This window comes from Labrus bergylta, chromosome 18, assembly GCF_963930695.1.
Source record: "Labrus bergylta chromosome 18, fLabBer1.1, whole genome shotgun sequence".
NCBI classification, from domain to species: Eukaryota; Metazoa; Chordata; class Actinopteri; order Labriformes; family Labridae; genus Labrus; species Labrus bergylta.
Window position 1 is genome coordinate 16,589,598 of NC_089212.1, and position 124,171 is coordinate 16,713,768.

The window sequence follows — 124,171 nt, forward strand, 5'->3', positions numbered from 1 at the left end:
GAATCGATTAGGCTTACTCAAAAATGTTATAATAACAATAATAATAATAATAATAACTTTATTTATATAGCACCTTTTAAAAACACAGGTTTACAAAGTGTTACATTATTCTGCAGCTCTTGAAGTATCGTAGTAAACACATTAACAGTTGTCTTTAATACGTTTTTTAAGACTTAGTAAGGTAGTTTTTTTTTCTGCCTAAAAATACCAACCCCCAAAAAGATTCAGTTCACCATCATTTTTGGACAAATACGAGAGATGCTCGATTTTGTTAACTTTTGATTGATATTGAATTATTTTTTACTAATTGATTTTTACAACATCTGCATCACATCGTTGACCAAACTCTTAAAACTCAACCATCCTAAACACTTTGATAAACAAGCAAAAAAATAAATTAAATCTAAATATTTAATATACATTTATTTGAAATAAATAATGGTAGGCTATATGATCATAATGATATGATAAAAAAATAAAATACCCAACAAACAATTAACTGTTTTTTTAGGTAGTTGTGATGTACTTGTGTTGTCAAAATATAACAACAAACAGATTAAAACATTTAGCACACCTGACACAACAAGCACAACAACGCATGCTGTTAGCTCCATACAACATACAATTTGATAGCGATAAAGATGCATAATTTGTCAATGAACTAAATTTGGAAATATATGGTAGTATCCTTCATTATCAACGAAGAGGAGAAAATGCCTGCCTAGTGCCTTAAACCAAGGAAAGCATATTTTAATTGTTGTTTAATTGTGGGTGTGGGTGTGTGTGTGTGTCCAGACCAAAATAAACACAAGCAATAACAACAACAGCAACATGTTGCAAGAAATGCATATGTGGATGGATGTGTTGTGCTGTTCTGTTCTGTGTGTTTCCAAGCACTAATATAGGGTAATGTTTTTATAACAAAGGGATTACTGTGTTCAGTGTTGAATCAGCATTCTGCATGTTCAGGGTTTCTGACAACATCTTTACTTTGCAAGTGATACTTTAGGTCACAGTAGGCTGTGCTTGGCTGTTTCAAGATCAACACGGTGCTTTAATTTATAATTACAAAGATATTACATTGTTTACACAGTAAGACTCCCATGAAGTGTTTTCTGTTGTATAATGAAAGGGCCCTTGCCATCGTCAACCTCTGATCCCAGTCAGCTTTGGATCAGCAGTTTAAGGATGAAACAGCAGAAGAGCTTGTGTCACAGCTGTTACAAAACTTCACCAAAGACGTGTTGTCATTACACCTCAGCACTTTTTACAGAACATTTTTTAAAGGTTAATCGAGGGCATCTTTGTGAAGACGCCACAGTCCTGTACTGCGGTATATACTCTCAGGTTTATGCTGACTGCTCGGACTGATGTTCACAGACTGCTGTGCTGTGCTGTCTCCCATCTGCCGACAGTAACAGTCTGTAAATGGTTAACTCTCCTTCTTTAGCCTCCTGTTGTTGCTTCTTATATAAATCTGCCATATAGGCTAGGGCTGCGACCAATGAGAAACAAACACTCTTGATGCTAAAATCATCAATTAAACTGACTCTGTTTATTTGGGGTTTCAGAAATTTCATTTTCAGAAGCGCAAACTGTTAAAATCATCCAAAAGCTGACTCATTTTAACAAATGTAACCTCTTTAATCTGTTCTTCCTTCTCAGCTCTATAAGGTCAAACTTGACAAAACTAAACAGTTCAACAACCTGCAGTGTAGGCAGTCATGGACCTTGTCATTGCAATGATTTCATAGAGATCTAAAGCAATACTTCATACAGTAACAAGCTCTGCTCCTTTTTATTTATTGAGTAATTGACTATAACTCCCTTAAATCCTGATCAGGGGAGTAGCGTAGGCTTATATTTAAAACAACAAAGGCCCTTTATTGAACAGACGAGCTCTGCTGAATTAATAAGTCAGGCTTCCTTTCTCTCATTCCCTCCTCTAGACTGGTCCTCCCTCCTAAATGTTCCCTTAGCTTACTACAGTCATTTCCCTCCTCTCGTACATTGTTTTTCTCTCCCTCAAAACCTCTTTTTTTCCTGTATTACCCCCCCATTTCCACCTCTCACACTTTTAGTCATATGACTGACTGCAGGGTGAGAGGTGAGGGAGCTTGAGGCTGAACAGATTTGATTGTGCAACTCTGCAAAGCCTTTAGACCAAACTTTCATTAACCGTCTTGTGGCCTCTCAGTAAAACACATAACAGTCAACATTTTGGCAAAAAACGGTACCTGATGAACGCTGGCAGACAGGAAAAACAAATTAAAGTAGTTGGAGTGGTCGGAGTGGTTTTATTACGAGATGGATCAGGTATTTTTCTCTTTAATGCTTAAAACAAACCTATTGCTATTTATTCCACGGTGTAGAAAGTGACGCAGTGAAATGCAGAGATGTCATGTTTGCTTGGTTTCCAATGGCTTTGTCTTGTTGTAATGTGTTTAGAGATCTATACAAGAAATATTTGTTTCAATAATCTGCATCTCATGCCAAAGAAACCTTCTTTAAATTATTTTTAAATATTCCAAACTATTTTAGAAAAATGGACTGATCTACACTGTAAAAACAATTTCGTCACGATAACTTATAATTCATTGTCAGCTTAACTAGAAGTGTGTGTGAATGTTGTGCTAACTCAACATTTAGTGTTTATGTCATCACAGCTCATTTTCAGGTTCTTCTAACTCACACAAATGAATCAATTTGAATCAAGAATATCAGTCAAAAAGACAACAGCTAGTGGTGTGCGATATAACGATCTTAGATCATGAAGGATTTTAACGTGCTGACGATCTGCCAAAGCAGGGAGATCGTAGAACCGGGCTAATGTGTTTATTCTCTCATGCTGCAGTTTATGCTCCGACACAGACGCATCTCCCCCTCCTTTTTTGCTCCGCAGCAGAGTAAAGTCCGCAAAAACAACTCCATCCCGGTTATATGCAACTGTTGTGATATTTTTCCAAACTCACACGTGTGAGCAACAGTTAACTTATCTGCATAATTTGCACAGTTAAGGTTAGATCTTGCGACACAAGAAACCGTTTAATGAGCCGGAGAGATGTTAACAGTCTGCAGAGAGACAGACAGAGTGGAGCTCAGACAGTCAGTGAGTGATGGTGGGAGATAAAACCCCGGTGTTTAAAATGTTGCTGTTGGTGTTTTCTGCTCTCTCTCAAGTTTTTAAAAGTTATTATCAAGCCTCTCCGCCAGTAGCTCACCTGTTGTGATAACCGAACTTATAGGGATTAGGCTAAACGACGTTACACGTTGTGTGCAGCAGGCAGGTGAGAGTGAGTAACCATGGTGGCTGTCTGTCTGTCAATCAACAATGTCCCGCCCCCTCTCTGAATTAAACTCTTCTTTCAGTAAAACTCACGTGTCACAGAATGAACTATGTATTATGTTTGATTATATATAAACAGTGCGCCTCTTATACTTAGTTTTATGTTGGTCTTCAGAGGAACATAACCTTTTGGCCATAGCTGTTTTCTCCTGCTTCAGTGTCTTTCTGCTGAGCTAAGCTAACCTTTCTTGGCCGGTACTCAAATAGACACACGTGGACAGTATGAATCTTGCATTAGACACCTGACAGAAAAGCTTATTAAAAAAATATGAACCTAGTCTTTTGAAAATCCTGCACTGATATCTGATTTTATTGTATTTATGATCTATTTCTTATCGTTACTGGTCACAGGAATCAGTCAGGCTCTTTTCATTAGTTTATATTAGTCTGTATGCTAACAGCTGAGAGTATTACACTTGTACCGAGGGGCTTATTAATTGAAGGAATCTAATGAGACTCTTCATTAGCTCTTTATTGGAGACAGGTGCACCATTTCAACCTATATACAGTAATTACATTCAACTTAATTACTGAGCCTATGTTGTCTACAGTCACCTCATTAGAATGATAAAGATCTTTAAATGAAACTGTCAAAAACACATCTTCATTCACTGATACTGTTTCTTTACTCACAGTTAGTAACTCAAGAATGATTGGGGATTAATGTAGAAATGCAGTCCTTGACATCTGAGATGTTGAAATACCAAATTCTCTAACTTGTTGATTTGTTTCCTTTTAATGTAACTGCTCTGCTTTTTCATCCGAGTCATGTCACAGTCATGTATTTGTTCTTTCATTTAGCTAGATGGTCAAACTGGTTCAGTTAATATTCAAATGAGCTGGAATGGTGACTCCTGCCTGCTCCGTCATGAGGGAGTGGTTTTGCTACATGCACAGAAGTTAAGTGTGGACATAGAAGTAGTAAGAATTAAGGAAACATTGGAGTGTTTGGTCCGAGGCAGCTTCTGAGTCAGGTAGGACTTAATTCATGCCTCTTGTTGCTTTAAGTACTTTGAACGTGTGCTCTCTTGATGTTTATCAGCTGGCTGCCGTCTCATTCCCTTCTCTCTACCTCAGACTGTGAGTGTCATTTAAATCAGACTTTTGTTTGGCAAATCTTTTGAAGAAATAATGTCAATTTAAGAGCTTTAAAGTGTCAATTTCATGTTTTAAAGCACATTTTTGAAAGGTAACAAACCAACCCAATGTTTGATGTCCTGTCACCTGAGGCAGTAACTGCAGTAACTTTTCATTACGGATTTAAAAACCAAAAATGGGTTGAGACAATTTCTCAACTTTCCCAGCTTGATCTTTTTCCATTTCCTTTGTACTTAACTAAAAGTTAAGAAACAGTACTGTAAGAATCCAAATCAAACTTGTGACCCTATCTCAGATGAATAATTACACGGTATTATTGGTAAGAAGCCTAGACTGTATTAAACATAGAGTAGTAGGTTTCTGAGGAGTTGTTGTGAAGCCGAACGATGGTGGTTGCCATATTGGAAATGCTATCTCGACCGTCTGTTAATCTCGGACAACAGGCAAAGAGACAGAGCTGAGGCGGGCCTTAAGCCTCTCATGACGTGTCCACCTTTCAACTCGGCCACACCCCTAATTATTATTTGTAAGCCTTTATTTAGAGATTGGATAGTGGATAGCCTTTTTTGGCGTTTTTTGCACTTGTACGTCGGCTTCATTTTTTCAACACCAGAGGTTGCTGCTCAGTAAGTTAGCAGGTTTTATTATTAACTTGTCCAACAGAGAGAATGCTTGCAAGCAAACTGGTTCATATATAACCGATTCTACCGGTCGAAAAGCCTCTGCATTTTTCTAAAAAGCTCCACAACCAGAAACATGGTAAAACTAGGATAAATATTGAAGATGCTTTTGAAAAATGGAGAGAGGTTAGACCGAAGTTTAGCTGGCTAAACACTGAAGCTTCAGTGTCTGTGACATGGCAACCATTGTGCACATCAACTCTAGTGAAGAGGGGAGACAGCGCTCTCCAGAGTTTTGTATTTGGACCGAAGAACTCATTTTAAACGCTACATGTCAGAGTTACATATTGCTCCTTTAAGTCCCACAGCTCTGTCCATGGAGTGATTGCCCTGTTTCCTTAGAGGCGACACCCAGTAGCAGACAGGATTGCATACTGGAAGTGAGAATAGAGGAAACCAATACAAATACTCATTGTGGCGTTATGTTACAGCTTATTCTTTCTCCAGTGAATACTACCTCATGATAACAAGGTTATCCTTACATAGCGAGCCTCCAAGCTAAAAAAGATCTATTCAAACAGCTCATTAGCCACGAGCTTTGGGGAAACCTGTAGCATAAAGCAGAGATGTTTTGTCTTTTCTATTTCAGATGCAAGGAAGTGAAACTTGACTGTGACACACACGCACACACATCCGCACGCCAGTGAAAAATAAAATATTCACATGTTGCCATAAAAAAATGTTTTAATCCACTAAAAGTCTGTAAAGAATATCAACTTAATATTTTTCTCTTTTCTTTTTTGAAGGATAAGCATCAAGAAAGGAAGCAGTCAAAGAACATTCCTGCCAGGAATACATCACATTGTGCTCTTACACACACATGCCAACCACTTCCTCTTTTCCTGTGACTCTCTAAAGTGCAGAGGACTCTGACATTTCAGAATGGATTACTTTCAAAACCCTGAAACCCGTCGACACTGGACAGACAACCATTCAACGCTCATGGTTTGACCCGTGCCGCGCGGGGAACTGTCTAATCCTGATTCAAACGGCATGAAGGCAGCCATGTTGGAACCTGGATCTGTGGACGGGGGACGAATCAGCAAGGTTTTTTATCGACTATATTTCTGCAGACAAACACGTGAGCTGGACATATTATATGTTGCATCTGGCTTTGTCACTGGACTATTTGCTCTGCCAGCTAGCTGTGAGTGGGATCACAGACAAATAGTACCATTAAACTGTTCTCTTCCCTAATTTCTTGGGAAATGTGGTGTTGTTGTTGAAAATATTTTTGAGTTAAAATTGAGAAGAAATGGAGGAGCTAAGGACATATGCACATTGTAGCTTTTACATAAACAATTTAAAGACCAAAGGAGTTTCCTCTTAAAAATCCTTACTCCAATGGGATAAGTGGTAAACACATATTGAACTATAAAGGACTTATATCTAAAAAAGGCTGATCCCGAAAGAAGAGTACTCCGCCACCTCTCTCCCAGGATGCATTGCCAATTGAGGAAGAAGCGCCCCACGCGTGACTCAGATTTCTCAGCCATCGCGGTGCCCTCCATGCATGGCTCCGGCTATCTTGACTACACGGTCGAGACTCACGCTTCCAGATCCCTCCGAGTGATGGAGGAGTTCCGACAGCATGAGATGTTGTGTGATCTGGTGCTACATGTGACACACAAGGATCGGACGGTGGACTTCAAGGTGAGACACCCTCAAGAAACAGATCAGAGCTCGGCTTTTGTTTCATCTTTTACTCTACAAAGTTAGAAGGTTAGCAGACAATTTGCTTATGTGGAGATATTAAAAGTAGATGGGAAACTAGTAGAAAATCTTGACACTAGTTAATTACTTATCTTCTTCTACTAACAATCTGGATGTATTTTTAAACTATATAATCGAACTGATACAAAATGATTAAACTTTATACATTTCCATTGCACCCAATTACACCCTATGGTCTAAGACATGCATTTAAGGATGATATAGCATTGCCTAGCTTTTGTTAACCTTGTCTTGGCGGCTGAGATGCTTAAAAAGTTGCTATGACTTCTACAGTATACAGTGCAAGGACATCATTATTAATTTAAAGTTGACCTATTATGCTGATTCCCATTTTTAAAACTTACATATAGTGTTACAATGCTGGACGACCATACTAAATGTGGGCGACGTTTCAGATCGTGAGGTGAATCCGAGATGAAACCACACACTTTACGAGACTCTGTAAAAGCCACAGAAAACTTCTTACATACGCTGTCTTCTCCAAGCACCTGAGAGCAGCCCTCCCCTGGCAGCCCTGCAGCGATCTTCCCATATAGGATGTATTATAGAATGGACACAGCATCGGAAGCGGAGCCCCGTTCATTTGTGCATGACGCAGTCTAAAAGTACCAGCATCTTCTGCGTTACTTGGAGTCATTTACCATTGAGCATGATCACTTGGCGTCCCAGTCCCGTAACTCTGATCTGCCATCATAATGTCACCTGAAATATCTCTAATTTCTTCTTTGATTGCATTTGACAACTTTTAGGTCCTACATTATAAAAGGCGTTATTTTAGTGTTCGTATTGGGACGTTCATGTACCTCCAAAAAAAAAAAAGAATCCCCTGATTTATAAACGTCTCTTTCTAATAAATAAATCAATGTCTCTTATTCCAGGTGCATAGGGTGGTCCTGGCCTCCTGCAGCCCTTACTTCAGAGCCATGTTTACCAGCAGCTTCAAAGAGTGTCGAGCCTCCGAGGTCACACTGCGCGATGTCTGCCCCCAGGTGGTTGGAAGACTCATTGACTTTGCATACACTGGCAACATCACCGTGGGAGAGAAGTGTGTGTTGCATGTTCTTTTGGCTGCAATGAGGTAAACATCCAGTGTTGAAAGATATTTGGTAGAAATAATATACCCGAGTATGATGTGATTTGATTGTAATGAGAGGATCTCTGAGCTTGTAATGCAAGACAAATTTCTGTGCAAACAGACAATAAAGTCTTATCTTATCTTATCTTAACTTATGTTTTAACCCTTTCTTTTCTTTTTTTTATAAAAGGTATCAAATGGAGGATGTATCCAAGGCATGCTGTGATTTTCTCATTAAGCACCTCGAGTCTGCTAATGTCATCGGCATCGCTCGCTTTGCTGAGGAGATCGGCTGCACAGAGCTGCAACTGCGAAGTCGAGAGTATATCAACACACACTTCAATGAGGTGAGATGCAAAAAAAGAACTAATCAAGTCCACCAATTTGGAAATGCTTATGTGAACTACAGGCGATATCTTGAGCGGAAGCTGAGTTTGTTTTTTTTTCTCACATGATAAAAATGCCTGCACTTTAAAGGTGGGAGTTGAACCTGCAGCCTCTCTATAAAGTATGCATGCTTTATGCACCGAGCTAATCCCTGTAAAAGGCTTTGATTGACACAAGTCAGAAAAAGACACATCAGTCTGAATATGTCTGTAATGATAGACACGTATAAGTCAGATCATGCTGTCTGATATGATGCACATGGCCCAGCTATGAAATCTGGACATCACATTACATTACAGCTGCTAACTGAATTTACTGTCTCAAGGACTGTTTTTTGTTGCATACAAGTGTCAATAACAAAACATGTTCATATTCACATCATTTGTTTTTTATTATTTAAAATTCATTGTTACATTTCTCTGTGTCCGGACCTCTCATCTGTAATGTCTAACTCTAACATTAATGTAAATGTGCAATAGTCAGAAAGCCTTTATCTGACTGTACTGTGGTGTATTGTTTTCCTAGGTGACCAAAGAAGATGAGTTCTTCAGCCTCTCTCACTGCCAGCTGCTTGAGCTCATCAGTCAGGACAGTCTCAAGGTGCTCTGCGAGTCTGAGGTGTGTGGCATGAAGCAGACTAATTGAAACATGACCGAAAAGGAATGCTAGAAATGCTATGTTGAAACTTGTCATTTTCAAGTTTCAACATAGGTTAAAAATGGAAGACATACTACTTGTCAAAGAGAATATCTGTATGTGCATAACAAACTTCACTGCTATGTCTGAATGCTGTCAGGTGTATAAGGCGTGTACGGACTGGGTCCGCTGGGATACGGAGGGTCGAGCTCAATATCTTCATGCCCTCCTGAATGCCGTTCATATCTACGCCCTGCCTCCAAAGTTCCTGAAGAACCAGCTTCTTTCTTGCCCCATCCTCAGCAAGGTGAAACACAGTCAAGCTTTATGTTTTTGGTCACAAAAAGCATTAAGTGTTCTTTTACTAATAACAAAAAAATAAATATTCATTGTTAATTTTCTGCACTTTCTTTTAACTCCAGGCCAACTCCTGTAAGGACTTCCTGTCTAAAATCTTCCAGGATATGACTCTGAGGAAGCTGCCTCCTGCTCCAAACCGAGGAACTCAACTCATCTATGTGGCTGGCGGGTAGTTATCTCATTAGTCGTATTTATAACATGTATCCCCCCACGATCAATGGCTACCCATTTATTGTAAGCGAAACGTTAAAACAAACTTTATGGGACCTGTTTTTGAAATATTTATCAGTGAGGGATAATGAGATTTGTGCTGGTTAGTTTAATGCTCTGATGTCCATACACATAAATGGTTAAGCTATGTTCACAGCACCACTAATAAAACACAGCATTTGCGTTTTTCCTACAAAAGAAACATGGCAGTGACTTGCCCTGTTTTTGGTGTCATGTCAAAATCAAAGCATCTAAGCCCTCCAGAAATTGTCCCTACCTGCCACCCAGTGGCTGAAAGCAGGCCAACCACTGCACGTTTACAAAGGTTCCCTGCTTCTTGGGAGTGACCCTACTATTTTAAGTCTTTTATTTAGAGTGGGATTCTGTTCATCAACATACCGTCTGCCATAAGTCAAGGATGTTTTTTTATCCAGAGCCAGCTTTGAACTGACATTAATATGTGTCACTTGTACACTTTTGATTTTGACTACAGAAAATTTGAATTGTGCTTAACTAAAAATGTACGGAAGCCCCAAGCAGAGATGCATCCATACATTGTATGTACTCTGTTGTTGTGATTAGGAGTAATATCATATTGTTTTCCTGTCTGCTTGACTTACTTAGTTCATATCTCCAGAGTTGCTAAAGCACAAAGCAAACACAGAAATCGGTGTAACTTCCCTCATTATTGTGGGATATGGCAGCATGGCATGTTGTGGTCTGGCCTATCAGAGTGACCAGTCTAATGTCTTCTAGATCACTAAAAATAATCCTGTTATCAAGAGAAAACATGCTTTGTTATCTGGTATCTGTTACGGTGGGAAAAAACAGCCTTTTTATCTTAAGACAAATCAGTCAAGATCTCAAGAAAACAGCTGAAATGACCTTGTCATCAAAGGAAAATATGCGTTGTGTCTGTGGATTGCGATATTAATAAGTTGAGATCTTGAAAAAAGTCATTAGTCATTATTAGGGTTGGATTTTTGGGGCCGATACCAATATTACTGAGAGAAAAATTCTGATACAGATATATCGGCTGATATCTTTCTTAGATCTAATTGATCTTCAATCTTTAAATATAGATATGGATACACACATTTATAACTTTGATCCCTCAAATGCAGTAATCACACACTTGTGGAAAACATATATTATGAAGACAAGATGATCACTCAACTAGAAAGTAACTGCATGTACGTGCATCACCGCTTGACTCTCTGGAGAGTGATAATGCTTGTTGTAATCCATAAATCACACACTGCTGCTGAAAGTGATCTGCTATTTTAATACAATAAAACTCAAATAAAATGATATACGACTGGTGAATAAATCTAGTATTATCGGCACATATCAGAAAATTAGCCGATACAGATTGTCACTTGATTAGCTAATATCGGCCAATATTATCAGCCGGCCGATAAATCGATCGGGCTCTACTCATAACAGGAGAAGGCTTAGGGGTTGGTCCTGTTATCTTTTTTCGGCAGGAGGGTGTTTGGACCTGTGAAAGCGGCGTAACACATTTAGATAATTCAGTATTAGTAAGCATAGATGTAAACAGAATGTGCAGTGGACTTCTAAAAGGGACAGGAGTCTTCAGTTTCACATGAACACATTTTTGCTGCTGAATTTCAAGCCCCTCTGACTGCATATTAAGTGATTTAGCTTTTCCTCACCGTGTACTCTATATGTGTTCTTTTTAAAGAATGCATGTCAAATCAAGAGAACATTAAGTGTAACGTACATACCGTTTGCTCATCTCTGTGCAGATACCAGCAGCATTCACTGGCCTCCATGGACGCTTATGATCCCAGGAGGAATGTCTGGCTGAAACTGGCTGACATGGGGTCTCCATGCAGTGGCCTGGGAGCCTGTGCGCTGTTTGGACTGCTCTACACTGTAGGTTACACAAGTGATGTAATACAACCAAAGAAATGTCATTATTACGGTCCTGAATGGCTCTAAAAGACTGGAAAAAGATCGCAAATCCACCAGAACAGCACTTTCCTTTGAATATTTGACATTTGATGTAGTTATCATTTCCCCCGCTTTCTCTTTCTCACTTGTCTGCTTCTGCCTGGCAGTCCAGCGTGGCCGTGTGTTTTGTTTTGAGACATTTCAAAACATCAGCATAATCTCTGCTCTAAATCCTTCTCGTGCTGTAAATCCAGGTTGGGGGCAGGAACCTTTCGCTTCAAACCAACACTGAGTCAAGCTCTCTGTGCTGCTACAACCCGATGACCAACCAGTGGAGCCAGCGAGCCTCCCTCAACATCCCCAGGAACAGGGTCGGCGTGGGAGTGGTGGACAGCTGCATCTACGCCGTCGGAGGCTCCCAGGGCTCCACGCATCACAACACGGTGGAGAGGTGAGGCTTTGCCGAGGCGTGTGTCTGTGTGTCTGCGTGTGAGGAGTTCTTTACTCAACCAGACACTCCAGAAGTAATTTGACTGAATAACATCGTATTCAGTAGGATGAATGTAATGAGTACAGATCTCCCTCCCTGCATTTACCTGAGCGTAACTTTGCATAATGGCACGAGAGGGCTGAAGTGAAAAGCTTCCATTCAACTTGCAGAGCAGTCGAGACGTTTGCAGGTTTTCCTCTTAACCTAATTAGACAACAACAACACACGCTGCTCTAAAATATGTTGAAACACACATCCCAAGAATGTCGATCCCCTTGGGAGTGCTTTTCTCCCGCTGCGGTCAAGGAGGAGTTTTACCTAATATGCTTTAAAATCAGTTTTAATCAAATAAATTCAAACAATATACTGATCGCTTTCTTCACTTCATATTAGAATTACCATCCTTCAAATGTAACCTCAGTCCTTTACTTGTATTTAACGGTATAGATGCTATACACAAGAGGATTATTTTTATTATTAGAAGTCACTTTGAAGTCTTTTCATGAGAAGCTGCTGAATATAAAGAAAGCTGATCAAAGTATTGAGATGGAAATTCAACGCGAAACACGTCAGAGGAGATGAGAGCAGTTTACGGCAACAACTGTTGGCAGAAACATCTCCTGAGGTTTTCCTAATTTAATCCAAGCAACATGTAAGAGATTCAACAGGAAGTGACGGCCTCTTCTGCTTTTTCTTCTAATATACAGTTTTATATTTTATCGTTGGAATTTGCCTCGCGGTGGTTTCACGGTTTATAGCGCACCCTTGGGTCTCCACACAGTGACCCATGAAGTGACATGCTCAAGGGCACCCTGCCAGGGTTTTACACCTTCCTATCATCAGTGTAGAGTGTGACTACACCTCAACACACAATCATTTTAATCATTAACCAGACAGATAACAACCTGCCTTATCTGGTGAGCCTTTATTTGCTTTGAACAATCGAACAAGAGGTTTTCATTTGCTTCCTCGTGAAGATGTATCTCTGTGTAAAACATGGATCTACAGCTAAAAGAAAACTAGATTAGATGAGCATAGCTTAGCATAAAAACAAAGGCCAAACGAGTCAGGCTGACTCTGTCCAAAGGTAGTAAATACAAATGCCAGGAACACATGTGGTATTTCCTTTATTTAAGCTGCACAAAAACACTGAAGTGTACAAAATGTTCCGTTCCGGGTAGGTCGAGCCCACGGGGCAAATTGTGTTCCAACATAAAACCGTATTTTTTTTAAATAGGTTTCAGAGCCCTGTTTTTGAGCGGATTGAAAGGAGACTTAGAGTTTGTGAGCTTCAGATTTCTGGTTGGCAGATTTTTTATTTTTTTTTGTAACCTTTAGGCACGTTGGTTACCGGCTACCTTCAGTCTGCTATACTAAGTTAAGCTAAGCTAAGCTAATTTAAGTGAAGCAAAGCTAACGGTCTCCATGCTATAGCTTAATTGACGGATATGAAAATGGCATCGCTCTTGTCATCTGACTCTCAGTAAGAAAGTGAAAAAAACATCTTAAATATGAAATCTACCTCACAGTTTGATAGGACTTACTTGACCTTACACCTTTAAAACGTCCAAGGCGTTATGGGCCCAGGGTAAAAACTTAACCTACTAAGTATTTATCAGCTGTTGGACTACAGTATAATGTAGTCTTCTCTCAGCCGTGGCACGGTCTCTTTGGCTTCAAATTAAAGCTCGTCAATAGTTGCCAAACATGGTTGCCAGCTTATCCTAATCCACTTAAAATTGACCGGCTCGTGTAGATTGAGAAGGTTGCTCACACGGCCGCTGCCCTCTGAATGCTGTAGAGTTTGCAGTGGTCATACTCTCCCCTTCGGTTGTTTTAACTGACTAATAAGAAAAAGTTACTTCGACATGTCTGTGGTTTATCACTTCATTGACTCAGTTATGTTTGCAGATGGGACCCCGAGTCTAACCGCTGGTCCTTTGTGTGCCCGATGTCTGTGGCTCGCCTGGGTGCTGGAGTGGCGGCCTGTGGGGGGGCCCTATATGTGGTGGGGGGATACGACGGGCAGAACCGCTGGAACACTGCTGAGAAATACCAGCCTGACACCAACACGTGGCACCAGCTGGCACCCATGAGCACTATACGCAGTGGACTAGGTGAGGGTGTGTGTGTGTGTGTGTGCACTCCTGTCTGTATTATAAGAACAACTTTAGGACTTGATGTTTCCACTTCTTTAGGATGATTTGGAAAATAATTTTCAGTTTCTTATGATCTGTGAATTAATTAATGTTTTCTCTCTAAACATCTAAATGGGTGCGTTCTGTCGTCCTACTAACTGCATCCACTAAATCAGCACATCTTGAAACTTACTGATAAACATTTTATTCATGGAGTCGCCACTGCACCCAGCCAAGACATAGTACTGCTGAAAATACATTTTATTTTGTTGTCTTTATATGTCTTTAGAGTCAGATACTATAACCTCAGACAGAAAGGTCAAAACCCCTGTTTTTATTCTTTATGCTAAGCATAGCAACATGACTGCTGTTTCCACTAACATTTCTTTTATACTTAGTTTTTTTTTTGTCTGTCTCTACAGGATTGGTGTGTGTGAACTCCTACCTGTACGCAGTAGGAGGGTACGACGGGCAGAACCAGCTGTGCACTGTTGAGCGCTACAATATAGCCAGGAACCAGTGGGAGCCCAGGGCCTCCATGCAGTACTGCCGCAGTGCTCATGGAGTCACCGTCCACCAGGGCTGCATCTTTGTCCTGGGTCAGTCAAGTCATTATTTTTTTAAATGTCGGCTCAGGGCCCAGGTGGCTTGTGGTTAGGTCGCACCTCATGTTACACTACAGAGTCCTCCAAGTGGGCAGCCTGCGTTCAAATCCGATCCTCAGTTTTTCATTCCCAACTCTCTCCCCAATTTCCTACTCTATCCAATGTCCTCTCAAACAAAGTCATAAATGCCCAAAAATAAAACTTTAAAGAAAAAAGAAGGCTCAAACATAAATTAAATATAAGGCCACACATATTATGAAAAATAAAGTTTAACATGATTTTCAAAGACTAAAATTTGGCCCTGGCCTGTCGACAAACCAGTTATGAGAGAAGTCCATCCTCTCCGTCTTTTGCCTGCTCCAATTCTCAGAAAATGTGTGCTCAAACAGGCCGTTCGGAGATTTTCCCTTCATGACATCACAAAGGGCAGTAACCCCTCCCCCAGGTGGGTGACACTCCCACAACTAGGTGTTTATTCTGCCCTCGGAGTCTGCCTTCTCACCTTACACGATTGGGCATGGTGCAAAAAAAGCCCGAGCCACACAAGCCCTTCCAGAGAGGGGGGCGTGGTCGAACACAGCTCATTGCATTTAAAGCTACAGAAACAGCCTGTGGTTAATTAAACTCAAATGATTAATAGAAAGTTCAATTAGCCTTTTGAAAAATGACTATACCAATCCATTTTCTAAATAGATATATTTAATGGATCAAACACAGAATGATTTAAGTTTTGTTGTGTGTCTATCCAGGAGGTTTTAACCAGCACGGCTTCCTGTCCAGCGTTGAGTGTTACAGTCCCGAGACGAATGAATGGACGCGTGTCACAGACATGCCTGTCGGACGCAGCGGTATGGGTGTCGCTGTTACCATGGAGCCCTGTCCTGGCAGCCTGCCAGAACAAGAGGAGGACGAGGACGGAGCCACATAGGAAGAAATCTGCTCAAAAGTCAGTTTTTAAAAAAAAAAAACGGTCGTAAGTGGTGCTGCTTTTCATCAGAAGGGTATTTTAGTGCATTGAGAAATAAATTAAAAAAAAATCACTAAAATATCAAAACTTGAACTTGGATCCCATTTGAATCTCACTTCGGAGTCCTCTAACAACAGTTTGTATGAACCCAGATGACGAGAAAGGATCAGATCTCTACATGGGCTGTGGAACAAACTATGCAACAACAAAGACAAAAACTGGAAGCAAGACGGTAACTTTCCAATGGAAAACGGTGCTATTGCAGAAATCTGAAAAACTGGTACTATTTAAAAGAAAAAAGTTCTAATTTTATTCCACAGCTGTATGTAATCTTAAGTGTTCAGTTTTAATTTTACACATTGAACTTTAAAAGACATCCAGTGTTGTAAAATTTAATTCTTCTCCGTGTTCTATGTCTACCTCTGTCCGTGTCTGAATTAGCACTTTTCGAATGTGTTCATTCATTATATTGTGCCAATGGAGTTTCACTCAAAACTGCCATTTTTTTCTTTCAATGTCATTGATTTTATTTTATTTTTTTCACGAGTGCACGCACTGTATTAAGTATTTTATGTTTCGAAAAATAAAGTTAATCAAGTGTGTTAATGATAAAAAGTTGATTTTTTTTGTGCATGTTTATCGGTGTGCTCTCATTTTTCCTCATGAACACTTTTGATAGTTTTGTTTGTTTGTGTTCTTTCTCACCTCTTGTGATGTCAGGGATTAGGAACCAGCCACAGATGTGCTTTGTTCATGTATGCAACAGCTCATGCACTGCCACTAGATGGTGGAATAAGTCCAAAAACAGATTTATGCCTCAACATGACGATGTTTTTTTTTTTGTTTTTCTTTGTTAAAAAAAAAAAAAAAAAAAAAAAATCAAGAGAACTCCAGCAACACTGGCAGTAAAAGAAAAAGGCCTCCAAATTTGCTCACTAAAGCATAATAATTGATTAGATCTGTTTGGGTACAGAATGCTTGTCCAGAGAGTGATTAAAGATTTAACGTCAGTCTTCATTCCAGCAGTCCTGGAGAAACACAGAGGAGACTGGAGTCACTATCGTTAGTCACAAACTGCATGCATCACTTGTGTGTTTACTAATCTCTCTCTCTCTCTCTCTCTCTCTCTCACTCTCTCTCACTCTCTCTCTCTCTGTCTCTCTCTGCACTGCTGTTCTCCATCTCCTCCATGGCTCAACTGCAATTATCCCAGCAGGACGCCAAAGAAGACAGAGCCATTATTCAAATTCAGAGCCCTGAGTTGCCTCATCATGTCGTGATTTCTGACAGAGAGGAGAGTAGCGGAGAAGAAAGAAATGTTTGCTTTCTGGCTTTTAGAATAATACACAGGCACTTGATGGTGGTCATATGTTTGTCTCCCTTTTAAAGGAGCTCAGATTTCAAACTCCAGGACATAAAGTGCGGGTGTGTTCATTATTGACAGAGCAACCTGTTGGGCGATGATGATAGAATAGGAGATGTTGCAGAACAGAGCTCTGGTTGTGTGCGTTGAAGGCCCCCGGAGACAAAACGAGGGCTCTTACTCACTACTCAAGAGCCGAAAAAAACGAGAGCAAGTGACTCACACGGCGGACGCATGACGCAAGTATCGCACGCGTCTGCACGCGGATGCGCAAATACTTGTGTGTCCGTACACAAACCCATTTGTTCATGCGAGTGTGCACTGGAGACAAAGCCGACTGTCTTTCATTCACGGGCTCTGGAAACAGATTTGCCACTGCCTTCATTGTCTCGAGAGAGAGAGAGAGAGAGAGGAGTACAGAAAGAGATGTAGCACTGTACAGCGCAGAGATTCGCCTTCCGTAGAGAATCAGTGGTAGAAAATCAGCACACGTGCAGATGTAGCTTTTGTACAAGTACATCTTTTCCATGCTTGCTGCACTAACGCTGAGCAGTTACACAACCCCGGATGGAGCTGTTGGAGGAGAGAGAGCGGTCCTGTGACGGAGCAGAAGAGGTGCAGGGGCGTAGAAACGCTCCTTCCCGTCTATGAAATCTCTTTTTTTTTTTTGGTTATTCTCCTTTCGTTGGAACACTTCCACTTAAGCATCTTGGTGCACGGTGTTTCTCATGTTTGGGCCTGAGATTTGAAAGTGCCCAAAATACTTCTGCATGTGTACTGACAAGAACTAGGTAGAGATCATATTTCTCCAGCATTAGCTGCTCTGCACTGGCTCCCCATAAATTCTAAAATCCTTCTTCTCACTGACAAGGCTCTCAATATTCAGTCACCATCACGTCTTATAGACTTTATCATGGCCTGTTACCTCTCTTGAACATTATGCTCCCAGAATGCCCTCATGTGGTACCTCGAGTCTCTAAAGTAGTATGGGAGGTAGAGCCATCATTATTAAACCCTTCTCCTGTTGAATTATCAGGTCTGGAGGCCTGGACGCCCTGCCTTGGACCAGCCTCTTGTTATGCTTGCTATAGGCTTAGACTGCCGAGGCACTCGTCACACCAAGCTTCTGTCGCTCCCTTCCTCTCTCTATTTGTATCCATCCATATCCAATACATGCATGTTAGTAACGTCATATCTTCCCTGACGTTGTTGTGCTCTCTTGTTTGAAGCTGATCTAACCATTAATCATTACATAACACGACTGCAAACTATGCCGCGTATTGAAAAGTTCACGTCAGGATTAAAGAGTCTGCAGGAGCTTAGAAATACTGTAAGGGACTAACAATATGTTGTAACACAGAGCTATCAAGTCTGCACAAGTCTTTTCACAGGGTGGAGGGGGCCTGACGGGGCCGAAGCTGCCTATTCTATCAGTTAGAATTACAATAAAGCTTATCCTGTTGGATGTGGCTTATTCTGCCTTATTCAGGTCTGTATGCGGGGCGGGAGGTTGAATCCAGCCTCTATAGGATCTAAAGAGGTGGGGGGGGGGGGGGGGGGGGGGGGGGGGGGGGGGGGGGGCTTTAATGCCCTATAGCCAGATTTGTGTAGGTGTGACCTTGGGAAGTGATGACCTCATCAACATCCATGCCTGCAAAGCTAATCTGTTACATTCTGAAGGATGCTCCTGCGATGGAGCCACCCATGAAGGTGACATTGGTGAATGGTGCTGGTGGCGTTGGAAACACACCCTTCAACGAGACACGTGCAAACACATTCAAATGAAGATGACATACACGCAGATGCAAGGGAGTACTGTACCATGCATGCAAATGCCGCACACATGCAAGCCATGTGTGACATGAACACAACGACTCACAGGATACAGTCATGGCGGAGGGCTGTAACTACATGAAAGTTGCTGTTAAAACGCTCTGTTGGCATCGGTTGATCACACAGATGTCTGCAGCAGGTGTTGCCACCACGTTGGAGGTTAAAGGTCAGACTGCTTTCTCTAATCTGACCCTAAATCACGACTATTGTTCTGCTCGGTGGCCAATACATGAAAGTCATCAATGTCATTTATTTTTCCTGGAAATAACTTTCTATTTTTTTTTTGTATGCAGTTGTTTTACTCACATCTGCAGCACATCTGACTCAGAGTTCCCAATGATGCAAATGCAAAGACGACACTTTCAGTTGATAAAAGGTAGAGGAGCATCCTGCCCTTGAGCAAGGCACCTCCAGTCCATGCAGTGAAGCAACAGAAGGCCGACCGGGGAAAGATATCATGAGTGGCAAAGGGGGAGTATGCAATAATATTCTCAAGTCAGTTCCCTGCAAGAGAAATTGATCATGATTTAACAATTCTTCTGATTCTATATTGTATTGGGTGACTTAAAAAATAGATTTATTTGTCTTCCAGATGTTGAAATTACATTTTACACAGGATTTACACAGGTATAAGCAAGACGTCAACACACCCCTCTCTTGAGCATCATGTAAAGCTGTAAGTGTCAGGCTCACTTACAACATCTGCAGGAGGTTTGTCAGAGCACGACTTCAAAAACTGACACGTTTCAAATGAAATGCCATTTCTGTAATATGAAATGTAAAACGAAGGAATATTCGCTCACAGAACAAACGATACAAGACAACAAACTAAGTGTTAAGGAGTAATGCGTTCCCTGAGATGCTCACAATGAATCTTTTGCACTCTTTCTTGACTTCAGTGACCTTCTACCTCCAAAGATAATCAATAATCGTCATGGATCCCTCTCTCATACCTACCTGTGGACAGTGGCATATAGTTTGATTGTGAAATGTCTGCACACTATGTCACAACTACACTTGTAAATATGCAAAGAGACTGCTGTTATTTTCGTTAGTGATCGGAGCCTGCCTGTTGTGGGCATGTAGTGCGGCCGACTGGTCTGTGTGTTCACTTCAACTGTGTTTCTCTCAGACTCGGAGGAAAGCATGAGTGGACGGTTTCAAGCTCCCCTCTCGCTGAATTGATTCTACTATGGGTCCTCCAGAAACACAGCGCCGAGAGACGGGGGAGGTGTACTTTAAACTATACCATATGTCCACACTCTTTGAGACATTAAAGACGTTATATGGCACGACTTCAGGTGTTTAATATTATGACGCGATATGTGATGCGGCTGAAACGCAACCATTCGCTTGCAACGCCCGTTTCCGTGAAAATGCACGTTTCCAGCTCCCCCTGTACCCAAAGATAGTATATTCCACAATTTATTCCAGGGAAAGACTGACAGTTTTTTGGGTCATGAAGCAGCTGTTCAAGTCAGTGGTTCGCCCTCCCTCCGCAAGAATAAGGAATTAGTACATTTCAAATTAGATAACGACAAGCGTTGGTGCAAGAAGAGAAAAAGTCTGACATTGTGTCCGTGGCTCTAAATAACCCATTTAAATATGAAGGAAAAAAATGTTTTTATACTCTAAACAAATAAAAAAAATTATAACGGTGCATTTTAAGCACATTAACATGAACAATGTTGTTTGTGTTGTCTATATTTTGCAGTTGTTTTAGTGCAGTAGGGTGTATAAACAGGACATTCCTTTTTAAATTCTTGTGATATTACAGGTGGAGAACTAAGATCTCCCTAGCACACACACTTAACATTGACACACACACACACACACACACACATACACACACACACTTCAGCAGACCTACTGTTGAAAGTGGAGTTGAACAATGGGAGAATTACCGCTGACCCCTCTTCATTACATCCGGTTAACAGTAGTTTGTGCCCCAGCAATCAGTCAGCTTTCAATAAAGGTCTCATTTAAAGTTTTCATTCTGACCCCTCTGTCGTTCATACACTAATAAAACATCATACCAGATTTGGCTACTTAAAAAAAAAAAAAAAAAATACATTTAATTACTGTTTCATCTCTTATTGCCAAACATTTCAAATGCGTGCATAGATGATCCGCCATCTATTTGTCTGCTTTAACCTTAATACCATGTGTGAAAAAATATTCCTTGTACGCATTCTGAAGGGAGAGACTGACTTTGTGCATAGTGCTGCATGTGTGTGCTGCTGATTGTTTTTGTGCATGTGTGTGTGTGTGTGCGTGTGTGTGTGTGTGTGTGCGTGTGTGTGTGTGTGTGTGTGTGTGTGTGTGTGTGTGTGTGTGTGTGTGTGTGCATGCAACATGGGTCAAGCCCCTTGGAAACAGCAGCAGAGGTCCTCTGCTTTTAAGTGGATTAAAACTCCAGCACAATCCCCAGGGCCAGCAGGCATTGGACAGACTGGGTGTAGTTTAGATGAGGATTTAAGACTGATTATCTCTCATGCTGCCTTTGTTTTTACTGCTACTGTTGCGTATATTGGTACTACTGTACAGTGCATGGAACTCTGTATGCTGCACATACAAGCAGTGAGACAGGTAAAAGCAAAAACAGTGGGGGGGGTATTTAAATTTTTAAAAATCTGTGTTGAATCTTTTGCTGAGTTTTAAGCCAGGTCCACTTTGAACATCAGCTGTAAGAAACTTTGTCGTGGTGCCCAAGAGAAAAGATTCCTCCGCTCTGAATGTATACCTGCAGAGTGTTTATGTTTAGTCTGCCGAACATGCAGCGTGTCTTATCTGTGCTACACTATTTAAGCTCCTGTTATGGTTTCCCTGAGACCCAGTGCGTCACTCCCACTCTTCTTGCAGTGTGTCAGCACCAATTAACCAGGTCAATATTTCTGTGCTCCAGTTGTTGCAGTAGTGACTCTGATACAGAACACACTTCTGACTTTAATGTCTCATAATAATAAAAAGTCTGTCGGTGCGGCGTTGTACAGTTAGCAGTCTAGTGCTTCTTTATACAATTTGAATCCGTATTTTTCCAATTTGAAGCAAAATCCTGGAATCCTTAATTAGTAAGTCAAATGCACTGTTTAAAATACTATGATAAAAACCCTTCTATAATTACATTTTCATGCTGTAGGCAACATTTTCCTAAATGTAACGTCTCACAATTTGGGGCATCTCAAATGTTTTTCCAAGCAATGTATTGCTCTGACCTCAGCCTTGTTTTTTTTTGTTTTTGTGACCCATCATGATCTTCATAACCTTTGTAATCTTCTTAGGATTTATGCGGCTTTGAGGCAATGGAACAAATTAAATGATCCAGCTTTTTTCACTGCCACACATGTTGGGACTGAGAAATAGCTTGTTGTTATGAAGTGAGCATCTCCAGATTTTCAGACGATAATGGAGTAAATGAAGTCGTACATTTTATAGTAGGATGCTTTGTATTCAGTGTGGATCTGCTGCCAGAAATCACATTATCTTCTCTGTCTCCGTCTCTCTTTCTTTTTCTTGCTACTGTCCACAGTATACAACCGCATGATGCTGTAAAATGAAGTCAATGAAGTAAACAGCAGTGCTCAGCGCTTGTTTTGTGTTTGTTGCTTTTTAAATAAAGTGTCAGAATATTTATTGGACATTGGCACACATGGTGCTTTCACACTTGCACAAACCTCCTGAAAATGTCCTGAACTTTTCATGGTGAGCTCAGTGGTGATTCTCGAGCCTGTTGGGGCTCCAGGCACGAAATAATTGGGCGCCCTGCAACCCACATTTATCCCATTTATGTCTGCCATTGTCTTCACGCTTAATCCTCTTCCTCTATTTTCCTGTTTCTGTTTTCTCTTCTATAGACAGATAATTCCTCTTAATTGTTCTTGGTTGACTTTCATTGACAAACTGCGGTTTTTCAAAATATGTAATGCATGCAACACTTAGCAGGGCCACGAGAGCGAGTGCTGTCTGGTGGGGCCTCCTTAGGGAGGTTTCCTACTGTCATTGCAAAATTTGCACGTTTTTTGCCACTGCTGTGGTTAAAAGTTTGTGAGCCCCTACTGGTCGGGGGCCCCTAAGCAGCTGCCTGCTTTGCCCGTTGACAAGAAGCACCTCTGGGTGAATGCATCACAAAATACTCACTGCTAGCCAGTCTGAGGGGGTGATGAAGTGCATATCCTACAACGGGCGCACAAGGACAGTGCAATCTCTGTACACCAACTGAAACTGCTTAAATATTTGTTACTGTCCATATGTTCCTCTCTGCCCTTTTGTTGATACCATGAATGTGTTGGACTACACATGGCTCTGATAAACGTGCAAATAAAGGCAACAAAAAAAAAATGGCATCATAGCGTCAGACTCTGTTGTTTCATCTGCCCAAATTCATCTTGTTCTTTTTGGGCCGCATGCCGTGCCTCCTCAGACCCCCTCTCACATCCCACAGGGTTAACCTATCGCTGTGAAGTTCATGTGGGAACCAGCAAGTCAAGGGCCCTTTCCGAATAGCCACAGTTCAGTAGGCAGTACGTACTTTTCAGTAGGGAGTTTCAGTATACTGAACATTCGTGGTCATTCAGTATGCATTTTTTGGGTCCACAACACTGAACATTTCAGTCTGGACACTAACTTCCGGGTTTTATGCAGTATGGATCTGCCTACTGTGCGCGCCTACTGACAGATTGAGTAGGTACTTGGCAATTCGGATACAGCCAAACAGATTTCAGTGGCAGCCTGTGTATCTGTGAAAATGCAGGTTTTCTTGGCGTCTAAGTATTGGATTCCAACAGTAGTGTTCATATTAGAGAATAAAATACATAAAATACTGGCAGATAAATGCCAGTTTGTCTATGATATGTGTCCTTGTATTCCCCCCATTGTATATCAAGGGACAGCTGATTTTTTAAATTAAATTTGCTAATGTACATTTTTTAATGTCTTTTCTTGTTATTCTTTCAGTGAAATTAAACAAAGCTTAAAGTTCTCAAGCTTCACAATGTCTATCTAATTCCTCATTATAATTCATATTGAAGATGAAGGGAGGGAAGTTTTCTTGTATGGTGATTGGTGTTCACAGTAGCTTCCGGCCTGTGGATTGGCTGGAAACAATTACCTGGATGTCTACCTCCAAGTGCAGTCTACCAGAAAAAAATTAAACTATTATTTGGTTCATGTTAATGCTGCTGTTCAGCTAATGTGTCTGAATAATTCCATGTGGGATGAGCCATGTAAATGACCAGACACGAAAAATAAATATTCATTCATTCATTTATCCATCAGAATGATGGTATTTTCCTATAACTAGCCCAACTGCTTCCCTCCAACAGTGTTACTGCTTTTCTTGGTTGATTTGGGCAGTAAAACATTTAGTTGTAGGAAAAGACTGAGCAGAAAGTCCTACACTGTCTTAACACACCTAAGTGCTCCGTGCCAGAATGTTTTTCTGCTTTGCACATTTTCACTTCAGTGAAAAATGCAGATTGTGCTAGAATAACATGTTCTGTGTTGATCAATGTTGTCATTTGCAATTAGATACTCTGGTAAAAACTAAGCTCTTACATAAACGTCATTTCTGTTATCATTGTTAAGATTGAAGTTATGGTTCTTTTAGTAAAACATTGTTTGAAAGATAAAATTTCAAACAGTAACACATCATTCAACCAATAAATAAATCAATCATTATTTGTATAGCTCGAATTCATAACAAGTGTTATCTCGAGACACTTTACAAAGGAGGCTATGGGATAATATGCTTGTAGGATTTGTCCTTTGTATTCCTCGCCTTCCTATTGTCCACACTTCCTTGCCACTGAGGTGGAGTTTGCAGCAGGCTGAGTATGAACGAGGATATGAATGTGTATGAATGGATTAGCTGATGGAAACTTTACAAAGCAACCTCTGACATCTGTATGTGAATGGGTTGGTGTGACCTGCGCAGTAAAATCACTTTGAGTAGTCAGAAGACTAAATATCTCTGTACAAGCTCCAGTCTGACGACAGTATCAGATAAATAAGGAATGTTTTGAACTACACAATGCTACTCAATAGGTGTCCCATACTGGCATAACTAATGGTCAAAGAAGTATAATCTAGTATCTGTGTTACTGTGGATTAAATCTGATTGAAACATGTTGGTTTGGCTGCACTCCCAAGACTGAAGATTAAAAATATTTAGATAAGAAAATCGTGTGTGTTCAATGGCTTTCAAGATCGAAATACATTATCCTTACAAACACGTTTCTTGCATGTGATCTTTCTTGCCAAATTGCAAGTTAGCTCGAGGTGGCTAACTAGCTGCAGCAAGATGGCGCCTTCAGTATCAGTTGTGACGAGGGAAATGTTTGACAAGTACTGTGTGGTTTAAGGATGGATACGTATTCTCTAGAGTAAGTGTGGAATTACAATCAATGCGCAGTATGCACCCTATGCACAAAATGCTGTTGTAATGGCAGCAATCATTGCCCCCCGACCCCACCCCCAACCCCATTCAAGCAGTTTGATAAGGCATCATTTCCAGAGTAGTTGTTTCATTGTTACACCCACAAAGACACTGATTGGACAGACCCTAAACCTGATCCTGACCCTCACCCCAACCACGAGCAGTCATTTCTCTGTCAGCTATTGTCACGCGTCGAGCATTCAAGTGCAATCAATTGCAAGAAATGGCGAAATGGTGAAAAACCCAAATGTTCCTCTGATACCCAAAGAAAATGTTCCTACATTGTTTAAGACTCTACTTTTGTGTCAAACATACTACATTTAGTCACGCAGTCAATTTATCTTTGATCTTTTGGCCACATATTCTTCTTCTATTATTTGGTCCGACACATTCAACAGTCTTTAAGATTTCTCCCAGTGTTATGTTTCCACTGAGGCATCGTCTTCTCCAGCTGACTGGTGAATGACACCTTCACTTTAAATTCATTAGCTAAATTCTGTATGTGCAATATTTCCCCAATCCCATTCGAATCACTCTGATTAAGGATTCCAACTTCACTGTTTATATGGAAGTGAAAAAAAGTCATCCAATTAAGACGTGCATATGCATGCATCAAGCATTTAGTCCGGGGAAAAAAAAAAATACATCTGCTCGCTCCCTCGGTGTGCACCAGAGATTCCATTCTCCTCTTCTCTCTCGTGTTGGTGTCTTTGGATGTTTGAATTTTTTATTCTTCATTCAACTTTCATAACCTTGTTTGAACAACATAGCGTTGCTAGCCGTTCGACCATCGCCACTTTCCACAAAAAAAGTTTTTCTTCACCATGTTTCTACACATTCCCATAAATACAAAAAAAAACAAGCTGGTCAAAGTGGGGCAGACAACCAATGAGAAACGATCACATCAAGTGTTTGGATGGATATTGACCGGAATAACAAACAAACCACACCACCCCTCTCAACTGGAATTAAATTGTACGAGCTGCATCAAACCAGTTTCTTGTGATTAGAGTGTGCACATGAAGCATTTGTATTCTCATCAGGCCATCACTCTGATTATTTGTGATACATGCGAACATAGCAACTGTGACGGAACTCAGCCTCAAACTCTCCTTCTTACACATCTGGTTTCCTTGGACACTTGTGGTTGCCTAGGAATTATGTTTTACACGGTGATGACATCACTCTACCCCCCCCCCCCCCCCCCCCCTTCCTGATCCTCAGCGTTAATGCGGCTCTAGAAAAGCAGGTTTAAGTGGCCGGAACATGATCAATTTCAATGTCTGCCAAATAGCGTTTTGCGATGAAAACGCTTAAAATTTTGTTCAAAAACCAGTTCTTACACTGGTCCCTTGTCGGTGGAAAAGCCTCAGGGGTAAAATGAGATCAGGCCCCACAGAACCCCACTGTGTGAGTGCATGTGTTTAGGTGTGTGTGTGTGTACCTGCATGAACATGTGTGCATATCTTTTAGTGTGTGTGTGTATATAAGTGTGTATTATGAATTTTTGTGTGTTGTGGATGAAAGTGCCTGTACAGCGTGTGTGTGAGTGTGTGTGTCTACTCCAGCCAGCCTCTAATGGGGATCATGTGTGGAGTCAGCAGCGCAGACACACAAAAACATGCTTACACCCACCCCCTATGCACGGTCCGCATTAACAGACACACACACACACACACACACACACACACACACACACACACACACACACACACACACACACACACATATATGCACGTCAAAACACACTCACAGTGTGCCTCAGTCAGCGAGTTAAGAACAACTCCTTGGGGAGATAAAGCACCAGTTTCTATGTGTGTGTAAACGTGTGTGTGTGTGTGTGTGTGTGTGTGTGTGTGTGTGTGTGTGTGGGTTTGTGTGTGGCGGAACACACTCTCTGTTTCAGAGGGATGGGGGTTTGGTTGTGGTGGTGGGGGTGGGAAGGCAGCGGGGGATGGGAGGTAACGAGAGGAAGGGGGGTAAAGAGAGAAAGGAGAAAGATATGGGCAGTGAGCACAGGCAAAAGGATGGAAGGGGTGTGTGCATGCGTGAGTCAGTGTGTATGTGTGGGCAAGCAGGGAAATAAAGGAGAGTGAGTAGAGAGGGAGAGAAAGTAGGAGATCGACAGGGAGGATAGAGAGAAATGCTGAGAAAAGAGAGAGAGAGAGAAAGAGAGAGGTTGAGGGGCCCGGTGCAGGGAGGGAGAAGAGGCCCTGTAGTTTCAGCCGAGGGGTGAGACAGTCAACAACACATGTATCCAAGCCTTCAGACGAACCTCTTCATCCACGACAATAGGAGAGATCCAGAGCGGTGACTCTCACAAACGTTCCCCACATGTTTTGAACCCTCAGTACATCCTCTTTTGGCATTTCTGTGCAATTCTAAGGATCTAAATGTTTGGGTTGACCCCTAGAAGAGTAAGTGTTGCAATGTTAGGACGATCTGAAAATACTGTGATTTATTGGGGGTCTGATAAATTCACACTCTCTGAATCGAAAACAGTCAGCCAAACATCATCAATGTTGAAAACAGTGCCAGTAGAATGTTTTTTTTTTTTCAATAAATAATGTTTGAGTAGCACTTAAAACTTTGCTGCAAACATAACTTTGGGCATCCAAAAAGTCTACCCCCATTGCTTTTAGAAATTAAAGCATTGTACAGTGTTTATGGCACGCAACAATGTTTAGGATTCTCTAAAAACATTAGTTTAACTTAAGATTTAGTAATGATATTATCCTATAAATTACACACATTCTCCTTCCTTGTCAAACTCTGGCATCTACATTAGCCACAAAGCAACTGTGATTGGTGTGTTAAGCTAGCAGCTTATGGCCTCAAGCCATTAGCCTCAAGCAGAGTTGAGACTGCAAAAGTCTGGTCCTATATACCAACAGATTGTGTTTCATTATCAAACTGGTAGTCTTCACACCAAAATAATGCTGACTTCACTTGAGGCAATGTATCAGTTCATTCGTCCATCCATTTTCTTCCTCCTGTCTGAGGTCATGTTGCGGGGGCAGCAGGCAAAGTAAGTCGTTGTCTGGACTTTCTTCCTGCCATTCCTCTTGTAAAATTTCCGCAAGAAGTTTGGGTGAGCACCAGGAAATATTCTGGAAGATTCAATGGTGCCCATCTGTTACCATCTTTTTGCACAAAGGTCTACTGGAGCTGCTTCATATTCTTTTCATGTTCATTCCACTCATTTGTTGATACTGGGAATGTGTCCAATTTGCATTGATATAATGGCAAAAGCTGTTGTCACAGTGTATAAGTGTGTTGCTTTGGCCTTACTATGACAGACAAACTCACAAATGTCTTCAACCTCTCCTCACATTGTTTTTTAAGTGGATGTTGTCAGTTGGATTTACATACATGAGCCTTGATGCTTTGGCCCATTAGACCCTTAGAAACCTGTAGTGGTGAACCACAGGGCTAGGAGGCTAGTTCAACATCCAGTTCATATTTCTTCTGGTAAAACATAGTTAAACTGCTACAGGTTCAACAAAAACCACTCTTATCTTAAACAGCTGACCAATTTTTCTGTTAAATGATCATATTGAAAATGTTCCACATCATCTGCAGCCATCTTGGTTGTTTACAAAAGCCAATCAATAGAACGTAAACCTGCCCAATATTTGAAATACTCTGTGTTAAAAAAGTCCGGATTTCAGGATAAAACTAAACACGTTCAGGCATAGCAAAGCATCTTTTTCTGGGCATTTATAGTGAGGTATAATTATCGACATCTAATGAGGACCCCATTACAGTTGGTACTTTCTGCTGGTTCTTGTGTTTAATCACTGCCTGTTCACTCTCATTTTCAGTGTTGTCTGTGCGTGAGCATAAGTCACTTTGTTATTCATAATTTGAGTGTTGTACTTGATTCTTTCTACATGTTTTGTTGTCAATAATGATTCTGCAAACACAACATTACCTTGACCTTTCAAGCTTAGTATTAGTTATCGCAACAGGTGATTGCTTTCGCTATTTGATGAGTAACTTGTATAACAGTGGTATCTTGTTTTGTGTTCATTGGAGACATATTTAGAATCAAAGCCAATTGTACATACCTCTGAACTTGCTGTAGCACTAATTTATTTATGTTATTATGACTTCTTGATATATATCAATTTTATACTCTCTATTGGAACCACACACATTGTCAGTTAGCATCTGGGACAAATTGAAATCTTAAAGTCACACTGAATCAAGATGTATGAAATTGACTGGAGTAAATAAACTTGAGCTCATAGATTTTTCTGGTTCCTGTGTCACAGATGCTTCAAGTGTCTGACTTCTTTGAAATGGCCGTAATTATCAGGTGTTTCAGACAATAAGGAATTATGAAAAGGAAATTGTTGGAATGGGAAGTTGAAGTGGCTAAAAGTATTTTGTTAACAGACATCTCTTCCCAATTAACCACTTTGTTTTTGCTTATTAAGAAAATATATATTTCTTAACTTTGAAAACACAAGGCATTTGCAAGATAGCTATTTTAATCATGAACACACTTACAGTAGCAGTTGTTAATACATTGAGAAATGTTACAACACTTCTAACTACAAGACTGCTGGCCATGGTCATGAGAGAACACATTGTACTCAATCTTAGAAGGTGACAGCAACACGGCATCTGAAATTACTCTGAGTTAAAAAAAAAAAAATCACATCTGTAGACTGTCTGTGCAGCCAATTATACCACCACACTCATGTTCGTGTCTCTGATAAAAAAAAAAAAAGGTCTTACAACTGTTCAAACGTTTTCAAGAAAACTTGCAATCTGGATCCAATTTGACATCCTAGTCAACATATGTGTCTGTCGCAAGCTCTCAGGTCAAACGTAAATAAAAGGCTGTGAGCACTTTATGTTTCGAATTCTTGACAAAAAAGAAAAAGACAAAAAGGAAATTGCCACATTACTAAATCCATAGCAAATGTTTTTCTTGTGCTTATATGGTGTAAAGAATGAAGTGTAGCCATCATTTTCAGAGAAACAAAATATCCCTTTGTATTTTTTTCTTTTTTTTTTTACAGATGAAAACATTTGTTTCTATTTGCTTCCCAGGTGGACTGATCCAGTGATTTGGTACTGATAGCATGTAGTGTCAGATTAAAGCACTAGATTTGTTTTCATATGAAAATAGTATAAAGATAGATGAGATCAGTTCTAAGCCAGAGATGGGTCACACAAACACACTAAAAATCAACAATAACTAATTAATTTACCATCATTTAGGTGAACATAACCTTATTTATGACTCTCATTAAACAAATACATCATAATTTATGATAACTTATCTTAATGATACTGAACATAATGTGAAAATAAATCACACACCAAAAGTCAACATTGACTCAGTTACTATGCGGGCAACATACTGTAACAACTGTGAAATAAATATAACACAACTAACATAACTAACATGACATACATTACATGAGATAAAGACCACAACAACAACAGAAGGTAACAAAAATAAGGTGACAAACCCAACGTACCACACATAACATAATGAACATGTAACACCACCTAACTTAACAATACATAACTCAACACTGCATAACGTAACACTATGTAACATAAACCTACATTATGTAATTCTACGTAATGTAACACAATGTAATGTAACACCAAATTATGTAACCCTACATAATGTAACACAATGTAATGTAACACCAAATTTTGTAACCCTACATAATGTAACACTACATAATGTGACGCAATGTAATATAACACAATGCAATGTAACTCTACCTTATGTAACACTACATTATGTAACACTACATAATGTAACACAATGTAATGTTATACAATGTAGTGTAACTCTACATTATGTAACACTACGTAATGTAACACAATGTAATATAACACAATGTAATGTAACACAATGTAGTGTAACTTTACATTATGTAACATTACGTAATGTAACACAGTATAATGTAAAGATGCGTAATATAAAACAATGTAATGTAACACTACATTATGTAACACTACATAATGTAACACAATGTAATATAACACAATGAAATGTAACACTACATAACTTAACACTATGAAACATAACACTATGTAACCTAACACTACGTAACATAAAACAACACTACGTAACATAAAACAACACTACGTAACGTTACAATGCATAGCGTTACACAATGTAACGCAACACAATGTAACGCAACACAATGTAACGCAACACAATGTAACGCAACACAATGTAACGCAACACAACGCAACGCAACACAACACAACCTAACACAACACTACATAACACAACACAACGTAACTCAACACTATGTAGTACTCAGAACTGCTATACACAAGTGCTTAGGAAAAAGATGCTTGATGCAGCACTTTCTCTCTAGATGGCTGCATGCTTCTAGAAGTGTTGCCTTTATCATCCATTTTTTAAAATAATTTTCTGTAGCAACCCTGTCACTGGCACTAGAGGAAAAACAACCAGCCCATCACAAGGGAATCTGTGTGTTAATCAAGATTATTCACCCTGTATGTGTAAAAACATGTTTCCAAAGTATGGAACTTTTCCTTTGATGACATGGATTATATATTGCAAGATTCCACAGGTAATCCACATAAATAGAGGTTAACAGGCTTTAACTGTGATTAGTTATCTTCTTGGTTTTCCAGGCTCAAATGAGTTTTGAATCTCTAAAAGGCTGAATAAGGTAACCAACATGAATGTGTCTGATACTGACATACCGTGTGTGTGATTATTTTCTGTGTGTGTGTATGCGTGTGTTTCACTCCCTAAAGGCATGTCGCTGTCAACCCAGGGAACTTGTGTGTCTGACTGTAAGTTCACAGTACTGCCCTGTCAGAAATAGGCCGGGTTAGGTTAGAAATTGTTTCATAAGCTTAGACTGACCTCTTTACTCTGTGCTTCTCTTGCTCTCTCTCTCTCTCTCTCTCTCTCTCTCTCTCTCTCTCTCTCTCTCTCTCTCTCTCTCCGCCTCTCTTTCTCTCGGTGTCGCTGTCTCCCTCTAACCCAAACATTAAAACAGTCAATACACGAATCCTAGTCCTTCATGACAACACACACACCGATAACCAAAACCTACACTTTTTCTACCTTTTTCTCTTCTCTGCTGAACATCCCAAGTTATTCAAAAAAATCCCATTCTTCATTTTTAATCTTTAAAAAAGTCTCCTTCTCATTAAGATGTCCTGCATACTATTTTCTAATGGCTGTTGCAAGAGTATCTTACCTACTAAAGTGACTGTGGAGGCGACTGAAAGACTTGAATGTGAATGACCCAATACAGTTAATTTGTAAGATATTAAGGTTCATTCATGTGCATGAGTGTCTGTTCATGTGTGCAGTTGTTTGTCTTCAAATGCAAGTGCGTGTAGGTGTGTGTGTTTGAGCATTTAATTGCATGCATGTGTCTCTGTGTTTGTCTCCGTCATCCATTTGACTACCATCTGAATCTGTGGCACGTACAGCAGAGCTACTAAACAGCCGATAGACAGACAGGAGAAAGAAAAAAAGAGAAAGGAGGAGCAGAGAGGAGGGGTGAGAAGGAGTGAAGAAGTAGTGGAGAGAACAAGTTGGGTAGAAGGAGGAGGGAAGAGGGAGAGAGATGAGGACAGAGAGCAGAGGAAGAGAGACAGGCAGAGAGACAGTCAGCATGAGAGAGTTAGACAAATAGAGATACAGCAAGAGAGAGAGACAGGCTCAGGGAAGGAGGGGGGGTGGGGTGGGGGTGGGGGGGCAGCATACAGAGGGAGGCAGTCTGTGGTCTTCCAAGCAGCAGCAACAGCAGCAGCAGCAGTAAAAATAGGGGAGAAGAAAAACAACGATGGCTTGGAAGATTAAATTCCTGTAAGAATAGGAAGTACGGAGAGAGGGAAGGGCCGAACGTAAGGAAGGTGATGGAAGTTCTTGATGCTGCCTCGGTAAAGGTCCTGGTTATGGTACTTGGTATTAAAAGGAAAAATGCAAACAAAAACATTCAAAAGGAGGCCATGGAAAGAACAAATGAAGGATGGTTGCATGGCTACATTAATTTGAATTTTTTATTTCAAATCTTTTGACCAAGCGGAAACCTCCGGTAATGAAAAATGAAGCCAAAGAGGAGGTGCAAAATCCTGCAGTTTGCAATTGTCCGCTTAAGGCTGGCTCAAAGTTAGGCTGAGACAGCATTTCCAGTATGGCGGCTGCTGCCGATGAGCCTCCGGAGCCCCCTGCCGTAACAGATGGCTGACATCACTCAGGCTTCGTCCAGTAATACCTACAGTGCGTGCTATTGATACATGATGTTGATACTTTCTGTTCGGGGTTTTGTTGTTAGTGGTTGGGTGTCTCTTCCGTGGGTTGTCATGATTTTCTGTTGTGATTTGGGTTCCTATGTTTTGTTGTTATGTTTTCTTCTGCATTGTCAAAGCACTTTGTCAAACCTTGTTTTTAAAAAGCGCTACACAGTCCCATACGCAACCAACGGCAAATCACTGTGTGTTCTGGTAATGCAGCATTACGGTTTTTGTTTTTGTGTTTTTTTAGCAATTGAAGCTCTGTGGATCAGACCACACCGACCAGTCTTTGCTCCCCCCCCGTGCATCTATTAGCCTTGGGGACCCATTACCTTGTCCTTGGTTCATTGGTTTTCCTTCCCTGGACCACTTTTGGTAGGTACTGAGCCCTACAACTCAGGAACATCTTACCAGCGCTGCTTCAGAGCTTCACCTCATGTGTCAGTGGTCATAATGTTATGACTGATTGGTGTATATACAGTCATGCCAATGCACACACTCACACACCAAGCAGACACAAATAAAACAACACAACCCTGCAGTTTGCAAACCAATGGGGAAGTTCATGGTGGCCTCGTCCACTTCTCTTAGAAGTCTAAAAACATAGTCATGCTCACTTTCTTAGAAAGCTCATGAGCAACTTACCAAGAACCAGTGATCATGATATTTCTTTTTGAATCTCTTTCCTCTAAAGTTTTTTTTTTTTCTTGAGTTAATGCACAATTTTGCATCATCTGGTCAGACTTGTTCCTATTCATGCCTATGTTTTATGTAATTGTCTCATAGAGAAATTAACTTTCTGTCATTTGAATACACCTTATGAGTCATATATTTCAAGGGAATGAGAACAACACTGATCTTTTGTTAAATGGCTGAATCAATGCTTTACTGTATTTTTACAGTGTTGATGCCCCATAATCAGACACTGCTTCTATAAGTGTTTTATGTTTTACAACACTATTTGGCATTCACTCAGGCAGAAGTCAGGTGTAAAACAAGCAGATTTATTGTTTTCTCTGTCAGCATTATATCCTTATATAGTGCCAGAACGTATGTTGTGTTTTCAATATAGGCGGCACACCTCAACAGGAAAAACATGTTTTCTGCTCCTACTATAAGACAGTGCTGTCTTTAGATGCACTGTATGTGGCAAGTTACAGCACATTGCCTCCAATTTGGCAAAGGACTCCTAGGAAATCTAGAAAAATGACTCAATGGAGTACAAGCTTGTTACCAGGTCACCCCAGGTAGCAAATGTCTACGGGTTGTGACAGGTTCTACTGATGATTGAACTTTACTTCTTCTTCCCTTAGAGGTCAAACTTATCCAGAAGTTGTTGTAATGTAAGATTTAGAGGGCAGTAGGAGAAAACCAACCAAAACCTGTTGAAAAAAAACAAGTTTCTCTCAAGCCCTGTTACCACTAAGCAGTCCAGTTTGGTTTGGTACAGTTTGGTACAGTAAACCCTCAACTTGCTTGCGTTTCCACAGCCAACCATAAGCGGTATTGTAAGCCAGATGGAGATAGCCGCGTCAGCTATGTAATAGTCTGACATCATAGCAGTCCAACACATTGTAGCCAGCTATTAATTAAGTTAAGCATTTAAGAAGAACAGGGACACAGTAAACAAGGAACCCTTTAGGGTCGGATCAGTACCCATGGCACCCCAACTGAAGGGTACCAAAAAAGTAGGACGGTACAGATCCCTTATTTTGGTTCCCAATTTTTGACGGTGGAAACGCCAATAAAATGATTTCATATGGTATATTGAGACAGATGTATGTGTTTGAGAGGGGAGTAAGGGAGAGATGGCCGTCGTCTTTAAGGCTGGTCTGGAAGGTTGATCAGAGATCGGGCGAAGGGAGACACAGAGTAGGGATTCAGTCTCGGGCCCACACTGTACCTGGAATAAGAGAGAGACATGGGAGAGGCACGCACTACATTGAATAGGAAGGGATGAGGAAGGACGGTAAATGGACGAGAGGGAGGGAAGGGAGGGTGGGTTGAAGGTTGTTGTTAGGTGACCAGGTATAAGTAGGATTGTCAGGTTGTGGTGTGGTGTAGGCGTGGTCCTGCTCCCGAACCAAAGTTCAGACATTAACTTCATTTTATCATCCCACAACCCAACATTTTTATTTTGAGACCCCTTAATTTATTGCTATCCTTGAAAGAAGCAACCTCTCTGCTGACTCATCATGCTGTCAAAGTGTGTGGATGAATGTTTATATTAACAACCTGACTAAAAACAGAATAATAATCATTTTTATTCACTTTTTCATGGTGCGATGGATAACAAACTCCCCAAATGTGGACACTGCTCTTACAACTTCTCATTTCCTGAAACAATGGTTTGGATTTCAGCTTCACATTGACATGAAGCAAACCTCTTTTTTGTGTGTTTTATTTTACATTACCCCTAACTTCAGCGGGAAAGCCTGTTAGAATACAGAGGAGGGGATAGGAAGGAAGTGTTTGCTGAGTGCTTGGAATGGGTCCCACATCTATCTAAGAAGCCAATGAGCTCTGATAGAGAAACTCCAACAAACCGACTGATTGGCACTGCAAAGGATGCCATTCAATTAGAAATGAACATGTGAATGGGAAAGCTTCTGAGAGGGATCTGGAGTGATGAAAAATACAGGTTTGCCATGATTGAGCTCAAACCTGTTTTGGGAATTGCTTGTGTGTATGTGCGTGCTTGTGTGTTTGTGTGTATGTGTGTGTGTGTGAGTGTGTGTGTGAGAGAGCACACTCTCTCCCTGATAGGATGGGGCTTCGTTAGGGTAATTACAGCTTTGCTATGTAAATAAGCCTGTCATGGAGGAGAGAGACACACCCACCTCTTTTTCAGACCCAATTAACCTAACTCCCCTGGAATTTTCATACCTTACAATCTTCAGCGCACACACACATGCACACACAAAACCAATTCCAGGACTTTGAAACACTTTATTAAATTGCAAATATACTTATTCCATACATTTGTGCTTATATCCCCCCCGCCCCCTCCCCATCCACAACCACAGAGCCAGTGCAAGACACATGGCTGTGAAGTGAATGTGTCCCAAGTTTAAGAACTAAACTACCGCTACCCAGGTGGTATCGAAATGCACAAGGCATCACCGGGGGCTAACTGGCTGCTGGGCCTGTGGTAAGCAGCATCTATCATCTGAGCCACTGATGAATGTCTGTCCTGAGTGTCTCTGTTGCGTAGTGAGGGGAGCACAGAGTGCACGGAATGACTCATGGTGGTGGTGGAAGGAGAAATAAGGAAAAGGGAGGAGGAGGAGGAGTGAGAGAAGCGAGGCTGGAAAGAAGGGCATAAGGGAGAGCGAACAGGGAAGGAGGAAGCTGCGGGAGTATGATGGTGAAGAACGAGCAGACAGAAGATAAAGACAGTGAGAGAAAAAGCTGAAGTTGGAATAGGCTTCATCACTGTAAGCACAGACATGCAATGGAGAAGAGAGGAAAAGTGGGTGCAGAGGAAGAAGAAATAAAAGAAGGTGAGGTGTAGCGTCAGAGTGAGCAGAAGAAGGAGAAGTGTGAAGATCGAGAAGCATGAACAAAAGCAGGACACAGACTAAGAGGAGGATCGGGAAAGACGGAAGGCTAGGAAGGGGGGAGGAGGAGAAGGAGGAGGAGGAGGAGGAGGGGGGGGAGAGAGACAGAGATAGAGATGAGGGATGTGGGAGCAGGAGGAAGAACAGAGGGAGATAGTAGCAGGAAAGTGGGTCAGAGGAGCGGACGAGGATGTTGGAAGAGGAGGAAGAACAGAGTGATGAGGCAAGTTGAAGAGAGAGAGGGGGGGGGGGGGGGGGGGTGGGGGAGAGAGGGATGGAGAGGGGGGTCGTAATGAAGTTTGGTAGGAAGGACCACCAGGTGAAGACACTTGAATTATTAACCTTAAACATTTTCATATTACAGGTCAACTATTATCATTCATACAATTTGTGTTTGTACGGCTTATAGATCTACGTTTCTGACAACTCTATGCATAAAGGATACTTACACGTTTGGCATTAACGCACCATGAACCACATCTAATAAAGCTGGTTGATACTTTAACCGTATCAAACACATTTCTTGACATATATTACAAGATGTCAGGATATTTCAGTGGAGATTTGAGTGAATTATTTAAAGCAGATCCGGGGTCAGTTAACATAACTCTCATACATTATTTACACAGTTCAACCTACAAGGAATAATGGCTCTAAATCAGTTCCACGTGATTTCACTTCCCAGGAATGAAATTGTAACATATTCATCCAAACGCACATTTTAAGTCATTTTAAAAAAAAACGACAACAATGGTGCACCTCCATCTACAACAAGTGATACTGGTAGGCCTCTGTGGAAGATGAAGCTATGGTAATGCATTTACAGGAGTGTAAGTAAAACCTCAAACTGTGGGGGGGGGAAGAAACAATATGCTACTTCTTCTTCTTTATTTTTTTTTTATATGAGGAAGCAAACCAGTTTCAATTGCAATACAGACACCAATTGTACTCAAGTGGAACAAGGGGGTTGTGGATTTAGAGCAGGAAGTAAAATTTAAGATCCTAAAGAATTGCTCACAAGTGTGCCCAGGTTATAAAGGTTTTTTTATTTATTTAATTATTTAATATGCACTTGAAACTGTTCAATTAGAAAACATGCCAGTCCACTCACTATTATGTAAAACAATCACACAGGGTTTGTGTTAAATGAAGTAGTCAAGTAGTCAAGACCACACTAACCGAGACAAGACATGGTAGACAAGGCAGGGTGAGACCGAGACAATACCAAGACCATGAATATATAAATGTGACAAATCATAATCCAGTGTGCGTCACTCACTTAGAGCGTAACACCAGGAAGGTTGCGGTTGTAACCGGGGGGGGGTAAAAAAATCGAACTAAAAATGGATTGAAGTCATTTGCTCTTTTTGAAACGGATCACAGTAATGACATGCAAAAATATTCTATCAGTGGTGGTCTTGATTGTCTTGATTTAAAATCTGGAGTCTACCCAGTCTGAGGCCGAGCGAATGCCGAGTAAAAATGCTTTCAATTCCGAGACGAGACCTTCAAAAAGTGGTCTTGGGACTGGTCTTGAGACCAAGACGGATTTTGTGTACCACTACACAGGGTACAAAGGGCAACACAATGCTACAAATACATCACTGACATAAAACTGACAACTGCTGTTGGAATGGTTATGGTGAAGGACGGATGGAAAGGTTGAACAAGAGGAAGCTCAAAGATGTAGCACTTACACTCTTTCTGCTTATCTGTATTTGATAAAGGAAAGGAAACATCATAAAAAAGACAACAAGTGCCCGGAGATTCTTCTTATGTTTATTGTGTGCGAGGGAGGAAGAGCTGGGTGACCCTGGGGACCACTGGTTACTTAGATCAATACTGCATCTACGATCAGGCAGTGATAGAGTTTGTTTTCCAGAGCTTAAAAGATACGTACACCATCACCTTCCTTCTTTCTCTCATTCTCTTTAATTCACAATAAGACAAATCAATCAAAGACATTTCTTTATATCTTAATGCTTTATTTCTCCTGTCCATCGTCAGATTTCTCACATTTTAGCAAATTGTGAAAACACAACTTTTTGGTTAAACAAAAGAGCTGGCCTCTTCCTGACCTGTCATTATATATCATTTTGACTGTTCATATTTTGTCACACAACTTTGCAATCACGAAACAGTCATTTGATTGACAGCACAGCAGAGGAGAAAGTGTGTGTTGTTTGTCGGAGATTTTTGCTGGGGATGTTATGAACTGCATCCAATCACTTTGTTGCTTCATCCAGTTTTCTGTCCTCATCCACAGAAAATTTACAACAACCGAAATGTAGGTGAAGTTTAAGTTACATTTAAAGGTTGACGTCTCTTAAAATAATCATGACCAGCAAACCAGTTGCTCAATCTCTGGAACAACCAAAAATGCAGGAAAACAGCAAACTCCGAGCAATTTGATTCATTTGTGAATTAATTAAGATGGCAATTTTGATTACGCTTAGTTAGATAAAAATAAAAGGCGATCAGTTTTATAATGTTTTTGCTCCATATCTATTGCATTTTCCAGTTTATCTTTATGACTTTACATTACACACATTTGTTCAGCGAAATCCAATTCTTGCTGTTTGTACAAATAGAGCCCCTGTTCCTCTTCTTTCTCTTTCGTCTTACTCCTCTGCTCATCATGACGTGTTTGTATTCTCATGTAAAAAAAAAAAAAACAAGCTCAACCACACTCACACACACATTGACTCTCTCTCTCTCTCTCTCTCTCTCTCTCTCTCTCTTGCACTAACACACAGACACATCCACACGCACACACAAATGCATGCGTTGTCCACACATACATCCACCGGCGCGTGCGCACAAACACACATGAACACAGACAGTCAGCTGTGCCCTTCCCACAGCAAGTAGCACGAAAACAGAACACACTGCTTGTCCCTGCCTCGCACACAAACCGCACGCACACACTGACACACACACTGACACACACACACACACACACACACACACACACGTATACACACAAACTCTGCAACTGCCCTCTACACACTCTTAAAGGGACATGATGCACATTCAAACATTGCTACAGAGAACGAACAGCACATCTGAACACCACGTAAACATAAAGGATAAGGCAGATTATCATGAATCATAATAGGAGGATTGAATGTTGTGTGATTATGAACAACATACTGGCAAACTATCGAGGATTAATATGAGCGTTGTGTCATTTGTTTGTATTGTTCGGGAGTGGCAGGCATATAAGGATTATATCACTATTAAAGGAGCTGGATTGAATTCTAACGTTTAAAAAAAAAAACAGCAACTGTATGCTCGTGTGACTCTGCAAGCACTTTTAAACTAACAGATAATCAGATCCAGTGTTCATAGTTTGGATGAAATGTGCGTTGATAGTTTGAAGTAGATGAGATCGTAGGAGTAACTGACCAGCAAATAGGTTCACATCTCAATTAAATGTCTTCATTGAGATTATGGAAATGGTCATCAAGATCATCCTGAAAATCATGTTGCTCTACGTTCGCTCTTAGGTTAAAAGGGGAATTTTTTATGGAACAACAAAACATCATTTACAACCTGGATAGGTCAGCTAAAACAAGAATGTTAAAGCTCATGAGTCCATTTACATTTTTCTTTGGGCTTTGGGTCCTTGTTTGGGAACCGATGGCACTAAATTGCATGAAACCCAGTAAAGTTACTTACAGCCTCCTATTAGGGATTACATAATCAGGTCACTAATTACCTCAAGCAGCTGTGTGCCCAAGTTATTGGAGGGTCAGGGGTGAAAGTTAATGGGAGGCACCTCTATTCTGTACAGAGCAAGGGTCACCCTTTATAGTTGTCCCGCTGCAGGACAGGTACTTGCGCTGAAAAAGGGGTACTTCACTGCTCACACAGATTTACCCAAGGTTGACATTTGGACCACTTAGGAGTCCTTTTGGTTTGACATTGCTACACAAACAAAATTTGGATATGCTTCTTGTCGATAAATACAAGTTTCAGAAATGCAATATGAATTTGTATTCTTAATTTGGCTCTTCACATTACCACAAATGCAGAGTGAGGCCTGAACTTGAAGGCATCCAGGAGAGAACTTGAACTTGAGCGAAGTCGACTAAAAACTAAGACACTGTACCTTTAAGAAGCCCCCACCGTCGCACAACGGGGGGGGCGTGAGCTGAATCCAGGAACAGCGATTGAAAAAAAAAAAAAAAAAAAAAAAAAAAAAAAAAAAAGCTCCACCAGTGGACGGTTTCAAGTTCCCCCCGGCTGAAACCCTGCCTGATTTGTGGGCAATGTTGGGGATGTAGAAAAAAAGGAAACCGGAGCAAAGAGAGCGCAAGGGAGAAATAGGGAGACAACACTAACTGGGTAGCTATGGAGATAGTAGGTTTTCCTGGTAGCTTTCTTTGACAGGTGTCGAGTGGGATAAATTAAAGTATCAGAACAACTTCCAAGATGTACGGCAAGGGTAAAGGAGCTGTGGTCCCCTCCGATAGCCAAGCAAGAGAAAAGTAAGTAAATTATTGCACTGTCACAACACAGAGAGCGAGCCAAGAAGAATGTGCTAGGTGGCTAAACTTGCTAACTGATGTAAACTTAAACAGGGGCACACGGGGCTTCAGCAAGCTGTTTTTTGCGAACATGCATGCCACAAAAGTGATGTTTTTCTTAGTCCTATTGTTGTGTTTCGCTACTTTGCGTGCCCAGCTGGCTCTTTCATCACCCCAAACTACAACAGGCATGGCTGCTAAGTTAGCTGAAGCTGTTAGCTCCACAACCAGTTTCACTCTTTCTTCTTTCTCTCTCAATGCAAAAAAAAACAAAAAACTAACTGGGAGTGTTGAGCGACTTGAGTTGCAATACTTCTACGAGGAGAGGGAGAGTTGCTGCACGTGTTTCCAGTAACAATGCATCTGAAAATGTGCACTCAAGTGCTGAATTGTCTGCGAGGAGCATACATGGTGGTGGTGGTGGTGGGGGGGGGGGGGGATCCCTCTTCGTTCGCGTCCATCTCTCTCCCCGGTGTTTTTGGGAACAATGCATTCGGAGTGACGCTCGGCATTTGTAGCTAGCTGGCTTTTTTTTTTTTGTGTCGCCCCCGGTGGAGCAGCGTGTTTAAAAATAGAATACAGCTGTTTGGGGGGGCTTTGTCACAGAATGGCTCAGGAACGCGTTCTAGAATGTCCCCCCCCCCCCCCCCCCCCCCCAAGCGCGTTCCATTCTGACACTGTTCCACCGCACGCGGAACCCCTGTGGAACCCTTGTGTTCGAGCCGCCGCGACGAGCTCCGCGCTGCGCCTTCTCAACTTTTGTGGCCCGTACCGATTTTTCCGAAGTCACCCGAGTGTTTTTTTTTTTTTTTTAAACATGTTCTGGATATAAACCGCTTGCCAATGCCACACAAGCTTGCTAAAATTGCCTTTTAATTTAATATATATATTTTTTAATTAAATGGTTTCCTTTCCCCCTCGTTTTGTCAGAAGCTTTAAGGTGGTGTTAGCTTGGGGAGCTTGTAGCCCTCCAATCCCTTTGTCTGCATGCCTCCGTCTCGCAGCCTGTTGTTCGCTCAGGAGATAACAACACCGCACGTTCACCAACCAACACTTACAACATAGTCTGCAGAGAATTCAGGTGAAACTCAAGATGTTAATTGAAGACATTTTTTAAACATTAAAATAGCAGTTTTCTGCAGGGAACATCCTTTGCTGTGGCAGCAAGCTAACCACACAGTTGCAGCCTTTTTTTTTCATTAAACTTTGTTAGATGTGCTTTGTGTGAGGCTCTATGGGTGTTTTGATGGGAGTTCCTGTTTAACCACGACTGAATTACCTAACAGGTGGATTTATTATCCTTCACCTGGATGGGCTTTTGACACCAGTGAATACTCACTCCCTGGCTGCTTGGACCAGTCAGCATTTAGGGGTGCTGAAGTGGGACAGAGTTGTCAAGACACCATGTGTGTGTTTGCGTTGAGATCAGCACGCGCCTCATTACCTTCAAGCCCCCACACCTCGCTGTGCTGTGTGATGATCCCATATTCTCCATCCCTTCTCTATGCATTTGCTCTCCTAATGTCTGTCTTCATCCGCCTCCCCTAACTCTCACTTCCCATCCTTTCCCAGCCGCTCCTCCAAGTCCTCATTCCCCGCTTCACTGTTGAATTATTGAGACAGACTGAAGCAGCTGCTCTCAGCTTTGCGTCAGAGTTAAGAGAGACAGAAGAGGAAAGAAGGAGACAAGGAGAGAGAGAGAGAGATGGTGGGCAGACTCATCCATGTTTTAAAGACGAGGGTTTTGTCGGGCATCCTCGCGTAGGATTTCAGGTGTGCTGGTGGTCTATGTGAGGGGCAGTTTTTCACCCGGTGGGGAGCACATGTATGCGCGCACTGACGTCCAAGAGGCAAGAGGGTATGAAGAACAGAAAGGTCAGGAGGTCACCTCAAATGGTCTTTTTAATTTCAGGAGAAGATAAGTGAGATTATAAATCAAAAGCAAGTTGTAAAAACGTGTGCCACCAGGCTGTACTAACTCACAAAATGTGGGTTGAATGGTAACGTTCAACCTTCTGAATTTTAACTTCATATTCTGGCTGTCAAAAGCACAGATGTCCTCTTTCCTCCCCTTCATGACTTAATAGCCCCTCTGATGACTGGTACCATCTACTTGTTTGTGTCAAAAAGTGGGACATAACCACTCTTATGTTCCAGTCAAAACACAGTTCTGTCCCCATATCTCCCCCCCTCCACTATATAGCTCTTCTGTCTCCTCCTCCAACTCAAAATTGTCTTCCTGTTCTGTGAGCAAGCTTCTGGGCTTTAATAATGCAGTAGGCCAGGTGCACGCACACGCAGCCCCTTTCGCATCCCACACAAAAAGACACATACACACACCACACATTAAAATTTCATTTAAGGCCTCTTGGGTTGGGGGGCGGGGGGGTGGGGGTGTTCTGCAGTGTGATCCTCCTATCATCCCCAGACATAAGACCAACTCCTAAACTATTCCCTACTAGTAAAACTCCTACAACGGGCTTCACATGTGTTACGCAAGCTAGTAACCCTGGAGTTTACAGAGCGACGTTAACAGTGTCAACATTTGAAGCGCTAACTCTCTGCATCCTGAACCTTCCTGCAAGTCTTTCCCCTGCTTATTCAACACTGTTAACATCAGTACACATGCAGAGGAAATAGAGGGATTAATGTTAAAAGTGTAGAGGTAAAACTTGTGTGCTCTGTGTAGGTGTGTGTGTGTGTGTGTGTGTGTCCCAAAGACAAGCTTGACCTGCGAGTGGCAGTGACTTACACTCTACACCAGCGGTCACAGAGAGCTTTGTGACCTACAAATTGGTAGGAGCCTCTGAAAGTGGTCAGATTCCCCTGGCTAGAGTGGTCAAGTGTGTGTGTGTGTGTGTCTTAACAGTACTGCAGTCTTGAGTCTCTTAAGAGCACCGGCTGAACAACAACTGTTCTGTCCCTATGCCTGTGTTAAAATCAGCACGTGGCTCCAGCCACGATGTGTTTATGCTGTCAGATATGTTGCTGTTGGGAAGTGTGTTATACATGTATTTAGAGCTGGACAATAGTAGTGCAAATGTTTGTTCATGTGGATGTCTGCCTGCTCATGTACATTTTCTTATCTGGGTTGCTATCTGCAAGAAGGGAACTCCCTCGGCTATTTATTACCTTCTGAGCAGGATAGCTTGCTGTAGGGAGACAAATGCATTTAACATTGAGATTTTAACCGCTCTTATACAAGAGCCACAGGTCTACTCAAATCATGTTCAACCTGTGATTGACCCGCTCATAGCATAAGACTTATACAACTCTTTAATCTGTGTGGTCCACATTTTTCAACAAGACCGTCTGCAGCTGTAATTCAGGGCACACTACAGAGAACCTTTACAATTACATACAACTTTATTACAAATGCACAAAGTATAGTCTACATATCTGGATGCTGTTTTTTTTACACTTGGCCATTTTCAACAAGTATGGGAGAATAAAAAAAAAAAAATTCAAATAAAGTTGTTGTGGTACAGATCCCAGTATCAGCACCCCCCAAAATTAAACTGTACTCACCCCAAAGTTTTTCCTTCTCGCCGCTACAAAACGGTATCAGACAACACAGCAAGTTGCACTGCTCTGCCACTGTGGATGAATTACTATGGCTGCCACTGGCAACTATACCTTTTTTCAAGCAGGGAAAAGCAACTGAACCAGATAATCTTTCATGTGATGACAATAAACAACAACAGTGGGGTGCTAGTGGAGAATGTAATGTTTGTCAAAACAGTATGATGTAGAAGTTTCAGCTTATAAATGATTGTTTTTCTGATGTCAGGGTGAGTGTCAATGGGTTGCAAGCCAAATTTCAGCAAACATGAGCTTAGCTTGTCCGACAGGGCTCTGCCTGTTTTAAGGTTAGGATGCCTTCAGTCAGTGTTTTTCAGTGACAAGCAGAGTTCAGGCAAAGGTCTCGATACAGATATGTTTTTATAGTTTTACGTGACACTTGTTCAGTTATGACTGCCAGCTGGAGTAGGTTTTAAAGCAAAGCGTCATCCTTCATTATTTACTTGAATGTGTTACGAAGTGTTATACTTGAGCCAGGCAGACAACATTGAGAGCACATGATCACATCATCCTTTAGATATAGAAAAGAGCATTCTTTAAAAGCTGTCACATCACTATTGAATCAGTCATTGGGAGCTGGTTGGTAAAAATAGGAAACAGAACTGCTATTGGGAAGGCAATACTGCAATTCATTAAACAGACTCTTTTATCCAAAGTGACGTACATCAGAGAGTAAGTACAACACAAACAAGGATCTAGAAAGGAGGAAACAACGTCAGAAAGTGCAAATGAACAGCTTTGAATTTGATTGGACACTCCGGTGCTGACAGGCAATGCACAGAGGCGGAGCCCAACATCGACAGCTGTTCTTGAGACTTCTAATAATTATCAAAACCATCGTCGTCATCATTAAGGTCCTCATTAATATCACGTGTTCATGAAAGAGCTGGGTCTTTAGCTTTTTCTTAAAGGTGCAAAGGGTCTCTGGATCAAATGGACTTCGGATGTTCGTTCCACCACCAGGGGGGCGACAGAGGAGAAGAGTCGTTAGAGACTCAGAATGCTGCCGCGAGGGTTAGATCAGACATTTTCATTGGCTGAGCGTAGTGGGCGGGAGTGTAGACCTGGATGATGGAGTTTAGGTGAGGAGGAGCTATTTTATTTTAAAATCTCAACATCTTTATTTAAAAAAAATCAATAACTGCATTGATCTTCTTGAACAAAACCTAGTTCAGTATAGTGTCAACATAAAGCTTGGCCTGGGTCTGACACTGCTTGTTGACGTATACATCCACTGGGTCAGTCATATAAGGGGTTAACTGTGTGTGAAGATCAGCTGAAGTCTAGGATGTCTCGTTCATTGTTGTGTATGGGATGTGGGGAACAGCCTTGAAATTTTATCTGGAGTTGTGTCTGAATTATGAGCTTTGCCATATGTACAAAATGAAACAACATTCAGCATTAGTGTGTACCCTTAGTGTGTGAAGAACTGATTGCTAAGCCAAGCAGAGCTGTTCATGTGTCACGGCACAAAAAGTTTGGATTTAAAATCTTTGGCCATGTTAAAAACACGTTGCATCATAAATTCCTTAAGGCACATGTATTTAAATGCGCCAGCTGTCATCCCTTCTGCTGTTATGATGTTAGAAAATAACTCCTGTGTTGTGTCTACGTGAGGGACAATGTGTGATCATGTAGTGACCATCGTCTCCAACCTTCTGTTATCATCTATTTGCCTATTCGTTCCTCTTACAGACTACATTTGCATACTAACAATGCATAAATTAGTCTTTTGCATTACATTATTATTATTAAGAACAGGTCGTGCACAGATAGTATCTCCATCATAACACACCACAGCCGTTGTTGCTCCCATATGCAGCCCGATGGCTGATTCACAGCATTCAGCAGAAAGAGGAACTATATAAATAAATTAGTCTTCTTGACCCTCATACTGCAAGTCTGGAGTGCAGTAATATGTCCCATGTGAACATGTATTTATTGCCATTATTCATAGCTACACACGCTTAAGTTTAGAGCACTAACTCAATAGACTTATAGCATTTATAGCCTGAAGTGACACTTAACTTAAATCTGCATTAGTTAAAACTTAGCAGTGACATAAAGGATGGCTGATGGATTAAAAAACACTTAATGCTAAAATATGAAATCTAAACACAATTTCAGAACCACACAATTTGGAAAATAACTTCTGATCATAACTTGTTTTTGTAATTTCTGAAGACTACTTCAGAAATGACTGAAATAATACCCAATGTTGTTGCCATCTCAACTTCTTATTTGTTTGTTGTAGTGTTCAATTCTTTGACTCAAGTTTGAATTCTTTCATTGTTTGAGTTCCTTTTATAAATAAGCAGAATCTGAAGAAGTTGTAATGTTCTACCTAGAGGCAGCCTGAGGTTTCAGCCAGTGGCTGAGCATGTAAGCAGCATGATGGATTCAAAAATATATATATATATTTTTTTTTTAAATATTCTTCAGGGAAAATTCAGAGCAGCTTTCACAACAGACTCCATTAAGCTTCTTTTAAACATGGTGATAGTTACTTTGAACTCATCAGAACCCCTATCCAAACTTTTTTTTTTTCCTTCAATAAATGATCAGAAAAGTCTAAAAGAAGACGTCTGAGTTGTCCCCACGTTCAGCCACACAGACAGCATTGGGAAAGCAAATGAGCTGCTTATGGTTAAAAAACAAAACAAAAAAAAACTGCACAACAGCCTTATTATCCAAAAACCATGTTTCGTTGATCATTTCATTGACTAATGATGGGGACAGTGACACTGAGCTACTGGCCCTCTCATTAGGACCTTATTGGCCTGTCAGAGGACTGTCTACTCTGGGCATGCGGGCCACTGTCATATCCACGCTGCCGGTCGATTGATGGTCCATTAACAGCCTATTAAACAGGACTAAGTGACGGCGTTGGAGTACAATGTTGGGCCAATGGGGGTTTCCCCACTCCACAGCATGGTTCTTGTGTGTGCTAATAGACCCTGGTGGATTGCTGTACTCATATGTAATAGCAGTGATTTAAAAAAAAAGTCTGTCTGGAGCGTTTAAAAAAAAAAAAAAAAAAATGAAAAAAAGAAGTGGAGAATCCTGTTGTATCAAGTGCTTTTCTGTCAGTATCTGGTGTGTTCAGTCATATTCTTGTTTTATTAAGACGGCTCTGTAGGTGATTTTTTTAGCTTCAGGTAGGATAAAAGGACTTTGGCTGCTTGTATGATGCAATGTGGAAGAATGCCACAGATGTGATGCTCAGATCATATAGCAACTTTATTCACAACATTTACAGGAACCCAAAAACCTTCAATCACATTTTAAGGGCAGGGACCTGAAGCCAGTTGTCGTTTGTTGCCGTGGTTGGAGTTTCTATAAAGTCCCTGCAGCTGAGGTTACACCTAAGAGCATCCCTTTGTATTAATGTGAAGTTAACTGTTGTGATGGTTGCAAGCATTGAGACTGAAACAACTTGTGTACAGCTATCATTTATACTGCAGTTCTTTTTGTTTCAGTTATGTTTAAATAAGATGAACGACCAACATACTTATATATATATGGTAAAAAACAACAGCAACCTTTTCCATTATTTGCTAACTGATTAATTCAGGGTTCCTGACTTCCCTGCAGTTTTCAGTCACTTTTGTAACCTCTTCTTTTTAAGAATACATTCAAACACCTTTGTAACACACAAAAAAGTGTAACAGCTGCTCGACTCTTTTAGATATTTTTGGCTGCTTACTTGAAGTGTCTACTTGTAAATGAAGTGGTATACCCAAATACAGTAAAGCTTCAAAATAGGGAGCATTGAAATGAAATTGGTTCGGTTTCTACCAGGATGACGATCAGCATTGATTGTTGATGTAGTGAATTGAAACCATAAATTCCTCATTGCAGGCTAAACTGCCTGGGAACGCCTGAGGTCTTTTACTTGCAGAGCTGTTCCAGCAGTGCATACATATATCAGGATGAACTGGGCGGGAGCAAACGTAACACATCTGTGTTTCCTCCCCACCATTCAACCTCCCACCAGCCAAATAGAGAGACACAAAATTTAATTTCGTTATTTATGGAATTTTTGTGCACTCGTTTTATTTCAGCAGAGCATTAACGTCTTTTAACTTATTGTCTCTTCTCTGTATTTACAACAAAATAACAAAAAGTTGTACCACCCCCAATGTCAGGGAGCCAAGGACCAGGCCATCACCCCTAACAGATCGACCTGGGGGAAACACTGCTCATGCACCTGACATTTCTTCAGACATACAGTACAGTTTCTCATATAAACATCTCAAAGGATACAAAGACAAGTACATATTACTTTACTCTCTTTCTATGTGTGTAGTGTAGTTGGGAGCTAGTTTTTATTGACAACAAACCAGAGAACTCAAAATCTTGTAGTTTTTCTGGGCCCACATCAACTGTTGACGCCAGTGGCTGTAAATCAATACGTTTTCCAACCATTTTGAGATATGAACATAGTCACAGTGGACATCAGCTGCCTCTGCAAGCTTTACAACTAACTTTTAGATGAAGATTCTAAGAAGTCTGGGATTCATAAAAGTCTGTCTTATTTTATTTTCTCTCAGATGAGGTGTCAAAAATGCAAAATGTCTGTCTAATGGGAAAATAGAAAGAGTCTGACTTGGGAGATGACGAAGCTGAATGTGGTACCTAAGAGATGTTTTTCTTCCTCTTTCAGGTTAGCGTTGTATGTGTACGAGTACCTGCTACATGTGGGAGCACAGAAGTCCGCACAGACCTTCCTGTCCGAGGTAAGATGGCACCATGACTCCAACGAGTTTGAAGCATGTTTAATGTTTGTCTAGATCAAAGAAGAAAAAACGACAATATCTCCAACGATTAAACCCAACGCATGTCACATGGGCCTTGATGACCTATGAGTGGACCACAGTAAAAACTGGGATTTTATTGCAGTAGTGGATGCTCACAACAACTTGTATCATCGGTGCATACATGCTGAACAAGATGACCGAGTGTTAGGTGCTGCATCAATATTTGAAAAGGAAATCCGGTAAAGTTACAGCAGATCATGCACACTGTCTGCCACAGAGAATCTTAAGTGTAAAACCAACTGATGCAGCATGGAAACACAATGTTGTTAAACCAATACTTTTCACGTTCTAAAAAAAAAAACCAGCCCGTTTGGTTCCAGACAAGCGAATAATAGTTTACAATTGAGCTATAACTACAATCAAAGACACTTCAGATGTAACAGAAAAATAACAGAGAAGCAGGACAGAGACACAACAGAAGGACAGCAGTCAGGAAGATGGAGATTGACAGAGCAGGAAAGATGCCTATCTTCACGTCCGAGGCCATTGACAGTTTGAGACAGACTGATTATATGTTCTTAACCTCTGGACCTGCAGACATAATCCTCTCACTCTCTAGTGGCTGCAAGTGACTTTTCTCCTCTCTCCCGTCTCCTTCAGATTCGATGGGAGAAGAATATTACATTAGGGGAGCCTCCGGGATTCCTGCATTCATGGTGGTGGTGAGTGTCACATTCACTTTTTTTTTTTCCTGTATGAAGAGAGCTTGTATTGTCTTGTTTTTTTTGATAATGTATGTATTTCCATTTTATTTGCTATGGTGTTACACTCGTGTTTTTACAGCGTGTGATCCCCTCCCATACAAAGACTCGCAGAGCTCTAGTTTCTATCCTGACCTGGCATCATTCATCATTCTCAAAATCACAAACAGGAGCTTCATTTCAAAGTCAGTGTCTGGTTAAGAACACTATACAGCAGAACTCCTTTTGTTGAGGAACTTAATTAAAAAAACAAAACACAATAGAAATAAAACTATGAAAACACAACATAAAATATTAGGAATAATGGAAAATCATTTTTTATGTAGTAATGAATAAGATGATGGCTGTGTCTGTGTTATCATTAGTCCTTTTTTTCATCGATGATTAAAAAAACGACCTCCATAGACGGGCATATGAGCAGAGCCTCTGCCTTGGGGTTGACCAGACTCAGAGGGCGTGATCCCTCCCTCCCGGTCTTCTCCCCTCTCCCCTCCTCCAGCTCTCCATCCTTCACCCCATGTTCCTGAAACAATAGATCCAGATGGTTAGGGATGGACCCCCACCCTAAATTCTATGTCCCCCTCCCCCTCCTCACCCTCTCGTCACCCTTTGTGTGCCCCCCCACCTCCCACTTTTCTTTGTTCATGTGGAAGAGGGATTCTTAGCAGATTAACCCTTTACATTCCATCTTCCTTTGTGCCACTTCTCTATCCGCTGTCTTCCTCCTCCCACTTCTCCTGTCATTTTTGCCCCTGGCTAAGATTTGACCTTTAAGGTCATCACCCTTAACCGTGATCTGCAGTTTCACTTGATTTTTCTTAAGGTAACTGTTGTTTCTTAACTGTAATATTCAACTTTTCCTGTAGCTAAAGGTCAATTGTAAGATATCATACCCATCTTTATGCCATTTTTAAACTCTCAAGCTTTGACCTGACAGTAGACTAATTCCAGTGAAGAATGAGAAGGAGATCTTTTTATATAGAAAAACACTTTCCACTAGTTTCCCACTTAAGACATTTTCTGTCACATTCCAACAAGAAAACAAATCAGAATCTGTCCAAAAGGTGATTTCTTCTGCCCAATGAAAATTCCTTCTCTGATTCAGCAGTTAGGTATGCTAGCTTTCCAAAATGAACTTGATGCCACAGATTGTACGCATTGGCAAAATAATAACAGGGGTTGACATTAAGTCAAATTTGCCAGTCGTGGCCCAGGAACGTTAGGCCTACTTTTGATTTGAAAAATAACAGTCACCAATTTACTCTTGAACCATTCTGATGCAAAAGTAAAGTACAACTTTTATTTAATTAATTGAGCTCTAATTATTTTCATATATCTATTTGCTCATGTTTATTCACCATGCTGGTAACTGTAAGAGTCTACTTAATCTGACTGATATTAATATGAGGCTGTGATAGAGCTGGAATTGATCACTTTTCTCTCCTTCTTTCTTCTCTGTGAGAAACACTTGATCCTTAGAGCTTTACTTTAGGAGCTCTCTTAAGGGCTGAGATGCTTTGTGAATAACCTTTATCTTTACATGGATCTAGTCTTTAACTTAAAGTGGAAATTTTGTTCCAGCTCCAGCTGTCTGTCACTGTGGCTGAAACTTTTCTCCGTTCTGTTTTCATCATGCCCTGCAGTCACTCTCGACTCTTCCAGTGATTTTTTTTCCTTTGAATGCTGATTTAAGCTCGGCTTTTGTCAGGATATGATGGTTTTAAAACCGTTTTGCCAAACTTGTTTTTTATCAGAGAAAACCTGTGCTAAGATCTGTGTGCGAGTGTACAATTCGAGAGTAGCGGGCGCGCTCGCGGGAGGGACAGCAGTGAAGCCGTCGGCTGCCTTTCATCTACGACACACAAGTGCGCGCACAAGCACTTGATACGTTGACGCTGTAGCAGTTATTAGCGCAACGTTTTTAAAATAATTACTGACAAAACACCGGTATGACAGGATAGCGCTGTGAAATTGAGAACGTGTTACAGTCTATTTTTTTTCAGGCAGTATTTTAACTGGCCCGAGCGGGCCAGCTGAACGTGCAATCAGTTGGCCCGGACTCTATCAATCATTCATCAGGGCCAGCGGGCCATTTATAATGTTGAGCCCTGAATGAAGTATGCACCAATGGCATTACTGACCAAAGAGCCGTGTTTATTGTTAATGTTATACTTTGAGACCAAAGTATTTTTTTTACTGTATGGAACTGTGAAAAACATTTAGCCAGTGTATCCGTTCAAAAGAGGAGTACTTTGCACAGGTACACAACATAAAGTATAATTGATCCCAGCCTTCTGTTATCTTACAACGCAAAGTATGTAAAAACCACCGCCAGGGGGCTTTCAGTTAAAACAATAACAAAAGATGGCGTCGAGGCTAGCGGGGAATCATGGGAGTCCTCTCTGCTGCTCCCTCAATTGATTGACCTCTTCAAGTTAAGCTCCTTCAAGAAAATTACAGCACTCTACAGAACTGTACCACTGGATTCATAATAAACTCACTGTGTTGCTGAAGGACACTATTGTGAATTTAGTTCTGTACATATTACAAAGGAACACATATTTAAAAAGCGGTGTGTAAAATTACAGAATTGTAAATATAGCCTTAAATGCTCTTAAAAAAGTACAATGTCTAGTGTAACTTTTCACCTCAGGGGGTTGGTTCTGCTGAGTCTGAGAAATGAGCGTCAGGCCGGGAAAGCACCATCAGCAATATTAGACCAAGGGTATGTTTTAATAAAAAGAAACTGAATGAACAGAATAGTAATATTTAGAATCCAGGGTAAAACTAGAGAACAAGTTTGAGCGACCTTTTCTGTTAAGGCTTTAAATCTAGATGTAACTTCTGTCTCTGCACAGATAGGAGTTATAATAGAATTTACACATGTTAAATGACGGCTTATTTGAGGCTCATACTAATAGAGTGTGGCCTTTTGAATAAAAGGTTTTATATCTCTAATTTAAACAGAATTTATACGTTTGAATTTTGGTAAACCTGTCCGGTTTTATCATATAGGGAACTACTTCCCTTCTTCTCTTTAAGACTCACAAACTTGGATATCTGTCTGGGTGTCCAGAACAAAACCATAGCATTCTTATCATGGGATAAGATGACTTTGTCATTTTGTCTTGGGACTGTACTACGCCTCCCAAATTACTCATGCAGTGCAGAGGTGCATGAATTGCGTTTTTGGATTCAACAGGACGAGTGCTGCAGATTGCTAGGACATGTGAATCTGCTGCCTGATTAGTCCCATTGTTCTTCATGTTGATGTTTCACCAGGATTATAGCACTTTCTTTAATCAATAGACACAAATTGATTCAATGAAGACCTCTGAGACAGGCTGCACACACGCAGTAAGCATTGACATTTGATATTTGTATGTTTGTGTTTCTACACTGGCAATGTTCAAATAGTCTGAAACAAAAGCTTGTATGGAAGAAGTTTATTTATGCTTCTTTAAAGCTGTTGTGACTTAATTTACCAGTATTCACACAGTGGAAACCCCCCACTCCAAAACGACAACTACTGGTGCGTTATTCACATGGGGTAGCATAAAATCACAACATAGCAGCGAGTCTCACGCAATGTTCCAGAGGTTGGCCAAATGTCGTCGTCCTGCACTTCTGGTGTGGATCAACCAGTTTGAAATGGCTCCGCCACTCATCTTTTATCAAAATTGTGGAGGACAATCTTCCATAACACAGGCCTGTTTGGTCTTGCTCTCCATTCTCCTTTCTGAAACCTGCTCTGTCATTTCGCCTACATTTCTTCTGTACAAAACATGTTGCTCACTTGAGTCTTGCCATTATTCATATCATGTTTGTCAATTAATCTGTACAGTGAGAAAAAGTATGACTTGTGGTTCATCAGCCATCATTGTTTCGATAGCATTGGTGCTGCCATCGCTTATTTCTTTTTAGAAAGAGTAGCACATAAGTGAAGAACATTTACAGACATCAATCTTACCACATTTTTTTTTCTTCTATAAACATAACATTGTCGATGGGGAGGAAACAGTGGTTACTTAAGGAAACCAGGCTTTTAAAAGACTTACCATCCAAGCTTTATAATCAGTCACTAATGTTGAAGCAGTGGTCCTGCAAGATAACAGAAGTTGTCTGTAGCAATGCGAACAGTCTTGAACACTTTAGTTTACACTTGACTAGTTCTTTGAGAATTTAAGGGAGTCGATATATTTAGGAGTTGGTTCCTGAATACTGGAAAGAATGGATGGCTGACAGTGATTGAATTGACTTTAGTGGATGGGACATTTTACCATTTATAAAATATTATTAATAACATTATACATTTATCATTTGTCTTAAATTAAAAAATGCAAAAGAAAAAAAAGTTTGTGATGAATTATGTTTGGACTGAAATTCAACTTATTTGACCAAAACTCTGTTAAAAAAAGATGTCAGACGGTTCCTGCTGACTCAGTCCTGAAATGAGCAGTTGGAATCGATGTTTTGTTTATATCTCTGAAGGAATGAATAAGCAGAGTAATATCTATAAACCAATTTAAGTGACATTTCTCTCACTTTGTTAGTCGGAAGGTACTTAGTGGGGTAAGAACCAGACTTTTCTAAAAGGAACATTCTCTTCATTTTGGGTCCAGAAAAATGACTGAAGTGGTTGTTAAAATGTCTCTTTGGAATAACCCTCTGAATTTTGTGTGAATATGCTGAGGTTCTTCTGAGAAGCAAAATACATCCCACCGCAGTGTCATTTAAGGGGTCAGTGTAAGTGAGCGGCCAGGGGAAGCCACTAGCACAATGCCTCCAAAGTGAATTGTATCAAATACAATAGCATATTCTTTTACTTTTACCGGGATCTGATCTTTTTTTCAAAAAGTCTGTATATCCACAGAGCCTACCACCAGAGTAGCGGAATCATTATGAAAGAACAAAGGCGCATTTGTGACGGCTTCTTCAAGGCGCTGTTGCGGAATTGCAATCTGAAAAGGTCTTATGAGTGTGTCGGAATGAAATGATGAGAAGATGCACTCACAATGACGCCGTCTCCAAATCAACGCTTCTACAAGAGGCTATCTTAAAGCTCGAGTGTAGCCTTACTTTTGTCCTCACAGCAATGTTTAGGGTTCCGAAATAGAAGCAGTCAATGCATGTATGAATATGTAAGTGTGTGAGTCTATGTGGGTTTTGAGTGAGTGCGAGGTTGATTGAGGGGGGCGTTGTGTCTGGCATTGTGCCCCTCTAACTGTGATGCTCAAGTGTGTAAGAGTCGGTTTAAGAGCGCTGGGGAGATAGTGAGAGTGTGTGAATGGCTTATGAATAGCTGTTGTACATTTGCTTCTATTGCTCTGTGTAGTAACCTTTGGCCTCTCCTCTGTCTTCCCATGCCCCTCCACCCTCCGTTTCAGTGTATTCTGGGATTTGTATTGTGCGGCTCCAGACCGAAGGGAGACATGCGAACACTCCAGCGAGGCCAAGGCCTTCCATGACTATGTAAGTGACGGACCGGCTCTGCAGCCACTTCTTTTTCTTTTTTAAAGCATTCTGTCTTTACTCACTGTGGGATCAGGTGTTTGTTTGTCCATTTGGGACACACGTACCCTCTGTACATACTCTAACACAGAGGTCAAGTGTGTATGGAGGAACTTGAAGTGGGACTCATGGCAGAGGATAATGTGCAGCACAAGGACATTAGGACAGAGAATATAATGATATGCTACATGTTCCACTAACAATTATAAACACCATCTGATTTCAAACTAGAAAAAGCTTTTCTTATTAAGTTAATGAACTGATGATGTTCTTGATAATTTAATTGATTGATTGGTGTACAAATTGTAAAAAAAAAAAAAGAAAAAAGTCTGGCACTCCAATATTAAAACAGTTAAAAAACAGAAACCATGTAGTTATGGAATTTAAGCTTGACTTTTTTTGTGTGTGTTTTGTGAGCTAACTTTTCAATCAAGCTGGAAGAGTAGCAGCATATGAAGAAGAGCTTCTGGTTGCTAAAGTGGCACCAGCAAGTAGACAGAAATAAAAATAATTCTATCACACAGGGAAAAAACTGAAATAAAGGCAAAGCTGAAAACATGTAACATATTTAGAAAACAGAAAGCGAAGTGTAAGGTTTGGATGCTTTTTCTTCTTTTGGTTTTGGACTGTCCGTTGAACAGTAGAAGCAACTTAAGAACGTTCAGGCTCAAGAAACATTCATTGAGCATGCTTATATTTTAAAGACAAAGTGATTTTCCTCTCCTTTTACAGTCTCATCAATCCTGACTTGTAATAGAAACATTATTTTCAAATCTGAAATGTGATGTATAGTTGAGGTAGCCACTTCGGTTTATTCTGCAATCCAGTTTTGATTTGAATTATATCATTAAATATTGCACAAGTTTCCAGTGTGATATGTTTCGGTTTATATCGTGACCTTCAGCTCTTATTATTTCTTGAAATATATATATATATATATATATATATATATATATATATGTATGTATGTATATATATATGTATGTATGTATGTTTCTGTAGATGGCCCTGAAGGAAAGAATCTCCACCATCATTGGGTATTGGCCACCATTGCCATGGAGATGAAGCTAGTCAGTGTTGTTACATGTTCAATAACAGGTTGTTGTTGTTGCAGTTAGGACTGAAAAACGGCTTCATAAATGCTGAAATAATCCAGAAAGACCCATATGTGCAAGTCAACAGATTTAAGCTCCAGATTGTGTTAACCGTTTTCTCAACAGCATAAGCTTTGTGCCTCATGACACAGAATTTGTCTCTTAGCACAATGTATCATGGGAATTGTAGTTCAATTTATACAATGAGTTTTTTTTTTTTTGCGTACACATGTTCAGATTTTCCCAGTCTGTAGAGCTGAATACAAATGTCACTTCTGGAGACTGAAATGGTTTCTTCATGGATCATTTGATCAATTTACATTTGATCGACATCGCTTTACTTGAAAGAGAATTGGAAAATGTTCATGATTTTGATGTAAAATTGTGGGTAACTGTGCATTCTTTGCAAACTTGAAAAATGATTTGATGCTTTGCGGTGCTTGAAGGAGATATTCCTCTTCCTCCCTGTCCTGCTGCTATCAGCGGTCATAAGTCAGGGGTTAAGGGTCAGATATGGAGCAGCCTTTCTGGAGTTTGTAGGGATTCAGAGTCTTGATGGAGGACACTTCAGTGGGGCAGATGCCTGCTGCCAAAGGGACTCAGGTCCAGGTATAATAACAGCTCCACTGTACTGCCTAATAACACTGTAAATAAGTGTTTTTCCTCCTGTAACTGTATCCACTTGTGTTTAAATGTCGTGTTGTGATTGACACTGTGCGTCTGTCTTCAGCCTGTCCTCTCTGGCCAAGACAGTGTGGCATTGTGTGTGTGTGTGTGTGTGTGTGTGTGTGTGTTTGTGTGTGTGCTGTATAGTGTGGGGAGATAATGGAATAGAGTTCTAATCCGATAATCCCAGCACTGGGCCGAGGCTAAGCCAGGGATTTGTGTGTGTGTGTGTGCGTGTGTGTGTGTGTGTGTGTGCATGTGTGTGTGTGTGCGTGCGTGTGTGTGTGTGCGTGTGTGTATATATGTGTATTTTTGGACGGGGGCATCTTTGGCAACCAGCCCGTAGAGGGAGGGTGGAGGGGCTCTCACCCTCAGTGCCAGAGTGCCAGTTAACCCTGTGTGTGTGTACATAAATGTAGATGGGTGTGTGCTACATGGTTGCTTGCTGTCAGTGATAAAGCGAAGGAGACAGGAGCGGTTTAATTTTGGCTCCAGCCCCCCGAGGCGAGTCTCTGAGCACAGGTCCTTTTTCTACTGCTTTCAAAAGAAGGAGACGGTTTGAGACATTGGAAGGAAGAAAAAAAAACAATATTTCACCTCACCTCAAAGTTTCTCGGTCCTTTGAGGATGGCAAGATTGCAAGCCAGCATTATACAGGCATTATCACTGCTTCCTCTCCTGGGTGCAGGGACCCATCAAAGGTTTATGGGCACAGTAAAAGCTACTTTTACCCAAAGTTCTAACACCTTGGATTGACTCTGTTTTGGATTTATGTGGATTGAGGTTGAGCTTGGACATACACATCTACAGTAGAGGCTTTAAGATCTATTTCACCAAAGAGGCCGGCAGGCTGATAGTTTATGTTTGGAGTGCAGATAGTCCATTTACAGTCTTCTTGTTTGTGTTGATTATGTTCACAGATTGTAATCAATACAGAAAGTTAATTTGGTTTGTTCTTGATGTTCTCTAGCTCATTTAACTTTCACCTGCATGTACCTTGTCTGACGCTGGCATTATTATATTTGTATGTCATTAGTAAAACATCATGTTGGATTTGAATCATTTTGCTGCTTTAATGAGCTGCTTTTGATTATTAGTGGAGTAAGTATTTGATCCACATGAGTTTTCTTAGTTTTCTGAAAGGTATGTCATAACACTTATATTTCTATTTGATGTGAGGTGTGTGTGTTAGGGGGTTGGAGGTGGAGTGGAGGCTTTTTCAAAGTTTTTTAAGGATTTCCCTCATGAGTCAGTGTGGTGATCAGTGATTTAGGCACCAGGTGACGATATGAACCTTCATCGCACTCTTTCAAAATGTGGCCTTTGCTTCTATCTTCTTGTTTTCAGTATACCTAATATCCTTCTTAAAACGGATCATTACACCCGCCTTAACATTTGTTGTAATATCCGAGCCTCACTGCCTTCCAAGACCAAAAGAAATATGAAAATTGCTATATCTGATTGGCCAACATCCGTCCATTTACAGCTCATTCGCTCTAGGGGTTGTCATCATTGAAATAAACGAGTGGTGCTAATGCTGTCGTTGGATGCCATAGATTAATTGTTGAACAAGAGTCTGCAACAAAAGAGTTAACAGCTTGTGTCATGTAAATCACCAAAATTAGCTTATTATTCAAATGATTAATTAGCCATTTTTCATGATGAATGAATTTATTAAGTATATGAGATGCTGAAAAAGTAAAAGGAGCATTACATTTTCCAAAAGCCTAAATGGACATCTCCACATTGCAAGATTTGACCAGCCAACGCACCCAAAGGACCCTAATGAAGAAACCGTCTCTGTTACATTACAAAAAAGCCTGAGCAAGCAGAAGATTCACACCTTTGAGTGATTTAATAACTTAAACAATTAATCAATAACATTAATAGTTTGCAATTTCTTTTAGATCGACTTCTTGCAGCAGCTCGATTGCAAATGTTTGAATGGCCCCGTCGCTCATCACTCTTTCTCTACACACCTGCCCACGTTTCTCACTTCTTTCACACTCCTTCCCCACTTCTTTGCTGCATGTGGTTTCTCTTCAACACCCCCACATCTACTTCTTCTTTCCTCCCCTTCTTGACTTCCACCTTCTTTATTATATCTCTTACTCCCTCCTCCGCCCAACACAGCAGTCTTTCTGCCCCTTCGCATCTCACTCTTCTTATCGCGCCTTCCTCCTCTCTCTCTCTCTCTCTCTCTCTCTCTCTCTCTCTCTCTCTCTCTCTCTCTCTCTCTCTCTCTCTCTCTCTCTCTCTCTCTCTCTCTCTCTCTCGTCTCCCTGACTTCCCCTCCCTTCTTTCCCTCCCACCCCCCTTCACCACCATTACTTCCTCTGCTCCCGAGAGAAGATTGATTGGCTAATCTAGCTGTTTACCCACAATGCCTAGTAGTGCCGTGAAGGAGAGGGCAGTGAAGACACAACCAAATGACGGTTAAGGTATTTGAAAATAGAGCCGAGTGTGCAGATGTAAAAACAGAGAGCGGAGAAACAGAAAATTAGTGCTTTAAACGTATCTCTAAAACCATATTTAAAACCAGCATATACATTATGAATATTGCTATCTTTACTTATACGTTCATGTTCTTTTAAACAAACTACGTTTGTTAAAATGTTTGTTTCCACACGATAAATCAAGGATGAATCATCTTCTTGGCAATAAAAATCAAAACGAGCTCTTACTTCTCCCACATAGTTTCTGCCCTAAAGCTCTGCCTTGCATTATCAATGCAATGGAATGGAAGTAGCTCCATTAAAGTTGATAATTAGCTGGGTAATAAAGTTAGAAAAACCGCAATACATGTGTAAACATGAGCGAAGGTTGTAGTCTGTCTTTTGGGAATTTGAGCCTGGAAAGGTAACGTGAACCTGCAGTGAATCAGACAGAAGAAGAGCATCTTCTCACAGTTAGAAATGCTTGAACGATAAAATAAATGAATGAATGTGTATATCACCATGACGGTTCAGAGAGGCCCTTACAGGTATAGCTGAGTGAATCATTATGTATTTGTTTGACATACATGTTAATACTCATAAGTTGTAAAATTCATTTATGACACTGCTTATATAAAAATGTATATCAATGCCAAAGCCGTTAACTTGATTATGTAAATAATACATGTAAATATTTTTGGCCTGAACTATTTAAATCAAGGTAGATAGTAACAGGTCAAAATATCTTTGAAGATCAAAGATAGAGCTGAGAAAGATATCGACTGATACCTTGGTATCAGATTTTTTTTCTCTCCCCAATATTGATATCGGTAATAGACCCCCAAAATCCCACATTGGTCAGGCCCTATTGTCAACTAATGCAGAGTAGCTCTTCTGAGACCTGTGTAATTAAAAAAATATAAAAATGTTTTATGTACAAAATACTTGCTGCCGACATTTGGCCAGTGTTGACAAACTCTTCGCTCTACTAGCACTGCGCTGTTGTTATGTTAGCATTAAGCTACTTCCCCAAATGCTGCCCCCTAACATTAACACAGAAACAGAGGTAGAGGTAGAAGGAGGGGAAAGGTTCAGGCTTAGAGTTGGGATTGACCTCCTGACTCTGAGTCACCTGTTTTCGTCATCTTCTAAATATATATGTACAAGACGGAGAGATATAACATCAGCATCTCTGCCTTAAGTGTTAATTGAAGTTATGTTATTAGTTTTCCTCCGGCTCCTCATCTTCTCTTTCATCCCGTCTTCCTCCTCTCGGGAGTGTTGGCTAAGTGGATGTTGTGTCTGCAGCTTGTATTAGTGCTGTCATCCCGTGTGTGTTTGTGTGTGTGTGTTTGCATGTGTGTGTTACTGTGTGCATCAATCTGTCTGTCTGGTTCAGTACTGCTACCTTGGCAGCAGCTTTAGGGGGAGCATGTGTGTGTTTGTGTTTACTGTGCCAGTTTCGAGGACCAGCTGGGCTTTCAGAGAATGTGTGTGTGTGTGTGTGTGTGTGTGTGTATCATTTGTTTGTCAGACATGTTGGTAAGAGTTGCAGCCGTATCCTGTTGCTCCAGAGCGAAACACACTGTTTTGACGTGGCTAATGAATTAGCAAGATCACTGCAGTCAGCTATTTTTCGACCCATCTCCACACCCTCATGCTCCTCCATCCTTACTCCTTCACCTCCCCCTCTCCTCCCTTTTTGCCTGCCTCTCTCTGCACGCTAAGGACACCAGGTCAAGGAGACAGTGATGAGGTACATATCAGTGTGAACCAGAATGTAGATTAGTAGCCTCTCCAGGCAGGGGACACACATAAATACACGCACACACATACGCACACACAGATACATTCCCTGTCTTTTTTCCTACCTATCCCCTTCTCTCCACCCAGTGTTTATGTCTCTGTCTTTATCCCTGTGAAAGGTATCAGGCGGAGGTCAATAATGTGTTGAGCACTATTGATCTGTCCGGTAGGTCCTATGGATGAGGCAGAGGGAGAAGGAAATGGAGAGGGAGGAATCAATGCTATTCTGTAGAGCACATCTACGTACTGTACCCTACCGACCAATCAGATCATTAGTCTTTTGTTCTGTGATGGATTATTCATCAACATGGTGGGTTTGTACTAAGGAGGAAAAGCAAGACCCGCATGCTGTCCTCACAGAGGGTAACGACTGGATCAAGGCTGCTAAGTTATAACATTTTGTTGTGAAGATGTAATGGTAGTTCTTCAGGGGAATAAAGCTGAGAACTGTGAGTGTTGGAAAGAAATTTCACAACACTTCTCCTAGTGGAGTATTTGTTTTGGTCATTGTATAATCTTTAAAGATTTTTATTTTTGGGCATTTTGTGCCTTTTTTATTAGAGAGACAGGACAGTGGATAGAGTCGGAAATCAGGGAGAAAGAGAGTAGGGAATGACATGCGGGAAAGGAGCCACAGGTCGGATTTGAACCCAGGACCACAGCCTCCACACATGGGGCGCATGCTCTAACCACTGCACCACCAGCGCCCCCATTGTATAATCTGTGAACAAAGATATGACTGCTCCAGCTTCTTTAAATTCCTTAAAATTGTAATTGCTGCTAATGAGACAGTTTTTTTTTCTTTGTGAAGCAGCATCGTCTTTTCTGCTTGTAAGCATGTTCCTCACTAGGAATGTGTGCCAACAATGCCAGCCTTCAGTCCTTCTTCAAGATCAACTTCCACATGCCAGTGTACTCATTGCTACAATCAATATACCAGAGTAACCTGACACAGCCTACATACATTTAAATCTCAGTTTTCTACATCAAAATACTGCCAGAATGTATCTGTTCACTTTGCTTGTTTACATCTGGGCAGTAGAACCACAAGAGAATTCTCATTAACCCAGGCTACAGCCAGTCTATGGCAACCGCCCCAGCTCAGTGCAGCTTTTAAGCCTTAAGTGAGATCTCAACCTGCTTCATACAGATCAAACCTGGAGAAAGACACTTCAGATACATCATCAGGATGTCTTTGCCTGTCCGTTTGTATCTGTGATACTTTTATTCTAACTGGTTTTTAGACTAATATTTCTTTCATGATTATTTTGTCTGAAATGCAACTGAATACAGTGGAAGAATGCACATCATCATCCCCAAACCAGATGTCTGAGGTCCAACCATCACTCCTAAACTCCAAGTAAAAAAGGAACTAAACAATTAAAATCCTTTATAAATGATAAATCCCTTACCATAGTTGTTGCCGTTTCATTTCCGTTCAGTCAACCTGTAGAGTAACAACGTTATTTTAGTGGTTGATAATCAAGTTGTCAAACCACGACTCCTGTTGAATGTTTTATTGCTTACGGACAGTTAAGGGATTGTGTCTGCCACATTTGAAAAACATTGCCACAATCAGCATCATCTTAAATATACCTTGCAAGAGATTTTTACTGAATATATTGTGTGTAGATTGCTAGTTATTGAAAACATTTTAGTTGGTTATCAAATACATTCATTACAAACAGGACCAAAAGCTCTGCCTCTACAGGTTGATTGAATTAAAGGATGTTAACACATATAATCTTCAATCTTTACTTACTTTATGTTTGCCAAAGAAAATAATTTGTCTCATATACACAGCCAATTCAATATCATCTCGGTTAGTCATCCAATAGGTAGTTTGTCCTGATAGCATTAGAAGATAATATCTAATTATAGTTTTGAGTTTTTCAAAACAACACAGGTTTCCATAGGTACAGAGAATGATGATGATTTAACACATAAAAAAATGCTAAAGTGATCAGTTCTCCGTCAAGAACTACTGAAGCCGCCTCACCCATAAGCTACATTTCCAGTCTTTAGCCCAGATACTTTCGAATTCATGGCCAGGTAACTTCAAAACGGAACCAATTTGATTTCTGTCTAAATGTGGCTCTGAGATGCTTTGCCTCTGTGTTTGTGTAAGCTGCCGAGGAGAGCCATTAAAATATGGTTCACAGTTTAAACAGTGTAAATATTCCCAGACATTTGAGAATGTGTCCCGTGGGTTTCGTTGAACTTTCAGCCCGCTTCAATGAAAGAAACATATTCTTCTCCTGCCTGCTGCACGTCAGGCATTAAAGCCCTTTCAAATTCTGCTGCCACCCAGAGCTTCTCCTGCGCTCTTGTTCATTTACAGATGTTCTTCTCCATACATTCAGCTTGGAAATGAATAATTCAACCCAACTTAAAGAACACATGTTCATTATACTTACTAATTGGCTCAGCAATGAAGTCTGTTGTGGATTGGACTGTCTGCTAGGTTTTCTAAGGTATCTGTTCTCATACCTGCATTTTCTCCTGAATAAGCAGCCATTGTTTACCTGCACTAATGTCAACAAGACATATCTGTACATTGACTGAACAGAAATGCTGATTCAGAGAGGGTGGGTTTTGTGAAAATGATTCTTGAGTCCTTCTGAGAAGCGGGTAAAAAATGCAACGGTAGATATATGGGCACCACAATAATAACGAAAACAGAACTGTTGAATCCTTTTTTGTGTTTCCCCAGGCTAGTTGGTTTTGATAAAAACCGACTGAATACTAAATCTACCTTTGCTGGTGGCAACTGCACTCGCTGTGCTTTTAACTTGCTTTCAATTTCGGTCAGTAAATTGTGTAACGCTAAAGCAGATAGTAGATCATTAACAGTCTATAGCAATATCGTGAACAAGTGATTGATTGTGAACACAAATCTCCCTCCTGGAACCGTTTTCTTCTTAGTTATTTTTTTCTCCTCCTCTGCCTCTTTCTTGTATTTTCTAACTCATTCTCCCTCTCTCTTGCTTCTTCAGATTCTCGCTCTGTGTCTTTCTCTTGCGTCTTCTTATTTTCTCTCTCTGTCTCTCTCTCTCTCTTTCTCTCTCTCTCTCTGTCTCTCTCTCTCTCTCTCTCTCTCTCTCTCTCTCTCTCTCTCTCTCTCTCTCTCTCTATCTGCGCTCCTGGAGCGGGGGATGCCAGGGGGACAGAGTGCAGATAGGACCTGTCTCCATGGCAACAGCTTCTGCAAGCTGCTGACATCCTACTGGGGTGGGTGGGGGGGTTGGTGGGAAGGAATAGTACAGGGGTTGGGGCAAGGGGAAGGTGTATGTGTGTCTATCTGTGTGTGTGTGTGTGTGTGTGTGTGCGTGCCAGAGAAGTAAGTGAGGGGGGTCACGAAGAGGAGAAATGATGGAGAGAAAAGTGTGCAAGAATAGGAGAAGAAGTGAGAGGCAGGGAGGAGAGAAAGAGGCAGCCGACCCTGCTTCTTCCCCAGGGACTCAGTGGCCTGCTCATGTTCACTAGCAGAATTAGCATAAAGATGGGGGGAGGTGTGTGTCAGTGTGTGTTTGTGATTTTTCAGTTAATGTGTGCGTTGGTTTCACAAAGGAGAAGAAGGGCAGCGGGTGTGTTTGTGTACATGCGTGTAATTGGCAGAATGCGTCGTTGTCCAAGCATACAGCATTTGTCACATTTGGATGTTGTATGTTATCGGGTGTGTGCGCTGATGGAACTGCGTGTGTGTATCTGTGTTTGTGAGAACCCCTCCCTCCCCTGGGTCTTTGCCCCCCCCCCCCCCTCCTCCTCCTCCCTGTTCTGGTCCTGTAGCCTGCGGTTCTCCCCTGTCTGCCTCTCTGTACTGAAGGGTTGCACTTTATGAGCCTGTGATGCAACTCTTTGTGTGTCTCTGTTTGTGTGTGTGTGTGAGATGTTTGCGCGTTGGTGTGCATGTGTGTGTTTGTTCCGGCGTGCTTATGTAAGCACTCTGAACACGCGTCTCCATCTATGTGTGTTGACAAGAATACAGTTATATCATATTTAACTCCCGGGCTGAATCATTCAGCCCCTCTCCTCTAGCGTAGATTCTGCTTTAGTTTTTCCATATTGTCTGACTGACAAGGAGGAGACTGGAAACAGAGAAATTGTTGGTGAATGTGGTGATCATAAAACCAAAAGTTGTTCTCACAAGGTTTAAATACCAGTTGTTAATTTGATTTCAGACATCTTTGCTCTTTGGGCTTCCTAGAGGTTGCCCTGGTCTGGTTTTTCTTCTTTTTTTGGGGCTACTCAATCCTGAGCTGAAATGGTTTGCGCAGGCTCAAGCTTAGAAGTGGCTTTCTGAGCGCTGTTTACACGTCATTTTGCAAACAAGAGAAACACTTTAATACCTGTACTGTTTTTAAATGATTTCACCTAACTGGATGTCAGAGCAAAGTATCACTTGTTCAATTCATTCAGGCATAAAGAGTCAATCGACTTTACTTGAGCCACTACTTCTATTCAAGTTTGCACACATCTCTCCTGCACTCAGGAGTCAGGACAGCCCTTTTCAAAAAGAGTCCAATACTCCAAATATATGCAAATTCAAAGACGGGAGTAAATTTGCTTTAAATAGTGTGTTCTTAAAACTGTGAAATGGTGAATTATGAACTGAAAATAAAACGAGTTTAAAGTTGTCCTTATTTTTAAGTACCATATAATAACACTACAGACTCAGCTTATTTGCTGATGACTTTTTACTATATAGTGACTCCTTTGATTGTCTTAGAATATTTGATATCTATATATCAAGATATAATGAAATTGGTCAAAACATTGTAATTTAAGAAGTGCTTACCAATACTATAAATCTTACGATCAGGGCTCTGTATTGTTCCAAAGAGCTATGAAGTAAGGTGTCACATTTACATGATTTGCATACAACAAAATAATATCAGACTTCTATGGAAACTCGGGTATTTGTCAGGGTTATACCTCAACTTGTTAGGGTGCAATCACATGAGGCAATCAGCCCAGTGCCCAGGCACATTCCACACCCAAAGTCCAGTTTGTTGGACCATTGTGAGTGCTCTGTACTGTGCTCAAGCATGGTACACTTTCTTGGCCCTGGCGCAGTTGGAAGAGCGCAAGCACAGGTATGCACGTGGACATGTAATCGAGAAATGTTCTCTGCGTTGTTCTCCATTGCGCTGACTCTGACTCTTTTTATGATGTAAAGCCACGTGTGTGTCGTCGAATTAAGAAGTGATGAAGTATGTACAAGAGGTAACCTTGCTCAGGCCCGGTTGGGTCTTGACCAATGTGAGTGCAGGCCACCGGGGGGAGGGAGGACAGTCGTGAGCTGGCACAGTGCGGAGCAACTGAGCCTAGTGTGAGTGTGATCTTAGAAGGGCAAAAAAAAAAAGTAACAGATCTTTGTTTTTTCTGTAAGAGAATAACCATAACAATAGGAGATCTTAAACGTTTATGAGCTTTAAACTGAAAAACAAAAAAACAACAGATCTCATTGGTCAGTGCAGTAAGTACTTTTCTTGTTTCCTGAATGTCTAGTCTTGTAGGCCGGACTCTCCTCTCTCTCTACCGCAGAGATGAGTGCACAGTTTACGGTTTGTAATGGAGACACTTTCTGAATTAACCTTTAAACTGTAGAGGAGAAGGGGGCGGGGGGGGCAGGAGTTTGTAGTGATTGCAGGCGCAGACACTGCCCCCTGTAGTCATTTGCTGGCTAGTGCATCGAGACGTGCACAAACATTTCCGTGGGGTACACCATGCTTTAATCATCATGCTTTAATCATCATGTTTGTGTGTTTCAGAGCGCAGCGGCAGCACCCAGCCCTGTGATGGGCAACATGCCCCCCAATGACGCCATGCCAGGTGGTCCCATGCCCCCAGGATTCTTCCAGGTATGCTTAACCTCTTCTATCACCGTCCCTTACACTCCTCCATCTCTCTTCATTCCCTCCAAAAGTCATTTTTCTGTCCCTTATCTCCACCAATGTATCCATTGCTAACTCTCTGGAATAAAGGAAGTACACTTCCTTTGCTTTTTACAGCTTTGTGATGATGAGTTTTGCAGCTAATATGTTTCTTTGAATTGTTTATTACAACAGAAAAATGTAGTTTCTCTTTTTCCTAAACATAAAATAACCAACTTTGTAGTGAGGTGTTTTTCACTAGTCCCAATACGTTTTTGTATTATTGTTTGAACTGTCATGACTGATAGAAAGTCTGCTGTTCAACAGTGACAGCATGTATACAGTTAGTCAGACATATACCGATCATGAAATGGTTGTTAACCTCAATAGTATTGTAAGATATATCATCAGACATCAAGCTTTTGTAGTTTCCTGGTAATTAAGTGAAGTTTGATCAGATGACACCTCCATTCCAACTCTCCCACTTGTTTTTCCTTCTTCCTACATTTTTCAAAACATCATTTATTCCGCTCTTGATATTTACACCCACCAGAGCCTCTGATGCTCATGTCGTTTATGCATCTGCGGCTCGCCCTCGCCGAGCTTCTGTTTGTCCGATTCATGATTCAGCCGTCCCCGTTTTTCATCCTCTCTCCGCTCCTCCGTCTCCATCTCCGTCTCTGTCTCTGACCCGTCTCGGCTCTGTGAAGGGAAAGGTTTTAGTGTGGGAGATGGCTGTCTGAAGAGTGAAGAGAATGAGACACACAAACACATGCGCAGGCTGTCACAAAAAACACACATATACACACGCACACACATCCTCTGTGATGCAGTGGTGTGATGGACAGCACTGGCATTTGGCAGGAGGCACGATAAGGTGGTGGAGGAGAGCAGGAGAGAGAGGAGAAGTGAGTAACAGGATGGAGAGGGATGAGGACAAGTGAGGAGGAGAAGAAGAAGAAGAAGAAGAAGAAGAGAGGGAAATGTGAAAGATCAGTGCCACCAAGATTGTGGCCCAGTGTTTGTTGCTGTGGCGACCTACCACTTCATTGTTTGCTTACTGATCACGAGGAGGGGGGGAGGGGGTTGTATTACCAAGGGGAAGGATGAGGAGGAAAAAGCGTGAGTAGAGATGCATAGAAATGCTATTTATAACATTAGGTGAGATTGGAAGAGGGTTTTTGTGTTTGTGTGTGTGTGGATGGTTGTGTGTGTGTGTGCGTGTGTGTGTGTGTGATGGGTTCACCGGACACTAGTATAATGGGAACTTTGTTCTCTGCAGCTATGGTTTGTGCTTTGAGGTCATGTACGACCTTGGTTGGTTTTCAGTAGTCTCATTATGATTTTGAGGTTTCAGACACCTTATCAATACGTTTCACACTTAACTCTCATAAATATAAACCCGATGTTAATAAGAGATGTAGCGGCCTCTAGTGGTCAATGATTTTGATACAATAGGCTGTACAATAACTTTTTCCAAATATGTTCGAATTCAAGAACTATTGGCTCAAACACTAATTACAAATGATGACAAATAAAGCAACAATTTTCTCTTCAGTTTTCCCCTTAAAAACAAACACCATGGTTCATATGATTGGATACTGTAGTAGTAAGAAACCCTCATGAGTAAAACAATCAAGCTTTTAACATTGAGTAGATTAACCGTGTTCGTATTTTAAAACTTCTTAAACAATCAGTGTGTTTAATTGACTGAATCAGTAGTAAAACAATTGGATCAGATGTCAGTCTGAAAAGTCTGATTATCAAAACAACACTTAACTAGTCAGTCCTCTTTTTGTTAAGTTATTTAACTTTGTTATACCGGTAATTCATTTTCATTCAGTTTTTTATTTGTTTGAGCACCACAGCAAGCCATGGTAAACTGTATCCTTACATGAAGAACTTAAGGGTTTGTGTTAATACATTTTAATTTCATCTGTGGCTGGTTACAGTTCATAGCTAAACTGAACTATTTGGAGTTCAAAAAGGTTCAAGTAGTTATTCTAAAGTGATAAAACAGTAAACTAATCATGAGTTGCAGCCCTGGGCTAGGCATTAAATGCCAGTTTTGCTAATTGACAATGTTTGAAACTTAGTGCTCACAAAGGTCACTTGCAGACGTTTGATACTCAGCCTCACACTTATGTTCTACATTTCTATCTATAGTCATTCATTGAGCTCAAACTGAACACATGCTTGTTCTTGCTAACTTCATGTAAAAAGTGAAACCCACTGAAGCAAATCCTGACCGCTAGAGCAGATACATGACAAGAGAAATGGTTGCAGAGTTATTTATTAGGGGTCATTCACCTCTTGTCTTGGTGTAAAATGTCAGCAGTAACACAGCAGTGTGCCCAGAGAGCCGGCGTTGTTTTTACACATTGTAACTTTTAAGGAGCCTCACAATAATCTGGAAGAATTTAAGCTTGTTTTTTGTTTTTTTGGCATTGAGGTTTTAAGTCAACAGTAGTGCCTGTCCTGCTGCTGCTGCTGCTGCTGCCGCTGCTGCTTCTGCTTGTCCATTGCAGCGATTCTTCTGCAACACTGCCCCCATGTGGCTGACAGGGAAACTACATTTTGTTCTCTAACCCAAGGGTCCAGAGGATCACGTCTTAGTTAAGTTACACTGCTTGTTTGGGCAAAAAAAGGCAGATTCAGACTGTTATCCTGTTGTGCTTTGGCTTTTAATTCTGTGCTTCATCTAAACGAGTTACATTATTTGAACTGAAGATTTCCCCAGCTTTACCTTCTCCTTGCTTCTCTTATTCTTCCTCAACCTTGAGAACCCCCCCCCCAAAAGGTCCCACCACTGTCTTCCTCTTTCTCATGACTCTGATTGGGTAACTTCTCCAGGTGTAAACCCCACTCTCCCCCCCCACCTCTTTGGGCCCTCCCCTCTCTGATATCGCTCTTCTTTCTTAAAGGGACCACCCGGCTCTCAGCAGTCCCCCCACGCACAGCCCCCCCCACACAACCCCAGCAACCCCATGATGGGACCCCACGGTCAGGTAAGATGCAAACACTTTCTCTCAAACACCCCTCTCTCTTTCATTGCCCCCCCCTCCCCTCGCCCACACACAATCTCTCCTTCCTTTCCATTCACTAACTCGCACACTTCCTCCTCTCCTTCACCTCCTACCCTCAAGCTCGGGTAGCTCCTGTTATGCTGTGCCTAACCCCTCGTAGACCCCTCCAGTCTCCAGCTTCCTTTTTTTTTTTTTTTTTTATGAAAGCTGAGCATCATGAGGCAGCAGGGCCCGCTCCTCACCGAGGTTCAGCGTCGGCTGTGTGGGATGAATAATTCACTCCTCGCCCCGCCCCCGGAGCAGCTTGTGGGGGGTTGCACGCTTATCTGCTCCTCCACTCTTTTAACACACACACTCTGCTCTGCCTGCTTACTACTTCTTGTGCATTATGAATAAAACAGGGTATGTATATCACATAAATGTACGATATGGGTGGGTTAGTGGAGAGAGTACTGATGTATTTACGTATATTTTAATTCTCAGGCTCGGTGTGTGTTTCAACACTTATTCAGAACAGTAGCTACACATGACACATCGGGAGGAAAAGCCTCTGCCTATTAGCTGCGGCTGCCCGGCTCTTCATTCATGTGGTTTCTGGTTTCAGTCCGGTGTGTGAGAGAATGTGGACATGCTTTCTCTAAGGTTTTTGGACAGTGTTGTTGGCCTGAGGTGTCTCTAACTACGCCAGGCAGACCACAGGCCGAATCAGCTTACACCACAGTGAGAACAGGCAGGGAGCTGTGTGAACCATGTCTTTACACACACACAGAGACTGACACACACACACACACAAATCCTTGCTTTGAGTGTGTGTTTAAGCATGCATTCATGATCTAATTAAACACAGACTTTGGTGTATTTTTTGTGTGTTATCAGTCGGATGTGTTGATGGATTTCCTTCAGTGTCATTCATTCTCCCACCCCATCGTGTCCGGCTGTGTATCCTCAGTGCTGCCCCTGTTTGAGGGCTCCAGGATGAATCAATAATGAAAATGTTTTTGTTTGTCTGTGTCCCTTTTCTCCCCACATGTTTCACCCCCATCAACCCTTTATCTCCCTCTCTTTCCCCCCTCTCTCTCTCTGCAGCCCTTCATGTCACCACGGTATCCAGGTGGACCCCGTCCCTCACTTCGAATGCCAAATCAGGTACTAATGCAGTGTGTTTTCCCCTTTTTTTTTAAATTTTATGCATAAAGGGGAGTCAGTATTTTTAACCATATCCCATGTCTGTTTTCCTCTCAGCCTCCTGGGGGAATCCCTGGATCTCAGCCTCTTCTGCCAAACAGTTTAGACCCGACAAGACCGCAAGGTAAAACATTTTACAGAAAATAACATTTCTGATTGTCATCATTTGAAGGATTATGATTGTGTCAGAATACTTGAAATCTTTTTTATTGACATTTCTTACAAGATAAATGAATAAATTAAAGATTAATACCATGATTAACATCCACCCTTTAAAGGTAAGTGTGTGTGTGTCGGGCTCCTGAAGGGGGTCTGTTGTGGTTTAAGTCATCTGAATAGAGCATCGTCTGTGACATGTCTTAACTCCTGCTTTAGAGAGCAGCTACATCAGGACTTAGACTACCATTGGTGTGTCCTGTGCAGTGTGTAGTTATCAGAGGTTTGACCCTGGTGTTTGCTCTTGCAGGACATCCTAACATGGGTGGACCAATGAGGATGAATCCTCCTCGAGGAATGGCCATGGGCCCACAGGTACGAACGGAAACGACACAAACAGATGTATTATAATTTTAGTAGAATAGAACTTTATTTGTCCACAAAGTGGAAAATTAGCTTTTAATGTTTAAATGTCGATGTAAATCTTTCTGCTCTTATAGACTTAAAATGTGTCCTTTTGTTGAATTGCAATTTCTTCATGCTTGTATCGTTATAGTCCAGTGATTTATGTGTCATATTTATACCTATTTATACTATACTTATATGTCATATTTAATTATCAAAATCTTACAAAAAAGTTCTAACAATGTATCTTTTTACAGAATTATGGAGGTATGAGGCCTCCTCCTAACTCCATGGGCGGCCCGATGCCAGGAATGAACATGTAAGTTACAACATCTTTAATTTTTCTAATGAAACCAAATTACTTTCGATCAGGGTTTTGGTGCACATTAAGCCGTGCTTTTTATCCTTAATGTCTTCTTCCTTCTCTTCTCTTTGCCTCAGGGGTCCTGGAGGAAGAGGGCCTTGGCCAGGACCTAACGCTAACTCTGTAAGTCATAAACCTTTATCCTTTTGTACATGACCATGTACACTGAAGGTGAAAGAAACACTTTTAATGCAATGAAAAACTTCTCAGCTGCTCAGAAAACTGTTGGCCTTTTGGAAACTTAAATTTGAAGTCTTTGTATAACTATCAAGATAACAGTGTGAACATTTAAAGTACTTCTTGCATCAATCTGATTGTATAAGCTATGATAGTTGATTTGTAAAGATTTCCACACATGTTGTCCCCCCTGAATAGGGTCACATTCCTCTGACTCATCTAATGATCTTTTTCCCCTTCGTCCCTACAGATAGCCTACTCCTCCTCATCTCCAGGAAACTATGTGGTGAGTTCAAATCTATCAACACCAAAGAAGCTCTCCTGCAATCCTGCACACTACCTCACATTAAGCTGATGTAGTCATGTCCTGACCATAAAAATGTTAACCTCAATCATGTATTGTTCCCCAGGGTCCTCCAGGAGGAGGAGGTCCACCTGGAACTCCCATCATGCCCAGCCCAGGTGGTGCGTCACCTAACTATGTCCCCAGCGCAAACACTTGTAATAAAAACAACTCCATCTCTCCGCACTAACCAAGCATGAACGTGTCCCCTCACCAACCAAACAATGTTATTTTTGAATATTTTCATTTTTCACCTTATATTGTACATAACTTAAAGTATTTGCATGATAAGAGTCGTTCCCTATTATGATGTCACTAAAGGTTCTTTTTTTCTCCTTAGATTCGACTAACTCAAGTGAAAACATCTACACGATGATGAATCCCATCGGACCAGGAGGCAACAGACCCAACGTGAGTCTCTCATCACATTCAAGTTAAAGCTCCTTTTGAGTTTTTAACGACTAAAAAAAAGGCTGAAATGAACCTGATGCCAATTAAGATTGATTAGTTCTAGACGGTTATTTTCAATGCCTGGAACAAGTGCAGCCTGGTCACTGCCAGATGAGACGATTGCAGCACACTGCTGAAAACAGCCTTTGTTTACGTTTTCCACTGCAAACATTCTCAGTGAGTTGTATGTATGTACAGGTCATATCATCAAAGAATTAAGAAGTACAGCTTTGTGCACAGGGGGCATCAAAAGTTTCTCACAACAAAATATTTTCACCTAAAAACATTTTATTTTGAAGGTTTAACTTTTCCAGGTTCATAGTCGGCTTAAAGCCATTACAGCTGTTGTTCTAATTGAAATTGCACAACCTTGCCCAAAAGATTGAACCCAGCTCAAACAGGCTCTGTAGCCACATGACTGGGCACCCGTAGAACAGCGGCGTTAGAGAAACATAATGGTCCCATGCTGAGCTCAGCAAGAACAGAGTGGAAATGAGCCAGGGAGAGTAAATTAAGTAATCTCTTCTTCACCCTCAGCTGAAAATAGCATGGCTGTATCAAAGAGGTCAAACATAAAAAAAAATAACGTGCGAGTCATTTGTAAGGTTGGTTTGCTCTGCGTCTTTGTTCCAGTTCCCTATGGGACCCGGGCCTGACGGGCCAATGGGAGCGATGGGAGCCATGGAGCCACACCACATGAACGGATCACTAGGTGGGTTTTAACACAGTGCTGTTTCATAAGAGTGAACTAGAACAGTGCTTTATTTTGGATTAAGATTAATGAAAAACAACCCTCTCTGTTCCCCCCCCTCAGGGTCTGGGGATATGGACGGGTTGCCAAAGGTGAGTTACTCGATCCCTTTTTTTTTTTTTTTTTTTTTTAGCTGAGTGATTTTATAAAGGAGAAAATACTTTGCACAACATTAAACGTTCTGTTTTTAAGAAGCCTTCTCATCAGTCTTGTTCTTCTTTACATCCAGAGCTCCCCAAATAACATGGGGGGCATGAACAACCCCCCCGGGACGCCGAGAGATGACGGCGAAATGGGCGGCAACTTCTTGAACCCATTCCAAAGCGAAAGTGTGAGTAGAGCGAGTGGTTGACATCTCACAACCCTTAACAGTTATCCTTGATGTCCATACATAAACCAGTGGGTAAATGCAAGCAGAGGGTTAATGATGCTCTTTATCAATCTGTGCCATGTCACCTTTTTTTTTTGTTTAATCGTCTTTTCAACTGCAAGGTTAGCGAAGCGCTTCAGATTAATCAAGGTGGCAGTGTAGTCGCAGTTGGGTACCTGTTTTTTGGTTCTTCACCAATTTTGCTTATATCAAGTAAAAAAAAAAATCTCTCAACCTGAGCTGCAGTCTGTGCGCTGCCTACATGTAATTCACTTCCTAGTGTTCTGCTTGCATTGTAACCGCTTACTAATCACTTAGAAGTTCATTGTTTACCCTCTGTATCAAAGATTCTTTAAGAGACACAGAATGTTTCACATCTGGACTACTTTCATGGGAAATTAAGATATTCCCAAAAAATGAAACAAAGTAATGCTTAGTATCTTTAAGTTGAGTTTTGAAGTAGATACCGGTGGTGGGTGTGAGGGTCGGGGGTCGGGGAGTCTGTTGATTGTATGGTGTACATATTGATGGTCTATTACCCTCCAACTGGAGAGCCACAGAGTGCACAGACTGGATCTTTTACATTTTTTGATTTTCCTGATCAGCAGCAGAGCTGGGAGATATTAAACATTTTATAAAGACGAGCAAAGATACTTTTCTAATGAAAATCATTTATTCTAAAAGAACTAAAGAATTCCACATGTAAACAAAATGCTTACTGCTGTTGTGGAACATTGTGTCATAGAAATCAGAAAAAACTTCAAATTTAAATCTTACAGTGTAGTCCACGTTTGTATTAAATATGCTCTGCTGTCTGTGCTGAGGTTGAACATCCAGCCTTTATTATCACTAATGGGATTACTTGAGCCTTTGCCAGTATCTGTCTGTGCCTCGGTAGCTCTGCAGCGCTGGGTGTGGGCGCCCTGTGGTGTTTAAAGGTGGTCAGTGACACATCCACTCATCTGTGCCCTCCTGCTCTTTCCCTCTCTCTCTTTTCAGTATTCACCCAACATGACGATGAGTGTGTGATTTTATTTTTCCTCTTTTTTGTACTTTTGTTCTTTTTACCTTCCCTATTTTTGACTCCCTGCACCTGATTTTTTTTTTTTTCTTCTTCAATTCAATCCGTATTTTTCCCGGGATTGGACCACCTCCCCTCCTGACTTACACACACACACACACACACACACACACACACATCCTTTGCCTCCTGAATCCTCCACATCCTCCACGGGATCCACAATTCCCCTGCTCCTCTTCCCCCCGCCCCGCCCTGCCCCCTCCCCCCTCACTCGGGACCCTACGGCCACGCAGACCTCTGGGACAGCCCTTGAGCATGCTGGGACTCTAATTAAGACGGGCCCTCCTGGAGCCTGCAAGATGGCCGCCGCTCTGAACAGGAAGCAGTCGCAGAGCAACAGGAAGGGCCTCCTCTCTGACTCCGGCCCCGGCCTCCCTGGCTTCCTGTCAGGTTCTAGACAATGAGCGAAGGGGAGGAGGACAAACAGAGAGAAAGGTAGAGAGGAGACTGATAAGACAGCCCTCCACAGTGCTGGATCTTTTTAGCCGCTGCCTGGAAGCTTCTCAACAACCACTTTTGGACTTTTGAAAAACTGTTGTCTCTCTTTTTTTTTTTTTTTTTTTTTTGGGTCATTCTCCTTCCGATGGATTCAGTTGTGGGTCAGACAAACGGACCCGTTTACCCTCCATGTTGTTTCTGTGTGTACATTTTTTTTTGAACAGAGGTGTTGTGATGATCAGTGAACTTATTATTATTTTTCATTTTTGTGTATGTATTGTACCATTGCTATTTTTATTATTGTATTGTTATTAATGCTATTTTTATGATCATTTTAAGATTAGGGTCTAATTTGTGTTGTTTCTAAGGGCACATTGTTATGATGAAGACGGCATACGTGCACACAAGTCCGAAATAAACCTGCTGTGACATGCGGCTCCACGTAAACACAGTGCCCCCTGCAGGTAACCCATCACGGTACTAATTGATCGTCCCTTTTCGTTTTAAGTTTTTTTTTTTTTTTTTTAACCAGTTCAAATTCTTAACTTCCAAACCAGAAGACGAAGAAGAAGAAGCAGCTCCTGTTTTTAGTAGCTTCCATGCAGTGATATGCACAGCTCTATTTATTTATGTACTTAAAATTTGTCTCATGACTCGTTGTTAACCTTTTTTCCTTTTTTTTTTCTAAGTGTTATCCCTGGGTTGTTGTTTTTTTTCTTTACTGCAGAACTAGTAGCAAGTGTGTAAATATGCAGATCCAGACAGCCGCGTCTCAGCCTCCTCCGTCTGACAGCGTTAGACTCCTTTTTGACCCCACCTCATGCTGCTCCAACTACAGCCACCCACTTGGCTTGATGTTCACTCCAACGTGTAGTTAGGCAATGTTTACAATCTGCCGACCTTAATGAACTCTTGGATTGTCTCTGGTAACTAAGAAGTCCTCAACACACTGTGATGTATGTCTGTACTTTATGGAAATTTGCTTTCACGCACCGGTCAGTTTAGCTCCCAGACTTTAGTTGTCATACATACAGTACATGCAGCGGTCGCTTCTGGGGAAGGACTTCCGGCTCTCTGCTGACTTGTTTAACGTGGGAGCAGAGCAGGACAAGGAAGTATCAAGGCATTGCTTCTGTTGCTCTGTAACTTATGCCCCCCCCCCCCTCTTCTTCTTTGCTCATCAAGACCTCCGCCCTCCCTTTCCTCTCCTCACAGACGGGCCAGAATCCACACACAATCACACAACCCTCTGATTTTTTTTGTACAACCCCTCCATCTTTTGATTTCATTGTGTTGTAAATACTGTAAAATGCATTTTGATATCATTGACATGTTTTGATATTTTTCAGATCACGACGACAGTTGATCAGAAAAAAAGGCAGATTCGGGGCGACTGTGTGTATTTGTGCAGAGATGGTGTGTCTTTTACTCAAGAAATGATATGAATGATGACAAACACAAACTGGAGCTGCTATAGACTATTATGCTATTTCTTCTCATCACAGACAAAAAAAAAAAAAAAAGAAAGAGGGTGGGCTTAATTGTGCATCAGAGAGGATGAGGAAGGGATCTTTTTTAAGTGTTTTTGAACGCCTTTTAGGGAACTCACTGTCACACACATTTCCTTGAGAAATCGTATAAATTAAACAGGAGTCTTGTCCAACCCCCCCCCCCCGTCCCCGTCCCCCCCCCCCCCGTCTCTGTTGCTGGTAAATTATTAGCGAGGTGGCCAGAAAGCCTCGAAAAGGCTTATTTTCATCATTTGACAGGGATTTTGGAAGGAGAGAATGAAAGAGGCCAGTCCTTTCCCAAAATAAATCTCATTTCTTCTGCCTCAGACAGATTTTCTTTTTTCTGCTCTCATGCTCGACAGCAAGAAAGAAACAGAAAGCAGGACACACAGGACGCTGTCTCTCAATCTGACACACCAGGGACCAGAGTACTATACAATACTTAACTATGAAGGATTTTTTTTTTTTTTTACTATTTAAGATGGGGAGGGAGAAACGTTTTTGAGAACGTGAGGAGAAAAAATATTGGACAAATTTGTTCTAATTGGTAAAAAAAAAAAAGAGGTAAATAGAGCAGGGACAGGCGTTTCTTTCATTTGAACAGCTGTGGTATAAAATGCAGTGGAACTTCTATCTTTCTGTCCTGTAAGTACAGCCGTCACAACGTTGATCATTTCTGTATTTCTATTGTGCTGATGTATAATACTGTAACATTCAGGGGAAGGGAGGGTTAAGAGGAATATCTTTTTTTTTGTTTGTTGAGGGGAGTAAAGTTTTTCTGTTCAGTTCCTCACTTTTCCTCTGATGACAAAGCAGTATTGAATATGAGGCAGTCTATCCTTGGGGGGTTGCTTTGTATCTCATGTTAGGGTAGTTTCAGATCCTAAATGTCTCGTGTAGTAAAAAAAGAAAAAGAAAAAAAAAAAGAGGTTCCTTCTTCGTATGTTTCTTTATATTGTAAAGTTTCTTTAGACAAAAAAATTGTTGCTTATTGGAAAAAAAGGTGGGAAAACTGCATTGATAATGTAATTTTTTTAAATTTTATTTTGGTTTCGTTTTCAATTTTCATCAAGTTGTCAGTCGTTTTTGCCTGTGTCCCCCTTGTTGTAGATACATATTAAAAACAAATAAAATGACTTCACTCCTTTTGCCATGAAATCTGCACTTCTTTCACCGGGTTTTAGACCTTGATTTGACTCCTTCAATGTTCTACTCCCAGGTGGTCTGCAGCGTGATGGGCTTCTTGTGATCAGGATCATGAAATTGATTCTTCATTACATTTCATAAACCAAAGGAAGAATACACAAATATGTTCTGTAGATCTAAAGTGTACCGGCACCCTGGAAGTCATTGCTACATATTACTAAAATACAGATTCAAATAACTCTCTGAGCACCTGATTGAAAAACAAGGAGTCAAAAAAAAACCATCTGAAGGATTAGGTTGAAAAATGGTTTACAATGCAGGGAGGAATAAAAATACTAATTTAATGGAAATGAAAGTATTTCTGTAGATTGTCAACAATGTGTTGTTCCTTTGCTAACCGGATATGATGTTTTCATATAGACCAGTGGTTCTCTGGTTTGTCTGGTCTTGTCTCAGGACCCACCTCCAACTCCTTCATTAAAAATTGCAACCCAAATTTCTGATATTTTTCAACCAATTAGATTCCTTCAATGAAAATGTGCAGTTTGGCTCTCAGAAGGTTCAAAACACGTGACAGAACGAAACCAATTTCAAACATGTTTAAAAAGCGATTCATTGACTTTTTGACACTTTTTTTATTTTGCCAGGCACACCTTCATCGCTGTCATTGTGATGTTTGGCAGTGTTACGCTATTGCTTTATTCATTGTGTAATTGTTCTGTCCTCTGCCTGCCAACATTTGAATAAAAACAGCAGGCTATAAATCTACATGCCTTGATGACATTATTCTTTATATAGCCTGCCTATCAATTGATTTTAAGTGCAATAAACACGGACAATATCCCACTGCATTTTTTCCAAATAGTGAGTGAAAGATTAGTCAGCCATAACAACGACTTTTATGTAGTTTTAAATTTTGGATTCTAAGGTGTAATGATAAGGTGTCATTATCTAATAGATTTGATTTGAGATGCACATGATTCCTAAAAAAAACCCATCCCAAAACACCTGTAATGTCTTGAATATGCAGAAAGTTAATGTTACAATTCACTAAGCAGACGCTTTTATCCAAAGCCACTTACATCATAGAGTAGGTACAACACTAATCCATTCATACACTGCTTCAGCTGCGGGAGCAATGTGGGGTTAAGTGTCTTGCCCAAGGACACATCGGACATGTTGCTCAGGTGGGGATCAAACCCTCAACCTTTCAGTCGACTGGCGACGACTCTACCAACTGGGCCACAGCCGCCCACATCGCTCAAAGTGATGAACAATACAGTTGAATAATTAATAGTAATCCAAACCTACGCCCTTGATTATGACCCTCTGAAAACGGCTCCGCAAACCACTTCTGGGTCCCCTTTAAACAAACAGACGTCCAACTGTCCCAATTCCTTTCATGAGCATCGGAGCACTGGAAAAAGAAAAGTGTTCAGGAGACAACAGGTATTAATGGTGTTCATACCCCACACACACACACACACACACACACACACACACACACACACACACACACACACACAAATATACACACACACACACACACACACACACACACACACACACACACACAAATACACACACACACACACGAATACACATCTGTTGTAAATAAGAGTACTGCATTAAAACGGACATATTTTAAAACAGGGGAATATCTTTAAAGCAAATTTATTACAGGAAAGAGAACTGTTCAAAAGTTTTCTTTTTAAAAACTACTACTGCTTTTTAAATAAACTTTTATCTGGTTGCAGCCGTTTACATTCATCAAGCGGAGCTGTTTTTTTTTTTAATCTCATGAGTGCAAATATTTTCTTCTTCCATCATTTGTCTTTTTTGTTGGCACTATTTACCGATAATAAACTATTTCAGTTGTGTTAATAGCCTACTGTTTATTGTAGGCTACTTTTATTGGCCTAACACTAGACTTGTTTTTGGACGCAACATGAGCGCCCTCTACTGGGGCCCCTGCAGACTCGCACCCCTTGATGTGTCGAAAGAATATGTTTTTTGTTTTTTAAACACGTTTTTCTTGGTGAAAGAATCCCTTATGCAGCGATTTTAAATTTTCCCTTGAATAATTTTGGGTCATGTACTTTGCTTACTAAATCCTAGCTTCATAATGATTCTCTGTGGTTTAGCAAACACAGTTAATGAAATTATTTCTGTCCTTTAGTCATTTCTGGATTCATTTCAGGAATTTAGTTTCATAAAAACATATTTATGCATAAACGTTTAAAGCCCTGCTGAAAGAATGTTGTGTAAACAAAAACATCTCTAGAAATAATACAAACTAAAGGAAATAACAGGGATGAAAATGCACGTAAACTGAAAGATGTAGCTGTAGAATGAGCTACACTATACCTGACAAAATGAGCTACCCTGCATAAAACACTGAGTTACCATACCTGAAAGTTTAAACTACCCTTCATGACTGTTTGAGCGACTCTACATGTTCGAATGAGCTACCAGAAATGTCAGATTGACCAACCCTGTCTGACAGACAGAATGAGAAACCCTGCCTGACAGTTCATGCTACCCTGCGTGATACAACAAGCGACCCTATATGCCAGAATGAACTACCCTACCCCTGAATGAGCTACCTTGCCTGACAAAATGAGCTACCTTGCGTGATCATTTGAGCTGCCCTGTCTGACAGACTAGGACCTCCTTCCTGTGTCAGTTTGAGTTATCCTTGCTGACACTTTGAGCCACCCTCTCGGACAGTTTGACCTACCCCGACGGACAGAAAGAGCTATACCTTTCCTGAAAGAATAAGTTACCCTACATGTCTGGAAAAACTACCCTGAAAATGGAAAGTAAACTCAGTCTAAACCTAACAAGTATTAGAGTTAAATTATCCAAATGCTGACACTTATATGCAGTACTTTAGTTCCTTGTTCTGTGTTTGTCTACCAACTAAAATGTTATACTCATGCTCATCTTATCATTTAAACTGCAATATCATATCCATTTTTAGTTTCAGCTATACACATGGTATAGACTAGACCAATTAATCGGCCAGCCGATATCTATATTTATCTCTACAGATCGAAAACAGATCTAAGAAAGACATCGGTCAATATATCGGTACCAGATTTTTTTGTCTGCCTAATATTGGTATCAGACCCAAAATTCCCATGTCGGTCGGGCCCTAGAATAGACGTGTTTATGAAAACTCTGGAACCTATTCATGGTTTGGGTCTCTAATTACAAATGACTGACAATTGATGTAACTGTTGTTTCATTTATCATACTTACTTTAACTGGAAAGAAAATGCCCAGGAGACATCAATGTCTTACACAGAAGTATTTATTGAAACTTGGAGATTAAAAAGCAAAGTGTTTCCTGCATTAAGACCTCAATACAGAAGATTCTTCGCTCGTTTCAGTTTATTTGCAGTAATGGACTTTTTTTTTACCCAGATCTGACCAAAGTCATCAACTCTAAGTATCTTACTCACTCTAAAATGTAAAACACATCGGCAACTTTAATTTACACATTTGCTCTTGGACAACTCTTTCGCAGTGTCTGTGAATGTGTTGTGAAAAGCGGTTCTACATTTGACTTGTACTTTATATGACCTATACCACACCGTCATCTTTGTTCCTCTTCTTTATGTGGAACAGGAGAACAAACTGATTTACATTTTCCTTCCCTGTTCTAGTAATAAAGCAATAAAGGAGAGGGTCTGCGAGGCAGTTGAGGCTTGAGATAGCTACGCTGATCTTGTATGGATAGATGAACCATGCTAGATACCTGCAGTCATTCACAAATGCACGCACAAGCATTATGATGTGGACAGGTCCGAAGAACAACACAATGCAAAGCAGGATGACCGTCAGCAGCTTTGACATCTGTTTACGTTCCTGTTCCTCTGTGGACTGGTTGGTTTTCAACGCCTCACAGAGCCCCCTGGTGAAGAACACAACGAGGACAACGGGACAAATGAAGCCCAGGAAGAAGCGCGCTAGATTAGCCCGAAACATGCTCTCTGACAATGGGCGAAATATATCAAAGCACTGAGAAAACTTGCTGTCCTCATAATAGGAGTCCTCCCAGGTGATGGTTGCAGCATTGAAACAGACCACCAGCACCCAAATGGCAACGCTGACCCCCACTGCAGTATCGACTTTCCTCAAGAAAGTGTACTTAAATGGGTGAACCACTGCCAGGTAGCGGTCAAAAGCAATGCAGCAGAGGAGAGCATCGCTGGTGTAGAAGTTGGTGTAGAGAGAGTAGACGGACAGCACACAAACGTAGCCTCCATGAGCCCACACTCCTCTCCACAGGAAGTCCAGCCACAAGGAAAGGCCGATGGAGAAGGTCAGGTCACTCAACGCCAGGTTGAAAAGATACACGCCGAGCTCGTTTTTCTGTCTAATGTGCTGCAAGGACACGTAGAGGGAGAAAGCGTTGGACGGGATGGCAGTGATGATGGTAGCCACATAGAACACCAGGAAAGGCTTCCTCCTGGAAGAGCTGTCGACTGAGTAGAAGTCTGAATGATTGGTGGCCACCGTGAAGTTCTCCATTGCAGACGTGGTCGTCATGGGATCACACCTTAAGGAGAACAAAAATAAAGGAAAAATGAAGAAATAAAAAGATAATAACAGATTTTTAAAAAAATTAAAGGGCCAATGCACTAATATTTCAGCCTTGAAATTTGATCAGTGATTCCCACTTTGGAGGTAGCTATTTGATGACTGAAATGAAAACCTGATGTCAAATTAGAAAGATACTTGAAGACAGGTGCATTGGAGAGTTGTAAGTTTTTTCACATTTCAAATATGATAAATATTGCCCCCTAGTGGAGACCAGTTGTATTATTAGAATTCTGGACAGAGGTTGAGAAAGCGTTAATAATTATCTTTGAGTGAAATGAGCAGCTTGAAGCAGGGAAATGACCAGAATCTATGTACAGGAAGCTTTCAAGTCTGCTGATATCTGAAGCCGATTACAATGACATGGAAACAACAAAATCCACCTAAACTTAAACAAAGTTAACAGCATTAGAAGTAAAATAACCATAAGCATTTAGAGAAGACAAACAAAAAATGAATCAAGTAGAGTTGTAATACTCGAAAATGATCATAGTCTCATGACCGGTCTCAAGACAACTTTTTGCTGTCTAACCTAAACCATTAACAACTACAACGTCCACTCAAGATGGAGTCAGATGAACTGATACGAAGGTCTACTTACATTTATCCAGTTTAGTTCTCGCTCCTCATTCTTCCCACAAAATGCATCATTGTTAACATACAAAGAAGCAGAGGGAGTTCATTCTTTGGCTGCCACATCAGTTTGTTAAAAGGAACAGGAAGAGTCAGAAGCTGCCTCCTCGTCCTCCCTGACCACCACACGTTATTTACTGGGTGACAGGCCACGGGCGGAACAAACTTCCTGTGTCACAGAAACATACAGCAGATTTAATTGACTGTCTAAACAAGACTGCCTGTCTCTCTGTTTGATGAGTCAATAAAGACAGACAGTATAGGTAATGCTTATTCTAATCAGATAAAGGGGATACTTATCTGCTTGTCTCATTGTTTCCATAGGGTAGTTATATTGTTGTAGCTGGCCCTTAGTGCTGCTGGAGGATATGCACAGAGCTGCCATGGAGGAGGTTTTTTTTCATGGTTAAAAAACAGAATAAAAATCAATACTGATGCCTCTGTATGAGCTACGAAAGCAAACAAGTCTATCAGCAACAATATTGATTATTTGTTCATTGGTATTTCTTAATGCCTGAAGGTGTCAGACTCAGTATATTTAACATTTTACTTTTTCCACAGCAAAGATTCGCAGTGAGTGATACGCCTCGCTGGTGAAAGACAAAGATTTTTATTCATTATTATTCATTCCTATACTGGTCATAGAGAGACATTTCTAATATAAAGGATGGGGGACAACATCGACAGTCTTTGTTTTTGTAAAAAAGAACGTTTAAGGTTTCAGGAGAGTTACAGTCACAGACTCGCTGTCTTTTTTTCTGCTGCATATACCTTATTTTACAACCCTTCTGAGGCAACACAAACACCGTCTAAGCTAACAAAAGAGGGCTCTTGCAATAAAAGGATCAATCAATCTTTATTAATATTGCACCTTTCATACAAATCAACTGCAATTCAGAGTGCAAACATGAACAGAACACATGAGGCAATAGTACAAGAGAAAGACAAACCATAGGAAGCTTATTTAAATGCATCGTTAACAATAAATCAGTCAAAGTTTATCAAGATACACAATAACTAGAATGTCATACAACACATTGTCTACACACAGGAGCAAAAGTTAAGTTTCAGAAGTGATTGGGTCCAAAATGAAAATAGAATAAAACATTGTTGAAAAAAAATTGTTGAATTTACATGTTTGCAAGTAAAAAGGTATCAGTATATAACAAACTTACTATGTCACTGTATTGGCATACTGTATTGGATACTACAAAGTTTGAAATATTGATTTGGTTCAAATGAATCAATGAACAATGGAGTTTTTAGGAAATTGTCTGAATTGCACTCGAGCTCTCAAACAACTTACTATTCTTCCAAACACCCCTCCCTTTCTCCACGGCTTTTCTGATCTCTTTTTGAGCACTCTCACTGATCAAGCAGTATATGATAGGGTCTAGTGAACTGTTGAGGGTTGTCGTGGCAACAGTGACCAGGTAGGGATCTCTGAGCCTTGCTGCCCAGACACAGGCCCCCGGCTCCAGCACAGCCCTGAGCAGCATGACTGTCTGGAAAGGCAGAAAGGACACTATGTAGGTCAGCAGTAGAAACAAGAGCAGCACGCCCACTTTCCTGCGCTCCCCCTCCAGGATGGACGAGCTTCGACGGAGGGATTTCATGATCTGCTGGAAACAGAAGGCCATGATGAAGACAGGCACCAGGAAGCCCAGGACGACTCTTGTGAGGTAGTGGTCAGCATCTTTAAGTGTCATGGGTGCCGGCTCATGACAAAGCAAGCTTGAGGAGAAGGTTTGCAGTGCCCCCGTGTGGTGGAGTAAGATAATGTGGATGCAAATTTCAAAAGTCCACACAGCAATGCTCACGTACACCGTGGTCCGCATCTCCCGGACCCAGTGGAAGTGGAGAGGATAAACCACGGCAAGGTAGCGATCAACAGAGATGCAGCAAAGGAGGCCTGAGCTCACATAAAAGCTGTTGTACATGATCACAGACACGACACTGCACAGACTGTCATTCACAGGCCTCCGCAGGGCCAGCTCGATCCAAACGGGCAGAGAGATAGTGTAGAGCAGGTCAGAGATGGACAGGTTCAATAAGTACACTGCCATGCTGTTTCCATTTCTTATCAGCATCAAGGCCACATACAGAGACAGGCAGTTCGCTGGAAATCCCACGATAAAGAACAGAGAATAAGCAGTTGGATACATGTTCCTTTCCACCGAGGACACCACAGTACAGTTTGTCTTGTTGAAAAAAGCTGCATCCATTGATAGCGATGGTGTCCAAACCCCCGAATGCTTTGGTAAATGGAAAGCTCTCTGTTTTGTTAGAAACGAGATAGGATCAGCAATGCAAATGCTTTCCAGCAAAACATGCTTGGCAACGTTACAAACAAAAATAGCATCGGGTGTATTTGTTTAATTTGTGCATCGTCGAAAGTCAACGCAGGGACTTCCAAAGGTGAAACACTGTTTACCATTCAGTGAATGTAGTGTATTGTGTTGTTAATAAAAATATAATTTGATAAGCAGGAGCCCCATGTACAATGTAACAGATGACGGTACAGACATAATATGACACTGGGATAGAAAGTGCCAGTTAAATATTTATATTTAATTATATTTATTATATTATATAAATTTTTATATTTTTGGAGAATTTTGATGTCAGAATTTCTTCCTTTGATTCTTTATAAACTATAAATATACCATCCAAGTACAACTGCAGAAAACAAAAGATTAACCCACAAGGATTAAAGCACTGTTTCAAACTTTGTACCCTTGACTGAAACACTGCTCGGTGTTTAAGTCAGCTGTTCCACCAAACACACATTTCCCCCTTTTCATTTATTGATAAAGAAATACGAACAGAATCAATTCTATGAATCCTCTGTGGTGCAGAAACCTCTTTCAGAAAGTTGACACCAGCCATCATAAGTATGCATAATAATGGATATTGAGATTCTTCTGGCATTAATGAGTAAGTTTTGTCCGTATACGTCTGATGATCAAAGCATATTGTGCTGGTTGTACTTCATTGAAAGCATGACTTAATGTTTCCAGAAAAATAAATAATGTCTATTTTAATATCAGTACTCAGGGATTACAGCTTCCAAATAATTATAAGTCTTGATGTAGTTTTTTCAAGCTGCGATCAAATGTCAACGTAAGAAAGATCAACACACTTAGCTCGAATCAATCATTGGTCATGTGTTTTTTTTATTTGTGGTTTTAAAAGAAAGTTTAAATTCAAAAGCAATTCAATAAATGGTGGGCTTTAATTTCCAATTCATCAAAAATGTAGTGTTTTCATACTCCTGTGGTTCTAACAGCACAATACAAAGCACACTGTTCTGTGGTAAACACATGAACACATGAATATGGCTTGATTTGAATAAACAAAGCTATGACTCTGATCTCCTTTGTGAACATTGAAACTGTCACAGTACCTGCTCCATGACTTCAGTTTGCGTAAGGTGTGTGTTTTTAATTTATGGCACAGTATTTGTGTGAGTGCTGAGTCATTGGTGTGTTTTGTTCTCCCCTCCGCCCCTCCACGCCGTCCTCTCCCCTCTGCTCACCTGCAGTGGATCTTCTGCCATCAACACAACCTGCCCGCTGTCAGCTTCACCTCCAAGCCCCCTGCACCAACACTCACCAGTCCGTCATTTTATCAAATTAGTGATGCACTTCATTAATGTTACCCGCAATGAGAACCTTAATTCTTCTGACTGTGGACTTTTGTTTTGTTCTTCTAAAACTACAGCTATTGTAGCCATGATTAATTGCTCCCAGATCTTAAATGGAGGCCATCTAGGTTAGCAAAAAAAAATAAAAAGTCATGGTTCATCCTATTTTTAAGCAACGATGACCACATTTTATTCAACACCTACATCCTCACCATTACTCCTTAAAGCAAAAAAAACAAAAAAAAAACACATTTTATTTATTGCTGCCTCAGTAAAATGTTTCAGAATGTAAACCCCCTCACCTTAAAAAGATATGAGCCTTCTTTTTCTGTAATGTTACCGACATAAGCGGGCCCAGTGAACTTAACTGTTCACAAGCGAGCTAGCTCTTGCATTTGACCCCAACTACAACAACTTGTAAACAAACTTATTTCAGTCAGCTGCAAAGGCTGGGACCCAGGCAGAGGGAGATAACAGTAATGACAACATTTTTACATGATGATTTAAATCATATCCTGGGAGGGCCCATTCCCTGTGCCTTTTAGGGGCCCAGACATTTCTGCAGGACAATGGTACATTAATGCCCATTAGGCATTACAGGCACTACACAGAGTTCATTAACAGTAATATTTTTCACAGTAGAAAACAGGATGAAAGTGTGTGTGGCACTACTCTTCGGGAGAATGTGATTGCATACAAATGTGTATTTGTAAAAAGCAACAGGTTGTGTTTTGGTTTTTCAAATTTTAATATCACAAGACAGCCGTTGTAGTACAATGTGAAAGAGCAGAGAAAAAAACACAGTTCCACACAGGCACAGATACACTCAGGAACATCTTACCATGAAAGAGTCATATCAAGGGGTTAACCACAAACATTAACACAACACTTTCCTAATCTTTCCTCCATTAGTTCCATTAGCTTCTGCAATAAAAAAAAACATCTATTGGTGCTGTTTAATTATGTAGCAGTGGTATTAATGTGTTACGTTTGAAAATCTTATTATGATGGAACCCAAGAAGCAGATCCGGCAATAAGAGTCTTTCACCATCGAAAGTATTCCCAAAGTAAAAAAATAAAATAAAAATGTAAACAGGAAAGAGGATTGTTGCAAAGAGTCAAATCTAATCTCCCATTAGACCCTTGATTGATTCTGGTCATGTTCTCATTATGTTTAAGTAATTATCAGATACATTAAAACGTCAACTCTTGTCCATCACAGAGTTTCCCAGTTTCCTGTTTGTCCATCAAGATTAGACTCTAACAAGGAAAACAGTGTGATATAGCAGACTTCACGTGTTATAGTCTTTACGCTATTAGAATGATATGCAATTTTCCAGCAGCAGTAAACATCTAAAAAGGAATAACAAACCAAACCAAACGTTGCTTCAATATATTTTTAACATGAAGTACAAGGAAAAATCTGCAACATTTGCTGTCGTCAATTATAACTGCATGAGACTGTTTGTAATAACTCAATAAGATCTGGATCTCGCTTCTTTTTTTCACCCTTATTTTCAAAAAGATTTTTCGTGTGAAAACAGCAACATGCTGAGAAAATCAGGGAGTTGCACAATTCTTACACAGCAGCCACGGACACCTTACTACAAAGTACAGTGTAGCACAATTCATGCAATGTAATGGCAAAAAAACAAACATGATTACATTCTATAATTTACTTTAAATTACAGCAATGGTAATATACGTTAAGATAGTTGGCATACACATAATATGAGCACTATTGGTAGTTTATAAAGCGTTTCTTCCTTGGCTTGTATTTACTTGTATGTCATTAAGTGTTAGCCACTATTCCTGATTAGCGGCTAACAGTTAATAGCATGCATGCCTTTTTTCAAGACAAGCTTCCATTTGTCTACAGTCTATTATTTCAGGAAATATGGTACTCAGGCAAGTAATATATATATGCATATAATCCAATATACCAAAAAAAAAGATTTTTGTAATCACAAAAGTTCAACTCAATGGCGAGGAGATCACACGAGGAAGACTAGTGGATCAAAACATTTGGCCTCATTCACTAACAGCGCGTACACACAAATATTTGCTTAAACCGTGCGTACGGACGTTTGAAGCACAAATCTGGGATTCATCAATATAGTCTTACTTGAATTTGTTCTCACTCTGAACAAAAATAGAACTTCCTGAGACCATGCGTACAAATGATTGACCAGCTTTCTCAGAAAATGTTAATATACACTCTTTTAACTAAATGCATAACATATTAAAAATCCATTAAGTTAAATTAAAAAAAATATATATATAAAATCTTAAATCTAATCGTTGACCACTCAATATCGCATCTGTTACCAAAACCAGTTGATTCATCTGAGAATATTTAAGAGCAGCAGGGAACATACAGGATTGGGATTTACGTCTAAGAAAGTGTAAAGATCTAGCCTTGCTGAAACAAATTGCAAGGGGGAGGGGCAAATCAGGCCCAAAATCGGGGGGTTAAAATCGCCTAGTGTGTGGCAAACTTAAACCCACAGACACACCGATCTTTTTTCTCCTTTTGGGGCCATCTCCTAAAAAATTAAGTGCCTCCATCTCATCGCACTCATCCTGATACCCCAATCGAATGTCCCTATATCTCAGATGGGGCGTGGTAGTATGCTGATTGAAGGTTGCGGGCACGCGCCTGTGGATTAAAAAAAAATTGTGATTGACTAACATACACAAGTTGGTGAGAACAAAATTGGCTGGTATGCACGTGTCATGAATCCGACGGTGATTTTGCGTATGCACTTATTTTATGCGCATTCACTTTTTTGTGTCAATACGCAAGTGTGCAAGTTTGCCTTCTTGTCTTGCTTCTGTTTTTGAAATGCCCTGCAACTATGAGATGTGCATATAAAAGGCCTTCTTCCGCTTCTTAGCTTTCTTCTTCTTTTTTGCCTCCTTCTTGTTCTTTAAAAATGAAGCCATAGCTTCTTAAACACATTGCAATCATGTGGATCAATTTGAGACTTCCACAGTTTTCATACTTCTCAACACTTCTGAGCTTGTATAGTCGTTGCGTAAAGTCACAGGGCTCCATTGACTGAACAGCTCCTTGGCTTTTTTACGGAATTTCTTTCCTACGATGACGTACAGGACAGGGTTGAGAACACTGTTGAAGAAGCCTAAGTAGAGAAAGATCATCCTGCAGGTGTCTACAGCTGTTCGGACAGCTAACGGTTTTAAGACTAAAACAAGTTCTACGATCCTAACCAGGTGGAATGGCACCCAGCAGATCAGGAACGCGAGCAGGACTGCGAGCACCAGTGTGGTCGCCTTCTGCTCTGTTTTCTGGGAGTTTAAGCGTGCATTCAGACCTCGGACTATCTTGTAGGTGCAGAAGAAAATAATGAAAATGGGAATGATGAAGATGAACAGAGATATCGTCCCCTCATAGAGCAGATATACAGTTTCGGTTGGAAATTCAAAAGAGCATAATGTATTATTACCTTCATCTAACTTTAACTTTCGGTACATTAGCATGGGGATACTCAGAAGAAAACCAAAAACCCACACCAGCAGACAGCCAAGTTTAGCAAATTTTGGCCTACGCATTCTTGTATTGGACAGTGGGTGCACCAGAGCGACAAAGCGGTCTATGCTAATCAGAACGAGGAAGTATATGCTGCAGTAGGTGTTCGTGGTGATGGAAAGGCTAACCAGTTTACACATGGGACCATTAAAGGGCCAGTCGTAGTCTTTGATTATATAGGCCGCCCAGAATGGCAAACAAGCAACCAAAAAAAGGTCAGCAGCAGCCAGATTGCTCAAATAGATCTCAGCCACAGTGCATGCCTTCTTGTGGAAGCAGAAAACCATCAGGATAAACACATTTAACACAATCCCAAAGATGGAAATGAGCAGAATGTACACAGCCATGAACCATTCGGGGAGATTTTCTGGATGCCTATCAGAGCCATTTGTGGTATTTTGGTCTCCATTTGGAGTTGCATTGCTGTGGAAAGAGACAAGGAAATACAAACAGGAAATACAATGTTAAGGTCAACTTAAAATATCTCTTCTAACTCTGTTATAATTATCATATGTAACGCTCAGGGAAAATCAATTCACACATGTCACACATGTGAGTCATACTGAATATTGAGTGAGCGCTGTGTAGAGTAAAATATTGAATACTGGAAAAAGGCCAAATCTAAGCTTATCATTTTTACAATTATCTTCAAAATCATTCATAATAATAAGGCAGTCATTGCGTATGAATTTGGAATACCTGGAAATTTAACCTGGTCCTGACTTGTTTTTGGATATTGACTCATGTTATTTGTACAAAAAGTTCATCCACAATTTACTTGAATAGATGGGACAAATTTTAAATACATTCACAAAGGTTTTTTTTTTAATCACTTTCTTTTTTTTTAAACTGAAACATTTGCGTTATCTATCAAATTGCCAAAGACACCATTTTAAAAGCAGTTTCCCACTCGTGAGCATGTGCACTACAATGTTGTTTTTACTTTTAAGCACCGTCTTCACATTTTACTCTCCATTCTACATTAATGTAGATCATTATAAACAGTGAGAGAGTGCTAAATGCTAGTCGTTTTGATCTCCATCGGGCAGAGCAACATCCATCACTCAACATGTTGACACAGTTATAGTTACAGTTGAAGTAGTTCAAATGTAACAATTCAAAACCCTTTTGCAAAGTCTAAATATCACCCTGTTCTGTTATTTGTTCCCCACAATACATAGACATAACATGACATTCATTCATACTTAGAAAACGTACATAAAGTGTCATTCACAGACATTGTAATAAAGCAGAGAATATGATGTATGGTGAAAATCTTTGAGCATGTTATAAGTTGATCAAAGTCATACTCTTCCTTTTTGAGTAATTTTTATATAATGACAAATACAAAATACAAATCCAATAGAACTCTAACGTACCTGGATTGCAGAAGACTCATTTTTCTTACAGACCTCCAGTCTTAGTTCTCGGTCCACAGATGTACCGCACAGATCAGCTGCAACAGTCCTCTGTTGGTCTCTGACTCTCCCTCTCTTAAAGGAGATGATTTAGAAGTGATGTCAGACTAATCATTTCACACTTCACACAAAGATAAAGTACCAGCTGCTACAGTCCTCTGTCGGTATCTGACTGTCCCTCTCTTAAAGGAGAACTGATTTAGAAGTGATGTCAGACTAATCATTGGAAACCACAGTTCCCGTTCTACATTCAAGACTATTTCAGATGTTTTTTTTTTAATAAAATGTTTTCAGGTGTAGGGCCTTTCAGATAGGTAGGGTCCTGCTTGCCACTCTCACTCGAAAGTGAAAACATTTTCTACTTGAGCGCATCGCCCTGTGACTTCACCTCCGCGCGTCCAATAGGAGGGGAGCTCAGATCACAACAAACTGTGTCTCACTTTACGGAGCTTTGGTTTGTCGGCAAGAAAGATCTGGTTTGAGAAGATATTGCTACGAAGCAGGATTTGGGCTTAGCGAGGTAACTTCAGGGTTAACCTTGAGTTTTGAGTCCTACAAAGGTCGTTCACTTCTTACCTGGGTATATCGCCACGGTAACTTACGATGAACACCTAACCTGGTCGGGAGCATGTGAACCTGTGAAAATCTCCGCCCACTGACCAATCAGATCTTTTGATCGTGGAGCTCTCAGAGCTGATCGAGAGGGGGGAGGACACTTCATATAATCTAATGATTAATGATTACTTTTTATGATATCCTTTATCAAATTAAGTCTAAAGTCTATCCTTCAGACACTTAAGAAGCACCGGAGCCCTTTAGTTGTGTATTTAGGATGTAAAATTATGAGTAGCCTTCTTATGGCTTTGAATTAGGCTATATCTTCATATTTGTATTGTCTCCTTGCCACTGCTTGTTTTCAATAGAGCTGCAGCTGAAATAGAACTTCTCAAACTGCTACACAGGCCACATGAAGGAGTCAGAGCAACACATTCAATTAAGTGGAAAAAAAACCCAGGAGTTATAATCGTCAGTTCTAAGGTGAACTAATGATGGGAATAAAATATAATACGCTGTAGTTTGCACATTAATACTTGCTAATTTCAATTCTTTTATCTGCCAATTCCTGCATTTGTTCCTGCAGCTGTATAACTTCAGCCTGTTTGTCTTAAACATCTTGATATCATTAATATCATTTGTTGAGTTTTTTTTAATTTTTTTTAGATATGACCATCTGCTGACGGCACGCAGCTATGATTGATTGTGATCGGTTATATGACGCTGACTCCACATCTTTTATGTGAACGTGCTCTTTGGAACTCTGTGTTCACCTATCAGGTTGATAACCAGCTTCGTATGCACGATCTCTTATGTGGAGCCAGATAACCCGAAGATACCCAAAGACACCCTGGGTATGTTGAACTAGCATCGTAGTATAGGCCCCAGGTGCGTTTCAAACAGAGCAGTAATGTGTGTCGTTTTAGCCCTGCAGCACCTGGAGGAACCGAAACGGCCTCAAGCCCTGACATGCATTGATGCTTTTCTGAACACACTCCCTCTTTTTCAAGAACAATCGGGGTTTCTTTCTCAATAGCGGACACATAGGCCTACACATGGCTGCGGCAAGAAGACACTTTCCCGAGAGACTTTCCCGACTATTGTTTCGGTCACCTCTGCTGTGGTTTTTTTGCTCGTGCGCCCTGCGCCCTGCTCCGCACCCTGCTCCGCGCCCTGCTCCGCGGCGAGCTCAGCGCGCACCGCGTCACACCTGGAAGGCCTTGAACCCCGACTGTAGAGATCACGAGACAACTTCTCTCAGAGTCATGGTATGTACTTGTCAGCAACAGCTGTCAGTCAGACACAAAAGTTAAGATTGGTGTGGCGCGGTGGTTGGTGTGCGCGCGCCCCATGTATGGAGGCTGTCGCCTCAAGCGGGCGGACCGGCTTCACGCCTGTGGCCTCTTTTTTTTTTACCGCATTGTCGTTCCCCGGTCTCTCTCTCTCTCTCCCTGATTTCCGACTCTGTCCCACTGTCCTGTCTCTCCATTAAAGGCATTAAAAAAAAAGATTGGTACACAACTCCAGCCCCGTATTTGAGTTGGTCAGCCAGCAAAGGGGGAGCTTACAGTACTTTTACAATATGATCAAGGTCAGAAAAATAAAGTCCACTAATACAAATGTGTAGATAGAAAGATAGATAGGTCCTTTGTTAATCCCGAGGGAACTTCAAAAAGTGTTAAACACAAATGACAACCCAACAACAGCCACAAAACATTACAAGACTACTTGTGTCACTTTATATGCACTTTGATTTGGCTAAAGTTACTTTAATGGTTAAGTATTAGGCTACAAGAAGTCACGAAGCTGTTTTTAGTACGTACCGTATTCGAGATCACAGCCAGTGAAGGGGACGGAGCAGACAATCTGAGATTTCTATAGTTACCACCACCGCCACACGAGGGCGCTGATGTCAAACAAAAGAGGAGCCTTGCATAGTTGGAGATAAAAGATACAACTGTCTATTAAATCTATATCTCAGAGGAATAAGATCACAAGACAACTTTACAGAAAATTAAAGGGACACTGAGTGAACACAACAATACATTTTGACGAACTTCAATAATCTACAATAAGCCTGTAACACACGGCGCTTCTCTTTATTCAATGTTGACTTTCTGGTGTATGAATAATTTAAATCACTCTTTGCAATTTCCTTTAGCAGAAGGATTTTGTCCAATGTAAGTCTAAGGGTTAGTACAACACAAGCACTGTTTTTTTTATAGCCTAAATTTTTTTTAAATTTTCAGAAATTTTGGTTGCAGAAACTGCAAGTAGCAACCTCTGGTGTGACAAATGAAGCCGATGTGAGAGTTAAAAAATTATGGCCAGTAAAGACAAACTGTGATTTCAGTTCTTCTGCTTATCATCATCATTGTCCCTGTTTGTGTCAATTTACTTTTACAATGAGCATGATGAACATTAACATGTTAACATCCTGCTACAAAATGATTTTGGTCTAATTACTTTCAGCACAACAGTACTTTTTTAGATCAGTGCTTATATCCATGATGCTAACCTGCAAACAATGAAATGCTTTCATGCTTATGTTTGGCTTGTATGATAATCTCCATGTTCACCATTTTAGGTGTAGCATGTTAGCATGTTAGCATGCTAGCGTGATAAGATTGTCTGATTGACTGTACTTTGTACAGCTCAAACTGAAATAATAGGCATATATATATATATATATATAATATTTATTTTAGTTTCCCTTAATAAAGTCACAGTATCAACAAAGCTCTGAGCACCACTACAGGGAAAGTCAGAAGAACATTAGAATAAAAAGGTTTAAGCGTAAAAAAATGGAATCGGAAGAGTAGGCAGGTGAAAATATATAATTAATTTAAATCAAAGTTAACCATCTGTCTGTCACCTTGCAGCATACACATTCAACGTTTCATTAGTTTATACATTGTGACTTTCAGAAGATATAATTTACTCCCAGCCTTACAAAAGAAAAAAACATAATTCATCTTTCTTTTTACTTAAAACATGTCCCTAAAATTAAGTAGATCATACTGGTCATTATATTCAAAGTTATCTAAAGATATAGACAATTGTCTTTACATCAAATGCTAACTTGACCTGCTAATCACTAAAAGCATACTTCTTTGAAACTTTTGATGTTTTTATTTCTTTTTTTTAATATTGAGGAAATAGTTTTTAATGTCAGCACTATTACAAATCTACAATTCACTTAGCAGACACTAAGAAAAAAAGGAAACAATGTCAGAACAAACGATCAGCTTTGAGTCCGATTGGACACACAGATGCTGACAGGCAATGCACAGAGGCGGAGCCCAACATCGATGGCAGTTCTTGATAACTCTAATCAATTTAGAAACCATCTTAAAAACACCGTTATCAAACAAACCCATCGTCAACATCATCATCATCAATAATATCCAAACCATCGTCATCATCATCATTAAGGTCGTAGGTATTCATGAGAGAGCTGGCGCTTAAGCTTTTTCTTAAAGGTGCAAAGGGACTCTGTAGATCGAATGGAGTTTGGTAGTTTGTTCCACCACCATAGAAATTGTGGTAGGACTATAGTAAACAAGCTTTAAAAATGCAGAAACATCTTGCATATGTCCTCTACATAGATGCTTTGTTTTAATATAGTGTAGGCTGTGTGATGTACACAAAGTGCATGTGGAGACCGTTCTCCCATGTTAACCCCATGCAAAGTGTTTTGTGGATTATAAACAAAGAATGACAATGAAGAAGAACACTAAGGTAACAGTTGAAAAGGATTCAGACACATTCTTTTTGACAGCAGGGAAAGAAATGTTCTGTTATACGTTATACACAGTATGTTATTTCAAATAAGACATGATCTAATTTCGAGGAACTTAATAACAAGGTTGCTTTACTCTCAGCAATTATTACTAATAAGGCCTTACAAAGAATTATGAGGAATTCAGGCCTTTTTTTTTGTTGCTTTTGGAAGTCGAGGTTTTAGTAGTTTTAAGGCAATTGATTTATCTGGAGTTGACATCAAGAGTAATAATAAGATATAATCATATTAAGTTAGACAAAACCACTCCATTGCGTTAAAAAATCACCACAAGCTTAATCTGCTCCAGTCTGTTGATGTAGGTGGACACGACTGAGCGTTGGAATGTGGTCATATCTGACCCTCTGCGAGTGTGTCTAGTCCTCCTGTAGATGGCGCTAACCTTCCTCCTAAAGTACTGCCCTGAGAAGACGTACAGCAGCGGATTGAGGGTGCTGTTGAGAAAGGCCAGATACACTGAAATCTGGCCTCCTATATCCAGCGTGTGGAACCACAGCTCCTCATCCACCACTTGGATGTCACAGAGTATGTCGAGGAAGGTGAACACTTGGAAGGGACCCCAACAAATCAGGAAAAGTAGTGTGACGGCATACATCAGCAGTGTGGCCTTTGTGTCTTTAATGTCATGAAAAGCTACACGCTCCCTCCGCTGAGCCAAATGTATGATTATTCTCCCACTGCAGAGCACGATGACCAGAACAGGCAGGACAAAGCCCACCACGTTCATCAGAATCTGATGGGCCAACTTCAAGGAGCTGCGGTGACTATATTCCAGTACACAGGCTGTCGTTTTATACTCCTCCAAGAAGATTACCTTTCTATGAACCATGGTGGGAGTGCTCAATATGAACCCAAGTATCCACAGGATGAAGCAGATGACCTTGGCGTAGAGCGTCCGTCTCAGCCGTCTTGCCTTCATGGTTCTAACTATAGCCAGGTAGCGGTCCACACTAATCATCACAAGGGTGTAAATGCTTGTGTAGATATTTACAACGATGACGGAGTTGACCATTTTGCATAAGAAATCCCCGTAAGGCCAGTTATATTGGTTGAGGATGCTCATCGCCCAGAAGGGGAGGCTACACAGGAGGATAAAGTCAGCCAGCGCCAGGTTACTCAGGTAGATCTCTGCTACAGTCAGTCGATCCCTGTGGGCGAAGAAAACCCCCAGGACGAAGCTGTTAAAGATGAGGCCTAGCAGGGAGAGGGTGAAGATGTACGGGGGGATGATGGTGTGGACCATATCCCAGTCAGCTGCGATTGGAGACTCTGATACATTGGGTGGCAGAGGTGCACTGCTGTTGTCAGACCACAGAGTTGCCATGAGTACATGCTTGACTTCCTCCATGTACTAGAAAACAAAGAATACGCATAGTTCTTCATTAAATTTCTATTTTTGATTGCAGTCTGTGAAGCATATTATGTCCAGTTTACAGTATTTCTTTCAGTCCCTCTGAACCTTTGTCAAGTGTGTTCAGATGGACTGAAACGTTGTGATTTTTTCCTTGAATAACTTGTTGGTGATGCCAAGCAAGACTAGTGTGCAGGATTTTTTCTTTTCAATGTGATAGTTTGGTGTCCTACGCACCTACTTCATGAGATAGTTGGATGTGCCAGCACCTCCTTTAAAAGATTATTACACACAATAAAACGTGTTTTAAAATGATAAATCGACGATAAAAATGTTGCCAATGACCTGTTTAGGTACAGGCTCTGAATTCCACTCAAGAAAACTGGAAACCATAACAAGTATTTCATAAACAGTTTATTATTATAGTAGGTCTGAACTTTTGGTTTATTGTATCCATGCATCTAAATCATTTCATGGCAATTATAATATAAAGGCTGGAATCCACCTTCATTATTTCTCAGTGTTCTGAGTTCAGGACTACACATCATAAGACTATATCATACCTTTATTTGTACGCCTGAAAACAACAAAAAAAAAAACGCCATATAATGAAAAGTTCTTACCTTGTATTGAGCGAAAATGTTCATCCTATATGGTCAAAACGCTGCTGAAAGGAGTAGAGAGGAAGGGAGAACTGCGAGGAGCCTTTTTGTATACACTTCCCTCTTCTTCCACACCCTCGTACAAGTAGCTGAATCTATCAACTTGTTTATGAAAGCGTCAAATTAAAGCCCATGCTCCTGCAAAGAGACACTGCAATGCACACAGTGTTTTTACATGATCATAACAACATTCCTCATGGGTTCATGCTTTAGTGCAGTTGATATGAATGTGGAACTGGAGATTCTCCTGACCTGGTGCTATAATGCACATCCCTGTCAGACATTAGGGGGGGATGCAGAAATAGTGGCCAAAGCAACGGAATCTGCTTTAATCTGCTTGAGAATATTTGCCTTTATGTCAATGCTATGTGTAGTCCAATGGAATGACAACATCAACACAAGAGCAGAGAACAACATACTGGCTAACTGAAATCATAATGCAGCTGCTGTGGTGTTGGCCTACAGAAGAAGCTGCAGCACCTTCCTTCTTATTCTCTGGTGAGTTGAGGAATTTAAAGCTCAGGAAGCCGTATAGAGTTTTCTGCAAGTGTAAAAGCCCTATAAGGTATTCTGAGAGGAAATCTGGCTTTTACTCATCCTTGTCATGATTCGTCCTTGTTTAGATTTATACTTGGTTAATTTCAGTGCTTAGAATTCATTTCCTGTTTTATTTTTTATTCATCCCTCGTGTTGCTTTAATCCCTGTGTAATCTCTGGCATCATTTCTAGTGCTGCTTGTTTTGTCCTTTCTTATCCTCGTGTTTCTCTTTCCCCTGTATGTGTGTGTATGTGTGTGTATGTGTGTGTATGTGTGTGTGTGTGTGCGTGTGTGTGTGTGTGTGTGTGTGTGTGTGTGTGTGTGTGTGTGTGTGCATTTCTAGTCTCGTCTTTGGTGTTTCCTGTTTTATTTTGTAATTCTTGTCCCTAGTTTTCTTCTCTTGTCTTACTTCCTGTCTAGTTTCCCTCCACTCTGACTGCCCTGATTGTCTTCACCTGTGTTGTTAGTCTTTGTTATTCATTTCATATTCTAATATCTATTCCTTTATTTTATACCACTCTGTTGTACAGGAGCAACGGTAACATTAGTTAAACGAATGATCCCTCGGTACACTGGGCTCCTTATCTACCATCTAAGGCTAAACCAGCACCCCAACCCAACACTAAAACTCTGATGCTTAGCGATGCTACACTAAAATTGACTTTTTCCCAGAAATATCACTCTTGAGATCTAAACAACAAAAACATGTAGCATTTTGCCTCACAACAGATGAATGCACAGTTTAACCTTTTTTTTTTATAGCTTTCTTGATGAAGAAGGAATAATATTGTTATTACAGCTTGTCTTGCAGTCTTGTCTTTAAAACTTGAAAAATTAAAGAAAGAAGGCATTTGTGTTAAAAAAAGATGTTAAGAAGAAGAATGCTATTGTTTTAAAAGGAAGTTTTCTTTGCTGGAAACTTGCCTCTGTGGGTGAAGATGGACTTGAACTCGCTGTATTCTCATTTTATTTAGTTAAATAAAAATTGGCCAAGACCAGACTTCCCTTTTTTTTGCGGTTTCCTTAGCATGGGTTAGATTAAACACTTACCCACAATCACATAAACAGGAAGGGATTCAATGAGCTGTGACTAGGCTACATCCAAGGTAGTTCCCTGGTCGCCAATAGGTAACGCATATGCCCAAGTACACCCAGAGGTGATGTCACATTGATGAGCAAATGAACAAAGCCACAACAATTTGAAGGTACACTGTAACGCTGATGCTTTTTCTCATCCTTTGGTTGCTCCGAAGGACTTAGTGTCTTTGCTTCAGACTTGTGAGTTGTTTCTCATGACAGCAACAGCAGGTGTCTTTAATGCCTTGATAAAAAGCGAACACTCGCATCATTGGGCTGTTGCTTCGTCCTACATTTCCAAGTCGTCCTTTTGATGTCAGGTCCTGCCTGATGATGTTCCAGCCCCTCTGGTGTGAGGTGCATGGACAACTGAGACAGATTTCAGTGGCAGGCTATTCTCCAAATTCCTAGAAATGTTTTAGAGTGCATTTGTAATAAAGGCTACCGAAAGACATAAGAAATGAAGCATTGACTATAGGCCGAACTTTTCACTACTTCCTTTTGTAATCACAATTTGGTTTTAATAATTAGACTGGAAGAAAAAACGCAGAAGATAAATAATCTATTGTATAGGCCTAATGACTCCTTAAAAAGTGCAAGTTTAACTTCCATTTTACTGTTAATTTTGTGATGCAGTGTGCAAAAATCTGAAAGGCAGACTAAAAAACATCAGGCTGAATTATATATTTTCGGAAAGCATTTCACCATTTGAGGGGACTTTGTCTGCTTGCATGTTTTTTTGTTCCACAACAATTTTCAGCCTTGGCATTGGTGGCAGAGCATGACTCCTCACAAAGATTTCCTGTTTGGCTCGACATGCCTCTTTTTTCGGGACAACTAGGGGTGTACACTCGCCCACAGCCCACAATGAGTCAACACTGGGCCATTAAATTATGGTGGTGTGGGTTGAACTGTATAATGAGACGACCCATGCCCATGCAGCCAACAAAAAGTAGCATGTTTGTGTGTCACCGCTGGAAACTCTTTGACAGAATCCTGTTTTTAACCCCGCAGACGATGAGTCAGAAACACCAGAAAACACTTAGCAAGCAGTTGTCGGGGCTTTCTTCTGGTTCGGGTTTTTGTTCTCGACTTGCATTATTAAATGCATTATAAAGATTCAACGAGACATCCATTCAAACCATGTGTATATTTTATTTGACAGCTATGTATAGTCTGAGTAATTAGCAAGAGCAGACAGAGTATGAAAACTGTACAAACCTGTGGAATCAATATAGTGATATCATCATTTGTAACAGGAGACTATGCTGTACTAATCAACCACATGTAAGAGAACTATCTTAAGGAGAGAAAAAAAGTGCATGTAGCAGTCTGTAACACCTTCTCCATGGGCACAGCCATTCAAGGCTTGTGAATCTCTACATTGATCTTATTTTTTTCTTGTAAATATACATGAAACAGGATTTTAACTTTTTTAAGGCAACACATCACAGATTGATTTGAGTCACAATGATTTGGTCAAATCAAACCATTACATGTACTTCAATTCAAATCGTGAATTGATCCTATTATTTGAGTCATTTACATCAGTGCAGGACTGCATAGAGACGATAACATCAGAAGTCCATATTTGCCTTCAAAGGCAGTCATACCAAAGTCTTCAGTGTAGAGGACTGGTTTGACCGTGTGGACTCGAAGGTCGTCACTCTTTTAATGTTCCATTGTTTGAAGAGTTCTAGGGCTTTTTTCCTGAAGTTTTTCCCAACAATGACGTAGAGGATGGGGTTGAGGACACTGTTGAAAAAGGCTAAGTAGGTGAACATCTGGTTGCAAATATCAAGGACATCCTCGAGGTGGCACCCTACCAAGCCAACGGCACGGACCATCATATCCACAGTGGCAACCACATGGAAGGGCACCCAACAGATCAGGAACGCCAAAAGGACTGCCAACACCAGTGTGGTGGCTTTTTGCTCTGTTTTCTCAGCATTGAACCTCTCCATTGCCTGCATCTTCAAAGCTTGAATAATTTTAACAGTGCAGAATGAGATTATCGAAATCGGGACAATGAAGCTGAAAATGACCAAGATCACATCAAAGAAAATCTGTAGGTAGGGAACATGTTTTGGGTAGTCCAGAAAGCATGCATGTACGTCATACTCAGGGAAATGTTTCACTTTCCTGAAGATGAGAGTAGGGACACAGAGCAGTAACCCAAACCCCCACACCAGCAGACAACCCAGTTTGGCATACTTTGGCCTACGCATTCTGCCATGGGACATTGTATGCACCAGTGCCACATAGCGATCCATGCCTACAAGAACAAGGAAGTAGATGCTGCAGTAGGCGTTCATTTTAATGCCAAGGTTGATGACTTTGCACAAAAACAGACCAAAGGGCCAGTCGAACCCATTGGAGATATTCACAGCCCAGAAAGGCAAACAACACATCAGAACGAGGTCGGCAGCAGCCAGGTTGCTCAGGTAGATCTCAGCAACAGTGCAGGCCTTCTTGTGTAAGCAGAAAACTATCAGGACAAACACGTTAAAAACAATCCCCAGCACGGTGATGAATGCAATGTACACCGGCTGCCAGCTGTAGAGCCACTCCCAGGCATCTGAATCTAAACATCCAGTGCCATTGGTGATGTTTTGGTCTCCATATGAGGCTGGGGTGCTGTAGTCAGCAGGGACGCTGTCAGGAATAAAACAAAGAATTAAAACTTTTAGAGCATTATTTTAGAGCAACCGTTTTATATTTTGACATTTCAGCTGGTTAGCCTATAGTTCCATTCAAAATTCTAAACAGCATGCTCACAGGATGTACTATCATACCCAGGGTATCAGTACAGTGCACAGCACTGTGCACTGCAGTGCTCCTATAACTATTAAACAGTTAAAGAAAGCATTTTGTAAATCTGTCAGTGAATATTTGCATTTCATATTCTGTAAGCAACTGTCTTATTTCTGTTGAGATTGTTTTGGTCCATATTACCCATCAGGGTAAATACTCCTTTTTTGGGTCATGCAACTTATTTAGTCTTTGCTATAACCAATTCTGCCAATGCAATTTCTTTTCAAGGAGTAAACTTGGTGGTAAGCACAATGACATAAGCCATAACAACAACATGAATTAGTTATTTATTTGGAATTACCCTTAACAAACATCTGATAATGAGCTGAGCGCTTAATGCAAACCGCACACCTGAACATGTGTAACTCTGGCCATGTTTACTTTAGAAGGAAAGAAAAATCTAATTTGATGTTCCACTGCAACTTTGAAGCAGCAGCTCTTGGAAATGCATCATCCCATAGATCCAGATGTCCAATGTCAACTGCTTATCATGTTACAATAATGAGCAACAGACTGGACTGGGCTCTGTTCACTCTATTTTCCCTTTAGGGGTTTAATTTTGGACTGTGCAATATAACTTACCTTTTACACCAACAACAAGACTCACAAAGAGAATGTTGAATTTAGAAACAACAAGCTGTCTTTTAACTATATACTTGTGAGCTAATAATCAAGACAATTAAAATGTTATTTTTAATAAATTGCCTTAATGTAAAATATTTATTGTTTATGCACCAAAAAACTTCTGACTTAAAAGTAATACACATGTTTTAAAAAATGGAGAGGTTGTTAAAAGACAGATCTCTATTGGTAGGTAAGTTATGGTTTATCTTATTGAGTTTTTTTTTTAGCTTTATTTATCTATGAATATTTACTGTAACAAGCATTATCATAATGTATACTAGTTTATAACTCTCTTTCCACAAAAAATACATTCTCACCACAAAGACTTCTGTACATCGCTGTTTCATATCTGATGAATATGAAACTCAAAACATCTGTAACTTGTCATTCTTAAAGTTTTGAAAAAAAAAGAAATCATATGAAATATTGAGAACATATTAACCAAATGCAGCTCATACATACCTTGTAGGTGGGAAATTCATTCCTTCGGAGTTATTCCACATGTGAGATCCCCAGATGCCTGGCTATACTGCTCGAGTGCTGTCCTTTGCTCTACTGACTCTGTGTCTGACTCGCTCTCTTAGAGGAAACTGTAATTATAGTGATGTCAGCCAAAGGGCCAAACTCCAGTCTGAATCCTCTGCTTCTCCCTCTTCTGTTTATCCTCTTAGTTAGAGCACAGACCGCATGTGTGTTTATCATCTTGTTTACTTCCTTGTAGTTTTATGATTTACTGAAGACATTTCATAGCATTAAAGCACCAGCTTAAGTTAGACAAGTGTTGTTGTAAAGCTATATCTTTATTAAGCCTTAATTTTTTAATTGTAGGTTCTCAGCTTTAGAGTGGGGTGGATATGCACTAATTGTGGACTGGGATGATAGCCACTTAATGTCATGTGAAATTGCTGTTTCAATGCACTGCTTACAGTGCATTAGCCAACAACTTAACCATTTATCCATTGGACTGTATTTATTTCAAGTTTCTTGTTTCTGGTAATGTTCTGTTTGAGTCGTGAATAAAGAAAATAATTTTAACGGCTTCTGATCAGAACTCTGTTACGCAATAAAACGTAAGGTTATAATTGAACATCTGACACCAGTGCCACCTTTTCACACGTCTGTTTAACTTGTGATCACTAAATAATTAAGCTAAAAAATAAAATAAAATGAATGTATGGAAGAGTATTTGCTACCTGGGTGGTGGCAAATTGGGATCTATTATAATGAATTAATTAATCAAATATGAGCTTGGTTAGCATAAAAAGCTGGCAAGCCAAGAGCATTCCAATTTCAAACTTTCACTGGTTTTCAAGTTCTAACCATAACGACACCAACACTGACCTGCAGCGTGGAACATATAGATTGTTGATTTGCTGAAGATTGGACTGTGTGACAGCAGCCGTTGTGAATTCTGTACTCCCCTTCTTTCTCCCCATACCATCTACCTGGTTTACTGCCTCCAAGAGAGATATTATACAAGTTGTTGACAATGTTCACACCATTGAATTCCATTGTTTGCGTGGGCCAAGACTTATCATAAACTAAGTGTTTTTTCCATCTTATACCAAACCATCTGGGTTGGCAAAAGTCTGGAGAATTGTTGCAGAATTTACAAAAGCCAGGGCAGAAAATGTCCCAACACATACAGTAAGAACCTGACCTTTCACGTTTGGTGTGACGATTTTCCTGTTTGTTTTCATCATGAGTGGGTTTTAATTCCTCATGTCTGACTCACCCAAAATCACAGGGCTGGACTCCAAGCAGTGATTAGCATCATGTAAGCAACTGGACAACTGATCAAGTGTCTAATAAGAGGCCTGTCCTGCCGCCTCCTAACCTAATGTAGGAAAAGATTACTTTATGGAACTACCGCAGTCTCTGCGATGAGTCTTGTGCTCCATCATGAAAGTACTTTGAGTCTGAAACATTTTCTCTAGTCTCATAAGCACAGCTGTGTTCTTATCTCCTTGTCTTCATGTCTTCTTGTTCTTTGACTTCTCTGTGCTGGTACATCAGCTCTTTCTTTCTCTCCCCACTGCCCCTGCCTCATTCCAGATGTGTGGATTCTTATCCTCATTGGTCAGCAGATGGGATCAACATAGAGAATGTGTTGTTCAAATACATGAAATCGGATTTAATCAGGTGATCCAGTTTTGGTTTTGGTGGATCAAAGCTCCATTATAAAATGTTTGGGTTGTCACTCCAAAAAAAAAGAGGAATGTCTTGATCGAAGAAGGAGGTTCAATTTAGGGTAGATTTTTAGATAAAAACTGGTATCAAACTTTTGAATTTGGGGCTTTGCGTCTTGTTGTTTTATACTCTTAATGTATTTAAATCAATATCAAGGGGCTCAGGACTTTTTCATTTTCACCTGTTTCTTGAATTCTTCCTCATTCCATCCTCCTTAGGTACTTATCTGAATCCAAACTTTCTGTACATCAGTCCACCATTGCCTTGCATATGGCTTCATCAATTTTGTCCTCGAAAAGAGGTCCTAGGGTGTCGGACTGTACAGTTTTTTTTTCATTGAAGCAAATTTGTGATTTATATAACTGAATTAGTTTTTTCCTTAAAAAAATTGAAAAAAAAGTTGCAAATCAAACAATTCACTTTTTCTGCATTGTTTTTATGTGGCACACTGGTCTTCTGTTGATACTCTCTTGCTCTCCTGTATTGTGTAAAAAAGACCCCCATCCCTCCCTCCCTGGTGATGTCAAAATTAACCATAAATTGACCTAATATACCAAATTAAGATTAGTGACAAAAATAATACAATAAGCTTTGCAATATTGTACACAAATGACATCTGAGTAGGGGTCTGGTGGCGCAATCATCAAACCCGTTACCGGTTCTTATGTCAACACTGAGATCCTCATTCATCTCAGAAACGGCAATTGTATGAATAACAAGGCTGTTTGGTGCACATTAAGCTCTCACAGCACACTTAAAAACGGAGAATATTGTTCAAGCCCAGAGGCCATTTTCAAGTTAGCATTGATTAGAGTAGACAGAGGGTTTTAATGCCATCATCTAGTGAAAAATGATCTGGTTTGCAATACTCACATGATTACCATGAGGTAAAAGCATGACCATGATGAAGAAATTGTCTTTAAACAATGTTGTAATGGTGAAATTCTTTATTTTCACTTCCTGTCAAGTGTGTGTTTTTACAGAAACTAAGACTCACATGAACAAATAAACAGCCTCAGATGAAACTAACCGACATCATTATTCATTTTGATCAGAAAAATCTCCTCCAGGAGATCTATGGAACCAAGAAATGGCAGCTTTTATTTTGTTGCTATATTTAGGGCTGAACATTGACTTTTGGCCTAAATAACATGGTATAGCTGATCACAGGAGTAACAAAAGGACAGTATATTCTTCACTTACACACACCTGAGGAAGGAACTACTCTCTAAGAGGCACACCCCCTGCCCTGTTCTTTACAGATCACAAAGAGAAGCTCCTGCTCCTCGTTTGCAGACAATCAAAACAAAGTAAGCTAATAACTTATTTAGAAATTTAAATAACTTTCTACCGTTTACTAATCCAACACGGTTCTGTCTAACCCCCCTATAAACCTCAATGGATCCTTTCACCTTTTGTTTGGCATTTGGACCCATGACCAGCAGGTAACATGATGTCTGAATGAACAAGTCCTTTGGTTATATTAAAATGAATACAATTAATGAATTTATTATTCATTGTGTACACTGTAAAAAAAAAAAAAAAGTCATTATAACTTAAAGAAGTTAGTGTCTGGGCTGCCTTAAATTTTTATTTTTTTTTTCTCAAAAGTTGAGATAAATTTGTGATTATTCCAAAGAAATACAATTGTCTTGTCAAATAAACTTGACATCAAGTCAGTTGTACTTAAGGCAAAATGGTCTATCAATTTCTTTTGACTTGAAATCAAAAATTAAAAATACTTTAACAACAGTAGTATCCACCTAAAATTTTGAGAGGAATGAATTCATCAATTTAAATTGAATATATATTTCTATTTTAGTCAATTAAAATCAGTTTAGTTTATACATTTCTAGTGATTCTCTTTGCTTTTGTGTAAAAAGGAGGTGAAGAGAATGAAGGGGGGAAAGTATCCATTAATATTTACAGTCTTCACTTAGCCGCCATTCTTTCCCATTTTCATTTAGCTGCCATTCAAAGAGTGTATGCATGTAGGGAATTGGATAATGATAATAATTCCCTGCTTTTGAATTGTTTAGGAACTAAAAAAACACATATGAACAAAAAGGTTTCCTGAAAATAAGACTCCAAAGTAAGGCTGTGGCTGATTAACTAGCAGCTTTAATCAGTTTATACTAAATATGATTACTGCAGATCATTAGCTAATTGTTAGGCATTTAGAGACGTGAGCATCTTCATTTGAATAAACTCCTCAGCCTTAATGAGTAAAGACTTCTCCGTTGTCCCTTTAAAGAAGAAACAGACACTGCTGAGCATTTTCCAGTCTAGTTTATTTCATCTTTGAGAGAAAAAAAGAACAAAAATCTATAACATTTTTCATGTCATGTCATTTTTCAGCTTTTAAAAATACTTTACTCTTTACTACCACATTTCCAACCTCAACACTGTTTTCAGAATGAGTTTAATTCATGCAGCGACACACTCATGGATGGAATGATCGAAAGAAATGAACGCATCCACACACACTCACTCTCTTCTACTTTCATACACAATAAAAAGGATAAGAGCACACTCGGAAAATGTTTACTATGCTAATCTGTTCTTATTTCTGATTTTTTTTTTTAATAGAAAACAAATCACCATAACAACACAAAACAATGAAAACAAATGCAACAAAAATATACAATATAATCATAATGATCATAAAATGAATTTAAAAAAAACTCACCAGATATTTATATCAAAAGCACTTTGTGACATCATGAATAGGGCTATATGATATCTTAATAAAATGAAGAGTAGAAATGGATTAAATATATAAATATCTACATGGTAGTGGCCAATAGCAGAGTGAGGCAAGGAAAGAAAAGAAACACAGCTGAATGTATAGTGGCTAATAAACATAAGTCTCAGGGTGTCAGATTCACTTTTTTGCTCTCAAACACAAACACAAATCTGTGCTGCAAATCCAAATCTGCAAATGTACGAACACTGAGTTGTATGGAAATACTGATTATTTACTTCTAGTTTGAATTTTGTGTTCAAAGGACAAACCCTTTAAATGTATCTGAACGTTAACCGAAGCAGCCATTATCAATGAACAGTTTTGCTTTTTACTGTGAACTCGAGTATGGAGCTGAGGAGAGGTAGATCATTTAACTACATAATTAAAAAGAGATAGGGGAATACTTTTGAGGGACTTTTTTAAAAATCCATATTTATCAAGGGCGTGACCAGCGCTGTGGCCAGGGGTGTCAAGGCCCCCCTCAGAAATATGATTAGCCACCCCTGGTGCCACCCCAAAATTCCTAAATTGCAAATTATCTTACTTGCAATGAACTACCTGACAATCTGTCAGGACCAAAACATGGCAAGTTAATGGGCTGGAGTTTGCGTGCACTTTTTTCAGGACTTTAAATTGTGAAATTGAAGATACAATGATTTCAGTGTCATTAAAAAAGTTTTGCTAATGTTGCCATTATCTCGTTTTACATAATACGATATGATCGTGAAATTGGAAAGGGTAAATAATTTATATTTATTTGTGTGAGTTTGTGCACATATCACACTTCAGGCCACCCCTGTATAAGTCAGTGTCACAGTTGGGCCACCCCAGTCAAAAAAGTCTGGACACGCCCCTGATATTTGTACAAGGGTCTGAAATCTAAGATACACTATGGTTCAGTTGAAGCTTTACACTGATGACCTTTCACTCGTGTATGTGTAAAGATTTAAAACTAGTAAAAAAATATAAATATAAATAGCATTACCATTACAGCCAGCCTCCAAGTTCAACCCAACAGAAATAATTTATCAAATAATGTATTCATGTCAAACTCAGGAAATAAGATAACTATGCCTGTATGCACCCTTTGCAAACACTCATGACTTTCTCCTACATTGTAAAATGTTTGATGAAACGAGGAACTTCTATTTTAACAAGTTTAACTCTGTCATCACAATTTTCTTTCAACATCGTCCTAACTTCTGCATGCCAAATTAGCTCTGATTTTCCCCTTTCATTTCTCTGAAGTTTCATTATGTTTCTGTCTTCTTTGCTCTGTCTATGGTTCTCCAAATAGTCTGAAGGATAATATACTAAATAACTTAAAAATCAATAAAGCAATGAATTCTTTAGCATTAGTGTGTACTTATAGAGACGACTCCTGTGATCCAGAATTTCTCTACTCCAATAAATTCTTGCAGAATGTTGATTTATAGGATCATGAATAAATGTTTGATAAGCACCACTAAACAAACAGCCAATGAATAACAGCCTATAAAGTGATTCATCTTAATAAACTTAAGTATTTGAATATGTTTAGATAGAAACGCCATCTATATGTAATTAAAAAAGCTATTGGTTATCTAATTGAAACCTTTGCATAATAATGGAATTATAATTACATTTTGATGTAAAAACCGAGGCGAGTATTAAAACAATGTCTGCTCTGATGTTTTTGGACTGCAGTGTAATTAGTGCATGCATTCTGAAGGCAGGTAAAAACAAAGCAAAAACTATGATGAAATGTCAACACAAACAACTGAGAAAGTTCTTATTCTGGCACTTGTAATTTCTGCACTTCTGGTGATTTTTAGTTCCATGTTATTTTGTCAAATTGTGTTGCATGGTTGCAAGCCTGAAAAATCTTTTGCCAAGAGAAAAATAAATGAAACAAAAAGTGGCAACCGGAGTGACTTTGCTGCGTTTTTTGTTAACTGAATGTTGTTTCTATCTGCTCATGTTTGTGTTGTTCAGGACTTGTCTGGACAGGCAGAGAACTACATTTGAAGTCCATTGGTGTGTCTTGTCCATAGACTGTAAATATGGTCTTGTCTGGGTTTTTTTTTGTGGTCAAGAAGAATTTTGTTCAAAACAACTAAATCAAACTTCATGTGTTGACAGTTAAGTGGTCTGTGTCCAAACAATACATTTTTCCTGTAAAGCCAAGCTGCGGTTCTGTTTGATTTGATCATCTCAATTGTACAAGTCTAAACATGAGTTCATAAAACTAACTAGCAAGATGGGGGAAGTGAAAGTTTATTTGTTTGGGCAATGCTTTTATAGGCTACATTTCACAGTATAAAACAACCATGTCCATTTAGCCTCATCCACATGCTCAAACCTTGAAAACTTCATGGCTTACTCTGCCTCTAAAGTTATTAATCATTTCATAAGGTCCTTCAGTAATCAGGCCAGACTTCAACTCTGTCTGACAGCTGCTATTAGTTATGTCTCAGTGGTGTGTAATGAGCTATGTAAAACAATGTCTGGACAAGGGGGCGGTGAAGCATGCTCCTCTTTGAAAAATACTCTGCTCATTTCCTGTCTCCTTCTGCCTGTCTCTTCAGGTTTTTTTTTTTTTTTTTCCAGCCTGTGAGCTCCATTTTCTCTACGCTGGTCCCGCCTCCAGTGCCTGTTTCATAACTCCTCGCAGGGCACACTCCCATCAGGGCACACCTACTCTGGTAAAGTTAAGATTTTGTTTTGACAGCTGTACCGTATGTCAGAGCGTCTGAAAGTAGAGTGAGACTAGAAGAGGGACTAGAAGAAATGGTGTCAAACCAGTCTGACGCTGGTTGTGGCCTCAGGCGTCGGCTCTGAAACCACTAATGCAACTTTGACAAGCACTGGGTGTTACCACTAATAACGCTGAGGGGTGGAACACGAAACAATTTCCACAGAAATCAAAGTAGAATAAAATATAAACCAAGGTCTGATGCAAAGACGTTCCTGCCAGAAATTAGAAACACCGACAAATATTACTGTTTTTACTGTCAAAGTGATCGTGTGCGAGGATGAAACATGCTATGGATGCCATTTAGTTCCCTGATGTGTCATTTTTATCGTCCTTGAGAAAGCCAAACAAGAGAGTAAAATACAATAATAACACATCCACTTGTCTTATTTATAAACCAGCCATCACAAGACATTATGCAACACATGGCTGCAACCGCAGTGCCAACGTCTGTTTTCTGGATTCTGTGATTTAAACGTCAGCAGGAATAAAATAAAAAAAACACACTCTCAAAAAAATGTGGCGCAGCTAAAAAAACTTAGTCAAAACAACAGAAAACTTGCCATTTATGGTGAAATAAACATGTTTATGTTGGGGCCGTGGATGCAGTTTAGAGAACAGAATGAGAGGTAAACTATGAGGGAGAACGCCCCATGATGAGGTCACTATTAGATCATTCAGCCCCTCAAGGGGTACAAATGGGGAAAACATGGTGCTGGAGCTTAACTTGCATAACTTCCAGGTGTGCGTCAACATCTTCAAAGATAACTATTGTGAAATAGTTCCCAATATTGTGAATCACATCAATTACTGGATTTTTTTTTTAAAAAAAGAAGGTTTGCCTCAGTTTCATTTTGTGTCTCCACATGTTACTGTGATGACGAGTGACAGACCACGTTGCCAATGTGAGCCTCTGAGGGGAAAACGAGACCACTGCTTGTTTCACAGAATGGCTTGTGACAGTTGGGTGACTTGCAGAGAGTTGAGTGACTGTGTGCCACTAACTTGTCTCCTCTAGACCCCTAAAACATCTCCAGAAGGAGAACTTCAGAAGCCTCACAGAATAAAGAAATAATAAAGGGAGCTATGTTGTTTAAAATGTCACTCTTTGGATCCTCATTGAAGCAGTTAGGAGGCTGCTTCATGATATATAAAAAACCTATTTGAAAATGTTTAATATAGAGCCCTCTGCTGGTTGAGAAATAGAAGTGTTCTGAGCCTATAGGAAATCAAATAGATGACTTATAAGAATTGTTTCTTTTGAAATACACATTCATGTATACACAAAATGTAATTTGAGTCTATGTAACTATTATTAAAACATATGAGTCTACTAAAGTAGTTGGTTGATGTTGATTTTCTGATCTTTGACCATTTACCTCTTTTGGCCTTTATAATCTGATGACACATTGCAGGTAGTCACTCTGTACTTGACCTGAGTGTTTCCATGTATTCTGCTTTAAGGTCCTGCTTTAAGGACCAGCTTGTCTCGGGTTTTCCTTATTGTATGTTTATTGGAGTACAGAAGTATAGTACAAATAAAATCAAAAAACTAATTTTCCTTCACAACTGTGCAAGAATTAATCTCCCTTAATATATTTTTTTTTTACGGCAATAGGAACATTTTTACAGTAAGAACCTCTTTTTGAGGTCGTAAAACACATTTGATTGTAATTTTTAGCGTAGGCAGTGTTTACAATGCAGATCACTTACATTTTCCTCCTATTAAGTCACTCATAAATGACCTTTCAGTGACATGACTCATAAATAACCAGGTAGATAGGGAAAAATGTTTCTGCATAGGCACAAGATGACAGAGATCAGCATCGATCAATCTCCGCTCTGCTCCAAGAGAACACCTGTCACACATTCATCACCTCACAGAGAAATGGACAGAGAGTTTCCACTGTTAATCCCGTTCCTTTTCCTTTCCATTCTCTCCCATTTTTTCTCTTCTCAATCATCCTGTCGTCTTCTGTCAGCTTGTGGATCCTGCATTTCTTCACTCGTCTCGCTCTCTGTTCTATCATGGCCCCTCCATTAGCCCCCCGGAGAGGTTTCAACTTTAAATTTGGACGGCGACCGGGGAAGGGAGACACGGCCAATTGGAGCAACTGAAGTGATACATGTCAGTCTCCATGGTGACAGGCTGCATGTTCTGCATGCTGACATCCAATCATATGCAATAAAGTGACAGAGCTGTGACAGTGGTCTGCTGAGGGATGGGAGGTTTATTCATTGGACTTTTTCTGAGACCTAAATTAAATATTGCTGCACAGACCAGGTGCCTGCTTACAGGTCTAACATCATGTCTGCTTTTTGCTAAGGATAGAGAGGTTTGTTTGACTTCCAACTGTTTCTTTGTAGCGATCTATATACTGTATATCTTTGCAGAAATACATCTCAACAACTGTTGGATTGATTAGCCTAAAATTGCTGTGTCCAAATGTGACAGATCTTATTGCAGGGCTGTCGGCTCACCTTGTTTCAATATGAATCCAACTCTGAATAATGACAGACTCATTTTTTTTTTTTTGCATAATTTTTTGTAATGCTCATCCCTATAAACATACACTGTGTTTGAAACAGAATCTATGATGGATGGGAGCTTGGGTGTCACACGTGAACAAGTCTATAAACAGTCGTGTTGAAAGTGAGCGGCAGTAGCTTGGTCCCTAGGGACTTGGGTTGGGTTGGGAACCGGGGGGTTCATGTCCTGATGCAAACCATAATATGGAACTTGTTCTGGTAGCTGGAAAGGTGCCAGGGCACTTCCCAAGTACTGCTGAGGTGCCCTTGAGCAAGGCACTGAACCACCAACCGCTCTGGTGCACTCGTTGTGTAGCAGTGTGTAGCAGCCCCACTCTGACATCTCTCCATTAATATGTCCACAGGTCCTGTTTGTCCATGTGTGTGATTCGGGCCTATGTGTGAGGAGCATGTCTCTCAATAACAGAGTGTAAAACCAGAATTTCCCTCAGGGATTAATAAAGTAAAAAACAAATAAGACAAACTTAACAGCTGAATTGCAATCCTAAAACTCATGGGCAATCATCAGATAACAATTGAACTTGTTGTTATTCTCCATAAATTAAATAAAGAGGACAATGTTAATGAGTTCATCAGCACAATAAAAAAAAAAAAAACACTGTCACTGTCTCGCCAGATGCCGACGATGATCTCATCGCTGTTGCACTCTTAAAACAAGCTTTTAAAAATGGGCAGGGGATCACGAATAAAGAAAATCAATAGTAATAAAAAAGTCAACAAATAGTTAATGAATAAATCCATGTTTGCTAAATAAAGGAAGCTTTGAAAAAAAACGGATTAAAAATATAATCGCATGAATTTCACTGATAAATAACATTCTGAGTCTATTACAAGAATAATTAAATATAATAAATCTGAAATACTGTTTTTAATAAAAATGAACCCATATGTATACATCATATGTATTTAAAATATATTGTATGTATTTCACTATATTTGTCATGGTCCTTGTAGGAGCCATGTTTATGAAGTGCAAACACAAATTGTTCCAGCAGGTGTCACCTTTAGGTTAAGGTGAAACTCTATATAGGTAGGAACTATCACTGGGGTGTCAGGTGTTGCTAGACGGGGAGCAATTACACTTTTTAAAGGGATCATCTTTGTCTTTTTTTCACCTGGGTTCAATATTCCCCTCTGACAAAACAACTGGCCCCAGTTTGGCCCCTCAGTAAAAGTGGTCTAGAACACCACAGCTCATACTGCTTACACACTGTGCATGAACAAACAGGAGCAGGAATAAGAAAAACGCATAATACCTGCCCCTTTAACAAATGAAAAACAAACAGTATACATTTGAGGCGGCTATAGCTCTAATGAGTGAATCTTTCATTTACAACTTGGTACAGGGCTTTAATCCTTTGAACCATGGTGTGAGTGTGCTGGGCCTGGCTGAGAGGCTATACTTGCGTCTTCATTTTGAGCAAAGGTGCATTTTAAAACACTAGGAAGCTAAAAATCTGTGCATCTTTTTCTGTTGCAATAGCACAAAGCAAACCCAAGCTGATATGTCAGGATGACCCCCTTTGATAGACAATGAAGTGTAAAAGAAATAGTAATAGTAAGCTTTCTATGTAAGCGATCTCACTCAGGACAGAAGTAGGCAGGGCTAAATCCATCCTGTTTAATGGGCATCTTCCTCATAAATTATCTCTTTCGAAGGATGTTTTCTATAAGAGATGACAGGCGCAGATAGATCTGTCCTCCAGGCCTCATCGAAAAAGTGTTTGCACAAGTGTGTGTGTTTGTTTGTGTTTGCTTGTGTGTGCGGATGTGTGTGTGTGTGTGTGTGTTAGAGAGCAAGAGACTAGTCATCCACTCAACAGCATTACTAAATCAAAAGAATAGGGCTCCTGCCTTGTGGATGACGGGTGAAGCTGAGCTCCCATCATGGTGTTACAGTAATGAAGCATTTTCAGCGAGGCAGCGGCAGCATCAGGGGGCGGTGGAGCTCCAGGGATCACATTAAAAACTCTCTGTCATACTTGGCACCCTGTTTACCATCCCTCCTTAATGGAGAAAGAAAAGTGAGATTGTTTTTTTATTTTATTTTATTTAACCTACATCTTGAATCCTAATGACAACTACAATAAGCTTTCAAATACAGCTCTGTTTTAAAGGGAAATGAACAAATTCATCTCATTTGATTGGTCAACTGCTCTGAGTCAATTTTTGTACTATGAAATTGTCAATTCATGTCATGCATACCATGACATGTACCATAGTACACACCATAGTACATACCATGACATGTACCATAGTACATACCATAGTACATACCATGACATATACCATAGTACACACCATAGTACATACCATGACATGTACCATAGTACATACCGTAGTACATACCATGACATGTACCATAGTACATACCGTAGTACATACCATGGCATGTACCATAGTACATACCGTAGTACATACCATGACATGTACCATAGTACATACCGTAGTACTTACCATGACATATACCATAGTACATACCGTAGTACATACCATGGCATGTACCATAGTACATACCGTAGTACATACCATGACATGTACCATAGTACATACCGTAGTACATACCATGACATGTACCATAGTACATACCGTAGTACATACCATGACATGTACCATAGTACATACCGTAGTACATACCATGGCATGTACCATAGTACATACCGTAGTACATACCATGGCATGTACATACCGTAGTACATACCATGGCATGTACCATAGTACATACCGTCGTACATACCATGACATGTACCATAGTGCATACCATAGTACATACCATGACATGTACCATAGTGCATACCGTAGTACATACCATGACATGTACCATAGTACATACCATAGTACATACCATGACATGTACCATAGTGCATACCATAGTACATACCATGGCATGTACCATATACCATGGTATGTAAGGTACCATAGTACATACCATGGTATGTAAGGTACTACAGAACATACCATGGTATGTAACATGGTACACATGGTACGCACTATAGTACCATGTTGTCCTAGCTGTAAGGCTGATAAAAAGGGCCATTGCTATGTAACAGAACATATTATGTGAGGTACTATGGTATTTCTATGAGAGAGTGGGTGCGCTTCAAGCAAACATAGACGCAGTGTAGGGCGGGCTGTGATTTTGAAGCGTTTTCTTTCAAAGTAAAAGCTATCTAGTGCTTCATACATGGATTGGTAACAATTTTTGCTGTCTTGTTTTAAAATAAAAGACCAAGGTCCAGACCTCGTCCAGGCGTCCTCATAGCTGGTTACGGCCATGGTATTTATGTAGCCTATACATGTACTATGGTACTGTCAAAAATACCATGGTTGTACACCAGTAATACCCTGGTACATGTACTAGTACCCCTATGGTAGAGTACCATGGTGAACTTTCTTATGGTTGACGCCTACATGGCTTATCTTGTTTAATCGTTCTGATTAGTCAGAGTAGTAATTGATACTCTGTGAGCTCCTCTTTACAGTATGGGTTTTAGATAAGTACACATTTGACATTTGACACCTGTGAGCAGCATCATTACAGGCTTGAGCTTGTGGGTGTATTTGTTGGTGAGAAAGACGGAAGGAAAGAAAAAGAAGACAGAAACAAGCAAAACTGAGCTTTAGAAATGGAAGCCAGAAGCCAAAGGTGGTACTAAATTTATTACACCCTGCTGTTGCCATGGTAGCAACACATTTTGAATCAATTCTTTCCCCACCAACCACTTTTTAGTCCTCTTATGTGTTATGAAGAGGCGATCCCACAATGCCAGTTGGGGGAATTTCTGTTAGTGTTTTGACAGCTGTCAGTTTTCTGACATATCAGACCAGAGAATAAAACCCCTCCGTGCTTGTGCGCTGTAGACATCCATCATTGTAATGTCAGAGTCGATTACAGATGATGCAAAGACAGCATAATTTATGTTGCGCTCTGATACCTTGTGCCAAATGGACGCCTTTTTTAATCAGAGTTGAACAAATGTTTTTGAGTGAAGGCAGTCTGTTGATCTTTTGAGAACAAGCTCTCTTTAACTGTGTCTGAAAGTGACTTCAAGCTGGAAACAATCTGATCAAAAGCTCAGCATTGACTCGGTTAACAACCTTATCCTATGAGGCAGAAAACATCAACATGAGGAAAAGTCACGCATTTCCTCCCTCTATCATAGTCTGCTGCCAATACGCTCATCTACTTTTGGATATGCATTAAACTTTTAGCTCCAGCTTTTTGATTCACAAGCCTTTAGGCTATATCCTGAACCCTTGTTCCACCACTTTAAGGCCTCTAATATCATTTTAGGGCCTAAAATAGACTAAATACCTTTTGAAGTCATTGTTCAACATTTGGGTCAGCGCTGTAGGTGTCAATGTTAATGCTTAAGCTAAAATATGTGAAAGTATAATGTAGTTTGTAGCAGTCCAGATAACAGAGTAGACATGTTTTGCTCAAATGTAATAGGTAGATTTCTATGCCAATGTTTAAATGAAAATATCGGGAGTGGCGTAGCAGAGTAGCAGAGAGGACTCCCATGATTCCTCGCCAGCCTGGAGGTCATCTTTTGTTATTGTAGTATCAATTGAGAATCTAGATATTATGTCTTTTACTTAATCTACTTCCAAATAAATTGAGAAATGAAATAATTTTAACCGTTAACAAATCTTTTTTTTTAAACACATATAAAGAAAAACACGTCTTTGAATTAAACCTATCCACCTCTCCTTTGTTATCTTAGATTTTTGTATATTTGATAGTCTAGTGTTACTTTTATTTTGTTCAGTAATGGTAGAGTAATGAGAGAAAAAAGCCTTTCCTAACAGCAGATGAAACAAGTGAGCATCTGTGACAAAAATCTGCACAATTTTGCTGTTCGATTGTCCTGACAGTTTTTTTTTTTTTCCCCAATTCCCCATTTCTAGTTTCCTCTCTGTTGCTTGTATAGACATGGACGTGGAACGAAGCAGAAGGGGGCTCTTCAAAGCACTGGCACTAGCTTTTCTTACTCAACAGGGCCTGTTAGCTTGTTTGACAAATGCAGATAGTGGTGCATTTATTACACACATACCCATGTTGAAATGTAGCACTTTGACTTGTGTCAACACCCCAACAAAATCTTTTTTTTGGCTCACTGTGTTGTTTAGTTACGAGCCTCTGAGTGTCGGGATTTGAGTAAGCAGCTCATCAATACAAAGCACAACCCTTATGTTTGTCTGTTGACAAGGGGAAACAGAAACTCACAGAGCAGCGAATTAAATATTTTACGTCTGGTACGTTTTGACTTCTCAAGTGTATTCAAATACTTGTCACAGGTCGTGATCTTTAGCTGCAAAAAACAAACAACAAAATGAGTAAACACTTCAATATAACATTTATAAAAAAAAAACACATATTTTTTTTTTATAATGAAGCTGTAAACACATTAGATTTTTAAGTGCTGGTTTAAGAACATCATTTTTTTCCTCCAGGTTCTCAGTCCAAAGACATACCAGGTTATCTGAGGTCTAACTGACCTGACACCTTAAAGGTGTGAATGTGAGAGTGAGAATGATTGTCTATCTTCGTGTCAGTATCCTGTCCACATGTACGCCGTCTCTGGCTGAATGTCAGCTATGATCAGCTCCAGCTCCTTGTGCCCTATTTGAGTACAGCTAATGAAAGTCTAGATTTTTTTTCACTATATTGTAAATAAACATCTGTTTACAGCTGTTGGATTTATTGTAAGAACAGACTGTCCAAGATGTCTTTGCCCCAGCTTTTTCATTGAGTGAGAACCTTCTGTGATTTTATTTAACACTATTTCATGTTGAAGTGGTGCTCTCACCATTCCTGGTTTGTTAGCTTGTTCAGTGTTTGGAAAATTGTTTATTTTTTGAGGCGGCCACTGCACATGTTTCAGGAATGTTGTTTGCTGTTTCGCATGAAGAAGAAAGCGATAAGAGATAGAGGACTACCATAAGATAAGATAAGAGGATTGGTTCATTTAAGTGACCCACGTGACCTTTAAAAGCTTAAAGGGGACATTTTATGAAAAATCCACTTTTACAGTGTTTTTGAATATATATTTGGGTAACCTGAGTGTCTACTGACCCACAAAAAGTGAAATAAACCCATCCGGTTCTTTGTTTGTGGTCTGCATAAGTCTAACAACACAGAGAAAAATGCTCCATTTCAAATGTGCTCTCCTTGGGATGTCACAGTGGGATTCTGGCAAAGAAATACCCTCCCCTCCTGTTTTTTTTTCCGGCAGACCTGTTTTTCCAAGGGGGCGCGCTGACGAGTTGCCATGGAAGCTTAAAGCTGAACTTATGTTGGCACACCCAGCGGGGAGACGGGGTTTCATTGCATTTAAAGAGACACACACACCAAAACAGAACGTTCTGAGAGAGCTGGTTTATACAGGGTCACAAACCACCTCTAGTGTTTGATTCATGTTATATTTTGACCAAAGCACAGCACAGATGTTTCATTTAGACCAGGGACTGTTTTAAAAGGTAGAAAAGGGGTACAACATGGCCTCTTTAATGTGCGACTTTCACGGCAACTTTTCAGATCAAAACAATGCTTTCTTCAGACAGACCTTCATCTCTCAGCTCTCCCCTCCCCTCCTTTCTTTACACCTGCTCCTTCCTGCGTCACTGTCTGGGTTCTGTAAGGCCGAGACAGCAGCAGATGAGTGCTACAATAATAAACATCTTAAAACAAAGATTCTGTGATCAATTTCAAACAATGATATATATCTCAAATTTGATTAAGGTATAATTTTTAGGCCATAGAAAGTTGTTTCTTTGGTTTAAGTAATCTGTTGGTTCGCCTTCAGTTATTCTCTTGCAATGACATTTCATTATTATGCCTCTCGTTTAGCCCCAGCTTCCTTAAATGAGCGAGGCTTTGGTCTTCCCTCACGTGGTGGCAGGGCTAACGGTTTGGGAGGTAGGGGTATATTTTGCTTGAACAACTAGTAAAGCTAAGAGAGTAAGGTACACCGAGACATTGACTATATTGTGTCTTTTTTGTATTAATTTCTGCATGATTCTGTCTTTATCGATGGATAAGTGGAGCTTTACGATACTTGAAAGGTGTTATACAAAAACACTAACATACTGTTAGCACAAATTCTGAACTCCCTTCCTGCGATTACCACACATTAACTCAAATAACAGTGATAATAAAAAGATGCTAATGTAGAAGGCTGGGAATAAAAATAGAACCACGCTGTCTCTGCAGAAACAGTTGTTCAAGAGAAACTTGGCATGTATCGGCATACCCAGCACCTCATCACCCAGCTGTCACTCTCTGCTGGACAGAGGTTTGGCTGAAATGTTACATCCTGTGAGACTGGGGGGCAGCAGAGGAGACGTAAGGCAACCTCACTTAACAATGTTTCTCCTCATCACCTCTCATTTCTTCTCTTCTTTTCTTTCAGACTGATTAATCTCATCCTGCTTTTAAATAAATTACATTAGATATTACTCACTGGAAAACCCAGCTTCATTATGTACAGAACATAATCTTGGACACGGTAGATTTCTCTGAAAGCATCACCTGAAAATTTTGTAATTAGCATGCATTAGCATAGATTAGCATAGGCAAGGTCAATGGTTATCAATTTCATCATGCTCCCTCAGAGGGAGACTCCCTTGCCTCTGGGATTCATTTGCTGTATTGACATTTAAAGGATTTTTTTTTTTAATTGAGTTGCTTGACAGGAAAGCTGTAACAAGCAGTGGGCAGCAGTATCTCAGTCTGTAGGGACTTGGGTTGGGAACCGGAGGGTTGTCAGTTCAAGTCACGGTGCGGAGCAAATATGGAAATTGGTCTGGCAGCTGGAGAGGTGCCAGATTATTTCCTGACCACAGCCGAGATGCCCTTGAGCAAGGCACCAAACCCCCTCCCCACCACCAGCTCAGGAGCACCTGAGGGCTGAGGCTGTGGCAGCTCAGTCACTCTGACATCTCTCCATTAGTGCATGTCTGTAGGATCCTGTTTGTGCATGTGTGTATATTTCAGCCTCTGTGTGTGTTGCATGATAAACAGAGTGTAAAAACAGAATTTCCCCTTGCGGTGATCAATAAAAGTAAAATCTTAAATCTGATCCAGTAACAGTTACTTTAACATTCATTTTTGCAAATCAACCTTGTATTTTACAAGTAAAATAAACTTGCTAAATGCTGAGTAGGAGGAAAAGTACATATCCACGATCAGTTTTATATCCAAAACCAGCAATTCTTTGTGTGCCGTCAGCTTGGAGGACTCTAGCCTTCGTACATGGAGTGGGACGTACCCAATTAGGCCGTCAGAGAGTTAAACACTTCTTGTATTAAGTCAGGTAGGCTACGTAATCTTAGCATATTGATTTAGCCATGCAAGCGTCTCTGCTCTAGAGACTGCAGTGTTAAGTCAGCCATCTTGTTACTCGTTGGTTCCACTGTTTCTGTCCAGACTGAAACATCTCAGGAATTATTGGGTGATTGCATTAAAACTGTGTACAAAAGTTGATGTTCCACAGAAGATTGCATTGCTCCACTTACCCTTCTCCCCTTTCCCCCATCGGGGTTCATATTTTTAGAGTAATGTCTCAACAACTGAAGAAAAGGATCTCTGCAATATGTAGCACAGATGGTGCCAGGTGCAGTGGTGGGCTTAATAATAAAACCCACAACTTTCAAGAAAATCCATGTTCCCTTCAGGATGAATTGTGATACATTTGAGGGCCTTGCTTTAGCCAGACAAGTGTCCTGTTAATTTTACTTTGACTTTTGTGCTATTTTACAAATGTCTGATTTCAAACTAAGAATTTAAGAAACTTAAATTTAGCCTGTGAGCACTATCATTGTGAAGATAATATAAGATAAATGTTGATGTCAGCACTCAGTCAAAAGCGTGCTGTGCCTGAGTGCAATCTCATAACCTCACATTTAGATTTGACAGGTAAAAAAGTGGAGCGCATCTTATCAATAAATGTAGATACATGTATCAACTGACATAAAGTACTTTTCTTTTGTAAATATCCTGCATGTCCAGAAGTAGAAAAGACTGTTTTCTATGACACACAGTCCCAGTTTAGAAAAAAAATAGTTTGAAACAGAGGGAGGAGGAAGAGGGCTGCAGAAATCCACTAAATCCAAGTGGTTTTAAAAACCAACTTGTGTCTGTGT

General features: G+C 40.3%; 7 protein-coding genes and 1 long non-coding RNA gene across 15 annotated transcripts in view; 3 read left to right on the plus strand and 5 right to left on the minus strand.

Annotated features, from left to right (window-relative positions):
• The window catches only part of keap1a (kelch-like ECH-associated protein 1a), a 17,241-nt gene extending 996 nt beyond the window's left edge, over nucleotides 1-16,245 (plus strand). The window contains exons 1-12 of one of the 2 annotated variants that reach the window (XM_065966568.1): nucleotides 4,304-4,320; nucleotides 5,871-6,777; nucleotides 7,737-7,936; nucleotides 8,124-8,280; nucleotides 8,846-8,938; nucleotides 9,117-9,263; nucleotides 9,379-9,485; nucleotides 11,296-11,425; nucleotides 11,698-11,894; nucleotides 13,845-14,050; nucleotides 14,494-14,670; nucleotides 15,426-16,245. In XM_065966568.1, coding sequence (XP_065822640.1) covers nucleotides 6,565-6,777; nucleotides 7,737-7,936; nucleotides 8,124-8,280; nucleotides 8,846-8,938; nucleotides 9,117-9,263; nucleotides 9,379-9,485; nucleotides 11,296-11,425; nucleotides 11,698-11,894; nucleotides 13,845-14,050; nucleotides 14,494-14,670; nucleotides 15,426-15,604 — 1,806 coding nt within the window. In that variant the 5' untranslated portion in view covers nucleotides 4,304-4,320; nucleotides 5,871-6,564 and the 3' untranslated portion in view covers nucleotides 15,605-16,245. Of the gene's footprint in view, nucleotides 1-4,303; nucleotides 4,321-5,870; nucleotides 6,778-7,736; nucleotides 7,937-8,123; nucleotides 8,281-8,845; nucleotides 8,939-9,116; nucleotides 9,264-9,378; nucleotides 9,486-11,295; nucleotides 11,426-11,697; nucleotides 11,895-13,844; nucleotides 14,051-14,493; nucleotides 14,671-15,425 lie in introns of those variants that run through there. The other variant, XM_020652682.3, reaches the window with a different exon arrangement.
• Nucleotides 16,246-41,348: 25,103 nt separating this feature from the next.
• On the plus strand, nucleotides 41,349-76,732 carry LOC109997972 (single-stranded DNA-binding protein 3-like). 5 transcript variants are annotated; one of them, XM_065966167.1, is made up of 18 exons: nucleotides 41,349-41,593; nucleotides 49,881-49,953; nucleotides 50,635-50,696; nucleotides 56,123-56,207; nucleotides 68,022-68,111; nucleotides 71,048-71,131; nucleotides 72,236-72,295; nucleotides 72,392-72,458; nucleotides 72,801-72,865; nucleotides 73,153-73,214; nucleotides 73,337-73,382; nucleotides 73,687-73,722; nucleotides 73,847-73,937; nucleotides 74,120-74,190; nucleotides 74,863-74,941; nucleotides 75,044-75,072; nucleotides 75,210-75,311; nucleotides 76,350-76,732. In XM_065966167.1, exons 1-18 carry the CDS (start codon nucleotides 41,538-41,540, stop codon nucleotides 76,377-76,379), a joined length of 1,188 nt encoding a protein of 395 aa, XP_065822239.1. In that variant the 5' UTR covers nucleotides 41,349-41,537; the 3' UTR covers nucleotides 76,380-76,732. The 5 variants fall into 5 exon arrangements, with proteins under 5 accessions (XP_065822239.1, XP_065822241.1, XP_065822242.1 ...); XM_065966169.1 differs by having other exon boundaries at nucleotides 73,847-73,898; XM_065966168.1 differs by having other exon boundaries at nucleotides 41,351-41,593; nucleotides 73,847-73,901; nucleotides 76,350-76,731.
• A 6,092-nt stretch (nucleotides 76,733-82,824) lies between these two features.
• Nucleotides 82,825-84,888, minus strand: LOC109997984 (psychosine receptor). Its single transcript, XM_020652677.3, has 2 exons — nucleotides 84,736-84,888; nucleotides 82,825-84,093 (listed from the first exon to the last, which is right to left on the minus strand). Coding segments are annotated over exons 1-2 (981 nt in total). The 5' UTR covers nucleotides 84,738-84,888; the 3' UTR covers nucleotides 82,825-83,114.
• Nucleotides 84,889-86,029: 1,141 nt separating this feature from the next.
• Nucleotides 86,030-86,932, minus strand: LOC109997970 (ovarian cancer G-protein coupled receptor 1-like). The gene has a single exon (XM_020652661.1). It carries the CDS (start codon nucleotides 86,930-86,932, stop codon nucleotides 86,030-86,032), a length of 903 nt encoding a protein of 300 aa, XP_020508317.1.
• A 2,205-nt stretch (nucleotides 86,933-89,137) lies between these two features.
• On the minus strand, nucleotides 89,138-95,814 carry LOC109997976 (B2 bradykinin receptor). 3 transcript variants are annotated; one of them, XM_020652668.3, is made up of 3 exons: nucleotides 95,760-95,814; nucleotides 93,343-93,456; nucleotides 89,138-92,386 (listed from the first exon to the last, which is right to left on the minus strand). In XM_020652668.3, exons 2-3 carry the CDS (start codon nucleotides 93,360-93,362, stop codon nucleotides 91,390-91,392), a joined length of 1,017 nt encoding a protein of 338 aa, XP_020508324.2. In that variant the 5' UTR covers nucleotides 93,363-93,456; nucleotides 95,760-95,814; the 3' UTR covers nucleotides 89,138-91,389. The 3 variants fall into 3 exon arrangements, with proteins under 3 accessions (XP_020508324.2, XP_065822456.1, XP_029136775.2); XM_065966384.1 differs by lacking the exon at nucleotides 95,760-95,814 and adding an exon at nucleotides 95,050-95,185; XM_029280942.2 differs by lacking the exon at nucleotides 95,760-95,814 and adding an exon at nucleotides 93,958-94,043.
• LOC136183266 (uncharacterized) lies at nucleotides 95,069-101,853 on the plus strand. Its single transcript, XR_010669099.1, has 2 exons — nucleotides 95,069-95,204; nucleotides 98,422-101,853. It is a non-coding gene; the product is annotated as an uncharacterized lncRNA (long non-coding RNA).
• bdkrb1 (bradykinin receptor B1) lies at nucleotides 96,759-99,860 on the minus strand. Its single transcript, XM_029280941.2, has 2 exons — nucleotides 99,713-99,860; nucleotides 96,759-99,089 (listed from the first exon to the last, which is right to left on the minus strand). The coding sequence occupies exons 1-2, from the start codon at nucleotides 99,734-99,736 to the stop codon at nucleotides 97,995-97,997; spliced, it is 1,119 nt and encodes a 372-aa protein (XP_029136774.2). The 5' UTR covers nucleotides 99,737-99,860; the 3' UTR covers nucleotides 96,759-97,994.
• Nucleotides 101,854-102,501: 648 nt separating the features above from the next.
• On the minus strand, nucleotides 102,502-105,405 carry bdkrb2 (bradykinin receptor B2). The gene is made up of 2 exons (XM_020652674.3): nucleotides 105,267-105,405; nucleotides 102,502-104,021 (listed from the first exon to the last, which is right to left on the minus strand). Exons 1-2 carry the CDS (start codon nucleotides 105,305-105,307, stop codon nucleotides 102,974-102,976), a joined length of 1,089 nt encoding a protein of 362 aa, XP_020508330.1. The 5' UTR covers nucleotides 105,308-105,405; the 3' UTR covers nucleotides 102,502-102,973.
• Nucleotides 105,406-124,171: the final 18,766 nt, after the last annotated feature.

Bases quoted from the DNA above. Each gene is read 5' to 3' on its own strand.
- LOC109997972 (XM_065966167.1), top strand. From the start codon at position 41,538: ATGTACGGCAAGGGTAAAGGAGCTGTGGTCCCCTCCGATAGCCAAGCA. The intron at 68,112-71,047 runs GTATGCTTAACC...TCTTTCTTAAAG, and splicing joins TGCCCCCAGGATTCTTCCAG to GGACCACCCGGCTCTCAGCA. The intron at 74,191-74,862 runs GTGAGTCTCTCA...TCTTTGTTCCAG, and splicing joins CAGGAGGCAACAGACCCAAC to TTCCCTATGGGACCCGGGCC.
- LOC109997970 (XM_020652661.1), bottom strand. From the start codon at position 86,932: ATGTATCCAACTGCTTATTCTCTGTTCTTTATCGTGGGATTTCCAGCG.
- LOC109997976 (XM_020652668.3), bottom strand. From the start codon at position 93,362: ATGAGTCTTCTGCAATCCAG. The intron at 92,387-93,342 runs GTACGTTAGAGT...CTCTTTCCACAG, and splicing joins ATGAGTCTTCTGCAATCCAG to CAATGCAACTCCAAATGGAG.
- bdkrb1 (XM_029280941.2), bottom strand. From the start codon at position 99,736: ATGAACATTTTCGCTCAATACAAG. The intron at 99,090-99,712 runs GTAAGAACTTTT...TTTGTTTTCTAG, and splicing joins ACATTTTCGCTCAATACAAG to TACATGGAGGAAGTCAAGCA.
- bdkrb2 (XM_020652674.3), bottom strand. From the start codon at position 105,307: ATGTGGAATAACTCCGAAGGAATGAATTTCCCACCTACAAG. The intron at 104,022-105,266 runs GTATGTATGAGC...TATTCCTGACAG, and splicing joins ATGAATTTCCCACCTACAAG to CGTCCCTGCTGACTACAGCA.